The sequence below is a fragment of the Cibotium barometz genome, chromosome 63 (assembly GCF_041138505.1).
Source record: "Cibotium barometz isolate CiBa-2024 chromosome 63, ASM4113850v1, whole genome shotgun sequence".
Taxonomy (NCBI): Eukaryota; Viridiplantae; Streptophyta; class Polypodiopsida; order Cyatheales; family Cibotiaceae; genus Cibotium; species Cibotium barometz.
Window position 1 is genome coordinate 1,649,405 of NC_141108.1, and position 144,179 is coordinate 1,793,583.

Below are 144,179 nucleotides of genomic sequence, written 5' to 3' on the forward strand. Positions count from 1 at the left end.
TTGACCCCATTAGAGTTAAGGCCTTCTTTGGTGACAAGATGCCAAACGTTGGCCATGGCTCATTTCTTGCTATGGAATTTGGTTGAGATGGATGGGCTCTTCTAACCAGATGCTCATTGAGAGAGATCTTGACATCTCTACCTCATTGTTATGGTAGGACTCAATGAAGTACAGGTTGAGAGGGAAATCTAGGCCCCAAGATGGTTGGGTTTAGAAGGCATTTAGGCCAACCTTGTCGAGGTAAGGAGCTACTTTGGGTAGTTAAAAATGGCATGCCGTTCCATCGATGGATAGGTTATCCTATAGTGATTTATGAGGATGTTTAATGTTTGCATGAGTGAGGGTTCCTTAGACTATGTGGAACATGGGGATAAGGTGGAAGTGGCAGCCATGGTTCATACCCTTGTTCCTTGTGCAAAGACTCTCTAGACTCTCTCTCTACGGCTCTGCTGATGTGGCCGGCTCTGCGTGGGCCCCCATGCCCCATGTGGCTACACAGTTTTTCTTAAATTAATTAATTCATTACTTTTAAAAAATGAGGGTCCTTTTTTGGGGGAAAATAAAATTATAGCTAGACTTTCTCGAAAAAGAAAAATTAAAGGGAAAATGGGATTTTGGGGAGGGAAATTTTTAAGAGGGGAGGTTTAGGGGTGGGGAGTCTATTTTTCCTAAAGTTGTGTGCATGCGTGCGTGCGTGCGTGTGTGTGTGTGTGTTGATTTTTATAAGGGAGGGTTATGGGTTGTTTTCAAACGTGAATGTGGTGACTATCCAAGTGTGTGTGTATGGGTGTGTGTGAAAGAGGATGTGCATGTAGGGGAGGGGGCAATGTGGTGGAAAGCATTTAAAAAAAGGGGGGTGGGGTGCTTTAAGGGGGTAGGTTTAATGGGAGTATGGTGTATGTGAAGAATAAAAAAGTGGGGGGTGGGGAATGGGGGTAGGTTTTAAGGAGGGCATGATGTATGTGAAAAGTAAAAAAGTGGGAGGGGGGTGGTGTGTAAAATGAAGAGAGGGAGGAGGGAAATTTTAAAGAGGGGGGGGTGTTTTTCCTAAAGTTGTGTGTGTTGATTTTTCAAATGTGTGGGTGCATGTGTTTGTGCAAGTGTGTGTGGGTGCGCACGGAGAGAGAGAGAGAGAGAGAGAGAGAGAGAGAGAGAGAGAGAGAGAGAGAGAGAGAGAGAGAGAGAGAGAGAGAGAGAGAGGAAAAAGGATGGGCAGGTAAATGTGTGTGTGCTTAGGTAGAGGGGGATGTTTTTTAGTTTAGTTTTATTAAACTCAAGTTATCATTCCCAAGTATATTTGTTGATATAATTGACAGTAGGAGGTGCTATGTTACATATGTACACATGGGTTTAGGGCTTCTTACCTTGTGGGCTCAATGAGAGTGAAGGCAAAAAATTGCTTGCCCATCCATAACAAAAGTTTTGATGCCACTATTGCTAACTTTGCTAGTATGCTTGATTGAACTTTGGCATTCCAATTGGCGAGTTGGTATTGCGGCATAGCGCATGGAGATATGTTGTGGGACCACCATAATGATCCACTTGAGCTTTGAGATCGCTTAGCAATGCCAAGGGAGTGTGTGTGCAAGCCTCTTATGGAGGCTTGACATCATGGACTTAGTGAATCACACATGGACTCAGTGATACCTCTTATTGGTTGGTGTCCACAGACTCTTCTAAATCCTTGGGAGGTGGTGTGTGCACATGAGCCAAGGTGGTAGCCAGTGCTCTCCATTTTTTCTTAAACTTTGGGGGTTGCATCACAGAGGCATGGCTTTAGGTGTCCACTCCATCTTTGGTTTGACATTTGATGGTGTGTTCGTAGAGGTCTGTGGTGCGGGTTTCCTTGACCTCGGAACCCAAATGTATGGGTTCCCTTCATAAAAGCCTTCAGCTTTTAGCAGCTTTGTCAGAATCCAGTGTGTTGTTGATAGTTGGGTTGGCATTGGGGTTGGGGGCCTCGCTTGACTCTTAGGAGGTTGTGGTGTAGACGGCAAGGTTTTTGGAAGGGTTTCCCTAGCTAGTGGGGCTTCGGCTCTCGGTAAAACTCTTTTTCTTAGGCTTCCTCTTGGATTGTTTCTACTCATGGGTTGGATTCGGCTAAATAGTGGGTTGTTGGGTCTTTGCTTGGGCATCATACTTTCCTTGGCTAGCCACCAGGATACTCTTGTATATCCACTCCTTCTCAGTGACCTCCTTGAAGGAGGGTTGTGATTTTGGCATTTGGGGAGTGATCTCCGTCTTTGTCAATGAGGTTTTAGATATCCATAATGGTTTGAGAGAGAGAGAGAGAGAGAGAGAGAGAGAGAGAGAGGGAGAGAGAGAGGGGGGGGGGAGACTGAGAAGAGAGGTAGTTTAAGGGGATTGTGTGTGTGTGTGTGTGTGTGTGTGTGTGTGTGTGAGAGAGAGAGAGAGAGAGAGAGAGAGAGAGAGAGAGAGAGAAATGAAATAAGTTGATACATCTTGAGGATGGTGCAATTGGTTACAATAATCCATGTTTGGCCCAATAGTACCTTGGGCATCACAACACCTTTCTAGTCAAGGGATTATTTTTTACGGATATATTAACTTTTAAAGTTCCTCAACTTGCACCATGCATGAAGTAACACTACTACACACTTTAGCACAAGTGGGCTCAAAATCTACCTTATAAGGCTTTCCATGTTCCATAGGATAACAAGTTGTGACTTGCTCTCATATCAATAAGTGCTATGCTATAGAATTGGCTACCAAAAAATTTAAGATTTGAACTTATCTAGACATTTATATTTACAAAAGGGGGTTGAACCATTGTCCAAAACACTAGAAAAAGTAAAAAATATCGATATTTTAAATACATGCTCGCATGCATGTGCTATACCAGTTTTTATAAAGTGACCTCCCTCCCTCCCTCCCTTTAGTATTGTCGTCCACATAAAGGGCAATATTCGTATGCTTGCTGCCTTGCTTAGAGAAAACATATAAGTTTACATCAAACTAGATGTTTCAAAGACTAATACAAAAGTAGCTATCAATTGATGCAAACCCATGTTACAACTATTGGCCTTCCTCCCGTATGCTCCTCTAAGGGAGATTAAATGGCAATTGGGAGACACTAAGATATGTATTAGAAGGAGGGTGCAAAGAGCCATGAAGGTAAATCTCAAAGCTAATATTATGAATATGATAAAAGCTATTGAGCATGTCTATATATAGTGCATGTTAGGTTGGCATATGTCTACCACCCTATGTTGAGTCCAAGTGGACCCAACCAACCACATTAGCTATTGACTAGGGTAATAATAGACTAAGAAAGTGAACGAAGGTCTTGGTATAGCTTCTATACCCATCCATCATTATTTGGGCACTCGTTTGAACCTCACATACCAAGGATAGTGTGGTTTGATATGGGAGTATCATCTTGCACTACATGTAGCCTACTTGGCATGATGCCAAGCCTACTTAAGCCATCCCATGTAGCCCTAGAGTCCAAATTAGACTCTATGGCTATTAGATATTTGGAAGTATTACTTTACTACGAGGTCATGAACTTATGGACGCTTTCGTCCCACTAGGTTTTTCCCATGGCCATCTAGGTGTGAATAGGCACCTTAGGGTTAGCTAGTACAGTTTAGGGTTGCTTGATCATTTGTGCTTTCTCTTTGTACTTGTAGAGAGCTTTCATCTCTCTCCTTTGAACTGTTGTGATTTTGAAGAGTCGAGTACGGAGAGATCTCGCCTCCTAGCCACCCTTTTGAGCTCCACTCTCTCCCTACTGCCCGGCGCAAAGGGGCGTGAATGGGGATGAGAGGGAGCTTACACCTCTTGTACCTTATATATTTTTCCCTTCACATGACCAACTTCTCATGTGGGATATTATCCACACGTATTGCCACATGTCACACGATTAATCTTTCAACACCCCCCCTTAATCGTGAGGAGGAGGTTAAGCCTTAACCAAGCCACCACCAAGCCATGCTAGCAATCAATGTCACATAAAGAGACCGCCATCAGCACCACCTTAACTGGAAGAGCCCATGCTAGAGCCATCGGAGTGCAGACCACCAGGCCACACGATTAATCTTTCAACACCCCCCCTTAATCGTGAGGAGGAGGTCAAGCCTTAACCAAGCCACACGATTAATCTTTCAACACCCCCCTTAATCGTGAGGAGGAGGTCAAGCCTTAACCAAGCCACACGATTAATCTTTCAACACCCCCCTTAATCGTGAGGAGGAGGTCAAGCCACACGATTAATCTTTCAACACCCCCCTTAATCGTGAGGAGGAGGTCAAGCCTTAACCAACAAGCCATGCTAGCAATCAATGTCATATAAAGAGACCGCCATCAACGCCACCTTAACTGGAAGAGCCATGCTAGAGCCATCGGAGGTGCAGACCACCAGGCCAGACCGGCGCGCATGTGTTGTCAAACACAAAGCCAGTGATAACCACCACGAAGGAGTATCACCACAAAGACACCACATGACAACAAGCAGACGACCACGAAGGAGCCGAGTACGGAGAGATCCCACCTTCCACCTCTTCTTCCACCTCTTAGCCACCCTTTTGAGCTCCACTCTCTCCTTGATGTCCGAGGGGGTAAAGGGGCATGCACGGGGATGAGAGGGAGCATACACCTCTTGTACCTTATATATTTTTCCCTTCACACAGCCAACTTCTCATGTGGGATATTATCCCCACTTATTGCCACATGTCACATGATTAATCATTCAACATGAGCTTGCCATTCTTTCTCACACTCTACACTTGAGGTTGCTTGTCTCATTGGAGCATTGTGTGTGTGTGTGTGTGAGTCTGGCTCTCCATTTTGCGAGATCCAACAATGGCCTCCATGCTACTCTACAACATAGTAGATTCTCCTCATAAAGAGGGGCTTAAAATGTAGACTTAGTGGGGATCCAAACGGTAATCATGACAAGGGTGGAGCATTTTCCAATAGACATATCTACATAACTAGCTAGCTAGTCTTAAATAATAGCAATTCTCAAGTTGTAGCTACCTTTATAATAATATTTATTAGTAATAAGGCAGACCAAAAGTAGGGTATTTGTGCTAAGTGATAACATACCAAAATTTATACCAACTTAACATAACTTAGCACTTCCTAGGCAAAGTGGGTTTCTTTCACAAACTCATTCCTTCATACAATCAACTTGTAGATCCCTTAGTAGAGAGAATTTGTAGAGAACTTAGGTGGATTGAAGAAGTTGTTTGCTTATAGCCAGCTTAGAAAATTTATTATAAAATTAATGAAGTTGAATCATTGTTTAGAAGATCACCAAATCAATCCCATATTTTAAGGTGGCACACACTAACAGAAATGTGCAAATCTTAGTCAAAACAAATCCCTAATACAACCAAGATAGGGATGAGTGAATGTCCCAAAATGAAGATCTAGCCAACTCAAATCACCTTAAAATAATATTACAATAAATGGGAAGGAGTTATGGATGCCAACAAATCCACTTGCGAATGAAAAATAGGGAAGAGGAAGAGTTCAAGGTTGATGCTAAATATGGATGCTAAATATGATTACTAATGAAACATGGGAAGAAGTTACGGATGCCAAATATGCTTGCCATTGACAAATGGGGAGAGTTCACGGTTGATGCCAAATATGCTTGCCATTGACAAATGGGGAGAGTTCACGGTTGATGCCAAATATTCCCCTTCCTAAAATAAACAAAAGTGCTTAATACCAAGTGCATAGTGCCAAGTGCCAAGTGCTTAATACCAAGTGCATAGTGCCAAGTGCTTAATACTGCCAAGTGCATACTGCCAAGTGCTTAATACCAAGTGCATAGTGCCAAGTGCTTAATACCAAGTGCATAGTGCCAAGTGCTTAATACCAAGTGCATAATACCAAGTGCATAGTGCCAAGTGCCAAGTGCATAATACCAAGTGCATAGTGCCAAGTGCATAATACCAAGTGCCAAGTGCCAAGTGCATAATACCAAGTGCATAGTGCCAAGTGCCAAGTGCTTAATACCAAGTGCATAATACCAAGTGTTTAATACCAAGTGCCAAGTGCCAAGTGCCAAGTGCCAAGTGCTTAATACCAAGTGCATAGTGCCAAGTGCTTAATACCAAGTGCAAGTGCCAAGTGCATAGTGCCAAGTGCTTAATACCAAGTGCATAGTGCCAAGTGCTTAATACCAAGTGCATAGTGCCAAGTGCCAAGTGCCAAGTGCTTAATACCAAGTGCATAGTGCCAAGTGCATAGTGCCAAGTGCTTAATACCAAGTGCATAGTGCCAAGTGCTTAATACCAAGTGCATAGTGCCAAGTGCATAGTGCCAAGTGCTTAATACCAAGTGCATAGTGCCAAGTGCCAAGTGCCAAGTGCCAAGTGCCAAGTGCTTAATACCAAGTGCATAGTGCCAAAGTGCATGTGCCAAGTCCAAGTGCTTAATACCAAGTGCCAAGTGCTTAGTACCAAGTGCATAGTGCCAAGTGCATAGTGCTTAATACCAAGTGCATAGTGCTAAGTGCATAGTGCTTAATACCAAGTGCATAGTGCTTAATACCAAGTGCATAGTGCCAAGTGCATAGTGCTTAGTACCAAGTGCATAGTGCTAAGTGCATAGTGCTTAATACCAAGTGCATAGTGCCAAAGGCATAATGCCAAGTGCATTAATAATACCAAGTGCCAAGTGCATGTTTTGAGTGAGCTTTTTTTGGCAACCACTCTCTCTATACCCATACCTCCCTAGTTCTTCTCTCTTCTTTCCTCCTCCTCACTCCTCCCCTCCTCCTCCCAACCCAACCTAGCCCAGTCTAGGCTTCAAATTTCTCCTCCACCCCTCCTCACACCGATTCTACATCTCTCTCTCTCTCTCTCTCTCTCTCTCTCTCTCCTATTTCCCTCCCCCTCTGACTCTCCTCCTCCTATCCCCCCCTGTTTCTCCTATCCCCCCCCTCTCCCCCCCATTCATATCTCTCTCTTTCTCTCTCTCCTCCCTATTCATATCTCTCTCTTTCTCTCTCCCCCTCTTTCATATTCCTCTATGTCTCTCTTTCTCTCTCCCCCCTCTTTCATATTCCTCTATGTCTCTCTCTCTCTCTCTCTTCTCCTATTCTTCTCTCCCTCTCCCTCTCCCTCCCTTCCTATTCCCTTGTCTCCATCTAACTCTCCTCATTGTCCTCTCTTCCTTTCTCACTCTCCCCCTCATATTTTTCTCTTTCGCCCTCTTCGGTCTTGCTATCCATCTCCATCTACCTCTCTCATTATCAACTCTCTCTCTCTCTCTATCTCTATCTCTCTCTCTCTCACCCTCCTCTATCTCCCTTTGTCAACTCTCTCTCTCTCTCTCTCTCTCTCTCTCTCTCTCTCTCTCTCTCTCTATCTCCCTTTGTCACTCTCTCTCTCCCCTATCTCTCCTTCTCTTTTTATGTACATACCCATCACATAGTGCCATAGTGCCAAAGGGATAATGCCAAGTTCATAATACCAAGTGCCAAGTGCCAAGTGCCAAGTGCATAGTGCCAAGTGCTTAATACCAAGTGCATAGTGCCAAGTGCTTAATACCAAGTGCATAGTGCCAAGTGCCAAGTGCTTAATACCAAGTGCCAAGTGCTTAATACCAAATGCCAAGTGCCAAGTGCTTAATACCAAGTGCCAAGTGCTTAATACCAAGTGCCAAGTGCTTAATACCAAGTGCCAAATGCTTAATACCAAGTGCCAAGTGCTTAATACCAAATGCTTAATACCAAGTGCTTAATACCAAGTGCATAGTGCCAAGTGCATGGTGCTTAATACCAAGTGCATAGTGCCAAGTGCTTAATACCAAGTGCATAGTGCCAAGTGCATAGTGCCAAGTGCTTAATACCAAGTGCATAGTGCCAAGTGCATAGTGCTTAATACCAAGTGCATAGTGCCAAGTGCTTAATAATACCAAGTGCATAGTGCCAAGTGCTTAATACCAAGTGCATAGTGCCAAGTGCATAGTGCTTAATACCAAGTGCATAGTGCCAAGTGCATAGTGCCAAAGGCATAATGCCAAGTGCATTAATAATATCAAGTGCCAAGTGCATGTTTTGAGTGAGCTTTTTTTGGCAACCACTCTCTCTATACCCATACCTCCCTAGTTCTTCTCTCTTCTTTCCTCCTCCTCACTCCTCCGCTCCTCCTCCCAACCTATCCCCCTCCTCCTCCCAACCTATCCCCCCTCCTCTCTCCCCCCTATTCATATCTCTCTCTTTCTCTCTCTCCCCCCTCTTTCATATTCTCTCTCTCTCTCTCTCTCTCTCTCTCTCTCTCTCTCTCTCTCTCTCTCTCTTCTCCTATTCTTCTCTCCCTCTCCCTCCCTCTCCCCTTCCTATTCCCTTTGTCTCCATCTAACTGTCTCATTGTCCTCTCTTCCTTTCTCACTCTCCCCCTCATATTTTTCTCTTTCGCCCTCTTCGGTCTTGCTGTCCATCTCCATCTACCTCTCTCATTGTCAACTCTCTCTCTCTCTCTCTCTCTCTCTCTCTCTCTCTCTCTCTCTCTCTCTCTCTCTCTCCTCTCTCTCTCTCTTCTCTCTCTCTCTCTCTCTACAGTTAGCTTGACAGGGAGACACGGCTTGTTGGTATGGACAGATGACATCTTGGTTCCAAGCACATGGTTTTAGCGTGGACAGATTGCCTCCCTTCCAACAGAGATTACCAGACTCATCCGTCCGGATTTAGTTCAGCTGGACATTAGGAGGACATGGATACAGCTGACTGAGGAGCTGGGCACGAAGATGGCTTTCTACAGAGAGCATTTTCTTCAGCTCATCGTAGATGGTTTTGTGATCAGACCCAGTTGCATGGATGTGAACTTGCCTCATGCAGTACGATGTGTTATTGGTCAGATTCGCACATCCTCACACCAGCTTGAGATTGAGATTGGCTGATATAGAGGTATACCTGCTGAGGCCAGGATATGTCGAGGATATGTCGAGTATGCCATGGGGAGCCAGAGACAGAGCTGCATTATATATGCCATTGTACTGCATACTATGAGATACGTGGTCGTTTCCATTATTTATTGAGAGAGGGTTTTGGACCACTTTCCAGAGTCATGGGGTACCAGGACCAGAGGTGTTTGGATTGTTCTTGCTTGAGCTGCGGAGATATAGAGATAGCCTGCTTAGGCGCACAGAGAGCCAGACTCAGAGGCACATTACGAGATGGACCACAGCAGCAGCAGGACATGGATACCGCCCACACTAGCGGTACATTGATTGATCGTGCGATTGGAGCTTGGGTGGTCCAAATGCCCACGACTAAGGAGGGCATCCCAGCATAGACAGAGGTTGCAGCGGCGGATTCGGATTATTCTTGCGAGACATGCGAGACACCCAGTCAGGGTGCTGACCACAGAGGATATTGAGGAGATCCGCCAGCGTCCGATGCGACACATATTATGAGATGGAGGCACCTCCATAGTGTACCCCCCCCCCCCGTCCCACATGATATTGTATCCCCTTACTGTACTCCACTCACCTCCATAGCGTACCCCCCCTCACTATATTCACACCCTATAAGGGTTTCTGTTTACCTTCTAGTTCCAGTTTCATTTTCTAGGTGCCAGTAGTATCATCTTTATTTTTCAATTTCTGGTTTTTTTATCTAGACATTGATTCAGATCCACCATGATGTAACTTTTTGGTCTCATAGGTCATTATGGCCCTTTTGAAGACGTTAATATAACATTTCATTTCATTTCATTTCTCTCTCTCTCTCTCTCTCTCTCTCTCCCCCTATCTCTCCTTCTCTTTTTATGTACGTACCCATCACATAATATCCATCCATGTAAACACAAAAAAGACTTCCATATGTTCATCACAAAGAGGATAATAGTAACTATTGAGAGAGAAAATAATAGTAACCTGATGAGAGAGAAAAGAAGAGAAAAATAGAGTATGCCTATCTTGTTATCATGTTCTCTCTCTCTCTCTCTCTCTCTCTCACACACACACACACACACACACACACACACACACACACACACACACGTAACACTCCTATAGTTTCTTAACTTAACTGACTTAAGGTTTTTTTGAGGAATAAGCGTTATCTATGGATTTAATACTAGCCTATCACTTTTGGATGTACCTTCATGATAGCCTCCGATTTCGTCACCAAAAAGGCTAAAAGATGCGGGGGTTTTATCACATTGTCATTATCTTGTCCATGTTTTTGAGGCATCTATGCCTAGTTGTATCCTTGTTGTTATCATCTATGTAAATGTGCTTGGCTAAATAGCGGGTCCGCATTTGTAAAGCCAAAGCATGAAAACTCTCTCTTAAGTATTTTGTAAAGGTCCAAGCTATGTATACACACAAGTGAAAGCCTAAGCCTAAAGTTTAAACTTTTGTACCTTTTAATTTTTGGAATCAATAAAAGAAAAGGAGAGGAGTGTGTCGTGTGATTTGAAGAGGTGGGGAGTTGGAAAGTTGGTTACAACTTCTCCCTTCCTATATCTTTCTTTGGCACGACTCATTTTTTTTCTCTCTTCCCTTGGCACAACTCTCTCTCTCTTTCTTGTTTCTTGTCTCTCTTGTGCTGCATTGTAAGATCTAATGGAGAGTGAGGATGATGAAGATAGTGAGGATGATATGCATGTGTATTTTTTGCATGCCATAGCATAGGCTAGGCTTTCCACTTGTGTGTGTGTGGCTATGGCCATTTTAGAGAGAGAAGGAGAGAGATGAGGTGTGTGTGAGAGTGTGTATGCTTGAGAGTCTTTCTTGCAGCTTTTATGGCTATGGGCTGAGCCCAATGCATATATTTCGCATGTTTAGAGCCCGGATTTGTTGCAGATTTCGTGTGCTTGGAAGGCAAGTCACTTCATCAATGGGTATAACCACACCCGGAATTCCTGGCAACATACAAAGTGGGTGCTCTACACAAAATCTAATATGGATTCTCCATGAACGCTCATGGCGATGGTAGTTGGCATCCTCTGCTCGATTGCGGGTATAAAAGGCCACCATTCATGTGAGTTATACAAACTCACTTAGCCTATTGTGTATTATAGGTTTTTGGCTATGTCAATTGTGCTTGCTTCGGGTGGGAGTTCATTTTCTCACGTAACTACAACGCCATGGTTTTGGTCATATTCTATATGCTACACCGATGGCAGTCTTTGCATTCATAGGATAATGATTTTCTGAATCGCATATGAAGGGCTTTTGCGTATTATTACTCTGTTATGGCTTTTGCATCTTGCGAGTGCATGACTCATTTAAACTTTGATAATTTCTTGCCGTTCCTATAAATCCAAATTTTAGCCCTAAATAACATGCATGTCATGCAACAGGATTGCATGTCTAATATAAACTCTGTTAATTTCCTAATATTTACGATGATTAGGCTTAAAAATGCACATGCATTTCATTTAACAGATATTTTATTTCCACCATTAAAGGAAATTTGTGTTTGTTTGTTGACATGGTATTTTGAATTTTTCTTGGACTAAAAGTGTTTTTTTTTTCTATTCTCAAAATTGATATGTTGTATCCCTATATCTGTTGCTGCACACGCATCAGAGTATCTGGGTCTTAATATAATGTTTGTTTTACTGAGTGCATATATTATTTAGTTGTGGCATACACATAGAAAGTTTGGGGTTGTCGCTTTTTAATAAATGTGACTGTTAGCCCTTGATAATATGTGTGTCATTCAATGGATCTGGCTATTATTGGTTAAACACTAATGATCTTACTATTACCGTTCAGTTGTATTGGGCTATTCTCAAACCATGCTATTACCATTTAGTCATAATGAATGACTCATATAATGCATGACTTGTATAAACTCTAATGATATGGCTATTATCGTTTAGTGATATATTGCTAATTTCAAACCTTACATTAAGAGGGCTTTTTGATATATATCCTGATTCAGGAATGTGTAGAGTTAACAATCTTTAGCTCATATTGCTTGCTCTAGGGCTGTTAGAATCGACTAGTTTCAGTGGGTTGTAGCTTGGGCATGGACATACAAGGCCCATTATTTTACCCACTATGAGGACTATTTTGCCATTTATTTGTCTTACATTTTTTGAGTATGATTACAAGATGTGTTATCTTTACTGGTTATCCATTTGAAAATTGGGATTTGACTCCTGAAGTTTATCTTGTTAAAAAGGGACTAATTGACCCAACCATTGCTTAAACATCGGGTTCTTTGAGTGACAACATGTGGTGGTAGGTCTTAGGACACCTGCAATACACATACAGGCTAACAATTTGTTTGTCTATTTGGATGGATGCAGGTAACAAGATCTACCCTCTCAAATGTCTCGCAATTTAAGCTTTATGACACATGTTTCACTATTTGAGACACAGTCTCCCTTAATTTATGAAATGATTATTGTATAAAATATTATTGTTATGTAATCATGTTTAACACTTTATTTATCAAGTCTGTTTAGGTTCTTGAATTTATTTTTCGGCTATGGATATGTTATAAATATAGATAAAAAACACACACACTAGCTACAGTGTATAACCTTTTCCACAAAATATATATATAGAACCTCTGGTTTGAGATTTTTTTTTATCTCGGAGTTAGCTTCCCTCACTATTATAATACTCTAGGGCTGATAGTTTTTAAGCAGGTGGCTTAACACCTTGGTTGAGATTATGCCTCACATCATTAATGCTTAGCTTGCTTGGTTGAAGGAAGTCTTAGTCTGATTTCATTTCCACTTCAAACACTGATGGGATTTTTTTGTTATAGATTCTACCACTTCCCAGAGGGGTTGAAATACCCTTGGAACATACTCCCTTCAAAAGCATGCCAACATGTTCTTGCTTGCATAAAGGATGAAGAAGCTCATAACAAAATTCTGTCCTCTATCAATCATGAGGCTTTCCTGTTAGGGTCCATCTTGTAGTTTCTTTCATTTAATGATTAGGTTTGGGTTTTGGCAACCCTAGACAAGAATAAGGAGGAGGGTACCATCTCAAACCTACTTTCACAGATTCCTATGCTTATACAAAGGCCTACCACTCAGATCTCGCATCTTTTTCTGCACAACAGGTGCTGACATTTCCAATTTTCTCAAAAAGCAATGTGGGATGGAGCCTTCCTAGCAACTCCCTCCACACTAAATGTTCCCTTAACTGGCAACATTTTTAGCAGGGATCCTACTACTATGGAGGCTATCAAGTTGTTCCAGATAGACATGTGCACCATGTTTGATTCTCAACTACTAGAACTGGTTCCAAAGGCATCTAAAGTCTACCCATTCCTACCTATTCGTCAGGTAGAAGTAGAAGCAGCTGGGGTTTCACACACATCGTCTTTGGACTTTAGCAAATAAAGGGTTTCTTACACCTATCCAAGCACAAACATGGATTTATCTTGCTAATCTACGGGTGTCCATCCTCAAAGAGTGAAAAAACCATGCTATCAAAGGAGTTCAATATATGGAAAGAGGAGAGTTGCTGAAATCGCCTTTTTCTATGAGCTTTTTGGACCCTTCTAAAGGTTTATCATCACAGTGGGCATTTATGGCAGGATAAAAGGTACTATGACCTTCACCAAGCCAATGTAGAATATTACTCAGAAACTATCTGGAATATTTATAGACCCTATCTAAAGTGTGCATTGCAAATTTCTTGAACCTAATGCTCCTTGTGACTCCAGCATCACATGGTTTGACCATGCCATTTGGTTGTTCTGAATCACTTGGCATATTTATTTCCAGATAAGCCTATAGTCTTCCATCTTTCTCTTCTATGTTCTTGGCTTGGTGGATAAGCTAGGAACCTGGTCTTGGCACAAATTACCTTTTTACAGTTTAGACAGATTATGCTGGGGACGTGCTTATTGAATTAAAAGGTACAGAGCCAGGTACCATACTCACTAGCTATGGACAATTTAAAGGTATTACGTTTATAAATTCTTTGTTGAACCCTGGTATTGATATTGAATCCTCTTCCTCCCCCCCTGAGAAAGAAACCCAACATATCCTTTGGAACTCCTAGTACTTTTACTTCTTTTCTCCGCCCTCCTCTGGATTTAGTTTTACTAGGAGTAAATCTAAATCCTTTACTTCAAGAGGGTGTGGGTGTGGGCATGGTTTCCTCGTCCGTAATTTACATGACTTGTAATTCTTTATTTCATGATTAACAGATTTCAAAAAGTCCCACTAGGAGATGGATTCTTTGTACCGAGGAAGAAGTACAAAAAGATAATTTCTTCCACTGCCTATTTGTTAATAAACTTTCGGAATATGCTTCACCTAAGGAGGTATTTCTAGCAGCCTATTTAGTCTTAGAAAATCATGATGTTTTACAAAATGTCAAAATCGGATGGAAGTACACTGCATGTTTAAAGAAATTATTTTGCAGGCATGATTTTACGAGAAGAAAAGACTCCTTCATGTTTTTGTTCTAAATTTCAAACTTTTGCAAAAGATTTTACTGATTTGGGTTCACACGTATGCACGGTGAATCTTAATATAATTCCAAATCTGACTATTAGAAATTTACTAGCAAAGGGGTTAAATCACATCCCTGTTGAACCTCTAAATCCACATCTGGTAATCAGTGCCTCACTAGATTGTCTAGAAAACATTGCCAACAAACTCCAACTCGAGTCTTCGCAACTTAATATGATTGATGTAGCAGTCTCTCACATTTTTATGGAAAAAATAAAAGGGGTTCCCAAGAAATGGCTATCAACTGTGTCAATGATGTGCTGACCATTAGAGCTTGGGGGAAAAAGTGAGGCAACAATGGTAATATTGTGGTTCCTTACAAGAACGAGTTCAACAATATATTTGTTGATCTACAACGTCTTTAGAAAAGCCGAGGGATATAGTAGGAGAGAGGAGAGGGAGGATATAGTGGAAGGGTATAACTGAGAAAACGAGGGAGGACTAGGTGAGCAAAACAACGTGGAAGGCGAAAGAGAGAGGGAGAGAGGGTGAGTTGAGAGAAACAAAGTGGGGGAGAGGATCAAGCAAAATGGGGAGAGAGAGAGAGAGAGAGAGAGAGAGAGAGAGAGAGAGAGAGAGAGAGAGAGAGAGAGAGAGAGAGAGAGAACCAAGGGGTGGGGGAGGAATATTCTTATTATCTTTTTCCTCTTTCCCTTCCCACTCCCCCCCCCCTTGGTGGCAAGGTCACCACCTGAGAGTGGGGCTGGGGAGGGGCTTTTTTTAACTTCTCTCTCTCTCTGTCTCTGTCTCTCTCTCTTTGTTATATATATATATATATATATATATATATATATATATATATATATATATGTATGTATGTATGTATGTATGTATGTATATGTGTGTGTATATATGTGTGTGTGTGTGTGTGTGTGTGTGTGTGTGTGTGTGTATGTATGTATGTATCTATATATATATATATATATATATATATATATATATATATATATATATGTATATGTATGTATGTATGTATATGTATATACATATACATATACATACATACATACATACATACATATATATCACGCCTTGGTTCACTCTCTCTTTCTCTCTCTCTATGTTATATATATCTATCAAGCCTTGGTTCTCTCTCTCTCTCTCTCTCCCCATAATGCCGGATCCTCTCCTCCACTTTGTTTTTGTCTTGTGGCTCACCCTTTCTCCCTCTCTCTTTTTTCCCTCTTGGTCCTCTCTCTCTCTTATGCCCTTTTGCCTGCCCAGTCCTCCCTCTTTCTTTCTTTCTCCCCCCACACTCCCCCTCTTTCTTTCTCAGTTTCTCCCCCCACCCTCCCCCTCTCTCGTGGCATATCTTCAGTGTCTCTCTCTCCTAGTGTATCCCTTGGCATCTCTATTCACGAGTCATCCATTTACAAGGCATAGGGGCACACAACACCCGACAACTCTATACCTGACGGCTAGAGTGCACCTAGAGCCTAGTTGCTTCTCCTTGATGAGTGTGTGTGTGTGTGAGAGAGAGAGAGAGAGAGAGAGAGAGAGAGAGAGAGAGAGAGCTCCTTTGTTCAAAGTTTTTACATGGGTAGATAGCCAGAACATTATTATTGATTGAAGGACATGCCCAAAATATGAGAGAGAGAGAGAGAGAGAGAGAGAGATGAATGAAGGAGGTGTAGTGAGGTGGGAAGGAAGAGGGGGAAGGGAGGGAGGAGGCTTGGTTGGGCAAGGCTGGGAGAGGAGCAAGGAGGAGGGGAGAAGAGAGAGAAAAGATGGACAATAAAGGATATATGGAGATATTGGTTGTCAAAAAAAGCTCGCTCTGTGCCTATCCCCTTGGTTAGGGTGGCAAGACAAGAGGTGGTAAGGGCACCTCTTCAATGTTAGGTCATTAACATGTGCAAAAGCTTTGCAAAATTAGGTGCCTTGTTATTCTTCTATATGGCCCCAACCATCTATATGGTCCGAACCATCTAAAATTAGGATTTATTATACATGAAGTTCCATATTTTAGATGAAAATCATTCCTTGATCTCCAACTTTACATATTATAAACTTGGTTTTCCTATCATTCTAGATCTTATTTATAGCTTAGCCTTAAGGGTTGGATAATCACGCATCAAATGAAACGTATGCCAAGTAAGATGGCATTTTGATGAACAAAATTGAAGGGAAGGAGATATGAAACCAGGGTTGATGAGCAAATGTGAGGTGAAAACTACATCTTTGATAAACCGCGTGTGAATAAATTATTATTGACGTGGAAGAATCGTTTCAATAGGTTTGGACGAGAGCAGCAGTGTGAAATCACAAGATGCCCTGGCCGAGGGGTGTGGGTGGAGTGCTACGACCATCTCTCACACGTATGGAAGCGATTAATGATGGGTGCATTTTTATCCGGGTGGTCTGCTCAATGCCACGATAGAGGCAGACCACTTGGCATACAGGCAAGGCAACATAACAGGTCAAACAACATAGGACGTCAAGTTTCTCTGATCGGAAGAGAAATGCAAGTTTCCCTCGACAAAGTGTCCAGCCTGCGTGTGGGATTTCTGCACAATTGGGTCGCCGGCTGCAGATTAGGGTTTCAGAAATGCCACCATTGCAGCAAGAGAAGACCACCTCACCCTCCCAAAACCAGAAGACCACTTGCCTTCTCTTCATCAGGCCAAGTGCAACAAAGTTCACAAAGCTCCATGGTATGTGTAAATTTAGTGCTATCATCGTGTCTACCCTCTTACTCATCATCAATTTATTGCATGACACTACATCCCTATGGATGAATGAATGTGGGCTTTCTGATTGACTGCATTTCGGTCCTGCATGGGACAGTGTTCTCTAGGCATGGTGAAATCTGTAGCAGGAACTCCTCACTTGAGCATCCTTATTGGAAGGGTGAAGCATAGTTGTTAAAACTTGGGGTTGGCAGGGTCTCAATCAAGTCTTTGCCCGGCAGGATCCATTGCTAATCCCTTCGAGACATTTGCATCAGGCAATCCTTTCCAACCCCTTGCACAACCAAGGTTGGAAAACATTGGTTGGCAAGTCAAGAAGGCCACATTGCTACATCACGTTAAGCTTGGTCTTACAAAATTAGAGGCCTACCTAAATGTCAGCAGAAAACTCGTAAGTGCCATCATAAGCACAACTGTGTGGTTGCCATTGTATTGGGCCCTCGATCAACTCTCTTCTTTACATTGTAACGTTGCACATTCATCATCTTGATCCTATTCCGGCATGTGAGTGTTTTCTATGGAGAAGACAACTAACCCTATGATGTGGCATGATTACACAGCATTGGAATCCGTTTGTTTTCAAAATGTTTTGGGGGTTTCCAATTTCATTACATTGGGCCGTTGTGACAACTTTGGTTTAGGGTGAGTTTGATAGAGATGACTAAATGGTGGATCTTGGATCTTCTTAATAATATTGGCAGTGAAAGGTGTTTTTGCACCTTCACCACATAATTGTAAAATATGTAGGCACTTCTTGAGGTCCCCAACCAGCCATTATTGTGAAGTTTTCATCCAAGTTGTAGCCAGTTGATATTGTGTTAATTCTTTCTATCTTTAGTTGTGCATATGCCCTATCATCTACCTTTTTGTTGTAATAATTCTTTCTATTTGTTATGATCCTTGGTGCTAGGCTTCATTTATGATGACTGAGTCTGCCTGTATCTTCGGAGCTCTCACAGAAACTCAGTACACAGACCTTTGTATGAATGTATGCTGTGTGTGTGTGTGTGGGATGTGTGTGGGAGCATATATTGATACCAAGTTCTACACCCACTATTGGGCACTGATGACGTTAGTTGGAATGTCATAGTATCTAGTCCATACTATGTATGATGGAGTTGATGGTTTATTGTCTTGTGGATGACTACCATGAGGTTATAAATTGCACTTTCTTATAAGGTGAATTTGGGCATGTTCCTGGATTCATCTAGGTATATATTATTAGATCTCACACATTTTCTTACTTCACCCTTGGTAATTTGAGAGACTCCTTTTGGAAAATACATGAAGGAGCTAGGGATCTCGAGAGAGGCTTCTATAGCATAGTCCTTCAGCATAGTCCTTCGACAATTGTTCCTGCTGTCTTAGCTCATCTTTTTACTCAGGCTGTTTGCTAGGGTTCTTCTTGGACTTGGTCTTTCAACACCATAATTTCTATCCACTCTTGGGTACGGATGGGAAGACGCAATCCTTGGAGCCTTGTCTCCTGAGCTCAGAGAAAACTGCTCATGGCCTCGGCAACAAATAGGAAGAAGAGGTATGGTGCCAGTTGACAGCCCTGCCAGACCGAGCGAGAAAGGAGAAATTTGTCACCTCGGGCTCCCTGAATGAGAACCTGATTGTGAGAGGCTAAGTAGAGGCTTGAAACACCATGGATCCATTGGGAATCCCATCGGGTACATCATGCCCTCCAGAAAGCCCCAGTCAACTCTATCATAGGCTTTCTCAAAATCTAGAAGGAGCACAATGAGGTCCTATTGCCGCATCTTGGCCGAAGCGGTCACCTCCCAGAAAGTGAAGATGTTGTCTAGAATGCTCTGATCCTGAACAAAACCTGTTTGAGTGTCATGGTTCAAGTCAGGGAGGAAAGGCTGAAGTCTCCAGCTGATGGCCTTGGCCAAAATCTTGTACGGCCAAAATCTTGTAGGCGGTCCCAAGGAGGGTGTCTTTACTGTCAGATTTCCAATTTGTCACCACCCTCCTTAGGAATCAAGTGAATGAGATCCTGTGAGAGCCTCTCTGGTATAGCGTCTGTAGTCATAATCTCATTGAAGGAAGAGGCTAGGCTTTCCATGAGATCCCAGTGGTGAAGAAAGAAGGAAATTGGAAGCCCGTCTGCCCTCGGGCATTTGTAGCCATGCCTCCTCCGAGTCTCCTTTGTTGACTCAATCATGCTAAAGTCTCGGAGACCCATGCACCAAAAGTCAGCTTGAGGAAGGCACCGACGGACTATACTCGAGAAGGTGGCTCTACTTGCTGTGACGTTTGGGGCGTAAACATTGAGGAAGCCCACACAGTCCTCTCCAATCCTAATGGTAACCCACTGAGCTCGCCCAATGACTATGACACCTGGACCAACCATTGCCAGCAGGAGCTGCTCAAAATACAAACTCCCCCCTGCGTCTCGGAGGGGCTGAAAGAGGGAGACCAAAAAGTGACTCCTGCCTCGTAAAATCTTCTTGCAGAAAACGGGTACGCCCCTTGGAGAGATGGTGCTCTTGGAGAAAAAGAATGTGGATGGTTCCCCCAACTGTAGCTCTAAGCCTCGCCTCTGAAAACACCGAGGGCCCCCCAAACCCTGAATGTTCCATGAGACTATCCGCATATCAATCTCTGTGGGAGGCGGAACTATCGGAACTGCCCTCCACTAGAAGAGTCTTGGGCATGGGGCGTGGGTTTCAATGGGGAGTAGTCACAGTAGGTGCGCTAGGTGAGTGCGGATCCTGTCCTCCATGTGTTTCCACTCTATCCGAGCGGGAGGGTAAGCATACTCTGAACTCCATCAGTCACAATGAAGGTATTTGTAAGAGGGGGGAAGGGGTACTGCCATTGAGATATGAACACAAAGAGCAGCACCTCCAGGCTGGAGGACACCACCTCCCCATTCTCATTTCTATGGCTTGAGCCTCCTAGCTCCATCCAAGCCAGTGACTAGAGATGGGTGAGCACGTCGGTGATGCATAGATCATGAAGATGGTCCGAAAGCTCTACTGCTGCCCCTCGATGGCTGCAGCCATCGACTCCAAATCCCACGTCGGTGATGCATAGATCATGAAGATGGTCCGAAAGCTCTACTGCTGCCCCTCGATGGCTGCAGCCATCGACTCCAAATCCCACTCCGTCTCTGGGGCTACACTCAAGGGAAAGGAGAAGATCATCACGCCACTCTCTGGGCGTGGATGGCCTGGAATAATGAAACACCACACAAATCCGAATGGGAGCCACTGTCTCCTCAAAAATATCAGTTCCTTCCACAGGAAGACATCGGAAGAAACTATAATCCATTGGTAGCCCCAAGATGCCGGGGGGTGGGGGGGCACCTGGCGACTTTGGTGGGAGAGCCCTCATTGGGGAGGCGGCGATGGTCATCTCTACTGGCTCCGAGAATCAATGAATCAAACGGCAGATGGAACTCGCCGGCTGTCTCCACTCTAGATCGTGCGCTGCCGGAGGGTGGTAGGAATGCTCAGGAGAGGCGGAGGGAGGGGGGAGTGCGAGCTGAGAAGAAGAGGACAGGGCCGGGGGGGAGGGGGGGCTGCTACGGGAATGAGGATGAGGATTTGGGGGGGAGGCGGAGGGGGATGAGGATGGGGAAGCTGGGAAGAGGGAGATGGAAGCAGCTGGGAGTGATCCCTTGGAGAGGGGGGGTGCGGGGAGGGGCTCGCCGGGGGCTCGGTGTGACCAGGTGGCCTCATTGGGATTTGAGAACCTAAGGAGGAATCTCGACGTGGTAACGGGCCTTCAGACTGGAGGGGCCGGAGGTGGGACCCTCGAAGTGACTGGGGGAGCCCATTGGCGATGGGTGGATCCTGCGATAAATGCTCGAAATGTTTGTCTGATAGAACCGAATCCTTCGGTACTCCGCCAGCTTGGCGCGCTTGACGATTCCACTTAGCTCTGGAAGTCGGCTGGCGGCTTGGGCGCGGGCCAACAGTCTGCCACTCTCCGGCAGTAGAGCCATCCGCAGTTGGGTCTTGGTACTCTACTGACTGAGAGCGTGCATCTCTCCCAACCCCATGATGATGATTTGAGCTGGGATTCGGGGGGGCATGGGAGGTGGTCTCCTAGATTGGCGACGAGGACAGGCTCTGGCAAGATGTCCCATCTGCTTGCTTATGAAACATTGGCCTAGGAGGCTTTAGTACTCTACTCTCTAAAGAATGGGGTCTCCCCGGAGGCAAGGAAGGGATATGACGTGAGGCAGTCTCCAGCGAGGCTATACATATGCGAAGGGATAGAATCCGAGCCACCCGTGCGAGGGCCAAAGCGGAAGTAGGGGGGGATTCGATCACTCTCCCAATGGCTCCACCAATCACCGAGAGCAGGGGAAGGTATTCCTTCCTGAGGCCTGGGAAGAAGACAATCATGGGAAAGCTTGAAACGCCAGCTAGTGGGTCAGATGCGGGGTCAAAGCCGTGCTGCCACCTTTTGCAAAGAAGGCCTGTGCTGTAAGCAGTGCGACAAGGCTCAGCTACATGACTCTATTTGATGCCGCTGGCGAGTCAAACTCAACTTGGTAGTAGCCACATCGCAAAGGATGGATATCGGTGATCTTTACAGGCACTCCAACGAGGCTGGCCTGTAGGAGATCTCTGAGTTGTCTGTGTGCTGTTCTCGGCATTTAGTGGTTTAGGGATTATGCACCCATTCTTGATTGGAGGCAAGACACTTTCACTATTGCTGATGGTGTTCCTGAGCTTGTCTTGATTCGCGGTGGGGATAGGAGCATTCCAGGTATCCACTCATCTCACACATCTAGGCCCAACGAGCTATTAGAAAAGGAGGCGAGTGCGCTTTGATTTATGCCCGTGGTGAGCAATTTGTTGTTCAATCCGTAAACCCTTTGAAGCAAAAGCTAGATGGTCTCCTAGCACAGTTCCAAGACATCATGCCAAAGGATGATCTCCTGCCGACAGCTTCCATCCAGTCGTCGTGAGGATCATTGCATTGAGTTGGTCCCCGGGATAGAACCCCCCCAGTAGTAAGTTCCCCTATCGCCTTTCTAAGACATTGGAGGGTGAACTCGAGCATCTGCTTTCCCAGTTACGCTGAGTTGGATTTATCTAGCCCTCATCCTCGGCCTTTGCTGCACCTATCTTATTTCTGTAGAAGCAAGACACTTAAGTCTGCACGATTATGCGTGGACCACATGGAACTTAATAAGCTCATAGTGAAGAACAGGTTCCGCAAAGTTCTTTTCAAAGATAGACCTCAAGAGTGGCTATCATCAAGTTTGGATCTTTACTGACATTCCAAAAACAGCCTTCACGACTGAATGTGGTCACTACGAGTTTGTGGCGATGCCATTCGGCCTCACCAATGTACCGGCGACGTTTAACAAGATGATGTCTTGGGTATTTGTGGAGCTTATAGGAAAGTGTGTTCATCTTTTTAGATGATATACTCATCTTTTCTACTACTGCCGAGTAGAAGCCTCGTGCATTGACTAGCATTTCCTACATATCTGCTAAGAAATCTCTAGCCGCATCAATATGAGTACCCTTAAGTCCAATTGTTACTGGCTGATCTAGGTTGGTATCTGTACATCAACATAAACGGACTGTAACGAGTAGCCGTATGCTTAGCACTATTATAGCCAAAGTCAACCATGAGAATGTACTTCTCCTAATCTGATTATCTCTTGGAGACGTATGCACAAAACATATCCTCCAAAACCTAGTTCACCCTCTCTATTTACCCCATTACACTGAGGATGATGAGAGGAACTTATCCAATCTTTAGAAAACTAGAAGTGTCTGGAAAACTTTGAGTCCTTGTCACTCACTATATCAAAAGGCAGTCCATACTTCGAGTCCTTGTCACACTGACTATATCAAAAGGCAATCCATACAACGTGAAAAGATGCTCAACAGATTGTTGCACCAATTTAGTTGCCTTCACTGCCACTTTTGAAGGTAAAATCATACCATCTTTGTCAGTCTGTCTACCACCACCAAGATAGCATCACACCCTTTGCTGGACCATGGCATAGTTGTCTGTGAAACTCATCCCGCTCATGAGGTATGTAAAATACGGTACGCCACGAAACTATGCCAGTGAAACTACTGCGAAACTATTTTTTTTAATGGCCGTTTTTTCGGTGACTTTTTTAATGCCTGTTTTGTTTTACTATTTTTTATGGCCGTTTGGGAAATGGGGGCTTTCTACCTTGCCACCTTCTCTCAACTTTGCATCTCTAAATGTGTACAAATATCTATTTTTGAAGTGTTTTTAAAAGTGGACCATATCTCTATCGAACTTATTTTTCCGAAATAAGGAGTCTTGTACTGGTACCGTCTTTACGTACCTTCATCTCGTTTCGTACCTTCGTAATACCTGACAACTATGGACCATGGCAAACCTACAATGAACTCCATGGGAATACTCTCTCATTTACCTCTTGGGATCCCTAGAGGATGTAACATACCTCGAGTCCTAAGGTGTTCAGCCTTATTTACTTGACATTGATTAACAGTGCCTTCATCTTAGGCCAATGAAATGTGCGTTTTACCAAATAGTAGGTCCGTTGTACCCCAGAATGACTTGTTGTAGGAGCATCATGAAAGTTATACATGATCCTTTTCCTTCATCTTAGGTAACCAGTAGGCCAATCTTCGTTAAGTAGGCAGCTCCCTGCAACCTATCAATCGAATCATCCATGTTGGGAAAGGGATATCTATACTTGATCATAACTTTATTCAACTTTTTTAGTTGACATATGTTCTCCAACTTCCGTCCTCCTTGTGCTTGCCCCCCCAAGGAGGTTTACTCTTACGAACCTATCCCATCCTAAGATTTTCTAATAGCTGTCGGGCAATCTCATCCTCTTCCATTTGGCTCATCCTGTATGGCGCAATACTCATTGGCTGAGATCGTGGAACTGAATCAATCCTATGATCAACCGACCAACTAGGCGGAAGATCATGTGATGGGAAAACACATGCAAACTTTGCCCTGATGATGTTCTCTAAAGCGTGTGTCTCCCATATATCAAGATTAAGTGAAATAAACTCACAAGTAGCCTTAGATGACCTGGTATCTGAAGCACATTGAAACACTTCATAATTAAAATCCTTTACTATTTTATGAAGTTTAACCGCCTTTACAAGAGTAATGGATGGGACATCAAAATCAGCATGTAGACAAAACCGGATGCACTGTTCATGACGAAAGATAACTTATGACTCTTCCAATTTATCAATACATCTCGGGTATGAAACCAATTGTTATCTATAATAACATATACTATATCTAGATTCATAATCATGAAATCTAATGGCTTTGAGTAGCTCTGTATATTGTAGGCATCTGAGACATCCACCAATCCCAAAACTGTGTGTCCGACCGCATGTCGACATGATACTGGTATCACTTGGCTATGTCTCCACTCCCAACTTCTGCACAAGCTTGGCATTCTCGAAGTTGTGAGTACTCCAGGGGTCAAAAAGAATGTGTACAATTTTTCCTAGGACTGACCCATACATCCATATTAGGTCCGTGGGACTAAAAACTTTCATGCTAAAGCTCAACCCTTGCAAGCACTATGATCTAAAACAATAGTGTGTATGGAAGCAATCTTATTTTTAGCCTCGGTTGCATGGGCTCCCTTCTACTCTGACTTGCTCTTGGTCTGCGAAGAGTTCGTCCTCATGTGCCATTGCTGACCACAAGCGAAGCACCAACCCTCCTTAATGTACTGAAGTGTCTGCTTTGCTTTCTTTACTTTCTTCCAATTGGGGTCTCCCATAGTCAATGTTTGACTTTGGGTCTTTGTTGGAGTTTGTGAAGTCTTCCCATGCTTAAATTTTCATTTATGTTGGGATCCTGCTTGGTCTCATTTTTTTTTTCCGAGAAAAAGATCCTTCTATTAGTTACTGAAAAAACAGCTTCGGAGGGCTTGAAATAGCCACGAAGGGTTAGATACAAAGTTGCCTAAGGGAAAGGGCAGGAGTCAAGTAATCAAGAGAGGGGAAAGAGACACTTCTCCTCCGGCTGGCCGCTCTCTGAGGAGAAGGCTATCTCATACAGGGGGAGGGGGCGGGGAACAACCACACAAGTGGTCTGAAGTGCCAAGTGGGGTTACCACCTCTATTTGTGAGAAAAGCGCTAGGCCGCCAGAGCCTCAAGCAAGCTTACGGCCGCTTTTGCATGCGGTCAAATCCACCCTGCAACTTCCCCCACTGGCCGCGGAGGGTATGTATGATATCAAGGCAAATACTCCTGATAGACTCAGCTGGCGGAGTATGGGTACCCTCAATGGCTTCACTGGTCAAATCCACCCTGCAACTTCCCCCACTGGCCACGGAGGGTATGTATGATATCAAGCCAAATACTCCTGATAGACTCAGCTGGCGGAGTATGGGTACCCTCAATGGCTTTGTTGCATCAGGCTCGCCATATGTGCTAGGCTGCAATGCTACTGCAAATCTCCCATCTCTAGCAAGAGCCTAGTTGCCAGTGATCTGTAGATGGGGCAGTGAGACTGGTACTGCCGAAATGCGGTGGTGAGAGACCTGAAGGGCTAGCCCTCCTCCATCCTCCTCGTAAGCCTTGACCACCTCAACCTTTGTGGCCCAAGCGACTGTGCCCGAGGTAATGATCCGGGTCGAGGCCTTGTCCATAGTGAAGATGCAGAGAATCCGCCGCCAAACCTGCTATGGCCGACCTCCAACTGCCAACCAAGTGCCAACCGCCAAGCTTCTGTGTGCCATCAACCAAAGAAAGAGGGTGATCTTTCTAGGCCAAAAACTGTCCCAGTGCCTCTTCCAATAATCTGAGAGGAAACGTTGTGAGGGCCCTGTGACTGCCAGTGTGTTGCTGCTGCCGGGGTGCCATCAATCTCTACCATTTGGATCCTGCGGCCTAGCCGCGCTATATATGCAAAGAAAGGGGCATCCAGAGCTTCCTTCCGATTAGCGGGGTCATGCCAAGTCCACTCGCCCAGGTCCCACTGTAGGCGCGTGAGAGGTTGGCACTCCCATATCCATAGCCGCCAGAATCTCTCCCTGGCCGCCTTGGCCGGTGATGGGTCTATGTGCCACTCCCGTGCCTAAAATGCAATCACCCTCACCCTTTGCAAGGTGCAGCCGCTGAAATCCTCTAAGGGAAGTTCGGATCTCTCTAATCTGCCATGGGATCCAATAGAAAAGGTGAGCAGACCACTGCCCTCATCCGCTCCATGGACAGAAACAAGAATATCATGCGTGGTAAACACGTCGAGCCATACTGGGGGAGTCGGGTCTAGGATAGGAGTTAGCCACTCCTGGGGAATAGCAGAGTTGATGTCAATGCTGAGCCTGCCTATACCTTGGATCCCTGTCAGGTCTCTCTCCTACATCTCCGAGGGTAACTGTCTGTGTGCAATCCAGTCACCAAGGGACCTGGCAGGTCCTATACTCAATGCTCCTCATGATTCATGAGGTCCGGCCCCCAACATGTGGCCACTGGGTAAACGAATCAGGGGTTCCAGACCTATGGCTACCAAAGCCGCTCCTCTGAGGCTACTGGAGCAATCTATCTAAGGGCCGGCTTGAGGTAATCCCAAGCTTGAAGTAAACTGGTTGCAAATCAATCCTCAAAAGCTGGACTAAAACCGTGGGCCGCATCTTTGTGAAGATCCAACTGGTACTCTGCGGCCAAGGCCCCCCTAGACTCGGGATGCGGGCTGAAATCCGGGCCAAGGGGAAATCCTTCCAAGGCCCACCATCGAGAAGGCTTGCCCAACAGGGCACGACTGTGAATAGCTGGGTCAATGAGGCCTAGCCCCCCTCTACGTTGTGGCTGAATGATCACTCTCCATGCCAGCTTGGCCTTGGTAGGCCTCCCATGACTTCCGGCTCATAAGAAGTTCCGGATCAACCGCTGTACATGGCCAATACAAGCTTGAGAGAAGGCCCAACATGAAGTGATGTACCACATAGTGGCAAGAAGAACCTGGTTCGCCACCACCACTCTACTGGCAAGGGAAAGTCTCAAAAAGCTCCAATATAAAAGCTTCTTCCGAATACTCAGAAGAAGAGGTGCAAGCTGCTGCTTAAGAGAGATATCAATGCCCACCTGGCATCCAAGATAGCGAATTGGAGTGCCCCTTGGGATCCACTGGAAAGCCTCAACTGGGCGCCAAGTCGGGGCAAGTGTAGAGCCTACCCAAAAACCACACGACTTGTGCTCTTGATGCGTGACAAAATATCTCGATCGCCTCCGCAAATCTCTGGTGATTCCCCACATCTCCTGAAAGGTAAGCCACTATGTCATCTGCAAACTCTGAGTCAAGTAGCTCTTCTTGATGGTGGAGGGGGAGACACAATCCCTAAAGCCCAGTCTCGTGGGCTGAGAGAAAACTACTCATGGCCTCGGTGATGAATATGAAGAGGTAAGGTGTTAGGAGGACAGCCCTGTTGTACCGAGCGAGAAAGGGGGAATCTGTATCTGTCGCCATGGGCTCCTTGAATGAGAACCTGGCTGTGCAAGGCTGAGTAGAGTCCTGAACCCCCCCGAATCCACTCCATGGGGAATCCTGAACGACGCAATTGCCTCCCAGAAGGGAAGATATTATCCAAGATGCTCTGATCCTGAACAAAGCCAGTCTGAGTGTCATGAATCAAGTCTGGGAGGAAGGGCTAAAGTCTCCTGCTGATGGTCTTGGCCAAGATCTTATAGGTGGTCCCTAGAAGAGTGATGGGTCTCTGCTAGATCTCCAATCTGTCACCACCCTCCTTAGCAATCAAATGTATCTGACCTTCTGAGAGCCTCTTTGGCATGGCACCTGTGAGCATAATCTCATTGAAGGCAGCTCGAAGGCCGCCTTCCATGAGGTCCCAGTGATGAAGGAAGAAAGAGACAGGAAGCCCGTCCGCCCCTGGGCATTTGCCCTTTGGTAGTGTTGTCAATGCCCCTGGGCATTTGCCCCTTGGTAGTGCTGTCAATGCCTCCGCCAACTCCTCCGTAGTAAATGGAGTCAATAAGGACTGAAGAGAGGGGGGAACCACCTCTCTCGTGTGCCACCAGACCACCTCGCACGCGTCCATCACCTGTGGGGGATGATGGGGCACCAGTGAGAAGAGATTGGAAGAAATCTGTGGCGATGGCTCTCACATGGGGGGGATCATAAACAATAGCTTCATCTTGGCCACGCAACCTGCGGATACCATCTCTCCTCCTGTGGGGGCCGGCTGTCTCAAGGAAATCCCCTGTGACTCTATCGCCAGCCTGGGTCCAGAATGAAGCTCTGGCATGGTACCTATACTCCACCTTCCTCTCCACAATGGATCTAATCTCCGTGTGGGCGGTAGCAAGTTGACTCTCGATCCACAAGCTATGTGGGAACCCTCCTGATGCCGCTGTAAAGAAGCATTGAATCCCCTCCAATCTGCACTGGGTTGCCTCTTGTAAGAAACCGTTGATCTCCCCTAGGCCCTAATCCAATGTGCACATAGTTGAGCCTGAGAAAAAGTCAAGTCTTGCCCATATCTGCTCTATCCTACTGTAGATCTCTGGGTCCTAAATGAGACTGTCTAGAATCCTAGAGCTTGCATGCCTGTCATGCCTCCAAGGGTCCTCTAGGGACAAGATAATTGGGGCATGATTTGAAAAAGTAGTGCCTACCAAGATACTGATCATGCTCCCATGGCCACAAGCCCACTCATCAACATAAAACGTGTCAAGTCTAGAGAGGTTGGGGTTTGTGCTCCTCCTATCTGATTGCAAGAAGCTAAGACTCCCAGGGCTGCGCCCAAACTTTGGAAGATGCCAAGGGTCCTGTCCCCTAAGTACCAGCATCATCTCCTCCTAGGCAGAGTACACTGCTCCTGAAACTGTGGCCGTGCCCCCTCCAAGTCTATCCTCTGCTGCCGCAATCATGTTGAAGTCACCACCCATGCACCAAAAGTCAGCCTGGGGAAGGATCGCCGGACTGTGCTCCAAAAGAGGGCTCTACCTACAGCGGTGTTCAGGGCATAGACATTGAGGAAGCCAACGCTATCCTCTCCAATCAAAATGGTAACCCACTGAGCTCGCCCAGGAACTATGACTCTTGAGCCTGCTTGCAAAAGCTGCTCATTGACAGAAATACAAACTCCTCCCTGCATCCCTGAAGGGCCAAAGGATGCAGACCAGAAAGTGTGACTCCCGCTAGGTAAAATCTTCCCGCATTGGTAGGTGTGCCCCTCAGAAAGGCGATGCTCCTGAAGGAAAAGAATGTTGAAAGGTCCCCCAACTATAGCTCTCTGAAGGTCTCCTCTAAGGATGCCTCGTCTCTGAAAGCACCGAGGTCCCCCTAAACCCTGAATGTTCCATGAGACTATCTGCATATCAATCTCTGTGTGAGGCGGAACTGCCCTCCACTTGAAGAGTATTGGGCGAGGGTTTAGACGGGGAATAGTCACAATCCGTCCTGGGACTAAGGCACGCCAAGTGGGCGTGGATCCTATCCTCCATGAGACGCCACTCTGTTCGAGCGCGAGAGTATGCATACTCCGAACTCCATCGGTCAATATGGAGGTATCGGTAAGAAGGGGGGAGAGGTACTACGACTGAAATATGCATGAACATAAAAAGCAGCACCTCCAGGCTGGAGGTCACCATCTCTCCGTCCTGGTCTCTGTGGGTTGAACCTCCAAGCTCCATCCTAGCCAATGGCCATAGATGGGTGAGAATGTTGGTGATGCGAAGATCGTGAAGATGATGGGAGAGCTCAATTGTCTATCCCTGGATGGTGGCAGCCACCGACTCGGAGTCCCACTCCGTCCTCGGGGCTGCACTCAAAGGGAAAGAGAAGATCATCGCGCCATTATCTGGGGTAGAGGGTCTGGAGTGGTGAAAAACCACACATATCCAAATAGGGGCCACTGTTTCCTCAAACTATCCGTCCCTTCTGTTGGAAGACATCGGAAGAAACTATAATCCATAGGCTGCCCCAAGATCCTGGGGGCTCCACCTAGAAGAGCCCTCACGGGGGAAGCGACAATGGTCATCTCGACCGGCTCAGAGAACTCGCTGGCTACCCCCGCTCTAGGTCGGGGGCCCGCTGGGGGTTGACGGGAATGCTCTGGAGAGGCGGAGGGAGGGGGGAGGGCGGGCTCCGAAGCGGAGGACGGGGCTGAAGGAACTGCTGCGGGTAGAGACGGAGGGGGGTGGGTGGGGGGGCGGAGAGTGGCGCTACTGGGAGAGATCTATCGGAGAGGAAGGCTGCTGGGAGAGTCTCACCGGGGGCTCAGTGGGGTCTCCTGGCCTAACTGGGCAGCACTAAGAGCCAGGGGAAAAATCTCGACGGGGAATCGGCTGCCAAACTGGGGGGAAGGGGGGGGGGTTGGGGGCGGGCTTGCTCCGTGACTGGAGGGGCCAATGGGTGGGTGCTGTGATAAATGCTCAAAACAGTTCTTTGACAAAACCGAGCCCTCCTGTACTCTGCCAGCTTGGCGCGCACGGCGATGGCGCTCAGCCTTGGTGGTCGGTTAATGGCTCGGGTGTGTGGGCCAACCGTCCACCAGCTAGGTCGTCCGTGGATGGGACCCGGTGCTCCGCTGCCTGAGAACCTGCCTCTCTCTCTACCCCCTACTGAGGATCTGAACGGGAACTGGCCGCGGCGGGGTGTGGGGGGGAACACTAGGGGCGATCTCCTGGACTAAAGGCGAGGGCAGCTCTGGCTAGATGTCCCATCTGCCTGCAAAGGAAACATTGGCCTGGAAGGCCTGGATACTCCACTCGCTGAAGGATGGGGCCTCCCTGGAGGCATGGAATAGATATAACATGAGGCACTAAATCCAGCGAGGCAACACAGATACGAAAGGATGGAATCCCAGCTGCCCAGGCGAGGGCTGAGGTAGTAGTGGGGGGGATTCCATCATGCTCCCGATGGCACCACCAATCACTAGGAGAAGAGTAAGGTATTCCTTCAAGACCTGGGAAGCAAACTGTTGCTGGGAAGCCTGACACACCATCTAGAGGGTCGGACGTAGGGTTGAAGCTGTGCTGCCACCTCGCAAAGAAGGCTCGGGCCGTACGCAATGCAAGGGGGCTCAGCTGCATGACTCGGTCTGACGCCGCTGACGAGTCGGAACTCCAGCCATGCCCTAGAGGGTGAATGTCTGTGATCTTTGCAGGCTCACCAATGAGGCTCGCGTGTAAAAGATCTCTGAGTTTTCTGCGCGCAGGGAGGCTATCAACAAAAATTTTGCATACCAGGGTGGAGGCCTTTAATGCTGCAACAGTTGTAGCAAGGATCTGAAGTTCCGCTTCCGAAAAAGATAAGCAAGCAATGGCGGCCTTGGTCGGGGTTGACGGAGCAGCTGCCATGGAGTCCTGAGGGTGAAGACCAGAAAGTGCTGAGACTTCCCGAGAAGGAAACGCCCTGAAGAACCTGCAAAATCTACCTGCGGGAAGAGGGAGAGGAAAACGAAACAAGGAAGAAACAGAGGAGGGAAGGCAGGGAGAAGGGGAAACAGGGGGAAAAAATGGAGAGGGGAGGGGACGGGGCAGGCGCAGAGGAAGGGGGGGGAGGGGGGAAACCGGTTGGGCAGGCGAAGGGGGGGAGAAGAGGCGGGGGGGTGGGTGGGAAGGGGGGGCCAGCCAACAAACAAAGGGGGGATGGGGCAGTCGCAGAGGAAGAGGGAGGCAGGGTGGCTCACACAGGGGAGGCGGGAGGGGGAAACAGGCAGGCGAAGGGGCGGAGAAGTGGTGCAGACAGAAGCGAAGGGGGTGGAAAAGAGAACGGGATATATTTTCCTGCCTGGTCTCTTTGTTGCGGTTTCTTTGGCTGTTTCTTTGCTATGGTTTCATCATAAATCTTAACATATCGTCATCCAATGCCTTTCTTTGATTATTCTTGATCTAGAGATGATATCCATCCACACACAATCCAAGAATGGTGATAGGATCCATATGGGTTGCCCGAGCCTGCAACCCTCTAAACTTCTGCAGATAGGTGTCAAACGGTATATTCTTCATTTGCAAGGTTTGGGCACTATATGGTATCTCATCCTCGGTGTGTATAAACTCTTTTCGGAAGACTCTCTTGAAATCTAACTAGGTCGTGCGCTTCACCCATAACTCTTTCCACCAGTTAAGGGCTTTTCTTGTCAGGAACTCCTGTACCATGTGTATCTTTTGATCCTCAGGGAAAGGATGGGGCTCAAAATGTGTACCCCGCTAGTGGAGCCAGGAGTCAACTGTTAAAATTTTGAGTCCTTTGCTTTTTCTCCCCCATGTAGGGCTGTGGAGTAAAAGAAGGTGCACTAATGCCGTCTCAGTTCCCTTGTAGCTACCTAGCCTGCCAATGTCGCTTGCATAATAAGAGTGGTGTTGCTAAAGTTCAAAATGTGCTGCTTAAAGAAGGCCATCCTTGCGTTGAAGTCCACTTTAGTGACCAAGTCATCGACCGTCACATCGTCATCCTGATGGTCATCACTGAGATGAACATTCTCATCCACATCACACGATCGTTATGTTCTTCATCAGCCTTGAATCTTTTTATCAAATAGGGCTCACCATGGCCTGTATTTCTTCTAGACTACCCTGTAGTAGACATGGGCCATGGCACATGCATGTGAGGGGTGATGCATGTGTCACAGGGTAGAGCATAGTTAACTGTCTCATTGTGTCTTGTGCTTTAGCACAGGTCCATAATTTCTAGGTCCTAATAACCATCCCTGGATGCGATCATTGCTCTCCATAACCAGTCCATGCCATTCCTACTGCGGTGAAACAAGGACGCCAACTCCCCCCTGCACTCTTTGGGCTTTACATAGATAAACTGCCCAAGCCTGGTTGGCAATGTAGTTACAACTCGTTAACATACGCCCAATAAAAAGTGTGCTTGAATGGGTGCACAAAGTGGAGCTGACATATTATGTAGGGCATGCCATGTGTGCTTGTGCTTGCTTTTTCTTTATACATATTTGTATGCTGCGCTTAAAAGTGTGGATGACTAATAATGCTTATGTACATGATGGGTACATGTATAAGACTAAATAAAATGTTGGTTGGTGTGTGTCAAATGTTCATGAATGGTGGGCATATGTGGACGAGCTTGCAGCTGGATTTGGAACTGTTTGAAGATTTTCTGGGCCCTTTCAAAGACTCTTCCAGGTGGGTTCTTATTTCAAATGCACTTGTGCACATGCACAGTAGTGCCATGCATGCATACACATACATGCACCGACTACTATGAGCAACATGCACATGCACAATCAAGCCTCACATACAATGAATATGTGTACATCAACTGACGACTATGAGCAATCGGTGGCGCTGCAGGCAACAACTCACAGTTCAGAAGTCTCACTTGCGATCCTGGTATGGAAAAGATGGAGAATTAGTAAGCAAGTTTCCTTGCCCAGATTGTAGGGGTCGTGGTTACATCGTTTGTCCAAAATGTGATGTCGGAACTCTTGAATCTTCCTGCACAGCGTGTTCTGGAAAGGTACGTTACTTTTTGTGGCCAATGATTGTATGCTAGTTCTGTTCAATAGAGGCATGCAGGCATGCAATGCTAGATTCCATGATAATACAGGATTATAACTTTGATTTTATTTAAGAAAGGAGTTGGGGGGAAAATGAGTTTTTTTTGTTTTCGAATTGTTAACACCATAGGGCTTGAAGACGTGTTCACGCTGTCTAGGAAAGCGTGCCGTTCTTGTGCAGCCTGTGTATGAGATACCATGGGAAGAGACTGCATCACGGTAGTTCCTTATGACCTTTATGTTCTTGCTTTGTGTTCTGTTCTCTTGCTAGACCAGATTCCAAGGGATGGGGTACCTCGAATGGTGTGCTTTGCAACTGTTTTGCTTATTGAATTTCTGTATTTTTTGCAAATAAAGTGGTCCAGTACTTCAAATTGAAGATGATGAGATTATTGACCGCATGGATATCCAACTCGCACCAGATAGAAAATCAAAACGTATTTACAGCTCACCTCCTATGGAAGTCCGTGAAAAGATACGGCATGCCCTGAAGGTCTGATGAGCACAAATATGTGCTGTATCATATTGCTTTCTCCTATATTCCATGTTGGCAAAGGCATGGATTTTTTTCATTTTCATAACATTGAATGGGTCTAGAAAATAAAATGGCTCCGAGGTTTGCTCTTCTGTGAGGTGATACTAATATGTGCTTCACTCTGTGTGCACTGTGCAGTCATTAGATGCTCGTACAGGGTCAGTTACGAGGAGAATGAGGAGAATACACAGTGATCCGATATTGAATGCAAAAAGGATAGCTGCTATCAAGGTCAAGCTAGAGCCCTTGTTTTCTGTGTGGCATTTTTTATGGGTTTTTCTATTGCAGATGTGCACATTGTGGTGGGCTGTCTGAGATGTGCGCATTCTGTGAAAAACTGGCTTTGGTATGATTGTAGATGCAACAAAAGGAAGTTAAGGGAAATTGAGGACCCCAATGTAAAGGTAGTGATAAGGAGTGTCATGAGATGATGGATGGGGCCACCAAGATGATAGATGCTACATGTGAGTGGGAAGTATAATCTTGGCTTTCTACAGCCAAGCAGGTGGTAGATGATGAATTTGATGTGGGTCTTCTCATGCATTAATGAGAAGACCCGCAATTTAGTGTTATGATGGTGATGAGGAGTGTCATGGGATGATGGGGCCACCAAGATGATAGATGCTACATGTGAGTGGTAAGTCTAATATTGGTTTTCTACAGCCAAGGAGGCAGTAGATGATGAATTTGATGTGGGTCTTCTCATGCATTAATGAGTCAATGATTGAGATAGGTGAAGTGGATCCCCTTCAATGAGTGATATGTGGCGAGGGGAGAAAAGCCCATGATTAGCAATTGTATGAGCTGATTATAGTTGCATGCTTTTTTTGGCTTCTGCTGAGTGCTCTTCACATGTGTGAAACGTGGCTGAAGTTGAGTGAACACGAGAAGCTGGAGCTTCCCCCTTGCACATCTGTTGCCATTGCCCTCCCTCCGTCCCTCCTTCGCCTGCGCCAGCCTTTTCCCCTATCCTTCGCTGTTGACCCGCCTTCGCCTCAGTCCCCGCCTCCCCTTCGCCTCAGTCCCGCCATTGTTCCGCCTCCCCCACCTCTGCCCCACCTTTGCTGTCTCCTCTCCCTTCGCCTCCCTCCCTCTGCGCCCCCCCACCCCATCCCTCTAGGCCATCCCTCTTTCCTCCCATTGTACCGCCCCACCCCTCTCTCCCTGCGCCGTCCCACCCCCTTCAGCCTGTGCCTTCCCCTCGGGTCCGTTTACCCTCTCGTCTCCCCTCTCCTGTGCCCCCCTTTCCTCCATTGAGTCCTCCTCCCGTCCTTCTCCATTTGAGCTCTCAAGCTCCCTTTTCCTTCCATCTCTCTCTCTTGGGGGAGGTTCCACTGCCTCTTCCGAGCTGGGTTCGGACTACTTTCCAAGATCATGGACTTCCTGGATCAGAGATGCCTGGGACTTTTTCTTCTAGAGCTCCGTAGACACAGGGATTCCTTAGTGAGTTCGAGATCAGCTGTACTCGCTTGAGGACCAGCACAGAGAGCTCTCACCGACTTCTTCCATACCAGCACTTCGAGGGCCGATCCACCCATCAAACCCGGACCACAGGCTAGTGCGGTGTGACACTCGACAGAGCCACTGAGTTATGCAGAGCTCGACGCCCCAGACCCCATGGCCCTCGCCCTCGCCCACGGCCACGCCACCACAAGAGGATCCGGGCCATCATCTCCCATCATCGCAGGACCTCGCGCACCAGCTCAGTTTTACCACCTTGAGCACCATGTCACAGCAGCCCATGAGGGATGTATTAGGGTGATATGAGAGCTCTTTGCTCATGTACCTGGATCAGATTTTATAGTTCTAGATTTTTGTTATCTTTCTTTATTACTATTTTGTACCCAGGATGATGTACCTCATGGATATGATGTAACCTTTTGGTCTCATAGGTCATTTTGCATTCTTGTATACCCTACGCATTGCATTCTTGTAAACCCTACGCATATAGGTTGCATATTGAGCCTCTAGCAGTAGTGCTCCATCCATCACACCCCCCCACTAGCTCAGCACTTTCATAGTGTATTTCATGTTCATTTTGTCTTTTTTTTTTTCTGGACATCTAGAGGACATTGACAGTTGTACATTGATTTGTCTCATAGGTCGAGTTCGGCCTCTAGTAGACGTTAATACAGCTTTCTTTCTCTCTCTCTCTCTCTCTCTCTCTCTCTCTCTCTCTCTCTCTCTCTCTCCATTGTTTTCCCCCCTTCTCCGCAACATAGGTGCTTCTTAGGGCTGTTTTGTCCATAAGGCAAGATTTGGAAACTTCGGGCTTCGACCTAGCGTCCGATCCTTTACCTAGCGTTCCAGGCTTTCCTGTGATAGTTTGCTTTCCAGATCTTAGGAAGGAATAATTTCCTCTCCTCCCGGTGATAGGTGGTGCTATTGGGAGGGTGATGGAATTCCCCCCATTGCCGCCTCGGTTCTTGTGAGGACGGCCGGGTTTCCATCCCTTCATATCTGCATCGCCTCCCCAGACTCGGTGCCTCACATCATTTCTCTCCCTAGTCCACGGGGGGACGCGATTCTGCAGAGAGTTGAGTACTCAGGCCTCCCAGGCCAATGTTTCATCTGTCGCCAAATGGGACACCTTGCTAAAGCCTGCCCTCGCCATTAGACTAGGAGGCCGCCTCCAGTACCCCCCCCGCCGGCCCAGTTCAGACCCTCCTCAGGGGGTGGGTAGGATACAAGCCGCCATGTACTAGAGCACTAGGCCTCAGCTGAGGCCGGCGTAGGAGAGTGGCAGATTGTTGGCGTGAGGTGGGACCGCCGGCTGACTACGACGAGAGCTGAGCGGCGTCAGCAGGTGCGACAGGGTGGCAGTATCCAAGAGGATATGGTTTTGTCAGAGAACCGTTTTGAGCATTTATCGCAGCAGCCCCTTGATGGTGATAGGCCCACGCCCGTATCCTTGAGGAGCCTGCTCCCTCCCCCCCCCCTTCTAGAGAACATTACCTCGTCACGACCCCTCTCTAGGTTTTCAGCCAGCAGAGATCGCTGACCCCTCAATGCTTTTAGTGGGCCCACCTTCGTAGTCACCCCCCCCCTCTCCCCCCTCTCCGCCGTAGGTGAACCCTCCCCCTCCCCCTCCCCCTCCCCCTCCCGCACCTCCCTCCCTCCCCCGCCGTCTGCTTCGACTCTCCCCCCTCCAGCTCGCTCTTCTCCGGTTATACCAGTTCCCCCCCTCCCCCCCCCGCCCCCCCAAAGCCTCTCTAGAGCACTCCTGCCACCCTCCTGCTGCGCTAGATCCGGAGTGGCATCACCCCAACACCGTCCGCTGGTTGATTCATGACTTCTTGGAGCTGGTAGAGATGACCAGTGTTGCCTCTCCGGTATGGGCCCTCCCCCCCCTAAGTCACCAGGCAGCCCCCCTAGGGTGCTGGGCCAGCCAATTGACTACAGTTTTTTCTGGTGCCTCCCTGTTGATGGAGCTGGCATGTTCGAGGAGACAGTGGCTTCCATCCGCATTTGTGTCATGTTATACCACTCCAGGCTGCCCACCCCAGAGAGTGGTGCGATGATCTTTTCCTTCCTCCTGAGTGTAGCATAGGGAGTGGATTGGAGCACGGAGTCAGTACCCTCCGCTATTCAGGGGTAGGCCATAGAACTTTTGCATCATCTGCACGACTTGCGCATCACGGATGTGCTTACCCACCTTTGGCTTTTGGCTCAGATGGAGTTGGGCGGCTCTGGCCTGATAGATCAGACAATTGAGATGGTGTCATCGAGCTTGGAGGTGCTGCGTTTTGTATTTCTTCATGTTTAAGTGGGGCAGTACCACTTCCCCCCTCCTATAGATACCTGCACAATGACAGTTGGAGTCCAGAATATGCATACTCTAGGGCTTGTACAGAGTGGGTTCACATGGAGGCCTGGGTACGTGCCCATTTGGCGGCGGCTGCGTCCCAAGACTGACAGTTACTACTCTCCATCGAAACCCATGCCCAAGACGCTTCGAGTAGAGGGTAGTTTCGACAGTTTTGCTTTCCACTGCTCTTAAGGTATGCGGATTGTGTCATGGAACATCCAGGGGTTGGGAGGCCCACATTGCTTTCAGAGGCATGGTATCCTTGGAGAGGAGCTTCACAGAGCAGCAGTTGGTGAATCTGTTGACATCCTCTTCTTATAGGAGCACCATCTTTTAGAGGGACGGACCCACCGCTATGGGAAGATATTGCAGGGTAGGAGTCACACCTTCTGGTCCCACTCTTTGTTGCCATCCGGCCAAGTTCTGACACTTTAGTGGTTCCAGACAACCTAGTCGTCTCCTAAAGATCAACGACTAACTCTAATGTGCCCAATGCAATAAGCCAACGCTGAGCGTTGAGCTACCAATCTGCCCATGCGTAGGGGAGTTAACTATGATTATGAACGGGTTAGTTTCCAGTTTGTTCATGCTTCCTGATAGTAGTTAACACAAAGACAAACATGCGAGTAACACAGAGTGGATGATAGAATTATGCAATATAGACTAGAAACAAGAGAGATGACCAACTCAAAAGACATTCTTTCAACATTAGCTCAAACTCTCAAGCATACACTACTCCAACATCCTCCTATGTCCCTGGGGAGTTTCCCCTTTTGCTCCTTACATCCATTCGGGTACTACCTGTTTCCAAGAAACCGTTACAAAGTTGTTACAAAAACAAGAAGAATTGACTTATGATAAGTTTGTTACTAAAGGAACTTTGGCGGCGGCCAGATGGGCTGATCGGCCGCCAACACTTGGCAATCGTGGTGATGCAGCGAAGCCCACCTTTTCCTGCTGGCATTCTGAAAAGTTTCTGAATCCGCACTGTCTCCGTCTCTAGACCATGTTGTCTATATGCTTCATGGCCGGTTTCACCCTGCTTTCTGCGGTTCAGTTGAGCGGTAGTAATTGAATTGTCCTTTGTTGGCTGTACCCGGGCTCGTAGGCTCTTTTTCAACTGCTCGCTGAAGCATGTCCTAGCCCAGTTCTCTCATCGATTCTCCTGAACTGCACTTCAATAGGCCGTGCATTCGGGTACTTGGCCTTTGCTCTTGTCATCGCAGCCACTGCCATGTCAGCTGCAAATGCGTGGGGTTCTGTGTTCCGGACAGATGGCATCATCTTCAAAGATTGTCTGCTCTGGTTCTCTTGTGCCCCTACTCCTGCCCCGGCTCCACTTCCACCCTTAGGGCGGTGTTCCGGACTGATTCAATTTTGACACCCCCTTTGGTGTTTCTGTCAGCTTTCTCCATTGGTGAGGGGCACTAATAGTGTCGCTCTTTGCTTGAGCTGTTACCTCCTCACTCGGATCCTTGCAGTTCTTCAGACCTGCTGCCACCACCTCTGCTGCCTCCTACTTCCTTTTCAGCTCCACTCAAGGCCGGGGCGTCCGAAGCCTTTCCAGATTCCGGTCCCGATGATGTCGCTAGATCTGGATGTCTTGACCCTTTATCCGGACTCCTGTCTCTTGGCCGGATTATATGTCTACAGGGAGGTGTGGGCGCATCCATTATTGATTTCAAGTTCTCTAAGTATGCTCCCCACACCTCCTTGAGGTCCTCCACTGCATGTATTTCCCATTGCCCCATCCTCTCAGCCTCCAACTCGTAGACCTCTGGATATTCTTCAGCATCGAGCACTGCCAATCGTGCCTCCGCCTTTACCAGGTCCACTTTGTCCCTGTCTGTTTCTTTTCAATTCTTCCACCTCTTGTCCTAGCCCTTTGTTGGCCTATTGGAGCTCCATTAGCTGCCTTTGCAGGTCGTCTACTTGACTGGCTTCTGCTCTCGTGCTGCGTAGCTCTTCCTGTAGTGGTTCTTGCTGGCTCCTCAAGTCCTGCAGTGCTTTTGTGCTCTGAGCACATTGTGCATCCTTCTCCCTGATGATCGTTTGCAGTTTGGTCATTTCCTTGAGCCCATTAGTCATGCATCTTTGGAGGTAGTTTAAAGCTCTCTGTACCTAGTCCATTTCTATTGTCTTCGGAAAACTGGACGGGCTTGGTACAACCAGGGCCGATTTGGGCACATCGAGGATTCCGGTTGGGGAGGCTGCATCTCCAGTTGTAACATGGCAGTGGAGGATGCTTCCTGTGTCGTTGCTCCAGCCTCTGGGACAACAACATGGATTGGCCCAGTGCAACCAGATCCTCCTCCATTTTTTGGCTGCTTGGCACCTCCACTCTTCCACTGGATCCTCCCTTGAGGATCTTCCTCTTCTTTGTGCTGATCTTCTCCTCCCCAAACTCAATCTCTTTTTGCCCTGACCTGTGGTTGCTGGTTCTTGGGACTTTTCAGAAGGCTTTGAGATTTCAGGTTTTCCAGGGGCGTTGTCCTTTGTGCGTTTCTCCTTTTCCCTCTCTGCTCCTGGTTGAACTTTACCTTTGACGAGGGCATCGAGGTACGACCCGATTTTGGTTTTTGTGTTTGGCCTGGTGAGCTTTCCGATCTACTCTTTGAGGTTGTGGTAGAGCACCTCTGCCCATGCCACCTGTGTGCATGCTTCTGCAGCTTTCACCATCCCAAATGTTTTCCTAGACATACATTAGGGTTTGTGAGTGAGGTTTGTGAGTGAGGTTTATCATTTCTACCACAAACCCCTGTCCTCGTCAGCGTTTCCGGTTATTTTGTACTCCTTGTAGGAGAAATGGGGTAGAGACAAAGCTGAAACTGAAACTGAAATGAAAGCAAGACTAAAAAGGAAACACAAAGCTTAGACATACCTTGAGATGAGTGTAGACAAGACACAAGATTGATACTTTCATTGATGTGACACCTACAATATATAGGTGAGAAGTACAAGATTGAGTAGACTGACTTATGGGATAAATGTAGAGGTGCCACATGGCACTAGACTCAAGACACAAAGACTCAACTGAAACTAGACTAGAGAAATAGTACGCCTAGTGTGCACTTATTTCCAACACCCTCCTTAAGTGGACACTAGGAGGAAGACAAAAAGACAAGACTATGACATGACAAAAGATAAGACCAAGACAGAGAGACTTAGACAGGAATTGAGAGACAAGCTAGAAGACAAGATGGACAAGACTAGAAGACAGACATAAAGACAGATAGACTGAGAGACAAGACATGAGAGACAAAAGATCCTGAGACACCCCTCCTCAAGTGATATCCTCATATGGGTCCACAAGGGTAGGGACAAGAGTGGATCATAGACAGACAGAGAGAGTGACAATCAGCCAGTAGAGTGGTCCCACAGAGAGAGAGAGAATGTCAGATAGACATGAGAGAGACTGACAAATAGAAGATAAATGGGGACATAGACAGAAAATGCCAAGAGAATGTGGGTAGCTAATCCACAAAAGAGAGGCATATAGACTGATAGATAGAGTGTCAAAGACATGTGACAGGATAGACACACAGAATAGACACATAGACAGAGAGACTGACTGATTGTAGATAGATAGAGAGATGGACCTTGATAGATAATCCCTCCTCAAGGGCAATCCTCCTGCTAGAGTGGGTAATGTAAGGGTGCCTCTTGGATAGGGACAAGATAAGTCCATGTAGACAAATAAACATGACATTACCCCATGATCTACATCATCGGTGATCAATGGTGGTAGATAGCATGAAAAACATAGATAATTATGAGAGAGATGGGAAGGTCTTACCAGATTTGGCAGTGTCTAATCCCGTACAAGATAGAGAATTTAAAAAAAAAAAAAATTTAAGAAATAGAGAGTAGACTGAAAATACTTCTTAGATGGAGAGCGCCTTGAGCTGCTGCTGTAGAGGTTGCTGGAGTAGAAGATGGAGACATGGAAGTTGGAGTGGAGGCCGGAGGAGAAGATGATGAGGCACAAACTGACTGAACAGCAGCACCCGGCCTGGTATAGACAGCAGCACCACGAACACACAGCAACGAGAGAATGACGTGGCAGATAGGAGCGGCCAGAGGCTGAGGAGACAAGCGGGCAATTCCAGCAGATGCAGATGTCGGAGCAGATGCAGCGCAGGCCTTGCTGGAGACGAAGAGGCAGAGGCGTAGAAGGGGGCGCAGTCCAGGGGAAGATGGCGCAGATTTGCAGCAGGCTGAAGCTGAGTCGTGGCGACAGAGATATGGCGGGGAAGCTCAAGTAGAGAGACGGCAGTTGTTGGCGCAGATCTTGAGTTGCAAGCATAATGAAGAGCCTTATGCTGATGGAGTAGATGATGAACATCGTCAGGAAGAAACAGGAACCCTTCAACTGGAGTATGGCGAGGCAGATCTTGATGAAAACAGGGGTGGTCAGAATTCTGTGGCGGGCAGAAAAAACGCAGCTATGGCTGCAGCAGACTGAGGCAAGGATGAGGGGAGCCAGGACCAAGCAAGGCGTGCGTTTGAGTGAGAAACTGCAGTGCCCCTGGTCGTTGTCGTGGCACACGTCTCCCCTTGGTATGGCCATAATTGCCTGATGTTTTCATGATTTTCCAAAATTCCTTTCAGATATTGTTTATCACTGCCTATTGCACAAACCACGAGGTTGTTCATAACCGGGTAGTGGTGGGGAAAAATTGATGTGACACCTTTCCCTTTCACTCTTTTACGGGGTGCCACCATCGTTTTTCCTGCCACCTCCATGCAATTGAGAGCTGGCTCTTCGCTTTCCATACATGCTGAAATTACATTTACATTGACAGTTTCTAATTTTAGATCTTGTGCTTCTCCCTTCTCCATTCTCTTTCCAGAATCCTGTCTCGATCCCAATTCCTGATCTTGCCTGGATTCGGATTCCGCTCCCTGTGTCACCATCCTGGACATTTCCCAGTATGAAAGGGGTTTGGTGGACTCCAAGATGTCTAAATATTTGGAAAGTACAAGCTTTGGGAATGGGGGATTATTCTAGAATACAAAGGACCACACTCCTAAAATTTAGGAGAGGCACGATCATCAACTGCGCACGGCCGGCGAGCTCCTCGAACGTGAATCGCTTCCTTCCTCCTTCGCTGCGCCCCTCATTCCTCCTTCGCTGCGCCCCTCTTCCTCCATCGCTACCTGACTCGTTCCCTTCCTATCGCTCGTTCCCTTCCTCTCTGCCTTCGCTTCCTTCCCTCATTGCTGCCCCCTCCTTCTTCCTCGTTTCCTTCCTATCGCTTCCTTCTTCCATCGCTGCGCCCCTCTTCCTCCATCGCTGCCTGTTGCTTCGCCCCCCTTCCTCCTCCGCCTCCCCTCCTTGCCTTTGCCCACCCATTTCGCCTCTAATCGCCTCCCCTCCTTCCTCCGCCTCTTCCCTTAGCGCAGCGTTGCTGTGCTGCCCCTCCCCCGCCCCTCTTCGCCTTTGTGTCCAGCCTCTCCCCCTTTCTTCCCTTTTTTGCTGTTCATTTTTCCTCCCTCCTTTCCTTTCCTCCGCCTCGTCGCCTTCCTCTTCCCCTTGGTTTGGATTGCTCATCATCCGGGTTCAAGTCGGCCTTTTTCTTCGATTAGCATCATGGCTAATCATTCTCCCTCGGCCAGGCGAACCATTGTTTTCTCCGAAGCCGAGCTCGCGGTCCTCTACGCCGAAATAGAGAAAGACTCCAAAATGACCCGCATTGCCAGAATCTTTGGATCTCACCTGTCCCGTCTCCAGGCTCGGGATTGGGTCCCGGCGGCTCTGCCCTCTGACCTCGCTCTACACTTTCAAGATGTCAGGTTGCTTGGAAGAGGTTTCTTCCAAGTGGATTTTGACTCTGAGGACGCAGCCTCAGAGGTTTTGAAGGGAAGCCCTTTGCCATTGGGCCCGAGGAAGATATTCTTTCTTCCCTACTCTAGCTATTTTGACCCTGTTGAGGAAGACCGGAACCGTTTCCCGATTACTCTCAGATTTCCAGGTCTTCCACGCGCATATTGGCCTATGTTAGAGGCCTTCGGGTCTGCCTTTGGGCTTGTTCTTCAAGTGCCCCCCCGGGTCCTTGTGCTTGTTCCTGATCCATCGATTACTGACGATCATGTTATGCTTTAGAGATCTGACGGATCTCATTTCCGCTAGAGGATGGAGATTGGAGGCAGACCTGACTAGTGTTGGATTTGTCGTCGAGAGGGTCACATTGCTAGAGATTGTCCCATATCGAGAGGCCATGCTAGGAGGCGGCGTGGTACTGCCCATCAGAGGCCTTCTACAGTTGCCGAGACTCCAGTTGCTCCTTTGCCACAACAGACCACACAACATTGGGTTGTGGTTAGGGATGGCAGGCACCCTCGGATCCCCGTACTTGCCCTTTCACCCACACCCCTTGTGGAGCACCCTAACCCTTATGCAGCTCTTGCCTCACAGGATGTTGATCCTTCTTTGGAGGATGAGGCTTTGCAGGGACATGATCTGGATCCTTCACAGGAGGATGCTGCATTACAGTTACAAGATGATTGTACCCTTGAGGATGATGTTGCGCATTCGCATTGTCATGGTACCTCTCCAGTTCTGAGGACTAGCCCTGGCTTTTCCCCGAAGTGGGAGAGAGAGGTAAGGTTGCAGATTCTTTATGTATTGTTAGGGCAGAACTTCATCACTCTCTTGAGCAGCGCGCGGAGTACCGTTTCCATGCCCAGGAATCCTTTTGGACACAGATGGGTGGCAAATGTAACAAACATTTCTTTGCTACTCACAGCCCATCTCATGCCAGAGAGTGTCAGGTAGTTGCAGGATTCACATGGCAGTCTTCACTCAGATCCTCTTATGGTTAGATAGATTGCCACTGATTTCTATCACCAGCTTCTTAGTGCTGAGCCGCACTCTGATTTGAGACACAGGGCACAGAGGAAGGTTTGGAATGCATTGCCACATTTGATCTTTGAGGAGATGTGTGCCGCTCTAGATGCCCCTTTTTCTGTGCAGGAGTTCGGTCATGCTCTTCATGCCTTACCTCATGGTAAGTGTCCTGGGGAGGATGGCCTCTCCCCTGTTTTTTTCATTACTTTTTGGGATGAGATTGGGGCTGAGATCACATCGGCTCTACAGGAGATGTGGGACACAGGTTCTATGCCTTATTCTCTCATTGAGTGGCTTATTTATCTTATTCCTAAGAGTGGGGATAAGACATTGATTGGCCAGTGGAGACCTATCACCTTACTTGGGACTGCATATAAGATTCTTGCTAAGGCAGTGAGTATCAGATTGCAGCCAGTTTTGCAGGATGTCATTCATGATACTCAGAATGGATTCTTACACGGCAAGAGCGTCTTTGATAACATTTTCTCGTTTTGGGAGGCTGTCGAATGGGCTAAAGCGAGCAATCAGCCCTGAGCCATTCTGCTCTTGGATTTTGAGAAGGCCTATGATAGAGTGGATTGGGACTTCCTTGAGGGTACTCTTAGCCATATGAGCTTCTCTCAGAGATGGATCAAGGGAGTTTCATGCATGTATCGTGATGCCCACAATAGAGTGCTCGCTTGCAGTGATAGAGGAGATCAGTTTCAAATTTCTCGCTCAATACGGCAGGGTTGCCCTTTAGCCCCATTATTATATATCATAGTTGCAGAGGCCATGAGCATCTCTCTCCGCTCCACTGCTGGTATTTCTGGATTGAGGTTGCCTCTTCGTAGTCAAGAGGAATTGGTTGACTCTGAGTTAGTTGATGACATAGCCATGTTCTTGGCGGCTTCACATATATGCTTATGTTCCTTTCGGGTAGCACTAGAGGAGTTCTGTTTGGCAGCAGGGCACTCATTAATTGGCACAAATTTGTTGGTTTTTGGGTTAGTGATGCACCGAGAGTTGCTTGGGGTGTAGAGCTTGGTTTTACTTGGATCAGCAGAGGATGCACTGCTAGATATTTGGGATGCCAAGTTGGGATTGATATTTCTCCTGCACAGCAGTTTGCTCCTTTACTTATGAGTATCCGGAAGAAGCTCCTCCATTGGAGCTCCAGGAGATTAGATTTAGCTTCCAGAGCTTTGGTGGCTAATCAGGTATTGCTTGCCTCAGCTTGGTTTATTGCCTTTTGTTGGTGCTTCTCTCGTGCGTGCATTGGCCAATTGCGGAGATTGATTCACAATTTTCTCTGGTTGGGTTTGGATGGCACCTCAGATAGTCGTGCCAAGGTAGCTCGGCTCACAGTTATTCAGCCCAAACGAGAGGGGGGCTTGAATATTATCGATCCGGATGTTCAGTGGAGGGCGTTGCTTTGCAAACTTGTGGTCAGAGGTTTCCTACCAGGCACTGAGCCTTGGAAGGATTTTTTCGTCTCAGATTTCCGGATGTACACCCAGGGTCGAGAGAGTGGATGCCCAACACACGATTTTTGTTCACGGAGGCTGATTCAGGGCACCATCTTCCCCTCTTATTGCAATCATTGTCAGAGCATGGAGAAGAATGAGATCTTTTTTGCGACAAAGGCTTCCTAGGTCTTTGGATGAGGTTGACCGACAACCTATTATGTGGAATGAGCTCATCAGGGATGAGGTTGGTCCGGCACCACATCTTATGCTACACCCCCACATTAAGCATACATATTGCACCTGTAACAAATTTGTCATGCACATTCACCATCGTATTCCAAGCATCTGCACCACATTTGGTGTACATGACTATGAATGCATCCCACAATATGTTGTTGATCAGCAATCCCCTCAGCTTGCATTTCCTTGCCCTACTACTCATCTGCTCCAACGCTCCCACATTTGGATCGGCAAGTGATAAAGAAAGAGACACTTGTAAGTTGTAACTCATCCATTCACGAGACAGCTAGGTTTCCTTGCCATCCACAAAAGTGCATTAGAGTGAGGTGAAATGTGCCAAGCTTTAACAAGTTTTTGACAAGCTTACAACTCAGTTTGTTTTGTCCAACACTAGGGCTCCAAGTGAAGGAGCTCATGTTGGAGTGTCGGTAAAGGCATATTTTTTAAGTTTTTGCACTGCCCTCTCATGGGTGCCCTCCCATGGATCTCAGAAATCTGATTGCGCATAAAATAATCCAAAATTTATAATGTGGAGGCTTTAGTGAGGAAACTCGGGGAAAATTAGTGGGGGATATCTTGAGAGGAGATAAGGAATTGGAAACCGGGATTCAAGAGAAGGGTTATTTCGACATCTCGCTAGGAAATGGCAGTCTCATATTACTGTGATCTGGAATATGTCACTACTTGGAAACATCAAATGGCAGTGTGATTTTCAAATCGAGGTGTTTTTTCTTGCTTACACTTGTTGAGATGAACAATTATATCAAATTGAGAGGTATGATCTTTGTTAATAATGGGATTTTACTTTTTTATTTGGTCCTCAGTGACTTGTTTTTGCCTCTTCAGAAAGCCAAGAGCACAGAAGCCGCAAGAAAACATATTAGTGAGAAATTGCGTTTATATTTTCAAGAACCAGCGAACCGCCATCAGCGCAGCCTGAGTGTAAAAGGTAGCCACTGGCCCATGCCCTTGTAGTTCTCATGTTCTTGAAAAAAGTAGTCACATTTACCATGTCTAGGTGAGTAGGAGATCAGTATAATGGAATTCTTTGAATGCTATCTGGGATCCTTGGTTCTCAAGGTATCTAGAGAGAGTTTCCTTAATCTAAGGAAAATAACAAATTCACATGCTTAGATTACTAATCAACACGGCAACATTTATTTTGCCTCTATCCTTTTATTTTTAAAGAAGTAATTCACTTTTAAACATAAGAGGTTTTTCATCTGACATCTAAAGCTTTGGATAACAGACTGAATTTTTGGTTAACAGGGATATTTATCAAATAAGCGGACATGCTAGAAACTTTGTTGAGTTCATTTCATACTAACGATGTAGCTATATCTCCAGAGTGTCCTTCCCACCCTCCACCCCCCTCTCTTCCTTTCCATCCTCCTCTTTTGGCTAAATTATACTTGCAAAGTTTGAAGCTTCACTGTTGGAGCTTGATGAATCTTTAGACTGTTGCCTATCATTATATAATTTGGTCCCTATTTTCTGATGATCTACCAAGCGTTGCACTTGCCTCCTCCATTACGCTTGCCACCCATTAGGATCATGTGGTATTAAAGGACCACTAGATGGCTCCTCTCTCAGTATAGTCTTGATGCTTCAAATCGCCACATTAGCAGATAGGTGTTTAGCCAAAAGGTTAAAAATATTTAGACGACCTTTCCCAAGTGCATATTCTTCGCAATTTTTTGGTTACATAAATTTACCAAGAAAAATGTGTAGAGAAACGTTTTGGAGCTCACTCATTACAAGGTTTTGCAATCGACCATTTTGAAGTGGTAAACTATACCCAGTAGTACAAGAGCACTCTTACTGAGGTATTTATAAAAAAAGGAAAAATCGTCATTTTCTTCTTACTTAATCATGAAAATAAAAAAAAACATTATTATTTCCTTCCTTAATTATGTACAATCAACATTACACCATTTTCTAAAGAAATAGTGATTTCAAAGATTGATTAAAATATCACCACCATCACCTTCTCACCAAATCATGTTGAATTGAGAATACAACTATCATCATCATTATGCTCATGAACAATGTGAGTTGATTTCCCAGATGATTAGGGCCAAGGCCTCTGTACCACATGATATTATCCGTGCAGAGATGGCTGCCCCCCCATTGGTAGTAGAGGCACTCACTCGATCAGTCTCCTTTATACATAGCACTTGGGCTCTCCCTAGAGACAGATATGCTCGCTTAGCCCTGGAGTCTTCACGACAGTTGGCATCACAGGGAGACGGATCATGTTGGTATGCACAGAGATGACAGCTTGGTTCGAGCTGCATGGCTTTAGTATGGACAGGCTACCTCCATTTCAGTACTCCCTTGATGCACCCTCCCTCTCTCTCACACGGGTAGAGATTACTAGACTTATGAGGCAGAACTTGACTCAGCTGGACACTAGGAGGACATGGATATAGCCGACACACGAGCTTGGTACGAAGATGGCTTTCTATAGAGATCATCTTCTCCAGCTCACGAAGGATGGGTTTGTGATTAGACCCAGCTACATGGATACTCATCTTTCTCATGGGGTACGGTGTGCTATTGGTCAGATGCGTACATCCTCACACCAGCTAGAGATTGAGACTGGCAGATTCAGAGGAGTACCAGGTGAGGCCAGGATTTGTCAGTTGTGCCAGATGGAGCCAGAGACAAAGTTACATTACATATGTCACTGTCCAGTATATTATGAGATACGAGGCCGTTTTCACTGCCTGTTCAGAGAGGGTTTCGGACCACTTTCCAAAGTCATGAGATACCAGGATCAGAGATGCCTCGGATTATACTTGCTGGAGCTGCGTAGACATAGAGAGGGTCTCTTGAGAGGGAGGGGATCAGAGAGGGAGAGACACCTATAGAGGCAGATTATAGACTTCTTTCGACCAGAGATTGAGCAGTCAGGCCAGCAGGCATTGCAGCTAGCCCTAGAGTATAGCCGCACCAGAGGTACACTGATTGATCGGGCTATAGAGCTGGGGCGGTCCAGGCGCCCCAAGATGAAAGGCCCATCTCGACACTGGCAGAGACTACAACAGAGGATTAGGACCATACTAGCACGGCATGGGAGATGTCCAGTCAGAGTACTCACCATGGAGGACATTGAGGATATCCGCCATCGACCGATGAGAGACATCTTTGGATAGTGATGTATATGATGCTTACCTTTGTTGCTGGACTTTTCCTTCCCAGATGTTATCCATTAGGAGCTCCTAGTACCTTACTTTTCCTCATAGTTATTGTTTCAGTTTCAGTTAGTTGTTTAGTTGTTTTAGCTTTTCTTACACAGACATTGTATCAGATCCACCAATTGTTGTAACCTTTTTGGTCTCATAGGTCACTTTGGCCTTTTGAGGACGTTAATATACCCCCAGTATGGTACAGGATGGAGCTAGCTAGGTTGCATATCATGATTGTATACTCCATGCATATAGCTTTGCATTCTCCTAGTAGTAGAGCTCCATCCCCTGCACACCCAGATTCAGCTTTTTTGTTCAGTACTTTTTCATTTTGTTGGGATGACAGAGGATACCCCATACAGGTACTCCGATTTGTCTCATAGGCCGAGTTCGGTCTTTTGGAAGACGTTAATAAAATCTCTCTCTCTCTCTCTCTCTCTCTCTCTCTCTCTCTCTCTCTCTCTCTCTCTCTCTCCCCCCTTCGCTGCTCCCGCTGCGCACTAGTGTCAGCACCCAATCATCCCATGCATGAGAAGAATCCATCCTAGGAATGCGCTCCAGAGACTGCACTTGTTGCTGCAACTGCAACCAAATACACCTATAACCTCGGGGCACATGAAATCTATGATGAGCACAGCGGAATGATAACATTCGCAGCCGCCCGGGCAACAAAGTATCAGACATCCTCACAACAACCAGTCATGCCATACGATTCTCTCTCTCTCTCTCTCTCTCTCTCTCTCTCTCTCTCTCTCTCTCTCTCTCTCTCTCTCTCAGACGACACAGGGATGTAGTGTTGAGGCAGCATGCTGAGAGACAGCCCCGGCTCCGACGACAGGACACCTCACAGAGAGCCATCACAGATTTCTTTGTGGTACATACATCCACATTGGAATCTACTACCCACAACAGTTCCTCTACTATGACATTAGAGCCCACCACCCATACCCACGCTCCAGCTCCACGTCCCAGAGGAGTTCTTAGTGAGAGAGCTCGATCCATTCTGCGAGCCATACGTTCCCGACCCAGAGCATCAGGACCCTCCACCACATAGACACGGATTCGTGAGGTTCTCCGCCGACATGACACGCTCCCATCACAAAGGCCTGACATTCACTCCACCATCAGATCGGTTCTGGCCGAGGCGGGTATCGACATTAGCTGATCACAACATATCTCACTGTACACAGGATCATCTATTGATCACATGTATTGTTTCATTTTACTTTTTCTTTCAGTTTTCCATGGCTAAGTATATCCATGGTACCATTGTATTACTTTTGGTCTCATAGGCCCTTGGGGTCTTCCGTAGACATTAATAACTCTTTCTTTCTTTCTTTCTTTGTTTCTCTCTCTTAGTTCAGCGGTGCCGAGGCCTCTTCCTATTAGAGCTTCATTGCCACAGAGACTCACTGATTAGGGAGTTGAGACCCCATGGGAGACATCCACCCCGGCCCCAGGTGAACATCAGTCGGTTCTTTTAACTACGAGAGGACGCCACACCAGCCATGGATGACATACTCATAGCCTCATCGAGCCACACATTCTCGCGTGCCCGACCCCCTGCCAGACCCCACTCTAGTGTGACTCTAGACCGAGCCATGGCACTACGGTGAGCCGGCCGTCCTAGACTCCTTGGACCCCACTAGCAACACAGACATCAGCCCCAGCTTGAGGGAGAGGCACAGAGCCATCTTCCCACGCCCAGCAGATCTGCAGAGCCTTCTACAGGCTACCCTCCCCCCCCCCTCCTCTCCTACCGGGGGTTAGCTCCATAGTTTATATGATGATGATGGTCCCACTTTGTATCATATGGCTCGGATTTGACATTCCCAGCTCGTAGCTCTAGTCTTTGTTTTCTTTTGTACCGTGATGAGATTACATGGACACTATTGTATCACTTTTGTTCTCATAGACCCACTGGGTCTTTTGAAGACATTCTTTCTTTCTTTTTCTCTCTCTCTCTCCCATAGGCCGTCACCCTCTTCTCCCACCTTTTCTCCTCCTGGTATACTGTGTGTCCCAACCATCAACCAGAAGCCATTCCCATCCTTACTTCATTGCGCATCGGGCTGGCTCCCATCTTTACCCATTTCCTTGAGCCTAACTTGAGGAAGGCAAGAAATAGCCCAACCAAAAATGACCAGATCGAGCAAGTGGGATGGATTGCAAGGGGAATTGAAAAAAGTGCTCAACAAGATGCCCAGGTCAATGCAAGTATAGAACCAACTGGATGCGATGTGCAGAGACTACCTACGGCTGTTGAAAGAAATTGACTATCCAGGAAGTTCACCGTGAACAGGAGATGGCAGAAATACGAGAGGAGATGGGTAAGATGAAAGAACAACATGCTAGACAGGTAGATGGAATGGAGAAAGTGATTGCCAGGCTGAATGGAGAAATACAGGACTACAAGAAGGAAGAAGGAGAAACCAGTCATGGAATGGAGAAAGTGATTGCCAGGCTGAAATACAGGACTGCAAGAAGGAAGAAGGTCGTCTCTGAAGTTGTAGACCTCAAGGTGAAGCTTCAGGAGGACATTGTGGAGACCAAAAGGGAGATTGAACGAGGGTTGGCTGCAGTACTAAAGAAAGAAGTTGAGAGAGGTCAGCCCACTACTCAAATTCAAGGACACCACCAGCCGGCAACAAGCATTCTTGGGTCATAGAGCAGCCCTCAAAGGTGAGGAAATTTATCTTGGTGATGACCTCACTCCCACATAGGTGGAGCATAGGAAAATGAGCATGCCGTAGGTGCTTGAAGCCCCTAAAGCGGGAAAGTGGGCAGTTTATAGAGATGGCAAGGTCATCATCACATACAAATGTCCCAAATAGGGACACGGGGTCTATGGAACCACACATCTGAGGATGCGAGTCTGGAACTACAACGGGACTTTGTGGTCAGACATGGGAGGATTCAGGGAGACTTTCACAGGATGGGAGATCATCTTCCACACAGAGATGCACCAGAGCCAAGAGAGGGCCTACCACATGTATCGGGATACCAGTGGGAGTCAGCTTACCGGGGGGAGACCCAAACAACAGGAGAGGTGGGAGGATCAAGAGGAGTAGTGGTTTTATTTAGAATACACTTACAGCCCATGGTTAGCATATTGAGGGATGAGGAGGCCCGCTACATGTGGGTTCGGTCATAGATTACAGCCTCCAGATGCATCTATGTGGCAATATGCTATTTCGTCCCAGATATGCCCCATGGAGCGAAGGGAGTCTCCATGTACAGCTCTCTCTGAGGATATCATTGGCTTCTTAGGACTAGGTGAGGTCCTCTTACTTGGTAACTGAAAAGATGCAGGGGAGAAGAGAGCTTGAGCTCTTGCAAGCACACACACACTCACAAAACCCTAAAAGAGAACACAAGGTGAGAGACTGAAAATCTTCTTCTTCTTCACACAACACTCAACACACCATATACTAAGATAAGAGTACACACTATATGAAAAGGTACTCAACCAAATACATACTAGGGTTCTCTATAGTGTGAACCCAACTAAATGAGCTGGCGCTTTAACTATGCCAGTCTCTAGAATGGCTGTCACATAGCCTATCATCCCACTGGCCGCATATCACCCATGATCTCACCAACCATGCCAGTGGTGTAAGTGTGGGGCCTATCCCCCAGGCGGGTCATCAGTGTCCACCGCCTCACTAGATGAGCTCGATATCTCAACACTCCCCCTCGAGCTCAACTCCATCTCATGTACACCAAGCGAAGCCCTGAATCTGCGGAGCTTCTCTGTACCCAATGCTTTGGTGAAGATGTCAGCGACCTGATCCTGTGTGCTGACATAAACAAGGTCAACGTCTCCTGCCAAAACCTTCTCTCTGACAAAATGGTAGTGGACCTCTATATGCTTCGTGCGAGCATGAAAAACTGGGTTCCTGGCCAACTGTATACTGCTAATGTTGTCACAAAAAATGACAACTTGTCTATCCACTGATAGACCCAAATCTGCAAGTAGCTTTCTCAACCAAGCTACCTCACATGCTGCCATAGCAGCATCTCTGTACTCGGCCTCTGTACTGGATAGAGCAACCGTAGGCTGCTTCTTGCTGCTCCAAGTCACAGCAGCACTCCCCAAAGAAAACATAAAGCCACTAGTAGATCTTCTATCTGAGATACTACCAGCCCAATCAGCATCTGTGTACCCATGTACACATATCTCTATCTCAGTTTCATAAAATAGTCCACAATGCAAAGTAGACCTCACATACCTTAGTATGCGTCTCAATGCATCCAAATGCGGCTTCCGAGGAACCTGCATAAACTGACTCACCAACCCAACAGCATAGCTCAAATCTGGCCTGGTGATCGTCATGTAGATCAAGCTTCCTACTATGTGCCTATACATAGTAGGATCCTCCAAAATCTCTCTTGAATGTGCACTCAACTTGCCATTGTGATCCAATGGCACTGAGATAGGCTTACAGCCTGTCATACCATACTTGGACAACATGTCCAAGCCATACTGTCTCTGCAGTAATCCAATACCATGTGGTGATCTAATCACCTCAATGCCCAAGAAATATCTGAGCTCCCCCAGATCCTTCATCTCAAGGTGATTCTACATTTTTTTTTTGGCTCGCTGAAGCTCCCGCCCCTCCCTGCTCGCGCTACCTGCACACCTGCGCCCCCCGCCTAACTGCCTGCTCGCCCCCTCGCGCCCCCCCTCAGTCCTCCCGCCCCCCCTTGCCCCCCCGGCCTGCCCTCACTGTTGCACCCCCCTCCCTCGCTGTACTGCTCGCCGCCCCACCTCTCCTTCACGCCCCCCTTTCCTGTTCGCCTCCCCTGTGCAGCGCCCGACCCCCCCCCCCTCCGCCAGCTTTTTCTCCCCCCCACCCCTCTTGCGCGCAGCTCCCGCGCCCCCCCCCCCTAGGGTTACTCCTTCGCCGCCTCGCCCCCCCCTCCCTTTTCTTGCTGATTTCCGCCCCCAGGGGGGTTTTTCCTTTTTCTCCGGCCTTCGTCTTCCGCCTCTTTGTGTGCAGCTCGGTTCTTGCAGGATCTCCGCTTTCGCCTCGCCTTCGCCATAGCTTCAGACTCTCATGGAGGCTCCTCCCGCCCCGCCTCAGAGGGACTCCCCCGCAACCCCCTCGCCCGCCCCTGAGGACACCCCCATCAGGCTTTCTCTTTCGCCAGAAGAGGAAGCGAGCCTCACCGCAGAGGTGGAACGCCTCCAGGCTCATTCCACCATCTGTCGTATAGTCGGCACTCGCCCCAGTAGAGGGGAGATCCGGGATCTTCTCCAGGCCCTCCTTCTTGCAGATGTGGGCAAGATCCTGGACGTACAGCTACTGGGCCGTGGACATTACCAGATCGAGTTCGAGACCGCCCAGAGCGTGGCCAAGGTCCTAGCCATGAGTCCCCTTGACATCAGGGGTGTTCGGGCTTTCTTCAGACCTTGGCAGCATGGCTTTGACCCAGCAGCGGCCGAGCAGGGAGAGTGCCTTTTCCATGTTACAGTTTGCTTCCCTGGACTCCGCCGGGAGTATCTTCCGCTCCTCTCTAGGCTAGGAGCATTGGTGGGCTCGATACTAGAGACTGGCCCCATAGCAGCTTCAGTGGTGGCCAGAGCAGCTGGGCTACCTTCGGTCAGAGTTTTGGTGTCTGACATCTCCTCCCTTCCTAAGGTCATTCAGCTACCTAGGATAGGGGAGGGATGGATTGATCAGAGAGTGGAGTTCTCGGGGCTCCCGAACCAGTGCTTCATTTGCAGGCAGGTCGGTCATCTGGCCAAGGCCTGCCCTCGCAAAAGACCCCGACCCTCACCACAGCAGAGCAGGCCCCTGATGGCCCGCCCACAGATGCGGCTCGGCAAGCAGCCTCCGGGACACCTGCTCAGGGCACAGAGACCTCGGAGTGGCAGCCTGGACAGGGGCGCCGTCGAGGGAGACAGCCACAGCAGCACGCCCAGAGACTGCTGCAGCAGCAGCCACAGTCTCAGCATCACTGGGTTCCCGTGAGGAACAGCTTTGCTCCCCTCCAGGAGGAGACCCCTGCGACGACTGAGGACCAGGAGATGCCAGCACCCCCTCCTTCACCCCCCCCACCCCCGTCCCCCCCCACCGCCTTGCTTCCACCTTCGCCTCCTCCCGTCCCCGCTCGGTTTCGGCAGCGGCTCCCTCTCCACCCCCCTCGCCCCCCGCTCCTCCCCCGCCCGCCTCACCTCCCCGGGAGGCCCTGGCAGTCCCCTGGCGTTCACCTGCAGTCCGGAGGGCGCTGAGCACCGACCTCGCTCGAGCACCACAGAGGAGACTTACCATGCCGATTCGGGCTTCACGGATATCATCTATCCGCAGTCGGCTGAGTCGCCTCGGCACTAGACAGCGCTCGGAGGCTTTTGATTACGCCTTCACACGGCTTTTTGGAGCAGAGGGCCCCCATGAGCCAGCACCCATCAGAGTTCATGTAGTGATTCCTCCGGCCCGCGGGGAGGAGGCACTTGATTCAGCGGTGGCCTTCTCGTTCCCTCTATGTGGCCCATGCGACCGGGAGTGGACTCTAGAGCTCGCTCTTAGCACTTTGAAGACTCAGGCAGTTGAGTTTTCTCATCATGTGAGCGATCTGGATGTGACAGATGTGATAGGCCGACTATGGGAGTTGGCTCATTTTTTCTTGGATCTCGGGAGTGTGGATGCCTCAGGGATTCGTCATTTGGTCGTTCGCATAGTGGCAGACTTAGCACGCGACCCTGGATATGTATGTATACACGAGGTTGCTCTGTCTGAGCGGGAGGCAGTCGCCATGGGACACAGCCACTGGCGCATGATCCGTGATTCTTGCAGTACACCGGGTGGGCAGATTCGCAGCCGCTCGGATGGGGACTATTCTCCATCCAAGCCGCTTGCGAAGGCCCGCCGTACGGCTGAGACATCATCCACCTCAGCAGGTCATCCATGAGGATCATCTCATGGAATGTACAGGGCCTTGGAGGCACATTATATACGCTATCGTGGTTGCTTTAGGCAGGAGCTTCAGAGATGCCTGGTTGGTGGTAGCATTGATATTTTGATGATGCAGGAGCACCACTTGGGTGAGAGCAGGATCCGGAGATATGGTTCGGTGATGCCTGGTAGATGGGACACCTTTTGGTCTGCAGGGCTTGGTCCTTTGGGTGGACAGGGAGGAGTATGTATGCATGGTCATTGCAGATGTATGGCGGCAGGCCATTGTGGATCGAGGGATCATTGTGCCTGGTAGAGCACAGTATGTCATTCTGAGGATGCATGATGAGCTAGTGGGCGTGCTCAACGTCTATGCGCCCAACCATGCTAGTGCCAGAGCAGAGTTTTGGACCCAGGTTACGGATGCATTGCCAGAGGCCGCACATTGGTGTGTCAGGGGTGACTTCAACATGCTTGAGGACCCGACTGATAGGGTGGGAGGCAGTCATGTTACAGTGCACGGCACGGAGCTTGCAGCTTGGGAGCGATTTTGCATGTCACTGAGGATCACTGATGCATGGCAGCATGGGGCCTTCTCCCACTCTCAGGACAGTCTTAGTTTCTCTCGGTCAGATCGCCGGCAGGGAGGGACTAATCTATCACGGATTGATCGCTTTTATGTGGGCGACTGGTTAGGGGAGCTAGGGGGCTCCGTCGGCATTCTCGCTGGCACCTCATTTTTTGACCATGCGCCAGTTATTTTGACGCTTGAGGAGAGGACACGGGAGCCCAGCTTGGAGTTGAGGATCCCAGAGAGGGTACTTACAGATCCTAGTCTCGCAGAGGACATTGAGAGGATCTGGCATGATAGTCAGTGCTATGACCAGGATGCAGCAGGCCAGTGTGCCTAGGGACTCATGGAGCTTAGCTCTTTTCTGCACGCTGCAGCTTTGACACGGCTGGGAGAGATTCGCAAGTGGGAGCAGCGGCTGAGACGCAGCCTTGCTTCGCTTCAGCACCTTCAGGAGCAGCAGCCTGCATGTGAGTGGGTGGCGTCCCAGCTGAGCCAGGCACGCCTGGAGGTTAGAGAGGCAGAGGAGCAGAGACATGAGTTTTACTATCGTCGCCAGGCCTCTCAGTGGACGCAGCTTGGGGATAGAGTGACTGGGGAGTTTTTTGAGATTACTGGACCCCGCCATGCTCGAGCAGGAGTCCGTCAGCTTGGGAGGCCGGACGGGTCTTTAGCTACTGAGCCCGGGGAGATCAAAGCCATTGCCACTGGGTTCTATAGAGACCTGCTTTCAGCGGAGCCAGCCAACTGAGGCTCGGGATGCTTGCAGACAGACGGTGTGGGCCCAGGTGCAGAGGAGGGTCACAGATCATATGCGTACAGTCCTTGGTGCGCCTCTTTCAGAGGTTGAGCTTGCTGAGGCCTTGAGGGTCCTGCCGCGCCATAGTTGCCCTGGGGAGGACGGGTTGACGCCTGCCTTTTTTATGCGCTATTGGGACCTTTTGGGACCAGGCCTCCGCAGGGGCTTTCAGTATGTTTTGGACACTGGGGTGATGCCACAGAGCTTTTCAGAGGGCTTGATCTTTCTCATCCCCAAGGGGGAGGGAGTATCAGATGATATTTGTCACCTGAGCAGCAGATTGCCCCGCTTCTTCAGAGCATTCGGAAGAAGCTTTTGTATTGGAGTACAGCTCGACTATCCTTGGCCGGGAGGGTGGTGGTGGCAAATCAGGTGCTGTTAGCGACCATGTGGTACATTACGTTTTGCTGGATCTTCTCGAGCTCTTGCATCAGCTAGGTACAGAGGCTGATCAGGAACTTTCTTTGGTCTGGGCGGGACGGTCAGCCAGCTCGGGCAAAGGTTGCATGGGCAGTAATTACACTTTCATTGGCTCAGGGAGGCTTGGGCATTATAGATCCAGTCGATCAGAGTAGAGCCTTATTGGGGAAGCTTATTGTTCGGGGGCTGCTTCCAGGCGCTGAGCCTTGGAAAGAGCTTCTCTTGCAGTGGCTGCAGGCTCGGGCTCCCCCAGCAAGGGGCACTTGGGCACCAGAGATATGATGGATCTTCACAGAGATAAGGAGGACAGGCCTTAGTAGAGGATGGGAGGCAGATTTGCCTTGAGCATCCTGAGAGCTTGGGAGTTGCTGAGACCGGGGCTCTCTCAGAGACCTCCTTCTTGTGATGAGGAGCGGGCCAGACAGCCGCTCATCTGGAGCCCAGCGGTTCGCACAGAGCAGGGTCATATGCTGGGTTCTCGGCCTCGTCTAGCCTGGGGACCATTGGCGGCAGGCCCAGCACGCAGTTTTGGAGATTGGCAGGCCTTCTGCAGTCTCCCAGAGGAGATGCAGGTGGAGAGGCTGGGTCACTTCAGAGGGGGGTTGATTATGAGGGATGACATTCAGGAGGCACTCACAGTGGAGTGGTTCACGCCTCTCGAGCCCGTGGCCCCATGGTGGATGGGAGCCTTTACTCAGTTGGAGATCTTGATTGCTGTCAAAGCTTGCACTGAGGATGGCAGATGCCTCTACTATGAGATTCAGGATGAGGGCAGACTTCAGAGAGTGGAGGTGGAGTCGCCTTTGGTTGCAGAGTGCATCTTTCAGAGGATACGGGTAGTGGCCACCGCTTCTCGGAAGTGGCATATTGACCCAGACCCTACAGATGTGCTCTCGGATTGGCGCATATGGGCATATGCAGCGTGCCCCTTGGCCCGGCTACAGTGGGACCCTGGTGAGTACGAGTGGCACGATCCTTATGCATCCCTTGAGGCCACACAGATTACCTTTTTTCAGTATACTGTTCGGTTGGGACGGCATATTTTGACCGCGAGGAGGATGGTCTCTCCAGCTACAGCGGGGCACTGGCGGCTACAGGGACTCTCACAGGAGTTTCTGGAGGATTTTTGGGCCCGGCTCTGGGCTAGTCGACGGCCCGCAGGATCTCGACTTTCCAATGGCTGGTTGCCCACAGGGGCTCAGCAGTTGGCACCTGGCTTGTCTACAGCGGTCTTCCGGCGGCCTGCGTCCGATGCGGCCACCCTATGGAGACATAGAGACATTGCCTTTGGGACTGCCCTCAGGCGCAGCTGATTTGGCTGCGGATGCTGCGTATTCTGGCCCCCGTCTCTCCAGAGGGTACGTATACGTGGGGAGCCGCTGCTTGGTCGACTTCGTCAGGGCCTGCTATGGGCTATGAGACGGAGCAGGACAGCCAGGCCATCAGATTCATTAGGGGCCAGCCTCGCCTTGTTCCTTCATCGGATTTCTCGTCCGCCAGTTGGACACAGGAGAGGGATCTACGATGGGAGCTCCTCAGCAGCATCACCATTTGGTTCACCTGGAAGGCCCGGTGTTTCAGGGCCTTTGAGGGGAGACTGGAGCCACCAGTAGAGACTGTTCGGGGGATCTGGCAGGAGTTGATCCACACCTTGCGGGGACAGTACGACCGCATTCGGGGCGACTCGGATGAGGCGATCTTGCGGCACCAGGCCTTTCACACCACCTGGCGCAGCGGCCCCTTCTATACCCTTCACGCGGGGTCCCCCGCTGGCACTACAGGCCACCTGTTTGGCTTTTCCCCCCTCCTATTGTATGATATAGCCATTCAGTTCTTTGTACTGATACTTGTACTTTTCAGCACCTAGGGAGAGTCTCCGTGGCTGCCCTGCTGTTTTCCCTGCTCTGTTTTTTCTTGTGAGCAGGAGAGGATCTTTTGTAGCCCTACGGGCGTTTTTTATAACTAATGAAAGGATCTTTTCTCGGAAAAAAAAAAAAGATCCTTCATCTCAAACTTCTGTCTAAGAAGATCTTTACATCAAAGATCTTTGCATCATGGTCCCCCGTAATGATCAGGTCATCTACATAGATGACAACAAGCACAACCCCTCTATCACTGTGTCTCACATACAGCGAGAAATCTGCATTGGCTACATGAAAGCCAATAGTGACAAGATATTCAGAAATCTTGTCAGACCATGCTCTTGGTGCTTGTTTTAAGCCATACAAGGCTTTCTTCAAGCTGCAAACATGCTTCGGGTGACTCAAATCCTCATAACTGTCACGTGCATCCCGCACTTGGATGCCACGTAGACATTTCTGTACAGTAGGTGCAGGACCTGGGATGGTGAACTGGTCCCATGTGAGCCCAGTCCGGGACGAGTCAGCCAGGGATCCATCTCAGTTGTCCGAGGTCAGGTGTGCATCGTCCTGCACATGAGTCCAAGGTCAGGTGTGCATTGTCCTGCACATGAAGCAGTGCCAGTCCGCGCTGTGAGTCTCCCTCTGGAATGATGTCAGATGTTCTGTGTATCTGGTTTGCAATTGGATGCCAGGCCTCTGTAGGCATGTAGGTTTGCATGTAGAGATGGGGCCAGCCCATAGGGCTACCCCAGTGCAAGGATTTGCATTTTGCATTCTTAGTCTGGGCATGGGGGAGGTGTAGAACCACCCCCAAGGGGCCAGGAGAGCCCAAGATATGCCCACCAGCCATGGCATGGGCTGGAAGGGGCTGTCGGCCAGCTTTCAAGCTGCTGGACAGGCAGCCTACAGGTCTAGTACCCTACCCACCTAGTCGGCCAGGTGTAGGGAGCTGTCCCACACCTCTGCGCAGCATGCCCAGCAGCCAGGGTGCTGCCCAGAAGCATGCGCAGGCTGGACAGCATAGTATAGAGTGTGAATACACTTTATTGAATATATCTCAGTCGTGGAGATCCCTGAAGCCAGCCGACTGGAGACAAGAGGTGGTATAAATACCCCAGCCCATAATCCATGTTGTCATCTCTCATAATTCACCAAGTGCTCCAAGCAACCAAGGGCCAGGACAGCCAAGAACATTGCTAAAGCAAAGGGGTGAAGGACTGAAGGTCAAGGGCAGGTTTTGCAGCCAAGAAAAGGTCAAGTACTTTGTATTTGTTTTCAGATTTACATCATTCTAATAAAGCAAATACACCATCCGTGGTGGGGGCCCTATAGAGGGTAATTGGGACCCAATACTGTGTCCTCTCCATCTCCCCCTTCTCTCTCTATTTTCTGGCACATCGTCTTTCAGTTTGTGCGTTAATTCCGTCGCGAAAAGAGTGCTGATTTCTGAGTTTTGAAGTACCGATCCTTCTCCGAAGCTTCCGCATATTACAGTGGTATCAGAGCCTACTTCAAGGACGAAGATTCAGCAAAGAAAACCAGAAAATTTTTTCGCTCGTGTGGTTGGTTTTTAGACACCGGTGGACTACCCCTTTCGGAGTGACTCCTGTCCCTCGAAGGACGGTTGCTTTTTAGCCTCCGGAAGCCTCCGGAAGTCTCCCACACAGATAGTGGATGGTCAGATTGCGTTCCGGAAAGGAATTGCATATTCTCGCTATGGCGAGCTTTGGCGACGAGAGAGAACCAGAACCATGGGACCAGAGTGCACCAGGCAGCCCAGCTAGGGCACCCGGCTTGAGTGTACAAGACATGTTCCAGCAGATGATGCGAGCAATCGCAGACCAGACAACCAAGTTGGATGAGCAGAAGGCGCGGATTTTTGCTCTGGAGGAGCGTTCTCGCTCTCCAGCGTCGCGTTATCCATCTCCTCCTCCCTCTCCTTCCGTACCCCAGATACCAGATCCTCGTCACAGGGACCCTCTCGAGGGGTCACAGCCGCAGCCAACAAGCTCCTTGCTTGAGATGCAGATGCGTGCATTGGAGATTCGACAACGAGAAGACGAAGCCATGCGACGAGTGGAACACGAGCGTTACCTCAGAGCTTTGGACGCCAGATTGACAATGGCGGCGCCCTCGAATCATTTTCCCGAGAAAATGAATTTTAGTAAGTATAATGGTAAACTCGATCCCACTACTCTGTATTCATGGTTACATCAATTTGAAGCTTACTTTGCCGCAGTTAGGAAATCAGATATTGACAAAGTGATCTTAGCCAGTTGGTACTTGGAAGGTGAGGCCATTCCTTGGTGGACTCAGTGGGCTCATGCCCACACCAGATCAGGTATGGCAGCTTATGGGTGGGACGAGTTCGTCCGTGACCTTAAGCAGCGGTTTTTACCGCCCCACTACCTTGAGCGACTCGAAGACGAGTTCAGGGGTGCGCGTCAGAATGCGCAACCAGTCCTTCAGTTTGCCAATAGAATTTCGACCTTGTGTCTACAATTAGGCTTATCTGATGCGGACAAGAAAGGGCAGTTTTTGTATGGCCTGGATACGCAAATCCAATGGGAGGTGCGTATGTTTAGGCCAGCCACCTTTGAGGACGCACTCTCGCTTGCGCAGAGTGCAGAAATGAAACACAATGGTGGCAAGCCCAAGACTTCCCAGCCGGCTTCTCCCAAGGCTAAAAAAAAGGGGGGAAAAAGCCAGAACCAGACGGGGTCTTCCTCAGGACAGAGCCCGGGAGCCTCTGGCTCCAAGAACTCGAACAATGCGTCTAAGCTTACTCCAGGCCAGAAAGCGGAGGCAGGCAAGATTGGTGGCAAGTTGAGTGCTGAGGAGCTTTCTCAGTACAGGAAGGAGGGTAGATGTTACTTTTGTCATACAAAAGGACATACTTCTCGGGATTGTCCGAAGAAGCCTCCAAAGGCCGCCGCCCTCCACAGCTTCCGTGGTGAGCACAGCTCCCACACAGACCCCAGCGGCTACCCCTAGTTCTTCAACCCCCGGTGCTTCAGTTGGAGCAATTATTAGCCGGGAACTCGAAGATAAGCAGAAGGGTGCCCATGACCAGGAGTATGAGCGCAACGAATTGCTCAAGTCCTTTGGCTACATAGGTGGCCAGAGAGTCGTTGTCTTGTTTGACAGCGGCAGTACGGAGGATGTGATCACGGAAGAGGCCGCTAGGCGTGCCCGTTTCGAGCTAACTCCAGTGGACAAACAAGTTGAGGGTTTTAGCACAGGTATGACAACGAGCGTCAAGTATGAAGCTCTAGGTGCTAAGTTAGTGATTCAAGGCATAGGAGTTTGTGCGTGACTTTATGGTTGCCCCTCTTGTAGGAGCAGACATAATTTTGAGTATCCAGTGGTTTCACAAGTTTCTTCCTGATGTCAAGTGGGACAAGCACACGTTCCAGATTGATCGGAATGTGTCAAACACCCCGGTGACCATTAAGTGTGAGCTAGGTATTCCAAACTTTCCGCTCATAAGCCACTTGCAGGCTAAGCGAGCAGTTAGGAAAGGCGCACAGTGTGCGATGATTTACATCTAGACAGCCCAAACGGTGGCCAGTGCTTCCGAGAAGTACTCGGTTCTCCATGAAAAGTTCCAGAAGATTTTTCTTCGGGACAGTCTCCCTCCCCAGCTTCCCCCGTCCAGACCGGAGGATCACAAGATTGACCTCCTCCTAGGCTCGGAACCCCCGAGCAAGTTTCCGTATCGCCTTTCTAAGGCAATGGAATCGGAGTTGGACCGCCAACTCCAAGAATTGTTGCAAGCTGGCTTCATCCGCCCCAGCGTGTCGCCATTTGCAGCACCGATCTTATTTGTCAAGAAGAAAGATGGGTCTTCTCGGTTGTGTGTCGATTATCGTGCACTCAACAAGCTGACTATCAAGAGCAGATTCCCGATGCCTCGAATTGATTATATTCTCTAGAGGCTGAATGGAGCTAAGGTGTTCTCTAAATTGGATTTAAAGAGTGGGTACCACCAGGTTCGGATTGTAGAGGGAGACATCCCCAAGACAGCTTTCCGTACAGAACGGGCCCACTATGAATTTGTGGTTATGCCATTTGGATTGACGAACGCCCCAGTTACATTTAACCGCATGATGATGCGTATTTTCCGGGAGTTGATTGGAGTGTGTGTGTTCATATTTCTGGACGACATACTCATATTTTCAGCTACAGTTGAGCAGCATGACATTGATGTGGAGAAAGTCCTTAAGTTGCTGGACAGCAACGAGCTCTATATCAATGAAAAGAAGTTAGAAATTTTATCTGTTCCAGGTACATTACTTGGGATATATAATCAGTGCCGAAGGCATTCGACTTGATCCGGCTAAAGTGGCCGAGATTGTTAACTGGGAAGTACCTCAGACTGCTTATGACATTAGATCATTTGTGGGTATATGCCAGGCATATTCCACCCACATTGACAAGTTTTCTGATCTCTCGGCAGACCTCACCGATTTGCTAAAGGGAGTGAAAACAAGGAGGCAAAAGATTCGAATGACTCCACGAGCGTTGGAGGCATTCCAAAACCTCAAGGTGGCTTTGTCTGAAGCGCCTTGTTTAGCCCTTGCCTCGTGGGACGAACCATTTCAGGTGATCACCGATGCGAGTAACATCGCAATTGGAGGTGTATTGCAACAGAATGGTCATCCAGTAGCTCGACAAAGAATTTTTCGAAGACTATCCGGCATTATTGACGGATTATTTGGAGGCTATACAGCTTCCGTCAAGTTAAGCAGAAGGGGATGTCACGTGCATCCCGCACTTGGATGCCACGTAGACATTTCTGTACAGTAGGTGCAGGACCTGGGATGGTGAATTGGTCCCATGTGAGCCCAATCCGGGACGAGTCAGCCAGGGATCCATCTCAGTCGTCCGAGGTCAGGTGTGCATCGTCCTGCACATGAGTCCAAGGTCAGGTGTGCATTGTCCTGCACATGAAGCAATGCCAGTCCGCGCTGTGAGTCTCCCTCTGGAATGATGTCAGATGTTCTGTGTATCTGGTTTGCAACTGGATGCCAGGCCTCTGTAGGCATGTAGGTTTGCATGTAGAGATGGGGCCAGCCCATAGGGCTACCCCAGTGCAAGGATTTGCATTTTGCATTCTTAGTCTGGGCATGGGGGAGGTGTAGAACCACCCCCAAGGGGCCAGGAGAGCCCAAGATATGCCCACCAGCCATGGCATGGGCTGGAAGGGGCTGTCGGCCAGCTTTCAAGCTGCTGGACAGGCAGCCTACAGGTCTAGTACCCTACCCACCTAGTCGGCCAGGTGTAGGGAGCTGTCCCACACCTCTGCGCAGCATGCCCAGCAGCCAGGGTGCTGCCCAGAAGCATGCGCAGGCTGGACAGCATAGTATAGAGTGTGAATACACTTTATTGAATATATCTCAGTCGTGGAGATCCCTGAAGCCAGCCGACTGGAGACAAGAGGTGGTATAAATACCCCAGCCCATAATCCATGTTGTCATCTCTCATAATTCACCAAGTGCTCCAAGCAACCAAGGGCCAGGACAGCCAAGAACATTGCTAAAGCAAAGGGGTGAAGGACTGAAGGTCAAGGGCAGGTTTTGCAGCCAAGAAAAGGTCAAGTACTTTGTATTTGTTTTCAGATTTACATCATTCTAATAAAGCAAATACACCATCCGTGGTGGGGGCCCTATAGAGGGTAATTGGGACCCAATACTGTGTCCTCTCCATCTCCCCCTTCTCTCTCTATTTTCTGCACATCGTCTTTCAGTTTGTGCGTTAATTCCGTCGCGAAAAGAGTGCTGATTTCTGAGTTTTGAAGTACCGATCCTTCTCCGAAGCTTCCGCATATTACAATAACCAGGTGACTGCAACATATACAGCTCTCCTGCAAATCCCCATGCAAGAATGCATTCTTTACATCCATCTGATGTAAAGACCATTGATTTGACGCAGCCACTGCTATCACAACTCTCACTATTGCCATCTTGGCAACTGGGCTGAAAGTTTCCTCATAATCAATGCCATATGTCTGCGCATATCCTTTGGCTACCAATCTAGCCTTGTACCTGCTTATGCTTCCATCACTGTTATGTTTTACTTTGTACACCCACTTGCATCCAATGGCTTTCTTGGCTTCAGGCAATTGCACTAAATCCCAAGTCTCATTTCCATATAGTGCATCCATCTCCTCATCCATAGCTTTCTCCCAACACACATTTCCAACTGCCTCATCAATGCATGTGGGCTCTACAACCTGCACAACTTTTGCCATGTATGCATAGTGATGTGCCACATAACCATCATAGGTAAACCTCTGCACAGGATTCTTCACTCTCCCAGATCTTCGCAGCTTTGCATTCATGGCTTCCATAGCCTTCTTTACACCAGGTGTTCTCATAGTTGGTATCCCAAGATCCTCATCAAGGCTCATCTCTGAGCCACTAGACTCTCCATCAACATGAGAATACCCTGCAGAAATGTCAGGCATACTAAGGGGCTCAACCACTTTCTCTTTGCCTTTATGTGATGTACTATTCACATTTGCAGGACTGGTATTATGACGCAACCTGTCACTCCATGGTCTATCAACTGAACCACTAGATGAGGACTCTCCTGGTCCACTCAAAGACTGTGATTGCTGACTTGTATTCTGTGCAACCACATTTCCACTCACATCAGCCCCAACAGCTTCTTTTTCAGCAGCATACCAGCTGCTCATCTCATTAAAAACAACATCCCTGCTTACCCTCAACTCACGTGAAGCAGGGTTATAACACCTGTATCCCTTTTGCTCAAGGGAATACCCAATAAACACACATTTTTCAGCTTTTGGATCCAGCTTAGTTCTCAGCTCATCTGGCACATACACATATGCAATGCATCCAAAGACTTTCAGATGAGACAAATCAAGTTTTCTGCCAGTAAACCTCTCCTCTTCTAGAGTTACAATCATGTATGGCTACAGTTGGAGTCCTGTTCATGATGTAAACTACTGTAGAAACAGCCTCAGCCCATTAGCTATGCGGCATATTCTTCTCTCCCATATGCTCGCGCAATCTCAGCAATGTGCCTGTTTTTTCCAGCAACTCCATTTTGCTGCGGAGTGTATCTGCATGTAAACTGTCTCCGAATACCATTCTTCTTCAAAAATTCAGAGAACTCTTTGGAGAAGTACTCTCCTCCTCCATCTGACCTTAGGCACTTTATATATTTCCTTGTTTGCTTTTCAACCATAACCCTGAAATTCTGAAAATGAGTGAATACCTCACCCTTCTCCTTCATGAAGTATACCCACACTTTTCTTGTGTGGCCATCAATAAATGTCACATAATACGTGCAGCCTCCCATAGACATGGTCTTCCTAGGACCCCATACATCTGAATGCACAACATCTAGTGCATTTCTGCTCACATTTCTGTCACGTGGAAATACATTCTTTGTTTGCTTTCCAAATTGGCATGCTTCACATATTTTCTGCAAACCTTCAACTTTAAACTTTGGGAGCCCTGTCACAATTCCTTTAGTTTGCATAGACTTCATTCTCTGCACATTCACATGTCCAATTCTTTTATGCCAAATGTTTGTGTCTGCAACAATTCTTGAACGATTTGCAAACATCACAGCACTCACTTCAGGCATGTTTACATTCAATGTAAACATTCTGCCCACTCTGTTGCCTTTTGCAACCAACCTGCACTTGTCTTTAGAGTCTTCAACATAACAACCATCAGGGTTAAACCGAACCTGCAAACCTTGCTCAATCATCTGGCCAACTGAAACCAGATTCTTTGTTATGTTCGGAACATGAAGTACATCTGCAAGGTACTTCACTTTGCCATCCTGCATAGACAATGGCACCTCCAACATGGGCAATTGGATGAGCAGTGTGATCCCCTGTTTCCACAAAACCTGGTCTTTCAAGGTTTTTCATCTCCTTGAACCACTCCCCATTACTTGTCATGTGGTTGAAAGCATCTGAATCAACGTACCATACATCATCTTTATGTACTGCTTCAACATTTTCAGACATGGCATTAACGACATGCTGCATAACAAACAACCTTTCACTATCCTCATTGTTTTTGCTCAAGGATGCATAGTTGTTTTGCTGCAATTTCACATTTTGCATGTCAGCCTGCTTCTTATAACAATCTGCCTGCACATGTCCAGGCTTACCACAATAAAAGCATCCACGTGTATCATTATACTGCCTTTGCCAATTTCCACGACCTCTTTGACTCCCCCTGCCTCTGAATTGGCCTACGTGTTGTTGTTGTTGTGAATTCTGGGACTGTTGTTGCTGCTGCTGCTGCTGGCCATAATTCTGATTATCTGTTCGGCCACCTCCTTGGCCGCGTCCACGGCCTCCTCTACCTCGTCCTCTTCTTGAACTTGTGTAGAAGGTCTGTTGCTCTGAACTGTTTTTGTTTTGTGAAGACTGTTGGTCTTTACCCAAGCTCTTCTCTTCTATAATCAACATAGACACCAAATCTGTGAAATTGGGAATGTTTTCCCGAGTCTGAATAGACGTCTTGAACGCCTTGTATTGTGGCACGAGACCACGTAGACAGACTTCCACCTTATCATCATCATCTACTAAAACGCCAATAGATGCAAGGGATTCCACAATACCCTTGACCTTCAATGCATAGTCATTCACAGACATACTCTTTTTCTCCACAGTATGAAGTTCATTCTTCAACTGTATCTTTCGTGCCTTGGTATTCGTTTCATAGAGTTTTACCAAGGTGTCCCACGCCTCCTTGGGAGACTTGCCATCCTGTATATGTCCAATCATGGTGTCCTATATACTGATAGAGAGCCAATACATAACTTTTCTGGCTCCTTGGTTCCAATCCTTGAACTCTGTCACATCTGCAGCAGTCGGATTGATCTCTGGTATCTCCGGTGCCTCTTCATGCTCACCTTCTATGTAGTCCCAGTAACCCTTTCCCATCAGGAAATTTGTCAACCTGAACCTCCAAGCATGGAAGTTGTTCTTATCAAGCTTCTCAGCAACAATCTGGTTTATGCCATCATTTGACATCTTGCCAGACACAAATTTACCAGAAACAACACTCTGGTTTGTCCTGCACAAACTACTGTATTTTCTGCAGCGGTACTGTACTACACTCAAATGTCACAACCAGTGACCTCAATGTGCATAACATACACCCAATGGCAACTGTTGACCTCCTTGCAGCACACACAATATCTGCACAACGAATCTGTCTTCCTGCAGTCCTTAAAACAAAGTTCTGTACAGAATCGATGACTTACCCGCAGTGCTCGAAATCGCCTGCTTTCTGAAAAACGGAGGTCCTAACACGTCCGAAACGCGTTTTCGGCCCAAAAAACTTTGTCCGATAGGACTTTATAGTTGCCCTATAGCTTTACTCCCGCGAAGAAAGCTCCTCAATATCAGAGATCGTTTGCCGGTGCCTCCCGTAGAGCTCCCGACAAGGATATAGTCGCCAACACAAATAGGGAAGAGTAGTTGAAGCTCTTACCCTCGTACCGCTTTCTGTGCTTCTCTTGCTTGCAGCTCAGTCCTTAGCATGAACCAGGCTCTGATACCATGAAAAGATGCAAAGGAGAAGAGAGCTTGAGCTCTTGCAAGCACACACACACTCACAAAACCCTAAAAGAGAACACACAAGGTGAGAGGCTGAAAATCTTCTTCTTCTTCACACAACACTCAACACACCATATACAAAGATAAGAGTACACACTATATGAAAAGGTACTCAACCAAATACATACTAGGATTAAAATCTAGAACAGAAGTTTGTCAATCCAGAGATTTCCCCAACACCGTTAAGGAATCCCGCTCGCTGAAGCTCCCGCCTTCACTCCTGCTCGCGCTGCCTGCTCGCCCCTCGCCTTCCCTCCCTCGCGCCCTTTCCCCCCCCGCCTGCCCTCGCTTATGCGCCCCCCCCTTCATCTCGCCATCGCGCCCCCCCCCCCTCTTCATCTCGCCTTCTCGCCCTCTCTCGCGCTGAAGCGCCCGCCCCCCTAAAGCTCGCCATCGCGCCCCCCCCCTCTTCATCTCGCCATCGTGCCCCCCCCCCTCTTCATCTCGCCTTCTCGCCCTCTCTCGCGCTGAAGCGCCCGCCCCCCTAAAGCTCGCCATCGCGCCCCCCTCACCTCTTCAGCGCCCCGTCCCCCCCCCCCTTCGCCAGCCCTCTCTCTCCCCCCGCCTCTCCTTTCGTGCTGCTCCTGCCCCCCCCCCCCCTAGGGGGTTTTTTTTTTCTTCGCCGCCTTAACCCCCCCCCCTCCCCTTCTTGCTGGTTTCTTCGCCGCCTTAACCTCCCCCCCTCCCCTTCTTGCTGGTTTTTCCGCCCCCTAGGGGTTCTTCCTTTTTTTTTTAATCCTTCCGCCTTCCCTCTCCGCCCTTCGTGTGCAGCGCGGTTCTTGCAGGTATCGCATTCGCTCCGCCTTCGCCACAGCTTCAGACTCTGATGGAGGCTCCTCCCGCCCCACCTCAGAGGGACTCTTCTGCAACCCCCTCGACCGCCCCTGAGGATACCCCCATCAGGCTTTCTCTTTCGCCAGAAGAGGAAGCGAGCCTCGCCGCAGAGATGGAACGCCTCCAGGCACATTCCACCATCTGCCGTATAGTCGGCACTCGCCCCAGCAGAGGGGAGATCCGGGATCTTCTTCAGGCCCGCCTTCTTGTAGATGTGGGCAAGATCCTGGACGTTCAGCTTCTGGGCCGTGGACACTACCAGATCGAGTTCGAGACTGCCCAGAGCGTGGCCCAGGTCCTTGCCATGAGTCCCCTTGACATCAGGGGTGCTCGGGCATTCTTTAGACCTTGGCAGCATGGCTTTGACCCCGCAGCGGCCGAGCAGGGAGAGCGCCTTTTCCATGTTACTGTTTGCTTCCCTGGACTCCACCGCGAGTACCTTCCGCTCCTTTCGAGGCTAGGAGCACTAGTGGGCTCGATGCTCGAGACTGGCCCCACTGCAGCCTCAGTGGTGGCTAGAGCAGCTGGGCTACCTTCTGTCAGAGTCTTGGTTGCTGACATCTCCTCCCTTCCGAAGGTCATTCAGCTACCTAGGAAAGGGGGGGGATGGATTGATCAGAAAGTGGAGTTTTCGGGGCTCCGGAACCAGTGCTTTATTTGCAGACAAGTCGGCCACCTGGTCAAGGCCTGCCCTCGCAGGAGACCCCGACCTGCACCGCAGCAGCAGGTCTCTGTGGGCTGAGTAGGTGTCCCGGAGACTGCCTGCCGAGCCGCATCTGTGGGCGCGCCATCCGGGGCCTGCTGCTGCTACCTCGGAGTGGCAGCCTGGACAAGGGCGCCGTCGAGGGAGACAGCCCCAGCAGCACGCCCAGAGACCGACGCCCAGAGACCGATGCAGCAGCAGCCACAGACTCAGCATCACTGGGTTCCCGTGAGGAACAGCTTTGCTCCCCTCCAGGAGGAGACCCCAGCGCCGACTGAGGACCAGGAGATGCTAGCACCCCCTCCTTCGGCCCCACCCCCCCTCCCCCGTCGCCCCCTCCTGCCTCGCTTCCTCCTTCGCCTCCTCCCGTCCCCGTTCCTGTTCCGGTTTCTGCAGCGGCTCCTTCCCCACCCCCTTCTCCCCCCCCTCCTCCCCCCCTGCTCGCCTCAGCTCCTCGAGAGGCCCTGGCAGTCCCCTGGCGTTCACCTGCAGTCCGGAAGGCTCTGAGCACCGACCTTGCTCGAGCACCACAGAGGAGACTTACCATGCCGATTCGGGCTTCACGGATATCCTCTATCCGTAGTCGGCTGAGTCGTCTCGACACTAGACAGCGCTCGGAGGCTTTTGATTACTCCTTCACACGGCTTTTTGGAGTAGAGGGCCCCCATGAGCCAGCACCCATCCGAGTTCATGTAGTGATACGTCCGGCCCGCGGGGAGGAGGCACTTGATTCAGCGGTGGCCTTCTCATTCCCTCTCTCTGGCCCCTTTGACCGGGAGTGGACCCTGGAGCTCGCTCTTAGCACTTTGAAGACTCAGGCAGTTGAGTTTTCTCACCATGTGAGCGATCTGGAGGTGACAGATGTGATAGGCCGACCATGGGAGTTGGCTCATTTTTTCATTGATCCCGGGAGTGTGGATGCCTCAGGGATTCGACATTTGGTCGTTCGCATTGTGGCAGACTTAGCACGCGACCCTGGATATGTATGCATACACGAGGGTGCTCTGTCTGAGCGGGAGGCAGTCACCATGGGACACAGCCACTGGCGCCTGATCCGAGATTCTTGCAGTACACCGGATGGGCAGATTCGTAGCCGCTCGGATGGGGACTATTCTCCATCCAAGCCGCTTGCGAAGGCCCGCCGTACGGCCGAGACAGCATCCACCTCAGCAGGTCATCCATGAGGATCATCTCATAGAATGTACAGGGCCTTGGCGGCGCACATTATATACGTTATCGTGGTTGCTTGAGGCAGGAGCTTCAGAGATGCGTGGTTGGGGGCAGTATTGATATTCTGTTGATGCAGGAGCACCATTTGGGTGAGAGCAGGATCCAGAGATATGGTTCGGTGATGCCTGGTAGATGGGACACCTTTTGGTCTGCAGGATTTGGCCCTTTGGGTGGGCAAGGGGGAGTATGTATGGTCATTGCGGATGTATGGCGACAGGCCATTGTGGATCGCGGGATCATTCCTGGTAGAGCACAGTATGTCATTCTGAGGACGCATGATGAGCTCTTTGGCGTGCTCAATGTCTATGCGCCCAACCATGCTAGTGCCAGAGCAGAGTTCTGGACCCAGGTTACGGATGCATTGCCAGAGACCGCACATTGGTGTGTCGGGGGAGACTTCAACATGCTTGAGGACCTGGCCGATAGGGTGGGAGGCAGTCATGTTACAGTGCACGGTACGGAGCTTGTAGCTTGGGAGCGATTTTGCATGACATTGAGGATCACTGATGCATGGCAGCATGAGGCCTTCTCCCGCTCTCAGGACAGTCTTAGTTTCTCTCGGTCGGATCGCCGGCAGGGAGGGACTAATCTATCACGGATTGATCGCTTTTACGTGGGCGACTGGTTAGGGGAGCGAGGGGGCTCCGTTGGCATTCTCGCTGGCACCTCTTTTTCAGACCATGCGCCAGTTATTTTGACTCTAGAGGTGAGGACACGGAAGACCAGCTTGCAGTTGAGGATCCCAGAGAGGGTACTTACAGATCCTAGTCTCGCTGAGGACATTGAGAGGATATGGCATGATAGTCAGAGCTTTGACCAGGATGCAGCAGGCCAGTGTGCCCTGGGACTCATCGAGCTCGGCTCTTTTTTGCACGCTGCAGCCTTGACACGGCTGGGAGAGGCCGGCGAGAGGGAGCGTCGGCTGAGACGTAACCTTGCTTCGCTTCAACGCCTTCAGGAGCAGCAGCCTACATGTGAGTGGGTGGTGTCCCAGCTGAGCCAGGCACGCCTGGAGGTTAGAGAGGCAGAGGAGCAGAGACATGAGTTTTACTATTGTCGCCAGGCCTCTCAGTGGACGCAGCTTGGTGATAGAGTGACTGGGGAGTTTTTTGAGATTACTGGGCCCCGCCATGCTCGAGCAGGAGTCCGCTAGCTTGGGAGGCCGGACGGATCGGTAGCTACTACTGAGCCCGAGGAGATCAGAGCCATAGCCACTGGGTTCTATAGAGACCTGCTTTCAGCGGACCCAACCACTGAGGCTCGGGATGCTTGCAGTCAGACTGTGTAGGCCCATGTGCAGAGGAGGGTCACAGATCGTATGCATACAGTTCTGGGTGAGCCTCTCTCAGAGGTTGAGCTTGCTGAGGCCTTGAGGGCCCTTCCGCGCCATAGTTGCCCAGAGGAGGACGGATTGACGCCTGCCTTTTTTATGCGCTATTGGGACCTTTTGGGGCCAGGCCTCCGCAGGGGCTTTCAGTATGTTTTGGACACTAGGGTGATGCCACAGAGCTTTACAGAGGGCTTGATCTTTCTTATCCCCAAGGGGGAGGGAGTATCAGATGATATTCGGCATTGGAGACCTATTACGATCCTCAATACTGTCTACAAGGTCTTGGCAAAGGCCTTGAGTTTAAGGATCCAGCCCTTCCTGGGGGAGTTGATTCATGCTACCCAGACAGGATCGTCAAGGAGCGTAGTATCCTTGACAACATTTTCACCTTCTGGGAGGCGACGGCCCGAGCTAGATTTCTTGGTGAGGACTTGGTCGTGATGCTTCTCGATTTTGAGAAGGCATACGATAGAGTCGATTGGGGTTTCTTAGAGGGCACTATGCTTCGCCTGGGCTTTGAGCCAGGTTGGATTCGAGGGGTGGCGGCTCTATATTCCACAGCTCGTAGCCAGGTGCTGATTGCAAGAGGAAGGGGGCCGAGTTTTGAGTTGACCAGATCAGTCCGTTGGGGGTGTCCTCTGGCCCCTTTTCTTTTTCTCTTCTTTGCGGAGGCTATGAGCATGTATCTGACGGCAGAGGAGGTTGGTTTGAGAGGACTCCAGCTCCCAGTCAGGGGGGAGGACCTGCTCGATGCTGAGTTTGCCGATGACACGGGTTTATTTTTGCATGGCCAGGAGGCCAATCTTCAGCGGGCAGAGCAGTCGCTCTAGGTTTTTAGTGCAGCTTCGGGAGCATTGATCAATTGGCGCAAGACAGTGGCCTTTTGGATCAGTAGCGCTCCCACTCCGGCATGGAGCCCAGACCCGGGTTTTAGATGGATTCCTCCTGGCACAGCAGTGCGATATTTGGGATGCCAGATTGGACTAGATTTGTCACCTGAGCAGCAGATTGCCCCGCTTCTTCTGAGCATTCAGTAGAAGCTTTTGTATTGGAGTACAGCCATGGTTAGTTAGTACGAAAGGTACGATACGGTACGGTACGATAAAATACGGTACTAATTGGTACCTTAAAATTTTTTGAGATACGGTACGATATTAGTACGTTTTTTTTTTTAAAATACTTCCTAAACTTAAAAATTGTAGTCAAGAAGTTACAAAATAGTAGAACCATGAACATAATGTCATCATGCCATTAGAGTACAAAATTGCTACAAAAGGATAGGCCAAAAACTCATGGCATGGGCGACCGCCAACATGCGTACATACATGATACTACATACTACAATACATCATCGATGGGCTAGAAGGAGATACATGCCCAATGCCTAGAGAGCTATAACATATCAAAAGTCTACATCATCACCAACATCTGCATGATCATCAACATGATCACTACTAGAGTGTCCATCAAGAGAGTTCTCTGAAGAGGACTCTTCGAAGGTGGACGAGACACTCTGGGGATCATTCTCGCTAAGTAGGTTGCCATCATCATCAAACAAAGGCTCTCTAGGCAGTGGGGTATCATCATGAGGGGGCAATGGAATATCATCATGAAGGCGGGGATTGGAGCTCGAGGATCCCCGCCTCACATATGTGCGAAGGCCACCCTTTGCCGATGCCGAAGGTGAAGGCCTATGAACTCCAACTGCTCGGGCCCCCGTCCATGCTGACTCCTGGTGCTGCGAGTATCTGCTGCCACAAGCTCACTATAGAGCTCCATGAAGATTGCCTCGTCCTCCTCATCAGGCCAATATGATCGCTTGCCTAATATGGCAATGTCAAGTGCACACGCTGACAAACAGCTCCCTATAGGCTGCAAATGGTGATGAATGGCTCTCTAGAAGACTGAAATTGCTCCACACAACAACAACAACAACAACAACAACAACAACGACGACGACGACAAAGGGGGGGGGAAAAAATAAAAAATAAAAAATCGTACGGTATCGTACGAATCCGTACGGTACCGTACCGTACAGCAAGTACGTACGATTTCAGTCGTACGACGTACGGAACTAAGCCTGAGTACAGCTCGGCTATCCTTGGCTGGGAGGGTGGTGGTGGCAAATCAGGTGCTTTTAGCGACCATGTGGTACATTACATCTTGCTGGATCTTCTCGAGATCTTGTATCAGCCAGGTACAGAGGCTGATCAAGAACTTTCTTTGGTCTGGGCGGGATGGTCAGCCAGCCAGGGCAAAGGTTGCTTGGGCAGTTATTACACTTCCGTTGGCCCAGGGAGGCTTGGGCATTATAGATCCAGTTGATCAGAGTAGAGCCTTATTGGGGAAGCTTATTGTTCGGGGGCTACTTCCAGGCGCAGAGCCTTGGAAAGAGCTGCTTTTGGAGCGGCTACAGGCTCGAGCTCCCCCAGCAGGGGGCACTTGGGCACCAGAGATACGATGGATCTTCACAGAGATGAGGAGGACAGGCCTTAGTAGAGGATGGGAGGACAGATTTGCCTTGAGCATCCTGAGAGCTTGGGAGTTGCTGAGACCGGGGCTCTCTCAGAGACCTCCTTCTTGTGATGAGGAGCGGGCCAGACAGCCGCTCATCTGGAGCCCAGCGGTTCGCACAGAGCAGGGTCATATGCTGGGTTCTCGGCCTCGTCTAGCCTGGGGACCATTGGCGGCAGGCCCAGCACGCAGTTTTGGAGACTGGCAGGCCTTCTGCAGTCTCCTAGAGGAGATCCAGGTGGAGAGGCTGGGTCACTTCAGAGGGGGGTTGATTATGAGGGATGACATTCAGGAGGCACTCACAGAGGAGTGGTTCACGCCTCTCGAGCCCGTGGCCCCATGGTGGATGGCAGCCTTTACTCAGTTGGAGATCCTGATTGCTGTCAGAGCTTGCACTGAGGATGGCAAATGCCTCTACTATGAGATCCAGGATGAGGGCAGACTTCAGAGAGTGGAGGTGGAGTCGCCTTTGGTTGCAGAGTGCATCTTTCAGAGGATACGGGTGGTGGTCGCCGCTTCTCGGAAGTGGCATATTGACCCAGACCCTGTAGATGTGGACTGTGATTGGCGTATATGGGCATATGCAGCGCGCCCCTTGGCCCGGCTCCAGTGGGACCCTGGCGAGTACGAGTGGCATGATCCTTATGCATCCCTTGAGGCCACAGAGATCACCGTTTTCCAGTATACTGTTCGGTTGGGGCGAGATATTTTGACGGCGAGGAGGATGGTCTCTCCAGCTGCATCGGGGCACTGGCTGTCAGAGCTTGCACTGAGGATGGCAGATGCCTCTACTATGAGATTCAGGATGAGGGCAGACTCCAGAGAGTGGAGGTGGAGTCGCCTTTGGTTGCAGAGTGCACCTTTCAGAGGATTCGGGTAGTGGCCGCCGCTTCTCGGAAGTGGCATATTGACCCCGACCCTGCTGATGTGCTCCCGGATTGGCGCATATGGGCATATGCAGCGCGCCCCTTGGCCCGGCTACAGTGGGACCCCGGGGAGTACGAGTGGCATGATCCTTATGCATCCCTTGAGGCCACAGAGATCACCTTTTTCCAGTATACTGTTCGGTTGGGGCGGCATATTTTGACGGCGAGGAGGACGGAATCTCCAGCGGCAGCGGGGCATTGGCGACTACAGGGACTCTCACCGGAGTTCCTGGAGGACTTTTGGACCAGGCTCTGGGCTAGTCGACAGGCACGCAGGATCTCGACTTTCCAGTGGCTGGTCGCCCACAGGGGTTCTGCAGTTGGCACCTGGCTTGTCTACAGCGGTCTTCCGGCGGCCTGCGTCCGATGCGGCCACCCTATGGAGACATAGAGACATTGCCTATGGGACTGCCCTCAGGCGCAGCAGATTTGGCTGTGGATGCTGCGCATTTTGGCCCCCCTCTGTCCAGAGGGGATGTATACATGGGGTGCCGCTGCTTGGTCGACTTCGTCAGGGCTTGCTATGGGCTATGAGACGGAGCAGGACAGCCAGGCCATCAGATTCATTAGGGGCCAGCCTCGCCTTGTTCCTTCACCGGACTTCTCGTCCGCCGCCGGCTGGACACAGGAGAGGGATCTACGATGGGAGCTCCTCAGCAGCCTCACTATATGGTTCACCTGGAGGGCCCGGTGTTTCAGGGCCTTTGAGGGGAGACTGGAGCCACTAGCCGAGACTGTTCGGGGGATCCGGCAGGAGCTCATCCACACCCTGTGAGGAGAGTACGACCGCATCTGGGGCGACTCAGATGAGGCAATCTTGCGGCGCCTGGCCTTTCACACCACTTGGCGCAGCAGCCCCTTCTATACCCTACACGTGGGGTCCCCCCGTTGGCACTACAGGCCACCTGTTTGGCTTTTCCCCCCTCCTATTGTATGATATAGCCTCTCAGTTCTTTGTACAGATTCTTGTATTTTTCAGCACCTAGGGAGAGTCTCCCTGGCTGCCTTGCTTTGTTCTCTGCTCTATTTTCTTATGAGCAGAGAGGATCTTTTGTAGCCCTACGGGTGTTTTTAATATAACTAATGAAAGGATCTTTTCTCGGAAAAAAAAATACATACTAGGATTCTCTATAGTGTGAACCCAACTAAATGAGCTGGTGCTATAACTATGCTAGTCTCTAGAATGGCTGTCACATAGCCTGTCATCCCACTGGCCGCATATCACCCATGATCTCACCAACCATGCCAGTGGTGTAAGTGTGGGGCCTATCCCCCAGGCGGGTCATCAGTGTCCACCGCCTCACTAGATGAGCTCGATATCTCAACAGTAACTTCAATGCTAGTACCAAGAGTGAGCAGATACAAATGTATGATTTTGAGCATCCTATCAAGTTGCAGGTAATAGACCTGGATGGCACAGGGCTACAACGGATCTCATAGGGCCATGGAGCCATAACTTTTATGGAAGATGCCTCCTAGATCTTGGCTCACGCCACAGCCTTGCTATCTATAATGGGAAGGCATGGTTGCCTGCATTAGGAGGGCTTACTAGTTTTCTGTACAAGGGGGGCACCAACACAGTCGATTATCTTATGGGATCGCCAGAACTAGCCTCACTGATACCTGACTTTACCATCCCACCATGCCCGCTTGGTGCCGACCACAACTACCTCGCCTTCACCCGCACATGTCACCATTTGCTCCATTTCTGGAGCCACTTCTATGGGACTGTCACTCCATAGAGCAGCCAGATTTGTGCCATGTTCACATGGGGCCAGGCCAGTGTCCCATGTGAAAGGGCTAGTTTTATGGTGTCACATGGACGGGAGCCAGATCAGTGCCACCCGTGTGCGACCAGTGCTGCGTCACATGGACGGGAACGAGTTTCGTGTCACCCGTGTGTGATTTGCTTCGTGCTGTATGGACGGGAGCCTGTTGGTGCCACCCGTGTATGGCCAGGATGGTGTCTTACCTATGGGACTGTCACTCCATAGGAAGACCCGTGTATGGCTAGGATGGTGTCTTACCTATGGGACTGTCACTCCATAGGAAGACCAAGACATATTTATTTATATTTGTCGCGCCAGTTTTGTGGCCGACAGGAACCTCTTGTACAAGTTTCATGAAAGGGAGATTTCGTCCATTATTTGTGCACATGCATTTATGCCTGCATGCATAAATTTATAACAGGCATGACTTGTTTGCGTGTGTCTGCCTGTTATGTCGTGCCAGTACACTGGACGGGGACGCCCCCAGTGTACCGTGGAATGTTGTTTGTTGACTTGGTGGTGTGGCGTGTGAACAGGTGGTAAGTATTTTCATTTTGCCCTTTTTAAAAGGTAAAATTCATAAACGCTTGCAGGGCTGCCCACGCCTGGACTTGCGTGCTGTACCTGCCTGCTGTACCCGCTTGTTGTTGCAGGGCTGCCCACGCCTGTACCTGCCTGCTGAACCTGCCTGCAGGGCTGCCCACGCCTGAACCTGCTGTTGTACCTGCTTGCAGGGCTACCCACGCCTGAACCTGCAGTTGTACTTGCCTGCAGGGTTGCCCACGCCTGCTGTACCACCTACAGTACTCGCCTACCTGCAGCTCACGTGTACCTGCTATACCTGTTGCAAGTACAGAACCTAAATACCACCCGGCTGGCTGTACTTGCACACGTGTGAAGCACCTGATGCACTTGCTGTACCTGGTGTAAGTAGAGTACTTGCATAGTACTTGGTTGGTTGTAACTCCACACGTGTGAAGCACCTGATATCCTGATTGTACCCGCTACAAATTGTACCTGTTGTACCTGGATTGTACTCACCGTACAAGTTGTGTAGTGTAGGAGCAAAGCATGTATATGCTGACCATGCTCAGGAATGTTCTTCCTGGTGTGGTTAGTATATTTCCCTGTGTGGTGTTGTTAACCGCACTCTCAGAGCTTTTGAGAGCCAGTGAAGGTTAGACTCACGAGGGAATTTGGGAGCAAAGCTCATTGGGGAGAACCAGGCCACGTTCCCTCTGCGGTGTTAGTACGGGCGTGCTTGTTGGTGCACGGTCTCGGAAGACCAGTGAAAGGCAGGTGTCCACCCAGTGAAGGTGGGAATGAGCTTGTGATTTGGCGCTACTCCGACCAACACCTCTTCATCGACTTGAACCAGTTTTATTTGGTTGTTTTCACTCCCTTGTGGAGAAATCTGGCCAGTCAGGCCCGTGACACTACGCCAAGAAATACAAAAAGTATTGAGGGGGGGGCCGGCCCCAGTGCTGGTGTCATTTGTATTTTCAGTATTTCCAGTATTTGTGCTGCTGATGTTGTTTCCATTGTTTAATAACAGTTAAATTAAGTGTTTTAAATATGTGTATATTGTCTTCCGATCTTCAGGCCTCCTGTAGGGAGCGGTCACATTGGTATCAGAGCCCGGTCGTCTCTCTTTCTCAAGAGGAGACACGGAGTTTTGAGATCGGAAGCAAGCACGAACACTTAATTCAATGGACAGCCAGGGCAACCCATTGGAAGTGCTGAATTCGAGGGGCCAATCAAGTGCTTCACGGGATTCCGATGCATTGCATGGAAGGCATAAGCCTCTTGAGAGAGTCTATGACAGTGCATACATGGGACAACCATCACGTGGTAAAGAACCCATGCACGAGGAAGAACCAAATGCATTGAGGGTTGAGTTGGAGCACATGAAGAGGCTCTTGCAGGCAAAAGAGCAAGAGCTGAAATTCTTGCATGAAGACCCTCATGTACAAAGTGTCATAGAAGCCAAGAAAGCTGATGCTATGGTGGACATGACTTTTGAGTCTATGGCTCGAGAAGTGGGTAAGAAGCCAAGGGAGTTGGCACTCTCTTATCTTATCCGCAAGGGTGACCTTAAAGAGGGAGAGGATGGACAGCTTATGTTCAAGAATCCACCCCGTTTGCAGCATGGAGATCTAGCCTCTCAAAGGTTGAGATCATACTTGCATAAAGAAGAAGTTTTGGTCACCTCCCGCCATGCATCCACTCCTCAGGGCACAGGAGGAAACAGATTTATGCATGCTCAAGGCCATTTGGATTCAAGAATGTACATCATGGGGACAGTGGTCGGCATGCAAGCCAAAAGACCTTGCCTATTGAGTTGTCTCATGGCGAGACAAGGCATCTTTCAGCGAGGTCACATGCAGTGGGGCCACAAGAATCAAAGACCCATGTCACTTTGGCTAGTGGAACAACCTATCATTGCCCATGAAGCTCATGCAGAGAGAGCTGCCCCGTTGGATAAGGAGAAGAGAAAAAGAGAAGAACATGTACCACATCCCAAGAAGCTCAAGGAGTTCAAGGCAGGGGACAAGTCCGTGAAATTTGATGCCTTTCATGGAGAGTATGATGCCTCTAAGGTGCTAGCTTTTGTGGCCCAGTTTGATATTGCTTTTAGTAACGAGGACTTTACTAAGAAGTCCAAAATTCGTCATGCAAGCATGTTCTTGAAGGGGACAGCTGCCTATTGGTGGATCACCGAAAAGACCGCCAAAGATCCCATTTGCACTTGGAAAGAGTTTAAGGACAGATTTTATGCCCAATTCTTGCCTCCTAATGCGGAGCAAACTCTCACCCAAAAGTGGGATAGACTTGAGCAAAAAGATAATGAAAGTGTGCAGCAGTATGTCAATAAGTTTTGGAAAGTGTTGCTTAAGGTAACTCCCTTTATGCAAATCTCCGAGGATGAAAGAAAGATGAAGTTTCGCTCCGGATTGCAACCAGCTTATCGTTCGGGCATTGAATTGCACCCGAAACACACTCTGCAACAGCTTATAGCCTCTGCTCTTGCTACGGAGCAATTGGTGCTCAAAATTAAGCAAGATCAAGGGGGTTCTAAGGGCAAAGAGAAGGTTGTCCCAAACCTGCAAAAAGGTGGACAGCCACCTAAAAAGAGCTTCCGAGATGTCCAGAAGGAAGGTAAAGCTGAAAATACCTCATCCAAGGATCATGGGCCAAAGAAGAACAAATTTGGCTTGACCCCCGAGCAAAGAGAGCAATATGCAAAGGAGGGAAAATGCTTTTCTTGTGGCAGCAAAGAGCATATGTTTAAACAATGCCCCAACCGCAAACCAAAGCATGAGGACAAGCAACCCAAGGCAAATGTGCATGCAGTTCCCGATGTGCAGGGAAACACAGAGCATGATGGAAAAGAAAGGATGGTATGCAAAGCATGGGGTCAAATCAAGGATCAGCCCGCTCTATTCATGTTTGATGATTGTGCAAGAGATAACTTCATCTCTATTCAGATGGCAGCCGCCTTGGGTATTGAGGTTGAGGACATGGGGCCTCAAATTGAAGCAGAAGCTGCCTTTGTTAGTAAAGAGGTGCAGGTTACCCCACTTATTGGGAAGTTGCGTATACATATCCAGGGTTACCTTGATCATGAACATTTCTTGGTTGCACCACTTAATGGATGCGATGTATTGCTTGGCAAGCCATGGCATCATAGGCTTGAGTCCCGCAAAGAGTACAAGATAAACAGGATTTCCTTTATGCATAGAGGCCGCATGCATGTTATTGATGCTAGCAAGGAAGGGGATTCTATCCCAGTTGTATCTCACATCCAGATTAACAAAGCAATGAAAAAGAGTCTTTGTGTACTTGGTTTTTGTTCGTGATAGCATTGAACCAAGTCATCAAAATGTGGATGTTTTGACTCAGGATAGGCTGAATTTTCTTCATGCATACAAAGATTGTTTTGCTGATGCATTGCCAAGAGCATTACCTCCTCAAAGGCCCGAGGATCATCGCATAGATCTTGTGCCAGGTAGTTCTCCACCTAACAAACCTGCATATCGTGTGAGTGCCGCAAAACAAGAAGAGATCATGAAGTAGGTTAATGAGCTTTTGGAGAAAGGTTTGGTTCAGTCAAGTTCCTCACCTTATTACTCTCCCGTGCTTCTTGTTCAAAAGAAAGATGGATCATTCCGCATGTGTGTGGATTATAGAGCTCTAAATAAGCTCACCATCAAGAATAGATTTCCAATCCCGCGTATTGATGACATTCTGGATAAGCTTGATGGCTCAGCTTGTTTCAGCCGTATTGATTTGAAGATATCACCAGATACGAGTGGTACCACAGGATGTCCACAAAACTGCATTCAGGACAGCTTTTGGATTGTATGAATTTTTGGTGATGCCTTTTGGTCTCACCAATGCCCCAGCCACATTCAATCGTATGATGGATAGGATATTCCGATCCCATCGAAAATTCACAGGTGTATTCTTTGATGACATCTTGGTTTTCTCCAAGAATGAGCAGGAGCATAGGACTCATTTGGCCACAGTGCTTGAAGAGTTGCGGAAGCATAAACTCTTCATTAATGCCAAGAAAAGTGAGTTATTTCTTTCAGAGATACACTATTTGGGTCACATTGTATCCAAGGATGGTGTAAGAATGGATCCTGCCAAGATTGAAACCATTCGGAATTGGCCAGAGTTGCAAAATGTACATCAAGTACGTAGTTTTCTGGGGTTATGTTCATATTGTAGGCGCTTCATAAGGCATTTTGCCATGATTGCCACGCCTCTACATGATCTCACGAAGAAGAAAGCCACTTTTAAATGGACCCCAAACGAGCAGGATGCCTTCTTGCAACTCAAGAATGCTATCATATCTGGACCCGTATTGATTGTTCCCGACTTGCAAAGGTCATTTATAGTGGAATGTGATGCTTGTGGCGATTGTATAGGGCGTGTCCTAAATTAATAAGGTCATGTAGTTGCATATGAGAGCCGTCGATTGCATGATGCCGAGCTTCATATGGATATCTATGAGAAAGAGCTCTTGGTTGTAATTCATGCCTTAAAGATATGGAAACATTATCTTCTTGGGGCTGAATTTGTAGTCAAGACAGATCATCAAAGCTTGAGATACTTTCTATCTCAAACAAAGCTTTCGGAGACGCAGATGAGAATGGCAAACTTTCTTTCCATGTTTCATTTTCAGATTGTACATACTCCAGGAAAGAAAAATGTGGTGGCAGATGCATTATCCAAGAGGCCTTATGTGGCTGCAGTTTCAGTGGCCTCTCATGGGGACTTATCTGCCATGCGAGATTTGTATCATTTGGATGCTGATTTTTGCCATATATGGATTGATTTGACGGCTGGTCACTCACATGCCTCTTATGTGATCAAAGAGGGTTATCTTATGAAGGATAACTGCGTATGTGTGGTGAAGGAAATGCGTCCAAAGGTTATGGAGGAATGTCGCGCTTCACCTTATGCTGGTCATAGAGGTATCATGCCTACTACACGTATGATTGAGAGATATTTCTTTTGGCCAAGCATGCGTAAAGACATTGAGGCATATGTACGTGCATGTCTTACTTGCCAAAAGGTAAAATTTGACAGGCAAAAGCCTCCAGGTTTGCTTCAGCCATTGCCTATTCCCTCGCAGCCATGGGAAAGTATTACAATGGACTTTATTATGGACTTACCTAGATCCCAACATGTGTGGACAGGTTTAGCAAGCAAGCTCACTTCTTGCCCGTCAAGAAAACCATTAAAGTTGATCATATGGTGAAGCTTTTTCTTGCTAACATCTTCAAGCATCATGGTATGCCTAAGTCCATTGTTGGGGATAGAGATCCTAGGACTACGAGCCTCTTTTTTGGAGGGCTTTATTTGATAACATGGGCACTAAACTTGAGTTTTCATCAGCTTATCATCCCCAAACGGATGGCCAAAGTGAAGGTGCAAATTCAGCCGTGTTGGATTTGTTGAAGTGTTATGTGGCAGATTAAAAGACTGCATGGGAGAAGTATCTTCCACTTGTAGAGTTTGCCGACAACAACACAGTTCATGCCTCCACGGGAAAGGCCCCGTTTGAGATTATTTATGGCAAAGTGGTCTTGCCACCCATCCTTCGTACAAAGGATGAGATTTTTGCAGCTGAGTATGTGTGTGACTTAGATGTAGCCTTTGCTCAGGTGCGGACAGCCATTGCAAGGTCACAAGATAAGCATAAAAGGGCTGCTGACAAGCATAGAAGAGGCATGCAAGTCAAGGAAGGTGATTGGGTATTGCTGAAATTTGAGAAAGCTAGGCTTCGGAAGAGGCCAGGACGAGAGGGATCATATCCAAAGCTTTCTACTCGATATTATGGACCCTTCCAAGTGATTGACAAGATCAATGAAGTGTCCTTCAGGCTTGCTTTACCCAGCCATTGGAAGATTCACAATGCTTTTCATGTGAGTCTTTTGCGGAAGTATGTGGGGCCAGATCCAAAGGAGCCTGTCATAGAAGATCCGCTAGAAGTTGATGAGCTTGAGGAGATCCTTCAGCCAGAGCACATTGTATTTCACAAGGAGAGAAAGTTACCACATGGGAAGCTTTCAAGGAGATACCTTGTGAAATCTAAAATTATTTACCAATTGATGCAAAGTGGGTAGATGAGGATTATTTTGCTGCCTACCCTTAGCTTCTACAGGCATATCTTGAGGCTTTTCAGTTGAGGTCAATTGTTTAGAAGCCCGGGGGGATGTCACCATTTGGTCCATCTCCATTTCTGGAGCCACTTCTATGGGACTGTCACTCCATAGAGCGGCCAGATTTGTGCCATGTTCACATGGGGCCAGGCCAGTGTCCCATGTGAAAGGGCCAGTTTTATGGTGTCACATGGACGAGAGCCAGATCAGTGCCACCTGTGTGCGACCACTGCTACGTCACATGGACGGGAACTAGTTTCGTGTCACCCGTGTGTGATTTGCTTCGTGATTTATGGACGGGAGATTGTTGGTGCCACCCGTGTATGGCCAGGATGGTGTCTTACCTATGGGATTGTCACTCCATAGGAAGACCAGGACATATTTATTTATATTTGTCGCGCCAGTTTTGTGCCCGACAGGAACCTCTTGTACAAGTTTCATGAAAGGGAGATTTCGTCCATTATTTGTGCAGATGCATTTATGCCTGCATGCATAAATTTGTTTTTGCATGACTTGTTTGTGTGTGTCTACCTGTTATGTCGTGCCAGTACACTGGACGGGGACGCCCCCAGTGTACCGTGGAATGTTGTTTGCTGACTTGGTGGTGTGGCGTGTGAACAGGTGGTAAGTATTTTCATTTTGCCCTTTTTAAAAGGTAAAATCCATAAACTAGAGTAATAAACCTTAATTTTTATAAGGCAATGTGTTCACACACATTTAAAAGGAGGGTTGGACATTTTTCTAGTGTGGGTGCCCATAAGTGTTAATTATGTATTAAGGTTTTATAACCTTTGATGAAGGCTTTTGCATGGAACATTATTGGAAATTTCCCACGTGTGGTGGGTTGGTGGATTTTCTCTCTCCATCGCCTACTTTGTTCCCTCCATCGCCTGGTACCCGCCTGCTGCCCACGCCTGTACCAGCCTGCTGTACCCGCCTGCAGGGCTGCGCACGCTTGTACCTGCTTGCTATACCCGCCTGCTGCCCACGCTTGTACCAGCCTGCTGTACCCGCCTGCAGGGCTGCGCACGCTTGTACCTGCTTGCTATACCCGCCTGCAGGGCTGCGCACACCTGTACCTACCTGCTGTACCTGCCTGCAGGGCTGCCCACGCCTAAACCTGCTGTGCTGTACTTGCTTGCAAGGCTGCCCACGCTTGAACCTGCAATTGTACTTGCCTGCAGGGCTGCCCATGCCTGCTGTACCACATGCAGTGCCCGCCTACCTGCAGCCCACGTGTACCTGGAACCTGAATACCACCCGGCTGGCTATACCTGCACACGTGTGAAGCACGTGATATACTTGCTGTACTTGCTGTACTTGCTGTAAATACAATACCTGCATAGTACTTGGTTTGGTTGTACCTCCACACGTGTGAAGCACCTGATATCCTGATTGTACCCGCTACAAATTGTACCTGTTGTACCTGGATTGTACTCACCGTACCAGTTGTGTAGTGTAGGAGCAAAGCATGTATATGCTGACCATGCTTAGGAATGTTCTTCCTGGTGTGGTGAGTATATTTCCCTTTGTGGTGTTGTTAACCGCGCTCTCAGAGCTTCTGAGAGCTAGTGAAGGTTAGACTCACCAGGGAATTTGGGAGCAAAGCTCATTGGGGAGAACCAGGCCACCTTCCCTCCGCGGTGTTAGTACGGGCGTGCTTATTGGTGCACGGTCCCGGAAGACCAGTGAAAAGCAGGTGTCCACCCAGTGAAGGTGGAAATGAGCTTGTGATTTGGCGCTACTCTGACCAACACCTCTTCATCGACTTGAACCAGTTTTATTTGGTTGTTTTCACTCCCTTGTGGAGAAATCTGGCCAGTCAGGCCTGTGACACTTGTACAAGTATAAATACTCCAAGAAATACAAAAAGTATTGGTGGGGGAGGGGGGGGGGGGGGGGGGGGCTTTCCGGCCCCAATACTGGTGTCATTTGTATTTTCAGTATTTCCAGTATTTGTGTTGCTGATGTTGTTTCCATTGTTTAATTTATTAAGTGTTCTAAATATGTGTATTGTCTTCCAATCTTCAGGCCTCCTGTAGGGAGCGGTCACAGCACACCACCTATCCCACCAGAGGCAGTGCCCATCTCACACTACACCCAGATCCATTTCACCCATAATTGTGATCTTATCTATGTAGATCAGCTCTACTGTCGTCTCTTGGATGTAGACCCATGTGCACCCCTCACTCACAGCTCACAACAACCATCCACCATTTACAGTTTTCCACACACCCGCACCGGTCCACCGCTAAAGCCCACACAGGTACCATGCCTCAAAATTGTTGGTATGACCCACGAATGCAATATCACAGTTAGCTACTGAATCCAGAAGTGTGAAGCTGAACGGACTAACCGGTACCTTACTCGTCGGCAAGAAACGAGCACATTGTCATAAACAACACGAGGACTTATACCAACTCTTCCTAAGCGAGAATTCTAACAAGGCTTGGTGTAAGACCCGGATACGCCGCTTACCTACCCCCATCACAGACCCACACATATGGTACTCATATGCACATGCATTATACCACATACCCCACCAAGGCACAAGAGGCATATGAGAGATTAGATACATTCGATGTAGTGAAGTAGGGTGTACAGAGAGTGAAAAAGGTCCAAAGAAAGAAAAAGAGGGAGATCCAAGAAAAAAGAAGTCCAAGAGAAGAGAATTTGAGGAGAAACGGGAAAAAAAAAAAAAAGAAAAAGAAGAGCCATGGAGCAAGAAAGTGAGGGAGCAAGTTATGGAACCACTCACCTTCTGAGAGGCGAAAGAGAAAAAATCAGAAATCAGAAGAAAGAGTGATGGAAGGCTCCGACACCAGTAAAGGATTATTAGAAATTCAGGAGTGAGCCAATGAACGGCACTCCAGGGGATCAGTATGGAATCATTGGACAATAACACGGATTACGATTGCGTTGCCTCTGTGCAAAGGCGACAAAAAGAAAGACCTGGGGATTCACATTTAGGCCTTGGAGAGGTGGACCTGATCAAAGGGGATTGAGAGGGAGGATTTTTGCACTCTGTCAGAGAAGGCTAGTACTAGTACCCACATGAGAAGCTCTCGACTCATGAGTTGATGAGATTGGACTTTCTCACAATGTACTCCATGGAGTGACAAGGACCTGCTTTGCCAACTCATAAGGATTCAGCAAGGATCAGTATCCATTTGGGAATTCTTAGAAAATAGTTATTAGTTGTCTAGGAGGCTTAGTAACACACCTACCAGGCAAAACCTGCAGTCTTGTTTCCTGAATGGGCTGAAAAGCAGAAGGATCAAGGAGGCTGAGTGGTACCATCCTACCGAGAGTCTGGGAGGATTGGTGGAGAGAGCTCTGAAAGTAGAGGCGAGTAAGCTAAAGAAAAAGAAGAAAAAGGAGGAAAGTAATGTTTGTGAAGGGTCAAGCTCAGATGAGGATAGGAAACACTGAGAGAAGAAGAAGAGTAAAAAGAAAAACAGGAAGTGTGCAGTCTCTGAAAGTGAAGATTCCAAGGAAGACTTGAAGACTGAAGAAAGCGAAAGAAGAAAAAGAAAGGAAACGACTTCGAGAAGCAGTTAGAGGGCATCACTAAAAGGTGTTCAAAATGTTCGGACGGGGCCAAGGAGGTAATGCGGCCAAGGCCTGAAGTAATCACTCCAAGAATAGAAGATTTCTTGGAGTAAGGAGACAATTGCAGGAGGCAGGAGGCTACCTTCCCCTACTGGCCTTAGGCCCAGGATCCTCCTTTAGTCATCGTTTTTCACCACCCATAGGTGCTTGTGATGGCGCCCATGAAACACCTTGTGGGTTTTGAACCCTGGACCTCTTAGATAAGCACCTTAACGGCAAGAGGCTACCTTGCAAGTGAACAAGCAGAAGCATCTGCGGCCGTGGTGGAAAGAAGACGACAAATCAGACTTAAGGAATCACAGAATAGAGGAGAGCAGCGGAGAGCAATAAATAAGAAATGGAACAAGGAAAACAGAGAGAAGGGTAAGAGGTGCCGAGGAAGATCAATAGCCCTAGGAAGCAGAAGCGAGCAACATAGTGCTTTTGCCATAGTTGTCAAAACTTGGCATCAGCAAGGTCCCAACTCCATTGTCATGTTTTCACCCAAGAGGACCTGGTTGAGATGTTTGCATCCCAACTCCCCCATCAACCTTCTCCACACCAGTTAGATTTGCACATCACATTAATTTTGGCTTTCATAAAACAATGTCCTACCTAGTTATCAATCAAGAGATTGCAAGCCCCCACACATCCCTGTTTGGGAGTGAATATTTCTCCTGGATAATCACTCATCCATCCCTGTAGACAGCCCATTTTCTCTTGATTTCTAGCTTCCTTCACCTTTTTGAGATCCTTTTTAAAACCTTTATTTGTCTTTGTGTCATTTCTTCATACATACCCCTTTTCTTAAGGGCTCCCACATAGAAAAGGGTTTTTCCTTCTTGTTATCTTTTCCAGCTTTCCAAGCTCGGTCAAAGTTGGGCTCTTGCATTCCCATATCACTTCTTCATGAAGAGTATATTATAATGGGGAGAGAGAGAGAGAGATATAGATATATATTAAGCGTCTACTAAAGACCCAATGGGCCTATGAGACCAAAGTGATAAAATAATTGCCATGGCATATCTCATCATGGAATGGAAATAAAACAAAAACAAAACATAAACATAACTATCTCACTGGGGTGATACAAAACTATCCATGGAAACTCATCATGGAATAGTGAGAGAGAGAAATGAAATGATATATTAACATCTCTAAGAGGCCATAGTGGCCTATGAGACCAAAACTGAGAGTACATCTGAAGTTGGTGTCTCATCAAAGAGAACAACTAAATGAGACTAAAAAGTATAATAAACTGATTGTCCTACAGTTATAAGAACAGAAGTGTAAGACTCCAAGATGATACTGAGTAGAAAATATTGAAAAATGTATATCTGGCAGATCCATGTATGCTGATCAGTTGAAGTGTTGCCTTCTCCCAGATCAAGTATCTCCGCCATGGGGCTGTGTAGAATGGAGAGGTCGTAGAAGCGAGGTAGGCCCCTCCGATGCCGAGCAATAATGGCTCTGATCTGGCGATGGTGAGGATGCAGTGGTCAGGATCCTGATGGGCGTGGCCGACGAGCACGACATAAGATAACTGCTCTATCAGTGGTGACTACCTGGGAGTGTGGTCGGTGCCCTGATGGCCCAATGGAGGAGGTATCAGGAGGTGTGTGGGCTGGCTGGTGTTGGTGCCGAAGAAATCTGTCAGGGTCCTCTGTATAGGTACATCATGGCTCGGCCTCCTGTCTGCCAAGAGGGTCTCTCTATGTCTCCTGAGCTCAAGTAGAAACAATCCCAAGCATCTCTGATTCTCAAACTCCATGACCCTGCGAGTGTTCCTCTGTCTCTACCTCCTGGTAGCATAGCTGACAAATGCGGTCATCCAAGATCTGATGCACATATCGCCCTGTCTCAATCCGCAGCTGGTGTGATGAGGTCCGGATCTGTCCAATGGCACAACGTATCCCATGTGATAGTTGTACATCCATGTACACCGGGCGGGTGATAAAATCATCCGGTGAGAGGTGTAGAAGATGGCTCTTGTAATGAGCCATTTTCGTGCCCAAGGGCTCAAGGGGGCTAGTCCATGTCCTCTCTGTGTCCACTCTGATGATATCCATCCTGATCACGCGGTTTTGCTCTGAGTGGGTGAGATCCAAAAATGGACAATCCAGACTGTACTGATGAAAGGGTGGTAGTGCCTCTATCCGCAAACCATGTAGGTCAAACCATGATCTCATCTGAGCGTACCAACAATGAGTATCTCCATCCTCTGCCAACTGTATGGATGAGGTCAATGGCAATCGGGAGTACCTCTGCTCTGAGGGAGCTCCCATAGCCGCTGTCAAAAGGTAACTACCTGGAATAGGGCCTCGGTTACTACTAGTGGGGCGAACAATCTCATGTGGTACTGATGATTTGCTCCGAATCATGCAGGCAATCATCATAATCAGTGGTCTCTCCATTTGCCTCCATCCCTCATCTGTCCCCCTCTGAGATCTGTGATGTATACTGGGCCCCCAAATTGGAGCTCCGTACAAGAGGGTTGGTGTGACAAGCATATCAAATAGCCACAATTTGGTGCGTGGCTCATGAAATTGTATGTGTGCACACTGCCTCTCAAGTGCCCCCAAGGCTGCATGCCCTCGAGCTAATCTAGCTGCTGTCTGCTGCCTCCTTCAGGGAGAAACGCGGTCCTGTGAAAGTAACTCCCAAGTAGACATATGACCTGACGTACTCTACCGGCCCCCCTCGGAAAGTGAACTGAGGCTCTGATCTCGTCACCCATGCCTGTGTGGTGTTAAACACCATAACCTTGGTTTTCCCAAGGTTCACTGTCAGATCTCTATCCGCACAGAAAGCCTATAATGCATCCAGGTGTCTCTGTAATCCCTCCGGAGAGTCTGAGATTAGAACAATATCATCAGCAAATAACAAGATGGGTATCAACACCCCTGCCAGGCATGCCCCTGGGCCTCCCAATCTGTCTACATAATCAGAGACCGCATCAATGTACAGTCCAAAGAGGGTGGGCGATAGCGGGCATCCCTACTTCACCCCTATCGTGCTGGTCACCCTATCAGATAGTCCGCCTGGAGCTCGGACTCTGCCTGTCACACAGACTCATACAAAGCATATATCCCCCACTGCATATCCTCGGGTACCTCAATGTCATGCAATCTGTGCATAAGGCAGGCACGTGGTACGGTATCGAAGGCTTTGCGGAAGTCCACAAAGCAGCAGTATATCCTTCTCTTCTATGCCCTGCCCTCTTCAATAAGTGCCCGAAGTGTCAGTATGTGATCCAAGGTAGTAAATCCTCTCCTGACGCCAGCCTGTCCATGTGCTCGATGACCATGCCTCTCTACCCATCGGCTCAGCTCCGACTCCAATATAGAGCCATATAATTTGGCCAAGTAATGACCAATCATGATCGTCCTGTAGTTGCTTGGTACCATGAGGTCCCCACTCTTAAAGAGTGGTACAATGATATGCTCTGTCCAGCTTGTCAGGAAACCCTCACAAATGGCACGATTAAACACATGTACGATGAGTGGAGCCAAAGTGTCTAGTGCATATGAGAAGTGCTCTCCAACTAGCCCATCATGATCCTATGGCTTTCCATTCTGTAACCTGTCTATCGCATCTAGCACCATCCGCATAGTAAAATAGGTGCTGCTAGCTGGTCTAGTTCCTAGTGGAGGGGGGGTGGGGGGCTGTCCTGGTGCATCATATAGCTCTCTAGCATAAGTATGCCATGCCTCAGGTGCAGTAATCGGAGTACCAGGCTGTCTCTCCTGAAACATCTTCCATGCCCTCTTGCTGTCCTTCCCCAAGAAGAGTTGGTAGATCTCCTCCTCTGGCTTAGCCAAATAGGCTCGTTTCTTCCTCCGCACAAGGCGCCGAAAGATCATCCTGGCCTGTCTATGCGTGTGAGACCCAATGGCAATCTCACGCTGTAGCTGTGCTTGTGTCTCACGACACTCATCATCATACCAACTGTTCTGTGGGGCAGTGCTACGGGGGTGGGTGGAAGGGATCGTAGTGCAGGGAAACACATATGAGGCGGATGCATGTAGTACACCTGCCAATCCTCTCTTGATCTCATCCAGAGGGCTATGCGGGTCCAAAGCGAACAAGCCATCTGATACTGCATCTCGATAAACCCCAACTGTCTCACGTGTAAACTGATATCTCGTGTACCTAGGTCGATGAGTGGCTGGCCCATCTCTCGGGGATCTACCTACTTGTGTGAAACTCAGGTATGCATGATCGGTTGCTATGCCAATGGGCCTACTGGAAATCGTGAAACCCCGCACAGCAGGTATCAATGAAGGAGATCCCATCAAGTAGTCCACTGTGCTCGCTCCCCCTTTAGAGTTCCAGTGTGTGAGAGCATATGATCCTTGCCATCTTGATAAGCCATTGTATATGACCAACCCATGTGCACTCCCTAGTGTGAGAAAATGCGTGCCATAATCTGTAATCTCCCCCTCATCCTGTGCTGATCTCTACAACCCTACATCCTTTGCCGTGATCTCCCGGTACATAGCCGCTTGAGTATCATACAACTCTGTCTGCTCTGTGCTTGTACGTGCATTAAAGTCTCCCAATAGTAATATGTCTCCCATGCTACCTCATGATATCATCATATAGTGGTATATAGGGTGACTCTCCTGATGGTGCAAACCTGGAGTGGGCTGGGGGAAAGTAGCATACCGCCACATATAGCTCGCGGAGCCCCTCTGTATATTCGGACCCACATGTACCTCGCATCTGCATCTCTATGTACCACATGTATTTTGTCACGAAGCTCCTCCCTGTAAAGTATTGCCACTCCTCCAGATCCTCATCAGGTACCTCCCACTGTGTGTGGCTGAGGGCAGAAAACTGATTCCCATCTATAACCCCGGACGTCAGGAAGCCTCTTGTTTGTGCACTGATGGGTCTCCGTATACATAGCAATATCACTATGTCTGAAAGTATCCTGCATCTGTTCTAAGGGCTCCGTTGCAATTCCACACCGTGAATCGCAAGGTCTCATAGGCCGCGCACCGTCAAGCGGGCCTCCTCTCCGATATGATGACTCGGCCATCTCTGTATACCGCCCATTTCCCCTCTTTCCTTGCCTCAAGCACACGCGGCATGTGTTCCTTCCGGTGTGCTATCTGTGCCGGTGTAAGGTCCTCATCCAAATAAATCTTTTCCCCCTTAAGGGCCATCCTTTTGGAGAGGAAGGCCTTCTTCTTCTCCAAGTCACCAAACCTGATGATCAATATCTTTGCCCTGGTTTCATCTCTGCCTACTTGCCATGCTCCGGTAATGGGTACATTAGTGACTCCAATTTTTGTTGCAAGAGCTTTTGCATCCTCTTGGGGATTTCCCTTATCTTCCCACCCAACTACACGTACATGTAAGGCACGTGCCCGTCTCTTGGCTTCCTCTTCCAATGTAGCATTGATCACCTCTACTTTATTGACTAGTGTATCCTTTTGTTTTTTTACTACTTCAATCCATGGGTTGACTTCCTCAATTTGTTTCTTTGTGGCACTGGCAATTTCAGCCCATGAATGCATTTCCTTCTCACCTGCAGCCACTTTTGCCTTACATGATTCCAAAGTGTTTTGCATTTCTGTGATGTCTTTTTCGCGGTCAACCATACATGTCTTCAAAGTGCCTTCGTACGATGCAACTGTTGTGCCAATCTCCCAGAGCATGTCGTCTTTCCATTTCTGCATCTCTTTTTTCATTTCCGTGTGCATCAAGGCTTGGGCTAATTCCATCTCAACCCATACTTGGGCTTGCATTTCTCCCTTCAATTGGACATATATCTTTTCCTTCAGCGTTTTGTATATCACTTTCCTTTGGGCATGCATCTGCTCGGTCCATTCCTTTTCAAGCTCCTGTTGCATGGTGTTCATCTCTGTCCTTATGTGAAGTTGTATCTCCTCATAAAGGGCCTCATCTCATCGGGCCATCTTCGCAAGCCTTCGTGAGCCAAGGGACAGGTGGGAAAAGGGATCAGAACTGAGAACTGCTGGCTGCGCACAGAGTACAGCAGAGAGGCGTGCAGGTGGGTGCGCATAGAGCAGGCGCACAGGTCAAGCCCACCAGCCTTCTCACACCAAAAAGTCTTACCACGTGCAGTCCAGACCTATCACCAAAGAGAGAGAGAAGATCGTTTCTGTCTTGTGTCCTCAGCCGACCAGCTTTTTCAAAGAAAAACCACCCACGTATGCTGCAGCCTGACTGTGTGCCCAAGGAGAGGATCAGCCAGTTGCCTGTGTGCCTTTGTCTCTCCTGCCGCCCCTGATGGAGAGCACTTGCAGATGTTGCTCGCAGCAAAAAGCGTCCGAGCTGCAGTCTGCCCGTCCCCCCCTTCTAAAGGAGAGAGAAAACGCAATTCAGCCCTGCCTCCCTGCTGACCAGCCCGGTGGCCAGTTACACAGAGGGAGAAAGCGTGTGTGCCCTGTTCAGTCCCACCTCCTGCCATACTGCACCTCCTGCAGCCGCTGTCCACGAAAGAGAGGGAGAGCACCGTCCAGCCTTGCGCTTCTTGCCCCTGCAGTCCTGCGTTTTTCTGCAGCCCACACTAGTCTCGCCAGCCTGTTGCAAAGAGGGAGAGAGTGCTGCACAGCCTTGCTTCTCAGCTCAGCCCACGTGCAGTCCAACCCACGATTGCCCTGCAAAGAGGGAGAGAAAGAGAGAGAGAAATGAAATGAAATGAAATGTTATATTAACGTCTTCAAAAGGCCATAATGACCTATGAGACCAAAAAAGTTACATCATGGTGGATCTGATACAATGTCTGGATAAAAAACCAGAAAATGAAAAAAATAAAGTAAAGATGATACTACTGGCACCTAGAAAATGAAACTGGAACTGGAAGGTAAAGAGAGAGAGAGAGAAATGAAATGAAATGATATATTAACATCTCTAAAAGGTGAGGATGCTGGGTCGGAATCCTAGTGGGCGTGGTCTACGAGCACAACATAAAACGATTGCTCTATCAATGGTAACTCCCTGGGAGCGTGGCTGGTGTCCTGATGGCCTGATGGACGAGGTATCGGGAGGCGTGTGGGCTGGGCTGCTGGTGCTAGTGCTGGTGCTGAAGTCTGTCTAGGTACATCATGGCTCGGTCTCCTGTCTGCCAAGAGGGTCTCTCTATGTCTCCTGAGCTCAAGTAGGAACAATCCCAGGCATCTGTGATCCTCAAACTCCAAGACCCTGTGTAACGGCCCGTAACCGCATAACCTTGAGAGAGAGAGAGAGAGAGAGAGAGAGAGAGAGAGAGAGATATTAACGTCTACGAGAGGCCAAAGTCGGCCTATGAGACAAAAAATAATACAACTGTGTTCTTCCAGTCATCGGAAGAAAAGAAACAAAAGAAAAAGTGTGCATGTGTCTGGATACAACCATGAATCATCATGGATCGGTGGAGCCCATATACAAACAATATAAGGGGGGTGGGGATGTGGATGGAGTGCTAAGGCAAGATGCATCTCTATATGCTGAAGGGGTAGTACAAGCACGCTATGCAGATCTATGTCTAACTCCATCCAGTGCCATAAGAGGGATATAAGATATCATACATCGCCGATGCTGAGAGAGAGAGAGAGAGAAAGATATATGAAACGTCTACTAAAGACCCGATGGGCCTATGAGACCAAAGTGATACAGTAATATCCATGGCATATCTCATCATGGAATGGAAAATAAAATAGAAACAGAACGAAACTATCTCGCTGGAGTGATACAAAACTGTCCTTGGAAATCTCATCATGGAATGCCAGGAACATGAAACATGAGAGAGAGAGAGAGAGAGAGAGAGAGAGAGAGAGAGAGAGATCATTTTTATGGTGTGTTGCAGGTGTAGAGTTTTACTGTAGCCACTGTGGGGGAAAGGGCCATCGCAGACATTATTGCCCAGATTTACCAGTATCAGATAAGACTCCAAGGTCCTATCATTGCAGCATCTGCGGCCAGCTTGGACATAAGCGGACAAGCTGTCATGGTGTTTCAAACAGCCTCAAGAAAAGTGCTACGAGTAAGAAGCTTGAATACAAGTGTAGCATATGCAAGGCAGTTGGACACAATGCAAGAAGCTGTCGAAACAAGTCTAAACAGAAAGATAGTACAAATGGAGGTGGGTAAGATTTGGAGTACATCAAAGAGCAGGTTTTATGGATTGAAATTTCTGATTTATTTGTATAAATGAAAATTTTGCAAAGGCCATTGTATTATTATGTTACAGACTCAGCAAAAATCCAACATTTGGGGCCATCATAATTCTTGGTATGACTTCTAAAATATCAGGAAAGTCTCTCAATGCTGCATTGGGTGACTCCATATTTCTAAATCTGTGCATGAGATTGAGTAGGGATTCACTGCATGATTAGAGCAACCACATGCAGAGGGCAGCTTTATTGTGACATGTAGATGAGTTGGTGCCTCTAGGCATTGGCATCAGGTCAGCTGAGACCCGCTGTCCGGGGAAAACTCGAGAACGGAACCCCCCTGTCAGACCATGTGGGTAAACTCTCCTTTGGTACATTTTTGTTATGACAAGGGGTGGAGAATTGTTTACATGTCAGAGCGACAAGATGGATGATAGTGCATGATTTCTCTATAGATGTTTCTGACCATTTCAATGCCTTGGATATCCCCATTCATTATTAAATAAAAAAATTGAATAAAGCCATAAGAGATGAAGTTTAGCTGATATACATCCCTAGGATATGGGTAGATCTAGACACTCCCATCTAAAACGATCATATATAGAGGTCTGTTTCTCACGATGGCAAAGGATGATTTATCCAGATGCTAGGTTACCTAGGGATTCATATCGAATACACTCAGGATCTCCATGGGTCAGCTCATACATGCTTCATATTGAGGCTAGGAGAGAGGTACCATACATGTGCAAAAATCGAGAACTGCAAACATGTGAAGTACGTGACTTGGAGGTTGAGACTAAGGAGAACACTACTTTTCAATGCCCTGTATTCGCTTCCTGAGAGATATTTGGCCCTCTTTATTTAGTGATATATGCGGACAAGTGGGGTGTGCCACTCTTTCGTTTTTGAGAGAATGTATATTTTATCATATTAGAGTAACAGATTATGTAATGTACATAATCTTGCAACTCTCCCAAGAGGTGTGTAGAGAGAGATGAGAGAGCAACTCATGAAGGGGAGTAACAGAATATGTAATGTACATAATCTGGCAACTCTCCCAAGAGGTGTGTAGAGAGTAACAGAATATGTAATGTACCTAATCTGGCAACTCTCCCAAGAGTGTGTAGAGAGACGAGAGCAACTCATGCAGGGGAAGAGGACCAAACCCAAATCTAGACACTCCCCAAACCCGAATCTAGATTTGGGTCCTCTTTATTGAGTGATGTATGAGGACAAGAGGGGTGTGGCACTCATTTGTTTTTGAGAGAGTGTATATTTTACTATATTAAAGTAAGAGTACGTAATCTACATAATCTTGCAACTCTCCCAAGAGGTGCGTAGAGAGAGGAGAGCAACTCATGAAGGGGAAGAGGAGGTGAGAGGACCAAACCCCAATCTAGACACTCCCCATGTCATCTTTTTGGAGCATTGGATAGTGCCCAGCTAGAGTGCAACGTGAAGAGGAGATGCATGGTCACTAGATTAGCGCATGATAGAGACACAAGGAGTTATCTTTTTTGAGCATTGCATAGTGCCCAGTTAGAGATCAAGGTGAAGATGAGATGCATGGTCACTAGATTACCGCACGATAGAGAAGTTCTTCTCAGGAGGAGTTTCCTTTGTGGCCCCTCATGTTAGATATCAATGTGCACCTTATCTGGACGTTGGCTAGCTCTTGCATATAGCCCCCCAGTATGAGTAGCAGCCATGGTTGTTCAATCTGGACGTGTGTGACCATGGCATGCAGGGTGGATGGTGGCCAGTTGAGGCTAGATGGTTTGTCATGGCTTATGAAGGTTTGGCACACTACCATATAGGCCACATTGCTTGTATGAACCAATATCCCGATAGCCACATGCATAGGGTAAGTAGACTTACATCAAAAAGGATCCAAAATCTGCTGAAGTTTGGAAGTTCTATTTGAGTTTCATCATTCATTGGTGAAATTTGAGCCATCACATTGTTACATTCCAGACCTACCACAAGGCGATTGTAGAGGAATTTTACTACTTAATGTAGTCTACAACAGGTGTTTAGGGAGTCGAGCTCTATCCCATCCATGCACAAGTTATATATCTTCACTATATTGCACCCTAAGTTTCCTCTAGCATACAACCTCCATCTCAGCAGTTCTAAATGAGTCATCAGAGTTTTCTTCTTCAAAGCACAGAAGTGTGGAGCTTTCTTATGTAGGCATCTGCTACATAAGAAAACCAAAGAAACTTAGTATTGTTTTCCATTCTATTATTTAGCTATTTGAGTTGAAATGAAAGTTCCTACTTCTTGTAAGTATTATTTTGCATTTGCCAAACATTGTATCCTCTTATACTCTAGACAATTAGCTGCCACTAGATGTTATTGAATGACATGAACAATGTTTCAGAGGCCTATAGCTTAGTAAAGAAGATCACATTCCAGGGGACATGACACTCAGAGGCAATTTTCCTCCAATATAGAAGACCATTTTTAACCTTGTGGAAATTCGTAAGTTTGGATCCCTTGCACATTTATCATTGAATCGGGTCTTGATACGGCTATGCAACCTGGTCAAGAGTTGATGTACACATCTCCATATCTATCAAGAAGATTTGTTAGTTGCCACTTTTCATTTACGTTATCCTTTGTTGATGGTGCAGGGATTGTTTCATGCATCTTTCATCACATTGTTGTTGGAAAGCAATGCTCACCCTCGCCATCTTGACTGGGCGGGTACTGGCTAGCTCCGCGTCCCTTTATGAGGAGAAGTTATTTTATGTATGAGTAGCATGGATGTTCGACAGATTCTGTTTAGAACATCCATGATGGGCGGGCCATATGTAGTCAGATCGTTAAGAGAGGGCTTGGGTTTATCACCATGTCAAATAGTCTACATGCAAGTGCAGGTTGATATACAAGGGTAGACGGAGATCTTCATGGGACACTTGGTCCTCAAGGTACGAAACCCAAATAGGTGCCAAGACAACCTCGAATGGGTTCGAAAGTTGAGCTACGCCATGCTCTTCTTTAGTCTATTATTACCCCAATCGAGTGATATGGCTGGTTAGGCCTAGTTAGACTCAATGCAAGTATCCAACCAAGGTTGACCTATTATATACACAACTGCCCTTGGCTAGTATATATATACGAGTTTGGCAGCTTTCATCTTAGAGCATCGCTTTGAGATTCACCATTACTGCATTGTGCACCCTTCTTCCACATTGCATATAGCCTCGTCTCGAAGCCTTTCCAGATTGCCCATTTAGCTCCTCACAGGATAGGAAGCACGTGCCATCAGCTGTAATTTGGTTTGCAGAAATAATTTTGTTTATTCTCTATCTAACTATCTTGCTGATCGGGAAAGGTTAAGATCAGTGATTTGGAGTTTGGATTCGTAAAAGTCACGATCGACGATCGGAACATGGGTAGGGATCCAATGTTGGGATTGTTGAATGAGTTTGGATTAGCGATCTGAAACTTGGCAGTAGTGTTTTTCCTTTTTTGTTTCCTTGGGGTTTCTTTAGCTTTGGGTTAGGTGTTGCGCAAGGATCACAACATCAAGGTGCCTAATGCATGTGTCTGTGTAATATAGGCACACCTATGGATGCAATTGAATACATAAAGCATGCAGTGCAAGAACATTTAGTGGGGGTCTATGGGCTGTCGATGTGAGGGTTGAAGACTTAAGGGTATTTGGGTATCCATTTTTGCGTTGTCTTGGCTAGCTTGTGTATTATCGTAGAGAATAATGATGATTCTCGTTGTACCTTGGCTCCCGTACTCTATTGTCAATTGCCACCCTATGGCACCTGGATCAAATTTCGTCCTTCATAATATCCTTTCGTCTTGAGGGAGCATTCTGTGATTACGTGTGGTTACCCATTCTTGGTTGGCTAGATCATTTTTTTGTTTAGTGTTTCTCCCTCGCTTTGATCCATATCATCTTATCATATGCGGTGTGTTGCAAATTCGGTATACTGGCTTCTGGGATCCACACCTATTTTGGTTGCTTGATCTTCGATTTTGGAGAGGTATAGAGTACAACTGCTAGCTAGTTGAGACTTTTGGTACCCATACCTATCGAAATTAACCCTTGGGTGTTGTTAATTCTTTAGCTATTTTTCTGTTTCTCTTGTGGTTCCTTCTTGGTTTTGGCTTGAGCTTCTCTGCCTTAGGTCTGTCTTTTGGTTTGTATGCTCTTGTTTGTGATAGAGTTGGAAAGGGTTGTGGTTGTTTCAATGAGGCTTGGAGTTTGCAAATGATCCAACTAACCGGCTCAACCAGACCTGCTTGTAATAGAGTGAGCAATATCCGAGGAGACTAGTCTTAATTCTTCTTCTACAAGGACACTCGTGGTTCTTTGCTCAAATTTAATGGTAGTCCTCTAGCCAATGTTGTAGTCATGTTTGTCAATCCACCCTCTTCCAAGGATAATTTCTTCTACCATAGTTCCTGCAGTCATGACAAAGAAACGACCTTGCATGGAATAAGAGTTTACGTGGAACTTAAGTTTTACAACACCTTCACACTTAGTGTACAGTCCTGAACAATTTGCACTAAGTTATGTGTGGGCTCAAGAACTGGTTTGCCTAACAGATCCATGTCTCATAGGATATTGGGTTTCTTCCTGCTTTAATGTCTAGTAGAGCAAGCTTGGCTATACCTTTTGTAGTGGTGGGGAAGTCCAAGCAAAGTCTTGCGGCCTTCGCCTCTTTTTCTCCGTCATCACAAGTGGAATACCTCTCCCATGTTTAGCTTCCTCTTCACACACCTTGGCTTGTCGTCGAGCTTGTTTTTCCCTTTCTATTTCCTTCTTTTTTGTGTCCTCGGCTTGGTGGATAGCTTTGAGTTGTTCATAGGAGAGAGAGGTCCGTATAATTTTTTAAGTTTACTCCCATTGAGGAATCCTTCCATTTGGACTCTATCTAATGTTTCTAAGTGGACAGCTCCTCTCGAAGTCAGTTAATGGATCCTGGAAGGACCCATCCCTCTAAGCTTGAGTTTCGTTTGTTTTGCTTAAGGTTATATAGTAGGATAGCATGGCCAAATCCCCTACTTTGAGCCTCTTGGTCTTGATGTTCGAATCAAACCATTATTTTTCTCCTTTTCTTTTCAATATACATGCCCACCAATGAGTGTAGCCTGGCCTCATCTAGGTTTTCAAGTTCTATGAGTCGTTCAAACAACTCATGGCCAATCCATTACATTTGTTTGTATGTCCTAAAAGTTGGGATCATAAATTCTACAGGGAGAAATGCAATATAGTCCGAAGACCAAGTGTAAGGAGTAGTCCTTGCCGATGTATTGTAGGCAGTTTGATCTGCCCATAGTGTTAATGGAAGCTTTTGTTCCCAATCTGTCTTGGAAGCTTCAACTGTTTTCGAGAACAGCGGACATAAGACCCTATTTGTGCTCCTAATTTGTCCATTTATCTATGGATAATAAGGGGAAGACTTACGATGGATAACCATAAAATCTTCTAAAAGAAACTCCACCACATCATTTAAGAAATGAGTCCCTCGGTCACTTGTGAGTTCTAGGGAACATCCAAATCTTGTGAGGAACTTGGCAGTCGTATTGGCTTCCTTGATTGTGGCCTTAGCCTTGTCCCATTTGGTTACATAATCTGTAGTATCTACGATAATATATCGCACTTACTGCTTTTTGTTGCAGGACTAAAGGGTCCAACAAAATCCATTTCCCACTTAGTAAATGGTGTAATAGACAAAATTGGTTGTAAGGACATCCTATCTCTTTGTTGTGGTATTGTGAAGAGCTAGAACTCATCACATTTTTTGATATATTCTACAATATCTCCAAAGAATGGCGGCCACCACAATCTGATATAGAGGAATTTACAAGTAATGATTTCATTCCTAAAGCGACTCCTACGTGAGCTTGTTCAAGAATATCAATGTACTCATCCTCACGTACACAGAGTCTTAGGACATCATCCCTTCCTTTTTTATTAAGTTGCTCAGAGATAAGTGTCTAGGGGGCTATGGTTTTGACTAATTGTCTCTTCCTTTTTAAGGACATTGATTCCTGCAAAGCACTCCAAGAAATGAAGAGCCATGGACGCGAGGATTGTATCTTCTCCTGCAAGATCCAATAGTCTTTGGACTATGCCAAAGGGCTATTTGGGTTATAATCAAAGTTGAACAAGAAGCTCAATCATATGGCTATAGTCAAGAAATGAGCCAGAGATTAATGGGGGTTGAGGGAAGAATGGTTATTCAAGCCATTCCTTTCCATTGACGAGTAGTATTGGTGCAAGGATAAACACTTGCCTATACCTCTGAACAAATGCATTTCACTTCTCAGATAAGGAGGGATGACACGAGTGCTCTTAGGACTAGAGAAGCATTATTCCCTATCATGGAGCAAATGGAATTAGAAGATGAAATTAGAGACACACGGTTGTGAATGCAAATGCTTGTTGCTCACAAGAAGCAAGACCTGAATGTATAGTGAGCCAATGTGGAATGGAGAAACAATGATAGATTAGTACCCAAAAAACCTATACCACCACCGGTCTTACCACCGCAACCACCTCCACCTAAGCTTACATTGGTCAATCAGGTTTTTTGACTATTAGAAGAAAGCAAATATCTTCACGAATCTAAATTGAACAATGACTATTATGAGGAGTTGTAGAGGATATAGTGCTAGCAGACTTCTACGTGATGTAAGGAGCTACCATTGTTTAGTGGAAAGGACATGACATTAGCTCAATAGTGAGGAGGGCCCCAATACAATGTTTCCATTATCAATGACCTTGCATAGTGGTAGTGTCCATTTAATGCAAGCATACCAACTCAACCACAAGCTCCTATAATGCCGAGTGTTCTAGCTTGCACATATTCCAAATGTGGAGATAAAGGCCTTGTGAAATGTTTTAACTCATGCAAAAACTTGACAATAGAGCAAAGACGCAAGTTAAGAAAGTAGGCAAGGGTGGTTTGGATAAAGAAACCATAGATTCAAGGTCAACTCAATCAAATGAAGAGCATATGTTATTGTAGGAAATGATGTGACAGATCCTACAAAGAAGGATAAACATGCTAATGACAGTCTTATAACTCATAGAGGAGTCAACTAATATCCAAAAGTCAAAGGTAAGTACAAAAAAATGCACAAGTAGAATCATCAAACTTCCAAAGAATGTACTGCACCAAAAAGATAAAATGCTCCTCACACCAACCATAGTCTCACAACCTTTTAAAAAATGGAGAATTGATTTTATAGGACATATCAACCTTGCCACACGATAAACCTAAGCACATTACATTATTATAGCTATAGACTATTTTTAAGCTAGGGCCTCAAGGAAATCCAGCGCTCGTACCACTACGGAATTCTTATGTAAGCAAGTCATTTCTAGATTGGGTTGCCCATTCGAGTCGGTAAGTGACCAATGATCCTACTTCATTGACGAGGTAATTGAGTGCCTCTTGAAGGACTTTTTGGTGGTTCATCGAGAATATTTGCCCTATTATCCATAAGCCAATGGCTAAGCTCAAAGCGCTGTAAGAGAATACAACGTACGGTGTATACAAGAGAGCACTAACAAGAAGTAGAATCTTTCACATCATAAAACTTCAAAACTCAAATTGCACAACAATAGAGATAGAGAAGAATACTGTATTACAAAAGGGATACAATAGATAGCAAATCTCCACCCCTGTGTGCTCTTGTGAGAGGAGCTTCAATGGCTGATCTAGAATTGCTAAGACGAAGGTTGTATGCTAGTAGAAGCTAGGGAGTAAACTCACACTGGATGACTGATGAACTATGTGGAGAAGAAACTGGTCGTGTATCTATATCGGCATGTATATGTGGAGCGGCCCTGACATGACTGCGTAGGTCCATGGTCATAGTTGATGCCATTATTTGCGGTGTAGACTTGGTCCATAAAGATGTACTAAATATTGTGTTGCAATTTTGCCACCTCCCACGGCCATCCGGGCTCATCTTGGGCCCTGTTTGAGCCCCACCGCAATGTCAGGATAGGGTGTCCAAGAGTAAAGTCTACCTAGTCCATGTGTGGACCGTTATGACATAACGGTCTAGTGTAGCATGTAGCCTATTTGGCAATGTACCAAATCTAATCCAAGTCGTCTTGAAACCATTTGGCCTCATAGGCCACCTTCCCGTCTGAATAGGGGATGTCAAGCTCGCTCGAGCTGCTCAACCTTGGCTGCTACTCATCATAATGGGCTATACAAACATGAGCTAGCTGGTGCCTAGACAATACAATATGAGGGTGGAACATTAATATCCAACAAGCACTAACTAGACATTGTGTGACATTCTTACGAATACTGTTGAAGCCAGTCAAAATGATTCTGAACACAACCTTAAAGCTATGCTTTGGGCCTACCAAAATTCTTACAAAGTTACAATTGGGTACACACCGTTCTAGTTAGCATATAGAGTAGACGTAGTGATGCAAATGGAATACATTATTGTACCAAGCCGTGAAAGCTGACTAAAAACAAAATAGCTAAGAGATTAATTAACCTTGAGAATCTGGATGAAACTAGATTGGTAGCATCACATGGACCGATGGTTAAAAATTTTCGTATGTAAAAATAGTTTGACCAAAATTTCAATTATAAGGAACTTAAGAAAGAACATAGTTCTCATGTTCGAGGTTGGTTCAAACATGAAAAAGAAACTAAAATATCGGGATTTGGGACCATTCAAACATGAAAAAGAAACTAAAATATCGGGATTTGGGACCATTCAAAGTCATGGCGATCACTCTATAGGGCTCGATGAGGACTGAAACCCTTGATGATGTGCTGAAATGAAAGGACACATCAATGGAAGCAAGCTGAAAAAATATAATAGATCCTTGATCCAGGACATGTTAGCCCTAGTACATAAGAAGAGGCTAGAAAAACAAGAAAAAGCAAAAATAAAAAAATAAGCCAAAGATGATGCTAAGGCCCGTTGAGACTACAACCAAACAAAGGTTTCAAAATAAGACTATACATCTCTAGAAAATGAGGACTTGGACATTGACCTTTGTGTAAACTTACATAATTAAACAACTATTTGTTAAATCCCCTCTTGCATGTATATGGTATGTAAGTCCCCTAATTGGAAAACTCTCCATTTGTACACTTAGGTGCTACATTACATATGTATTACTTGTGTATAAAAAGTCGTGCTTTGTGAGCTAAGTTTTTTTATTTGTTTTTCTCACAATTATTGAGTATGTTCAGCATGTGGTGTTTGATGAATTATTTGAATTAAATCAATTCTTGCAATTTCATTAAATTTCATCTCCCTAGAAAATTAGATCGGTGACAATGGTCAGAGCTAGATCTAGGAAGATGGAGACAAGAAATTGAAAGCTAAAAATCTTAATTCAAAGGTTTTTGGAAGGGTTACATCTATTATCCAAGGGGCAGAGACTAAATGATAAAGGGAGCGTGGCAAACCACTCTACAGAAAACCACAAAACCACTTTCACTATGAAAAGCAGTTTTTTCAAATTCTTAGCATCTTCTTGATCCATCCGTATGGATGAAGCCTACAATTGAAGGGGAATTTGGCTTAACTTTTGGATTGCTAAACCACTGCTGGAGAGAGAAACCTATAATGAAGGGTGCTCATGCTTCCATAAATTAATTTATAGAGATGATTAATTAAATCCTTTGTTACAGTTATTTTTTTTTCTCTTTAATTAAAACCTTAAATTTTCTTCTCCCCCTTCTCTTCAATCAGGTGTTGGTAGCAAACTCCTTTTCTTCTTCTTTTTCTCTCGTTCCCCACGGCGGTGGCGCTGTCAATTCCATTGAATTTCTTCTCTCCCCCATAGCCACGCTACGCTGGTTTTAGCTCTCCGTTTTACTTTCACTTCAATCTTTATAAAGCTTGGCTAATAAAGCTTTAACCAAGCTTTTTTTTTAAAGTAAAAGCTACATAAGCTTTGAAAGCTTTATAGTATAGAGCTTTGAATATATATATATATCTTTTGTGGCGCATCCCAGTTGAAGTAAAACCGCCCTTTTAGGACTTTAAAAGCTTTGATAAGAAAGACTTAACCTCATATATTATGAGCTTGAAAAATAAGCTTATTAAAGCTTATATAAGGTTAAGAGCTTACCTTCAATTCAAGCTTATATAAGGTTAAGAGCTTACCTTCAATTCATTCAAGAGAACTCTCTACTCTCCACCAAGGCAACGCTTCAAAAAATTCTAGAAGAAGCCCACTCTTCCTTGGAAAAGCCTCTTGCTCTTAAATTTTTTGGCATCAAGAAAATATTGATTTTTCTCAAAATTCTTGAGGACAGAATCTAGCCAACCATTTCACGACGAATTCAAGTGCTAAATTCTCCGTCCTTATTTATTTGCAATGTCTACCTTACCCATACCACCTACGTTGTAAGAACAAATATCAGCACTTTCAAGAACAAATTGCCAGTAAACTCCGAAGCAAATTAGAGCGTCAATTGAAGCGTTTCAAACGCAAACGTGATTCTTCCAACTCTTCCGACTCAGATGAGGAGGAAAGTGATCATGTTAGATGCACTATTAAAGCCACCTTACATGCTCAAAATTCTCAGAAAGACTCACAAATCAGTCGAAAGGCATTCACTTTCAAAATTATGATGGCAAAAAGGATGCTCGAGTTCTCATTGCATGGATTAGCCAACTAGATGACTATTTCTCTGGCGAAAAGTTCTTAGAAAAGGATAAAATTAAATGTGCTTGTAATCACTTGATCAAAAGTGCTGCCTTATGGTGAAACGTGATCAAACAAGGTAAACATAAACCTTCGACATGGAAAGAGTTCCAAAAACTCTTAAAGAAACATTTTCTATCATCACAGTACAAAGCTAAAGCACGTCAATGATGGAACACTCTACGCCAGACTGAGAAAGAGAATGTCCAAGCTTATATTGACAAATTTTGGGATATTCTTTTACAAGTTCAAGTAATTGAAAAAGTCGAGGAAAAAGAGCAATGTAGAAAATTCATTGCTGGACTTAAGTCTACCATTAAGGCTGACGTTAACATGTTTCATCCACATGACCTTAGCAATGTTATGAACCTTGCCTTAAATTGAGAATGTAAAACATCTATATCTAGAGATTTTAGGATGCAAGAAAAATCTTTTACAAAGTCTACTAAACCTTCTTTCCCTTCTAGTACTTTTGATAAATCTAGGATGTAAAAGGGTAAAGATGTAACTAAAGGAGATGCTCGGAAGGACAACAACAATAAACCTTTGAATGGTCAACCAAAGAATCGAATCTTCAGATGCTACAAATGTCACAAGGAAGGACACCTCGCTCAAGACTGCCCTGATAAAAAAAAGAATTCTGCATCGATGACTTGACTCAACGTTATTGAAGAAGATGACAAAGATTCTTCCAAGCAAGAGGGTAACTTTGATCCCGACTATTTAGATAAAGGTAAGTTTTCAATTCATGATTTATTGAGAATTCAAGGAAAAATAAAAGAAAAATCAATTTCTATATTGCATGATGATGGTAGTTCACATGATTTCATTTCTGAATAAAGCATTGAAAGCACTTAACTTAGATGCATCGTACTCTAGTTATTACAAGGTAAAAGCTACATTTCAAGGTACTAAGTACAATTGCACAAAGGAGATTAAGGATTTAGAATTACAAATGGGTTCACTGAAAGAAAAGAGAACATTCCTAGTGGCACCTCTGCAAGGTGTGGATGTCATCTTAAGTATGCCATGGAGACATGAGCATAATCCCTAGATTGACTATGATACCCATACCATGTGGTTAATAAAAGGTGACCAAAAAATTTATCTTCAATATTAGACCAAAGGTGAATTAGGCCCATTCTTGACTCATACTCAAGCAAAAAGAGCTATACGAAAAAAGAAGACTTTTTTTTATTTTTGTCAACCAACTTACTGCTCAGAATGACTCCAAATCAAATGTGTCTCATGACCCTTTCGTCTCTAAGTTCTCTAGTTGCTTCATAGATGATTTACCACCTAGCTTACCAAGACCTCGTCGAGAAGACCATAGAATTGAGATAATCCCTGGTAGCTCACCGCCATATAAAGCTCCTTATAGAGTCAATATGCTTGAGCAAAAGGAAATCCAAAGGCAAGTCGAAGAACTATTAGATAAAGAATGGATTAGACCCAGGGACGAAAGAGATATCTTCAAGACTGCCTTTAGAACCCAAACTGGTCATTATGAGTTTTTAGTTATGCCATTTGGTTTGACTAATGCTCCGGCTACTTTCAATAGAATGACGAATTGAATATTCTGGAAATATCAAAATTTTGTTGTAGTGTTTTTCAATGATGTCTTAGTTTTCAGTAAGAATCGTTAAGATCACGAACATCATTTAGAAAAAGTGTTCTCACTTCTTCAAGGGAATCAGCTTTATGTCAATCTTGAAAAGAGCAAATTATTTCAAGAAGAAATTGAATATCTAGGACACATAGTTTCTATTGATGGTATTCAAGCAGATCTTAAGAAGATCAAAAGCATTGCTAATTGGCCTAGACCACGTGATATTCACAAACTCGGATCTTTTCTTGGACTAGAGGAAGTTCGTTAGAAATTTTGCATACATTACACATCCTTTGACTGAACTTCTTAAGAAAGCTAGACATTTTGATTGGACTACCAGACAAGATCATTCCTTTACTAAACTTAAGAAAGCATTGACCCATGCACCAGTTCTTACACTACCAGATTTTCAACGACCATTCTTCATTGTAGTTATTGATGTAAGAAGACAAGGCTTTGGCGCTATTCTTATGCAAGATGGACATCCCATTGCTTATGAAAGTCGTAAGCTTAAACCAGCAGAAAGAAATTATAGTACATACGATAAAGAATTAGCTACGGTTGTTCATGCTTTAAGACTTTGGAAACATTATTTAATGGGATATGAATTCTTAAAATCAAGATAGACCAGCAAAGCATTCGTCATTGGTTAACCCAACCATTGATCTCTGATCGACATATCAAATGGGCTTCATTTATCCAAAGTTTTCAACCCATGATTCAATATCAACCAGGCAAAGAAAATGAATGTTATGGCAGATGCTTTAAGTAGACATCCTAATGTTCACAACATTTCTGTTATTCAAAGTCAACCATTGAGTCCTATGAGAGAATCTTATGATACAAACCCAAATTTTAGTGAATTTTGGATTAAACTTAGAGACAGTAATTGGAAGCCTATTGGTGATTATTCATGTCATGATGGTTATCTTTTCTTCCAAAAAAGATTGTGTATTACATAACCTTTCAGACAATTCATACTCGAGGAAATGCATCAACCACCATATATGGGTCATCGAGGTGTTTTAGCTACTCTACAATTCATACTCGAGGAAATGCATCAACCACCATATATGGGTCATCGAGGTGTTTTAGCTACTCTACAATTTGTCTCTAGAGAATTCTTTTGGCCTCATCTTAAACAAGATGTAGCAAAATTTGTGGTTGAATGTTCTGTTTGTCAGAAAATTAAAAGCTACAAAGGTAAAATCCAAGGACTCCTTACTCCTCTTCCAATTCCTAATGATACTTGGGAATAAATATCCATGGACTTCATCATAGGTTTACCTACTACATCGAGTCATAATGAAATAATATGGACTATAGTCGACCATTTAAGCAAGCAAGCATATTTCTTACCTTGTAAGAAAACTTTAACTTCTCAGCAAGCCGCAAATATGTTTATCAAACAAATCTTTGTACATCATCATGAATTGCCAAAAGTCATTATTTCAAACAAAGACTCAAGATTTTGTAGTAACTTTTGGATCACGCTATACTCCAACTTAGGCACTAAAGTAGATTTTTCCACAGCTTTCCATCTGGAAACGAATTGACAAAATGAGGTTACTAATAGTACTATCTTGGATCTGCTCAAAGTCTATAATGCCCAACAACCTAATTCATGGAATAAGTAAATTCATCTTCTCCAGTTTGCTTACAAACCCTCATTTGGCTACTAGTCGAGCACCTTTTGAAAGTGTGTATGGAAAACCTTTGCCTATTTCGGAACTAGACTTTCCCACAAAATTGAAACTGCTGATCAATTCACTATTGATTTTACTAGCATTATGAATGATGTAAAACATTCTATTGCTCATGCTCAAGAAAAATATGTTAAGAAAGCAAACCGTAAACATAAAGCCATATCTTTTGAACTTGGAGATTATATACTTTTGAGAATAAAAAAGCGACGACTAAGGAGTGTTGAAAAATTCCCAGCTGCTTGCCTCAAGATTTTATGGACCTTTTAAGGTGATTCACAAAATTAATAATATTGCATATAAACTTGAATTACCTTCTCATTGGAAGATTCATAATTCATTTCATGTTAGCTTGTTAAAACCTTTCAAAGAACCACATTATGAAACCTTTCCACTCATCTAGTATATGAAGAACCACCTCTTATAGAAGGTGAGGAAGAAGTTTTACACTCATACACTATCATTGATCATTGCAAGATGGGTGCCTGAGAAATATTCTCGTGCTTTTCTTGAGATCCTTTGTTCTTTTCAACAAATTGGCAATTAAGGACAATTGCAAACTTAAGCAAGAGGGAATGTTATGGAAATATATTTTAAGCTCTTTTAAAAATATTATTCTACCCTCTTAGATAATTCGGGGACGCTTGGATTATGTTTGCATCAAGCCAAATTATGTTAATATCATGGGTGATGCCATTATAAATATTAATACGTTTGGTGGATATTGATGTATGTTTGGGGTCTCCAATGTTTGTTTCAATTGGTTCGTAAGAAGGGGTGATTCTCGGGTTACTTACGCCTGGCAAATATGTGTGGCTATGGTTTGTATGCTTATGGAATATTTGTTTCACCAATTTATTGTTGGTTATTTTATAGGGGAAGTGGATTCCAAGGATCGAAGAGAAGTTGCACAAAATTATTACTTGTTGGCGGCACACCATTTTTGTAAACAAGCTTTGTATATATATGTGCTAGCTTATGCACATTTTGATTTATTTGGAAAGCCTTAGTTTATCAAGCATAGACTCGATCTTTAATATTTTTGTAAAGCATGATATCTTTAAACCCAAGCCTCATATTATGGACACTCTATTTTTGAAGATACGAGTGTCGTGCAAGAAAAGCATCTTTTTATATTTTTGGAGGCTATGGCCTAAATTGGAATAAAGTATCTCGTAAATACTCATGTGCGGGGGAAGTAGGCCATCCACACATGAGGGGAGATGATTGCACCCAATCTTGGAGTCGTGCTTTGTGAGCCAAGTATTTTTATTTGTTTTTCTCTTAATTATTGAGTATGTTGAGCATGTGGTGTTTGATGAATTATTTGAATTAAATCAACTCTTGCAATTTCATTAAATTTCATCTCCCTAGAAAATTAGATCCGTGGACAGCGCCCCTTAAGCAGTGAATAAAAAAAGAATGGCCTAACCAATGAGAGAGCAAGGATTTAAGATCCATGTAACATGGACCTTTTGTCATATCTTTGCCCAAATCTCTTAGTACAATAAAAAATTAGAGCCCATAACTTTAAAAAATAGAGAAATGTCAGATGTCCTTGTGGTTTTCACCACCATCAACTATTCTTTCATGGTCAAATGTACATTGTGGTCACAACACATGGAAGTTTGAAAAATGTATTTCATTTTTTATCTTTCTTTATGTTCAACTTTCTACTCTCCCTCCTTTTTCATTTGTCTACCTTTTCATTTTCCCCTCCCTCTTTTTTTGACGACATTCAATTTCGTCATATCCTCTATATCTCTGGTTCTTTCTTCACAAAATTTTACAGGTAGCTTCCTCTCCGCCACCCATAGCTACCTTCTCCCAAAATTTCATTTCATTTGGAAAAAACCTCATTGAGTTGTGTCTATTTTCTCACGTGAGCTTTCTCTTTTGTGCACCATAGCTCCTTTGTAGTGTTTTTTTCTCTTCAAGTTGTGCTCTAATGTAATAGTGTTGTTCATTTTTACAGGAGCAAGGTTGGAGCCACAAGGTTGTGTTAACATCAAAGCAGTGGGTTGTAGAAGGTAATATTTCTTGTTGTTTAAATTCTTATTTGTTGTTTACAATCTTTATTTAGTACTATTCTACCTCAGGAGTCCAAGTTTAGTGTTTTGTTACAATGTTTTTTGTTTTTTTTGCACCATAGCTAACTTGTTATTTTCTTTTATTTATAGATAGATTCATGTACATGATATCTATCTTGGTCCCAAGCTACATCTGGTTTTGAAAATTTCTCTCTTAGTAATGATCATTTCTATCACATTTCATTTGTTTTAGGCTCTCTTTATACTTCATTAGTTTAGGGTTTTCTTAGGTTGTTTGGTGATGCTTATTATAAGCTCTAATACATTGTTGTTGCTTATGTTCATAGGAGTCAGGTTGTGAACCACAGGGTTGTCTTACTATCCAAGGAGCAAGTTTTGGAAGGTAATATCTCTCTATTATTTTAGTCATTATTTATTGTTATAAAAAAGATATTTCTTAATCATGGAGTGTAAGTTGTTATTTTATGTGATGTGTTCTTTGTTGTGGTTGTTTTAAGGAGGAATATTTCTAAATAGGATAGATGATGATGATACCTTATTCTGTAATTATTATAGGAAGTGTTCTATGTATTTAGGGTTTCATAGGAGATAAGATGTGTTTAGGATTAATAATAATATTGATGGACATTTTCAATAGGAGAGATAATGAGGGTAACCGAATCTGCAATCACTAGATCAAGTTTTTTCATGTATTTAGGGTTAGCACTAATGTTCATGTTAATGTGTTTAGGGTTAGTACTAATGTTTATTATTAATGTATTTAGGGGTAGTGCTAATGTTCATTGTTAATGTGTTTAGGGTTAGTACTAATGTTTATTATTAATATACAGGGATTTTATTACAACAGAAGAGACAACCTACGATGAGAGGAGTGGCTCAGCTTATGCTTTATGAGATATTGATGTAGAGTTTGTTTATGTTTTATCTTGATGTGTTGATGTTTATTTTCATAGGAGCAAGGTTGTGAGAAATAAGGTTATGTAAATTAAAGCAGTAGGTTACTATTTATTTCTTCTTGTTTTAATCTTTATTTGTTGCTTACAATCTTAACATAGATATTTATTAATCATGCAGTCTAACTTTATTAATTTGGTGCTTTGTTTTTTTATTGTAGATGTCTTAAAGAAGGAGGAATATTAGTAATATTCACACAGTGGAGGTGTTTAATAGGAGAGATGATGAAGGTATCTTGATCCCTGACTAGTATAGTAAGGTAAATTGGATTTTAATGCGACCAAGTACTCGTGGAATTTTCAGGTCAAGCTCAAAGATGTAACATACTCCAAAAAAACAATGGAAAGATAGAATCATAGAGTTTAGGAGACACACCAATGGTATGAGTACAATAATAGAGGCTTTCATTCAACATGTCTATATGCACAAAGAGATTCGAGTGCATCATGAGTGACAACTTCAGTGCAAGACATAAGCCTAACAGTAAGTTTATATCTCTGTGCTTTGTATTCTTTTGCTTTGAGTCCATGGTTATTAGATAGAGTTTTAATACAAGCATGTTTGTTACTTATAGCTTTATATCCATCTACTTTGTATGAATGAAAAAATGTAGAGTATTTAAGCGAAAAGCTAAATCTTTTACATGCGGAGATAGGTGCCTTGATTTATGACAACAAGAGTGCAAGTGAATTGGTATCTCAGAATGTTTACTTTTATGATTCATTTTATGTTGTGGAGAGACATAGTTCGGAGTACATTGTATGTTGTGAGTGAAGAGACATAGTTTGGAGTACATTGTATGTTGTGAGTGAAGAGACATAGTTTGGAGTACATTCCACTACCACCGTTGTCTAGCCAAGAATGGTATAATCCTAGCTTAGACATGTCCGAAGTATGTAGGTTAAAGATAAAAATTGATGTTCATGGTGCCATGAAACCCTCCACAAGCTCTAGAGATATGCATCTAAGTTGGTTTGTTCTATTTGGTTTATTTGCACATTTGTTTGGATCTTGTGAAGTAGTGAAAAAAACAGTTTACTTATCATGCAAGTTTCCATCTAAGGATTGGATGACTCAGTTACTAGGTGAGTCATGACATCTCAAGAAAACTCACCATGATGATATCATTGAGTGTAAAATCACTGTGTCAGATGTTACCTTTAGGTAAGATTGCACTTAAGTTGATTTTTGATAGTTTTTATTCACAAGTACTTGTGTTGATTGTTGATTGTTGATTGTTGTTGTTGTTTTTATGTTGCTTGTTGCTTGTTTTTTATAACATGTACTTCATTGCAAGACAAACTTTGTGCATTCGCTTCAAGTATAGGAGGTGGCGACTTCAACAAGAGGAGTGGCTCTCAGCTTGGACCAAGACATGTGAGATGGCACACATTCAGCACACTCAGTAATGTGGTTATTCTTTTCCAAGGGTCATGACCCTTTTAGCGTTAATGTAGAGTGTCATTATCGTCAGGTGGAGGCCGCAGTCACGACCCACCACTAACTTCATTGAGTGCCATCACCATCAAAGGGGTGAAATACCTCCTCATGTAGGTGTGCTAGGGCTCTTGGATTGAGGGAGGAGAAACTCTACAGTATAGTTGTGCAAGATGCCATTGATGAGTTCTTGGACTTTGATTTCCAAGAAGCCCTACCATATGTTGATGAGGTAAGGAGATATGATAAAAGTAGTGTAGATGACATCTCTGCTATCATCACCGTCCAGACGTAGATTGAGGATATAGCTCCTCAATATGAAATTTCAGGAGGAACTTTTCCAACCTCGACCACAACATGTGACACCTATCGTTGAGTTAGACGATGGTGGCAGACCCATTCCAAGGGCACCCTTGCAGAAGGATCTCTACAACACAGAGACGTGAGCCTTCAAATAATGCCCTTACAAGCCTCTGATGAGAATGAGATCACATGTGTGGGGTCTATATGCCATAGAGGCTATATATATCAAATTTGGGACCATTCTATAAAACAAATCTTCCACTCCCATGCATTGCAAGATTGATGCTGACATTAATTTTTATTGGTGAGCAGGAAATTGTATATCTTGATGAATTTGCATTGGGGCGGCATAGTGGAAGGTCTAGGGGCCAAGGAAGGGTTCAGGACTCTGCGCTAAAGGAGTACGTTGGCAAACTTGCCAATGATGTGATATCTTCCATAAGAGTTTCTCTCCGAGGTATGCAGAGAACTTTCTGAAGCGTAAAGCACTTACAAAGGGTGCTTCATTCAAAATTATTCGGCCTAATTCAAGTTTGGAAAAAGTTGTTCTACTTCGACGCTCAAAGTTGCTTTATTTGTTCTGGACTCAAAGGTGGGGTCCCTTACATTCTATGGTATTTCGTGGCATTGTTTGCGTGGGGATACAGGATCCCACCATCATCAAGGCAGAGCTTGAAGGGTTCCATGTTTTAATTCCAGCCATCAAGGTGGCTTTAGAGTCTGGAGAGCCTAGTAGTAAGAAGCCTGGGATATAGCCATGATGACTATAACTTTGATGACTATGTAATTTTTTATGCTATGAATGGAAATTTGAATTGTGAAGTTTTTGTTTAATGCATGTCTTGTAATGTATTTTATTAGTCGACTCAAGAAAATAAATTCAAATTACACACATAACTTAAATGAAAATTGTAGCCATTTGAAGACACAAATAAATCAACAAATTATATAAAGTCAAATTAAAAGAGACTTATTTGCAATACAAGATAAGAGCAATAATTTTGTATATTTCTTAAGATATACATTGAGCTTTACATAGCTTTTGAGAATTACATTCATGCAAGATATATAAAAATATAACTAAAGATCCTGGCTCCTCGGAGGATCTCGCATGCGTTGCACCAAATGCATGTCCTTTTCAGTGATGGTGACCCTCTTCACATGGACAGCTGCAAACATCGTGTCACCAAAAATATTCACTAGGTATGCCTCCGCAGCCTCCTGGAGTGCCTCCAAGGTCTTACATGTCCACCGCGTAGGTAGTGGGCTTGATATTGCATGAACCCAGACCCTCATGTCATGACGGAGTTGCAAATCTTGCATGATCTCTCTCACCACACGTTGGAAGGACAACTTCGGCATAAGCAGTTAGACCATCTTTTGGTATTTCCTAATCACACGGAGAGCCATAATCCCAAGCCTCCACCTACACTTGCGATGTTGCTTCTACGGTGGTGGTTGGACGGGGGGTGCTCTATGTCGCCCCTTGGGGGACCAGACTCTCTTTGCAGTTTGCTTGGTTGCAAGCCATGCTCTTGGAGGTGTAAGAGAGAGAAAGGAAAGATGAGAAATGAGGTTAAACGAGTGCTACTTCCATACTTATAGATGGAATTTTATTTATTTATTAATTAGCCTAATACATAAATTTGATAATTTTTAATTTTTAAAAATGCTTTTCCTTATCAGAATGAGCTCAAATTTTATGTGCATATAGAAGTATCATAGACCACTTCCTAGATAAAATATCAGTCTCATTAGAGGCCTTTAGGGGCCTTGTTCGAAGGCTCACGTGTAAGACTTACTTTTATTTAAAAAAAGGTCTCAACATGCGAGCCTTCATACAGGGGCCCTACAGGCCTCTGATGGGTCTGATATTTTATCTAGGCTATGTAAACCATATGATCTATGCACAGAAAAAATTTCAGCCCATTTTGATCATTACACACCATGCATCAATTTTTTCTTGGAAAAATAATATTATCGTATAAAATAGCACTTGCACATACACATGGACTTGCTTGCACATGCACATGCATGATCATGATGTAAGTCACATGATCTATGCATAGAACAAATTTCAGCCCATTATGATCATTGCACACTATGCATCGATTTTTTCTCGATCCAAATCCAGTACATCGCATCAAGTGTACAACTAGTTGAGTAGAATTGAACGAAAACATGAAAACACAAAATGATATATAAGTATTTACACAGCTCTTCAAATCATGTCATGGTTAAGGTTGAATGCATCACTATTGTTACGAGTCCTACACGAACAAGATAGAGATCCAAAGGCTTGAGTGTGATGCATCGGGCATGGATGGCTAATAGCTAACCATCATGCATGAGGTCCACCAAGTAACTTTCAACCGCCTCTTGAAGAGCAAGCAACGCTTAGGCTAACCATCACTCCACATTACATACTTGATCTCTTGAAAAGTACATGTACTGATTTTCCCTTTGTATTTCTCACACCAATCTCGAGAAAGACACCTTGGGTATAATCAACTCAGGAATCTTCTAGAATCTCCTAATTTCACGAAGAGCAGTGGTGCCTTGTCTCCATCTTCTTTTCTTATACGTAGGTGGATAAACATTACTAGCTCGAGCAACGAGAGCAGCTTTTCTATTTGGATGAGCTTGACCTTCATCATTGTCGGTGTTATTATGTTCACTAGATCCGGATTAATGAACCAATGTCTTGGTAGGCATCATGTTTTCTCTTTGCTTAGTACACGCCATACTCTCACAAGCTATAAGGAATGGAGAGAAATGGAGGAATGAAGAGAATGAAAGAAGTGCCTTCATTTATAAATGGAACTTACTATAAGTTATTGATACTTCCTTTTAAAAAATATCAACACTTTGAAAAGTTATCCATGTTGACTTTAGTAAACACTTATTTTAAAAAAGTTATCTATGTTAAATTTAGCAAACACCTATTTCTTTAAAACATTGGATTTCTCTAGTACTCTCATAAATATAAAACACCTATTTCTTTAAAACATTGGGTTGCTCGAATACTCTCATAAACATAAAATTTTATTTCTTAATTACAATTCTAAATCACTTCCATCATCACTTTGTGTTCGATGTTTCCATTTGCTAACTCTCTCTTGGGTTGTCAACCATTCTTTATGATGTTCTCTAGTCATCCTATTTTCATATCTTGCTTTCCTCACTTCATATATTGCCTTGCGAACAGCTTCTGTATCATTGGATTTGGACTTTAATAATTTGTCCTCTTATCTCTATTCTCTTATACCACCATTGGAGTAACTCCCTCATAGGATTGGAATCATTGATTCCACCTCCATGCGCCGTTGCTATTTGGAATCTACATCGAGCTTGCCAATGAGATCGTTCTATGCCTTGTGTGGACCATATCGCTACTAAACTTCCTTGTTCAGCAAAGTATGAACCATGAGCCTCAAGTATATGCTACATTCAAAAACACAATATCCACAGTTGAACTCAAAATATTACATTCACAAAATGGAGACCACTTTGATCGTATAGTATGTAATGCAATTTGAAGTCCATGCCTCTGTCCATTGATTTATGAAAGTTAACAATCGCCTCTTTAAATGCATTGGCATCATCGAAATTGAATGTCATCTTTTGTAAAAGTGGTGCTAATTTATCGAGTGCAATCCACACATTTGCCTTTGCTATCTGTGTCTGTCCCCCATTGCTCCGATAAGGGACAACCATGTGTAGTTTTTTCCATGCTTCATTCTTCTTTGGTTGTTTTACAAGCAACCGAAGAAGTATGAAGATAAGAATTTCCTGGCCTTCGCTCCCCAAAAACACGGTTTGGATGGTAAATTTTTGCTCTTTCTTTACTGTTTCTCGTCCTTTTTTCTTTCTGCTTGATCCAACATCAGATAAGACTTGTTCTACTTTCTTGCATGTTGCATCAACATCTGAAGCAGGTTGCATCTTATAGGCAAAACACATGTACTCAAACACCAACTTCTCTATTATCCTTACTATATAATACAAGGTACAAAAGTAGACCCCTGTTAAGGGTATTTCTAAAATAAGATCCCACTTAGGATCTAATGACACCAACATTCCATTCCTTTGAGCACATTGGTCACGTGTTGGAGCACCACATTGTCCTGTCCTTATAATCCATTGTTTCTTTCCATCCTTGCCTTTTTTTTGGATTGCATGCAATATACGCAAGAGGGAACTCAGGTGATACTGAATTTGAAAAACCAAACATCCATTTTAATGTTTTCAAATTGCCAACAAGATGCCATTCTACCTCATATTCACCAAATCCATCGATATGCAAAAGTTCACCATTGTTTTGCTGTCATACAATATCTGGTATCTCTGTTAAGTTAAAAAAAATCTTAAGTACTTCATGGTCCTCCTTTGGTACCTCAAATGCAGCAAGCCACCATACTTCATTCTCCAATTGCAAACTGAAATATTTTGGATGTTTGAATTGATGTTGGGATCCAATGCCCTATTCATTAGTGTCAAGCTAACATGTACAAGCTTTTAGCCCTTAACGACTTCACTCTCATCAAGCTTCAAAATAAATTGAACCTTACCTCTGCACTCTTCGACATGTTGTAGAACTTTACCATTGCTTCTTGTAGCTTACATACATCCAATATAAAGTTATTGTCTACATGCAATTTGAAGGGCACTTCTTTTGATCCAGACTTAAGCATATGTGTCTGTTCCAAATGTATTGGCTCACCAATTGTGTCTAAGACTTTTGCATTAAGATCTTTTCGTACCTGCTTCACATGGAATGGTTTAGGGATGGGCACCACCCATTTCTTGTTAAGAACAGCCTTAGACTCTACATCCAATTGCTTACAAATCATAGCATAGGATTCAGAGCTAATCCCTTCCTTGTCACATATGCCTTGAGCATCTGTATGTAGCTGTGAAGGTATTTCTTACTTCCTTCAAGCATACTCTTGCAGCATCATTACACATGGTTTTGAATTTGGGGTTTTCCAATGCAAACTTCATCATACCTTTGCTTATTAGGACCTTTGCAATTGCATCATCAACCTCTTCACTTGGGTTGGAAAACATATTCTTCATGTTTGCACATTGTGCATAGACCCGCCGATTATATTGCCCACTCCCTTTGGTCAACTCATGAAGTGGTTTGAGAAACCTCACATGCTCACATGCTTCTTTGGTTTTCATTGAGGGTCCAGCAACAATAGTCTTTGCAAGCATTGCTACCATCTTTTTGTTCTCCTTCTCCAAACCCTGCATTTTGTAATGTAGTTTTTCATTGTCTACCTCGATAACATGCACCACATTTTCCATAACATACATAGCATCGTGTAGACTCTGATACTCTCTCTCCTTTTCACTTAGTGATTTTGTGAGCTCCTTGATCCTTGCATCCATGCCCATCATGGTTCGCTGAACAGATGTGTAGACACTATGAGCTTGCATTGATAGCCTCCTAGTGTATCCCAATAACCCTACATTGCCTTCACACACATACTTAATGAAAGACGTAAGCTCACTAAATTGTGGAGGTCTTTGGGTAATTGGATTGGGTGGATAAATACACCCTCAATCCAAAGATCAACATGTTTTTTCCCCTGCATTTCTCTCTTGCTGCATTATCTTTGGTTGCTTTTCACTTGTTGTCGTTCTCTTGTATACCAGTGCACACTCGGCCTCCAATTAAAAGTGAATGTCTCTCATCCTGTTCCGGCCTACATCCTAAAATTAGCATTTGGACAAAACACAATTATTAACCAAAAATTAGCTTTAGACAAAACACAACTATTAACAAAAAATTAGTTTTTATACATTTGTACAACTAGAAAATTTAACAAATAACACAACTTTAACTAGAAATAACATTATTGAACACAACGTTAACCAGATATAACTTCAATATAACTTAGAACTAAATCATAACTTTTAATCAAAATAACACACTTTTTTCAACCAAATAACATAGAAATAATATCATAAAACTCAACTATTGACTTCAATTTCACACATGACTAAATGACATTTAGAATAATAAGATGGTCATAATAGGAAAGTAAACATCATTAAACACAACTATTAACCTCAAATTAGATTTTATACATTTATATAACTCAAAAGATCAACAAATAACACAGCTTAAATGAGAAATAACATTATTGAACATAACATATAGATTTCAATATATCCTAGAACTAAATCATAACTATTAATCAACAATTGAACAATCCAAATAATACATAAATAACATCATTAAACTCAATTATTATCTTCAATTTCACACATGACTACATCACATTCAGAACAATAAGATGGTCAAAATAGAAAAGAAAATATAATAACTCAGACAAAATTAAACCATAATAAAACAACATAATAGATAACAAGATAGATATACCTCTATTTGCTCTCTTGTTCTTTGATTCTTTTGTAGAGATTAATGAACATAAAGATGATTGAAGGGGAAGATGAATATGTGGTTCTAACTAAATGGCACCAAATAATCAACATACCCTTCAATTTCACTATTTACAGAAGAGAAGAAACCCCATGATTGAGAAGATCTAAAGTCATTAATGTGGTTTAGGAGGGAAAGAAAGCTTTTGAGCATAGCTACTAAAGAAAACAAACACAGATTTGAATTTTCTATGTACAAAGGAGGGAAAGTGAAAAACCTAAAGTAATATCTCATCAAAGCATACTAGAATCGCCCTACACTGTAAACTCTATTTTTCTTATTCTAAAAATCTAGAGAAGTCTCTAAATGAACCCCTATATACTTAATGAAAAATAACGAAAATTAACAGCCACACTCTTAGAGCATAGAGGTAGGCGTGGGTAAAAAGAAATTCAAAAATGTGATGTCTACATCAAGTGATTTCAATTTTTAACTTCTCCCATTTTGAAATATGTAAATGCATTCTATTTTGAAGGATTTAGAAGTTGAAAAGTCATGTGGGTATTTAAGAGTGTCACATTTTAGATGCTTCACGTTTTTAGATCAAATAGAATATTATTATTTTAGATTTAAGAATTTTGAGGAGGACAGGTGGTCCTAACTTTGGACATGGGACATTAATACAATAAAATAATAGGTGAATCTCTTATAAAAACAATATAAAGAGATCTCCTTGATTCTAAAAGAGGAGAGAGAATGGCAATATTATAACATTTTTTCACCACTTTTCCTTGATTCATGGAAGAGAGAGAAAGGGGCAAAATGGAGAGCCCATATTTCTCATAATCAGTGGGTAAGCGCTTATTATTTGCAAGTGGAAAGAGGTTCAAAGTGGCACCAAATCTAGGCAATTTGGAGATCTTGGAGGTACTCACTTCAAGGGTAGTTTAGGGTTTAAGGATTAACCACACTCTTAATCCATTATACTCTAGCCTATTTAAAGACAATGATCTGATGCAAGAGTACAACATCCTTCTCCATCTCATTGTTATCAATATGGTGTCTTTTTTACTAAGCCATGTGATTAGTATTAATCTTTTTAATCATCTATCTTAACTCCCCATAGAACCATTATGGTATCAAAGCCATGATTCTCAATCTTTATGCTCTCATCTCTTCAATTACTAATCTTGATTAGTGAGATGATCAAGAATAGTGATAATCTCTAAAACCCTAGCTTGCAAGGTGCTATGGATTAGGAAAATGGTTATTTTTATATCAGCATTGTCGGTAACTCTAGTTCATAATGACATGCTTGTTGAGGGGGATATTAAGAATGGTTAGGAAGATGGTTCAAGTGTGGATTTTTAGCATCATGATTGAACGAGGAGGATTAGCGTGCATATCATCCACAGTATGGGTTAAATCGTGGCTGAGTTATTATCCATAGTTTGATCAAGGCAAGCATCAAGTGTAGACGATGGTCTCATGAGATTGGCAAGTGCTCTATACTAGATGATGATTGATGAATAAAATACATTTTTAACTTGGTTTTTTCAAAGACTTGTGATGAGAAGACACACTACCAGCAAATTTGGTCAAAATTAATCAATGCATTTTTTATTTGTATTTCTACACATTGCAAAATTGATATCATATATGAATGTCAAAAATTAAAGTAAGTAAATTTAACCCTACTCCATTCAGCCTAGTGATGGATAAAAATGAGAATGCAACATCAATGTAACTATATTGTGAGTGGCTAATTTGATTCAATAATGGTGTGCTTAAATCTTACTAAACTTACCTCAAACTTACCTCAAACTTCAAGAAAGAAGTATAGTCATGACACAATAGTCATGACACAATAGAGACAAATCATTCTATAACATAGAGATGGTTGGCATAATTGATAACTAGCTATGTTAGTATTTTTTTTAAAATTAGCCTCACTGTTCAAGATGCGAGAAATTATGATGCTTAATTCTAATCTACATATGGTGGAGGAATAAGTCTCATTTACTCTCAACATTTTTTTGCCACTTAGCTATTAAATCATTTAAAGCAAACTTTGGCTTTAAAAAATGTTCAAAATGAGGAAAACAAAAAGGGTGTCATAGTGCCAACAATCAAACTGTGCTTGTACATATTAGTATGGTCATGTGTATTTAAATGTGGAATCTTCTAAGTAGTAAATGAATTTGCTTTATGGAATATGAAGGTAGATAAGGTTAGCAATTTGGAATTTCTTATAACTTTATAAGGGTAATGAGAAACAACTCATTATGTATACCTTGCTTAAGGGGAGAAAAGTCATCACCCAATGCACCTCTTTGCTAACCATTAAGTTGGTTCAAACATCAAAGTGTTTTTGTGTGGTGTGTACATCATTGTAAAGGAATTTTCTACTTTAAAAAGTCAATTTAGTTCCATATTTTTAGCACTAAATAAACATTAAAGGGAGATTTGGAAGATTGAAGGTGTAAAAGTATGAAGAAAACTAACATGAAAGGTACCAATGCATCGTGCGAGGATGAAAAAAGTGGTTTCCTAGTTGCAAGACTAAAAAGCATGCATGATGATTTCAAAAAAGAATCCTCTTGGACAAAAGAAAAGATTTGTGATATCTTGCCATGATTTAAACAAAGACATATATGACAAGTGAGATGTTTGGATAACTTTATTAGTTCACTAGGAAAATCATGGTAATCAGTTTTTTAAAGCTAAAAGGTTATGCTCTTGGATGACAAAAGTCATATAGGGATCTATGCTCGATAGGTGGGACGAATGTGAAGACATAAAGCCTCGAGAGATCCATGCCCTTGAGATGAGCTATATAGAGAAGCTCATGACACATTGATTTAGAGTCCAATGACAGCTTTATTACAACTCGAGGAGTGGGTTGTATGGATGGGGGCTCTATGATATCTAATGGTAACTAAGTGATAGTTGGAGATGCTTTTTAAAAGTTGCATTCATGATTTTTAGAGGTGGTAGGAGCACTCTTCCAAGCAAAGGCAAAAGTAAATTTAACTAGATAAAGATTGTGTATGTAATGATGCAAAAAATGTGCGTGCAAAGTAATATATTATTTGAATATTAACTTGATTCAAGGTGAATTATAACGCCTAAGTGTTTGACTAACGTATCTCTCCTTTTTCTAGAGCTTTGGTTGTTGCTTCCAAGCCACTTTCATATGGCTCTTTCCACCCACGAGTAGAGCACTACTCTCCATATTTGCTTAAGCAAGCATTTTTTTGACAAATAAATGAATACCATCGGAGGTTCTCAATATTTTTCGTGAAGTCTAAAACTTGCGTAATATACTAGAATCAAAGGGCACCTAAAGAGTAGGCACTAGCTTCCAAAGATTGCATGACTGGTTGAACCTACTAGAATCAAAGTTAACTCTAACAAGGGCTTCATGTCATGCACATGGATGAAGACATGTGATACAATTCCACTTCATGTACCAATCTCTCTCAATTCTCATGTACATACAGATGATCTATTTTATTGCAATATGGATTTAAGCCAATCTAAGGTACATATTTCCACTACATATACGTCATTGCAGGCCAATGACATGTACCTAGGCTCTAGTTTGTTGGCTGGTATTATGGACCATATGACACACTCCAATTAGTGATTTTACAATGTATTCATGTACCAATCTCCATCCAAGGTTTATATGTTTGTTTCGTGTGTGTGTGTGTGTGTGTGTGTACACCAAGGTTATATGTTTGTTTCATATGTGGGTGTGTGTGTATTCATATACCACTATACAATGTTATATGTTTGTTTCATGTGTCTTTTGTGTGTGTGTGTGAGTCAATGTTCATGAAAAACCAAGGTTTAGTGTCTGGTGAATGGCAAATTTTGAAAAATAACCTTCAAATTTCAAAATAACAATTCACAAAAACCTACAAAATTTAAGAGATTTTAGTTATAATTTTGCTAAAAACCTTTAAAATTTAAGAAAAGACCTAGAGAAATTTGAGGTTGAAGGTTTTGTGAATTGTTAGGAAAAATGTTTTGTGCAAACACTGGTGCAGTGTTCACAGAAAACCGGCAAACCCTTACAACGCACTCAAAATTCATGATCTCACATGTAAATTATATTTTTGCAATTTTAAAGATCGATAAAATTATAAGCATTTTAGTGGAAAAACTCATAAATATTGAAGAAAAACTCGTAAATTTTAAAATTGCAAGTTTTTAGATTTGAGAAGAAAAATATTCTCAGTGAACACTGCACTGGTGCGAGTGTGTGTTTTTTTTCCATGCACACAGTGTATACATATCATGCCAGTTGATTAAGGGCTTATCATGTACATAGGCCAAGTTCAGTGGATTAGGTCAAGTTCAGTGGATTAGGGCTTTAAACATTCCTTTAATTTTGATTTGCCAGGATACGGGCGGCAAAAAACATATTTAATATAGGAGATGACGTCACCAAATCTTCTTGGCGATCGCGCTGCTAATTTCCCAAGTTGCGTCCCCAAAAATTAACCACGCTGAGCGAGCGGCTGAGCGCTGCGGGATGACGCCGTAAAATCGTCCTTCGCCGCTGAAGTTAACCACCACACTGCCAGTTTTGGCCGCCAACTAGCGGCGGGTGCGAGCCAAAATTCAGCCAACCAGGATCCGCGGGGCCCAGACGAGATCTCCTGCCACCGGCTGCGCCGGTCGTGGTCGGCCAGCACGCTGCATGCCGCACGCGCCGACCTGCTGGTCCGGTATCCGTGTACCGTATCCGCGGCACGCGTGACCGGCTGGACCAGTTTGACGGTCAAACCGAAGGCCCTCTTCTCCGTGATTTCATCTTCACAAGAAGTTCGCCATAGCCAAAGACCTTCAAAGTTATGTACCCACTTTTCCACATTCCCACCTCCCCCCACCTGTCCCCTTCTACCGTGTTGGTGCGCCCCCCCTCCCATTATCATCTCCTCCTGAACTGCATATAACATAGTTCTCTGCCTTCCTCTCTGTTGTGAGCATAGCTTCGATTTTGCTTTTGGGCAAGTTTTATTGGCGAATTCCTCTTTCGCCCAAGCTTGTTTGCTGTAGGGCACCATTAAACCTGCAGATAAAGGGCAATACAGGATCTGGGTTCGTGAGAGGACACCCCTTTGCCTTGGAGCACATTTCCTCGTCCTGTTGCAGCTTGGAAGGGGAACTTTACGAATTCGGGAAGGGGTTACTTCTTCAAGTTTTGTGGTATAAGCACAATCCTATCACCGGAGATGGTGAGCAATGAAGTGTTGATGCCTGAGGTGCCGAAAAGCTTGTTCGGAGCTCCGGAAACAGAGGCTGCAGAGGTGCACGTCCTTGCTGTTGATGACAGTGTGATAGACAGGAGGGTCATTGAAAAGCTGCTAAAGACTTCAGCCTACAAAGGTATGCTCAAAACCATAGTATATGCTCATCATAACTAGGCTATATGCTATATATATATAGTATATGCTTTTCGTTCGTCTATGCCAAGCGTTTGCCCACGAAAGTGTGCTCAAAGGCATGGTGTATGCTGATGTTTTGTCTTCAATCTCTGTGCATTGTTTGTAGTAAGGTTTTTTACAGCCTTTGCTTGATGGTGCAGTGACTGTTGTTGATAGTGGTAGAAGGGCCTTGGAGATTCTGGGTGTTGCTGAGACCCTTGCACCTGTGAGCTTGAATGTAAGCCCTGATTCTTGCTCACTCTCAGCTGACATCAACGCCCAAAAACAAGTACTTTTCTTTGCTTTCAATCAAGTTTTACTGGTCTCTTTGTCCCAAGTGACATGGTTGGAGATGCCGAGTTTGCCGTCCTGATAAAACCTTCTTCTATTTCTCCTTAGCAGGCCTATGAGGTTAACCTTATCATAACAGACTACTGCATGCCTGGCATGACCGGCTATGATCTCCTGAAGAAAATCAAGGTGAGTTCAAATACTTGCATCATGCAGGTTTTATGGAGAGCGCCTTCACTGTCTTGCATCTGAATGGCTTTCTTTGGATTGACAGGGAACGTCTGCATTGAAGGAGATACCAGTTGTAATCATGTCCTCGGAAAATGTGCCCAATCGCATCAGTAGGTGAGGGAACACACTGGTTTCACATGGTACCTCACTTTAGCCATGGGCCATTGAGTTTTGTTTCGTACTCACTATTGATCACTTCACTCCCGGTTTGTAAAGGGTGTGTTTTTATGGTAATATGACTCATGAGCTTACCGCCATGTCTTTGTAGTGCATGACCTTACCTACCTCTGGCTGATGGTGCTTTCCTATGTGCTTCGCAGCTGTCTAGCAGAGGGAGCAGAGGAGTTCCTTCTGAAGCCTGTGCAGCTTGCAGATGTGAAACGGCTCAGAGGTCATGTACGCCACTCTGGGATTATCCCTTCAGGTCAGCCGGATACCAGCTGTTCCAAAAGAAAGGTTCCAGAGGGGCTGCCATTGCAGAGCCCGGGAAGAAGGGTCCGCCTGAACAGTGTCACCGTGACTTGAGTTTGAGAACATTTTTGTGAACTATCGTGCTGCTGCAAACAATGGCCAACTTCACCAGGGCAACCCAAATACAGATGTGGTCTTTAGTGTGGCATTGTTGGGAAGGGTTTGACCTTTCGGTTAGAATGACCCAAGCTCTTTTGTTTGCATGTAAAGAAGCAGAATACTGAGAGAGGCTATTGTGCAGGATGATGATGATGATGTACAGTCAGGTTTTGAGGCTTGATGGTATATGAAGTTTAGGTTGTCCTTGTGAGAAGTATTTCTTGGAATATCCTTGCTACCACGGCACCATCACAGCAACAAAGTTGTAGATGACTTGTTAAAAGCTACTGATAAGCGTCTCGGGGTGGTTGAGAGTTGGCTGCGCTACAGTGTTATGGTTTAAACTCAACAAATTCTTTATTCAATATTGCAGATCTTGCTGAATGATAAGGGTGTGGCATGTTGTCTATCTTCTGTGTTATTATCATGCTTGACAATGAATCTCAATCTCCATTGGGTGCTGGCCCCTCCTGCTTGGTGTGCACAGTACGGCGGCCCAATCTGGTGTCCATGCTGCTCACCAATAGAGTTGCCATCCATCTACCATGCAGTGCTGCCCGAATGCTTCCATTCTGAAGCATTGTAATGTTGCTCGTCGCCATTGCTTGGGCTACAAGGCATGATGCCATAGGCATACTCTCCCATTTGGATGATGGCTGGAAGCTCTCCAAGGTGACGTGCAAAATGTTTACTTGGAATTACTATGGAGTGAGATGTTAAACCAACTTGGGCTCATCAAGTGGAGTTTTCAGCTTTACAGAGTACTTTTTCTTGCCCAAGGACAATTTTAACTAAGTGCCATGGCGTCTTAAAGACCCGTGTCAAGTGACATCAATAGATGACATTGATTAGAAATCGCGACGCCTTTTTTGGCCACCGGATAAAGTAAACTAGGCTGAGTAAACTAGGCCAAGTAAACTTTGGTGCGAAGTTGCAACAAAACATGTAAGAACTACTTAGGGGTTTGGCTTTGAACCTTCACTTGCCAACTGCTTGCAGGAACCCTTAAATGTGACTTGCATGTAAAGGGTTATCTAACGAACATGTTTTGGGAAAGTATATTTCATCTTTGTAAGTACACATACTTCTGGGATGGATTATAAGCACTACAGTAGGTTAAATCTCAAGTCTTGAGCATGGTTGCTCTTGTGGGGATTTTTTTTGCACTGGGTTGAGCCAGCCATGCTTCTTTTCTCTTGAATTAAAACAACCTACGGGAGGAGGAGGTTTGCTTGTTTTGATTCTGGAGGTAGTCCTAAGACGGCACTTAAAACGTTAAGACAAAAGCCTAATATTTTCTCTCCTCAAATGCATATTGTTATTATGAAGGTTATCAAATCTTTTGAAGGGAATCCTGCATGCAGACGCTTGTCATGGTGCCCATCTCATGAGATCGGATCTGTCTCTTTCTTAGGCCTTTATTGATTTAGCCCTCTGTGCTGCCATTAAAATCAGTAAAAGTTTGAACCTTTGATTTGAATAATACCCACAAGCTACACCATATACTTGTATGTGTAGAAATTATACACACCATAAAACACACAATGAATACAGCCTCAAAAAAATATTGCAACTTTTATAGCGTAAATTAACAGAAATTAGCATTCTGCGAGAAAAATGTGATAACAATCTGTTGATTTGCATTGGGAATAATGTGATTTTGTTGCTGTAGTTTTAACCTTGATCTTGTTAGATCAAAATATACAGTTTCCATGTCCCACCCTTAATCCAGATCAACAAACTTTACAGTGTTTAAGAGGAAGTTCAACATAGGATTAAGTGGGACTAAACTACTCAGATATGTTGGGCCTAAGGATTGGTCCTGACCAAGATTTCTTTGAGCATTTCAGCAGCAATCCTTGGCTCCCTTTCTAGCAAGTTCTTCAAATCAGGGCATGACATGAGGTCCTTGTAGATGGTGGCAGCCACATGGAAGGCAGCCTCTTTCAAGTTGTCAGCATCACTTTTGAATGCCAATTCAATCATGGACACCACATTGTCGGTGTGGACGTGGTCCGTGAGGTACCGCTCACACACGGCCTTGAGGGGGGATATCTGGTACCTGTGGGCAGCTGCGAGGAGGCCCGGTGCGTACCTTTCAAGTGTCTGATGGTCCACTTGGGCCCTGTATAAGTAGTCTACCAGGAAGCCCAGCTCATGGGCTGACATATCCTCCACTTCTAGCTCACTTAATGGTCTCTTCTCAAGTATCCTCTTGAACACTGGTGACCTGCTTGCCTGCAAAACAGTTCAAAAACTTTTATGTATCATAGCTTGTGCTGTAAAAGCTTATGATAGTGAAAAAGCATTCATCAGATCCTAAGTCCCTTATTTATGTAGCAGCTTTTGATAATGAAACATTAATCCTCCTACTAACAGGGCTCAAAGTCCATCACAAACGAAGTCCAACATTTGTACATTAAGTAGCTTAGCCCTACCGCTAGCTGTCAAAGTAGGTCAAAACCCCTTAACAGTAGCTGAAAATGATATTGCATATCCAAGTCCCACATCCCTACATTCCTAGAACAGCTTATGGCAGAGAAACAACAAGCTCATGTCTATGAGAAAATAACTCTCGAGCTACTACTAGCAACATCCCACCACATTTCCCAAGCCTCTGATTTTTGTGTTTTTTTGTGTGTGTGTGTGTGAGAGAGAGAGATATATGATTTTATGTAGTAATAGGCACATCACAGTCCATGGCGACAGCTAGGAGGGTTTAGCAACATAGCTTAAAGCCCATTACATGTCCCAAATCCCACGATAGTTTGTAAAATCAGGTTTTAGGTCTCCTGAAGTCCCACATTTTGTCCCAGTAGCTTATGATAATAAAAGAAAATTGACCCACTCGTTTGCAAAAATCTTGTGAGGAAAATAGTTCCCTGGTTTTTTGAACAGTAGATTATGGACATATCTTAAGTACATCATTTCTATTGTTATCTTATTATCTCTACATTATATAAAGGAAGAGTATCATTCCTCTTGTTATCTTATTATCTCTATATTATATAAAGGAAAAGTTTCATGCAGCTGCTAAGTAACATGAATTGGGAAGGTGATAAAAATTGGATCAGAAAATAGGTGATTAACAATCACTTGACAATAATTAGGGGAAAAAAGGGGATGATTTGAGCGTTGGATTAAAATTTATGAAGCTGATTATATTACCAGAAGAAAGCGATAAGTGGTGAAGCAGTAGCCATCTCTGGTTTTGAGGGTGATGTCGCCTGTGCCGGCAGTGCCATTAACAAAGCGTTCATCCCAGGTGCGAAGAAACTCCATCTCCTTCTGCAAGTGGAAGATCTCCGCCTTCATCTCGTTGAGGGAGCTTCTCAATTTCTTGTTTTTGGTGTTGAGATCTCCCAAGCAGTACCTGCAGGCGGCCACATGCTCGCTGCTGAGGATGTAGTTGCAGCCCTTGCAGCGGATTATCCCATCGCTGAACTCGCACGTCCTCAGCGTCGACGTGTCGTTGTCAAAATACACATACTGCTGAGTATATCTCTGCGCCGCTGGATCCTCTGTCATCATGGACCCCCAAAATCTGCTAATTAGGCTTGATTAGCCTCCTTTGATGTGGCTTTTGCTCAATTGAATAGATTTTCGATGCGGGTTTCGCTTAAATGGGCGAAATTAGGGATAATCTGGCTCGTCTGATTACATTATCGGCTCATTCTTTTATGTGGGTTGTGGGTAATGGGGACGGGATTTAGAGGCTCATTGGTTCATTGTGTGGGTAAGATTTGATTAATGGGCGAGATTAAGAGGCTGATTGCCATGAATCGTGTAGGCCGAGATGTGGGTTTCCAACAGGTTCAATTTTGATGTGGGTTTTGCTCATGATCGTTGGAGATTGAGTGGCGGGGGTGCTGGTAAGCAAGGAAACCTTCATTCTTGTGAAGAAGCCCAGTGAAATGGAAGAAGGTACAGCACTGCGTCTAGGATGGATTTGAGAGCAGGAAGGTGGCTAATAATACAAATTTGGAATCTCCTTTCCTTTTCAAATGGGGAGAAGAGCGTGACAACGGTTGCCGCCCTCACACACATTCCCCTGGCGGGCAGTTACACTCTTCTCACGTACCCATGGGAATATTAGGGCACAATTCTTACCTATGCCACTTTCAACATAGTTAGAAAGCTCATGTTTTTCAGACTCATCAAGTCTCCGAAAGAAAAATCGACCGTTGAAGAGAGGATGCTGCTGGTGATGGAGTGCTGCGCCTGAGTGCTCCTCTCTCTCTCCTTTGCGAGACTGCTGCCTTGCCCAGAGGCTTGAAGCCCTCTGTGTACTTTACTTTCCACAGCACCCCCCCCTTAAGTGCATGGGCACCGAGTGGAGGGGAACCCCTACTCTACTCAGAGAACAAGGAACCTGCTCTGGGAATAAGTCATCTCAGCCTGCTAAGAATACACAGGTTGCCTTTTAGCAGTTCCTACAATGGCCCCCGGCCATGGATGGCAACAGAGAAACCATGCTGAAGTATGAGCAGGTGTTAGAAGATTTCATGGACACCAAAAAACAGCTGGAAGAGTCCAGAGCCCGAGTGGAAGAGCTAAATCTAATGTTGCTGCAGAAACAAGTCGAAGAAGAGAGTCAAATCAACGAGGAAGCTCCAGCTATGGTAATGGACACATCAGGTAAACCTCTTCCATTAATCCTGTGGTTTGTCTTCCACCTGAGCTGGTTCATTTGTTGGAAACTGATTACACAGCCCGTTGTTTAGTTTGTTTAATGTTTGGGCCAAGACCACCAGTAGATTTCCTTTTTAGGGGGTGGGTCAAAGACAACTGGATTTCCATAGGTATCGAGGTAGAGATCATCCAAGCCCTCCCAAATGGGTACTACCTCTTTCTATTCAAGGACCCAAATATGGCCCTTAAGGTCCTAGGTTCAGGGCAATGGATGTACAAGAACATCCCATTCTGTTTCTTCAGTTGGTCCAAGAACTTTAACCCTCAAGGTCCAAAACCCTCAGCTTGCCCGAGCTTCCTAACCTGCCCTTTTACTTGTACCCTTGGCTTAAAAAAATTATCTCCCCTATAGGGAAAGTGCTACGCATGGAGACCCAAGAATGACTACAACTCGGCTTGGCATCCTTAGGTCCTTGTGTGGAAGTGGATCTAGATAATAGGCCCCTTATTGATGAGATTGAAATCAATTGCGGTGAGTATAACATCCAGCAAAGCATTCTATACAAACACCTACCCAACGCATGCTTCCATTGTGGAAAGCAAGGGCATGTTATCAGAGAGTGTCCTTCAAAATACCCCAATTTGAGTGCCACTAGTGCCCCTAATCTTCCCCTAGCCATCAACCAAGCTCAGCCTACTGGAGTGAATAAGAATATGACTGTGCCTTCTCCCCTTGTTCCCTCTACCTCAAAAGAAAAAGGAGAAAAGTTTACAGTACCCAATAGGAAGAAGATAGAATAGGGTGGGAAACCAGAGGGCATTTGCCAACTCCTTCGCCTTATTAGATAGCATCTCTGACCCTGATGATTCGGTTGACTCCCAAGAGATCAGTCAATCCACGCCGTTGGATAGATATAGAATTCTGGCCGAAACTAATCAAATTGACCATGACCAAGTGCTCCTGCCCCTCGCAATGACGGCTGGCCCGTTAGGAGATGAGCAAGACAGGGTTGAGCAGTCTCTGTCTGATATAGAAAATGGCTTGCCCAAAGAAATGGAGATAGTCAAGGATTTGAAAAGAACGCATGCTCAGGTTGGATCCACCACACCTCAAGCTGCATCCAAAGTGGGACCTAAAAAGGTCAACTCCCAGAAAAAGGGCAAATGAGATGCACCACTTTGAATGTCAACTGACCTTTCAAAGGTCCAACTAGTGAAACAATGGCCAAGGAAACAAGGAAGATTTGACTTTATAGCTCTAATTGAAGTCAAAGTTAGCGGGGATGAGCTTGAAAAAAGGTTGCTCAACAGCACATCTGGATCTACACAGCCCACTGTCAGGGGTCTGGAGGAGTGGCTGTGGGTATGCATGTGGACCATCAAAATGAACTGAAAGACTTGAGGATTGATACGTTTGATCAATGGGCTACATTTGAAATGACAACTTTCTCCTTCATTGGGATTTATGCTGGAGGTCCTCAAGCGGTCAGAAAGAATCAGAACCTGGGGTACCCTGAGAAGCGCCCCTGATCCTATCATTCTAATGGGAGACTTCAATATGGTGGAATCCAAAAATGACAGATTAAGAGGGCTGGGACAAGTCATTAAAGGGGCAGAGCTCCTAGCCTGGCAGCGCACTGCTGATCACTTTGAGCTATGTGACGTAGGGAATATGGGAGACTTCATGTGTGGCAGAACTATGCCCATGGGGAATTGACCAGGAAAGCAAGATTGGACAGAGGATACATTAGCAAAACCCTCGGTAACTCCTACATCAGATGTGAATGTAGAACTGACATCTCTACTTGCCTCTCAGATCATTACCGCGTGATATTAGTGTTGGTGGACAACCATGACAAAAAGGTCTCTAATCAATGGTTCCACACACGGATCCTGCCCTGTTCAAAATGCCTATTATTTAGGAGGAAGTCAAAGGACTGAATTCTTCTCAGTTGTGGCATTACCCCAGCGAGGGCTTGGAGTCTGGCCATCAAATCTACCCAAACTCTTTTGATTTGCATTAGGAAAGAGGTAACCAGAATCAGGAAAAACATAAGAGATCTGCTATATCTGAAACTAAAAGAACTGTAAAGGGCAGCCAATAAGGAAGATGCGGCTATTCAAGAAGATGTTCTTGGTACTAGGGCTGAAATTAGGAGAGAAGAGGAGGTAACCTAGAAGCAGGCCCTTCTTTTCTTTAGAGATTGGTGGGTTGGGAAAGCTGACCTTCCCACTCCTGAGATGTTCAAAATGCTAAAAGTCAAACAATGTAAGGATGCAATCCCTACATTGCATGATCCTAACTATCTGGATATCCCCTCTGAGGAAGGGAATAGATCAAGAGTCTTCCAGTACTTTAACAACATATTTAGTAAAGGGGGAGGGGTGACCAATGACCAACTCAATTGCATTGCTCTCATTGAGCAGGCCAGGAAGCCAACCATACATGACACACTTGCTGAAGAGCTAGAAAACAATATCTCCAAAGAAGAGATTGGCAAGGCCATTGACTGCCTAAAGGTGAGGAAAAGCCCAGGGATAGATGGCATACCCGCTGAATTCTACAAGACGTTCAAGGATCTCTTGCTATCTCCCTTACTGGCAGTGTGGCAGGAGGCTGTCTCTTTTGGGGCGTTGCCTCGCCCGATCAATGCAGGGTGGATAAAACTTATCCATAAGAAAGGGGAGAAGAATGACACAATTGGAGACCGATTACCATGTTAAACTGTGCCTACAAAATATTTGCCAAGGCCCTAGCGCTGAGACTGTCCAGTCATCTAAAGAATTGGATCAGACAGGAGCAGAAGGGCTTCATCAAAGGACATTCTGGATGCTATTATCACATTGTGGGAGGGTATGGAATATGCAGAAGAATCGGAACAGGACTACATCTTCTTCAAAATTGACTTTGATAAAGCCTATGATAGGCTCAGCATTATGCAGGTCAGCACTTCATCCAGATGGTGAGTACTCTTTTTGGGAATGCCACGGCTAGGGTGAACGTCAATGGTGTGCTCTCTGATGCTTTCTCCCTAACCAAATCTATCAGACAAGGCTGCCCTCTAGCACCCCTCCTCTACGCTATTGCTACAGATGGGCTAAACTGGCTGATTAAAGATCGGATGGACAAAGGGGAAATGAATGGTATCTCTCTTCCCAACAATAAACAGCTATGCACCCAAATGATGATACTAATGGCATGGTTGCCAATACTGAGCTAAGCATTAAGTGCTTTTGGGAGTGCTTGGACATTTACTGCAGGGCTTCTGGCTCAGTCATTAACCATAAAAATACAGGTATCAGGAACCTTATTGACAAGCCTCTTGACTGGCTGATTCAAGGGGAGTAATTTTCAAATTATTGGGCATTCCCATGGGATTCAAGGTCACCCTTCAGCAAAGATGGATGTGGGTGCTAAACAAGGTGGAAGAGAAACTTACCAGATGGCAGAAAAGGCATCTAAACCTGGGGGGTAGAAAGATGGTAATCAACCACTTCATTATCCCTTCTATCATCTACTTTCTTAGCTATGCTGGAGACCGCCAGACTCTGATCTATTACAGTTCATAAGGTTATGCAGGAACTATCTATGGGGAGGGGACCCTTGGATTAGGAAAATCCCTAAAGTTAGGTGGGAATGGTGCTGCTTGGAAACAGGTAAAGGGGGCCTTGGAATCAAAGACGTGTCCAATCTGGCTAATAGAATGACTGCCAAGTGGGTGTTGAGAAGCTTTCTCTACCCCTCTGAAGACTGGGCCTAGTTGATCACTAGGAATTTGGAACAATTCCAGCTCAAACAATTCCCCAAGTGGAAGAGGCTCCTCCCACTCACAATTATGGCTAGCAAATACTTGGTGAAACCGGTTGGCAGCCAATTGGTCCATTCGCTTTGGTCCGCTTGGAATGGTATCAAGACTGACCTTATCCTGTCTAAGAAGCCTAGCTACACATGGGGTGTACATGGGAGAGCTCCCCCCAATTGATAATGCCCAAGCGGAAGCGGCTTTGAGAATGCACAGGAAAGGAATCTGCTGTTGGTGGGATATTTGGGACAGAGACATCAATTCTTGGATGTCCAGAGCTGATCTGATCAGAGATTATAATGTCTCATATGCAGAATTAGACCTTATTGGGGTAAGAATCAGATTATGGCACCAATCGGATACCTGGCTGTTTTCGATTAAAGATATGCCAACACACAAAGCTTTCCAATGGAAGAATAAAAAAGGACTTCTCCCTATTCCCCCCAAACAGAGGACTGATTCTATCCATTGCACACTAAACAAGAGATGGGGAATCCTTCTGGACATATCGCAATGGTATTTTCTGTTTGATAAGCTATGGAATAAGTATGTGGAACCAAAAAAAACGTGCCTAGTGTGGTTGGTCATGTTCAAAGCTATTTGGCCCAGCTTAAAGTCTTCAGAGTTAACATAGGGGATGGGAAGTGCCACAGATGCAAGGAAGTGGAGGATGACCTGCACATTTTCATGCACTGCCCTATTGCAAAGAAATGTTTCGAGTCATTGGCCAAGTGCATTCAGCTATGGAATGGTTACACCCTTGGCTGGAAAAACTTGTTACTTGGAGAAGGCATCGGGTGCACCTTGGAACTATGGGGGGGGCTGTCCTGATGAGAACCGAAATGTTATGGGGCTTGTGGTTAAATAGACTTGATTCCACTTTTAATAGTATGCATACTAACAGTTTCAGGCCGAAAGAGAACTTGATTCATGTAGGTGAAAGATGCATACAAAGACGGTTGAAAGACCTGGACACACCAAGCTTCATCAGCTTCTTAGATTAGACTGTTTACAATGTAATCAAGTGGACTAATACTAATCTTAAAGATTAGTATTAATCTTGTGAAAGTTTAAGCAAACAAGTTCATAAAAGTGTTGTCTTGATAAAGCAAGTGCAATTTTGAAAAAGATTGAGTGTAAATTATAACTCAATGTAGAAATAGTGTAAATTTCTGTGTAATTGATATAAATACAAAGTATAGAGAGTATGGCCCTAATGGGAATTGAAACCAATCCACAGGCATCATAGAGATGTAGTCGGTGCCATTTGCCATTCAAAATGACAAATTAGTGCAAAGTTATGCACAAGGCTTCTTGAGTGGAAATGTGAGACCCCTGCCCCATCCACCACAGGGCCCCCTTTGAGGACGTTGGCAGTGGTGGAAACAGCGTCAGCCTCTCGCGCGGGCCAGGGATCCACACCCAGGGCCTCGCCCACGGATGTCTGGACAAGAGACTAGCCTAGTGGTTTCTCCAAAATTAAGAAATGGTTTTATATGAGAATATCAGCTTTTTATGAAAATACTCTTCTTCCATTTAATCTAATTTTGGGTAGATATCACTTTGGTGATTTATCCACATAAAATATCTAAGGATAATCTTTCTACCAATGTAATTTATCATTCCTATTTCTCTAGGTGGGATTATGGTGAAAATTCCTCTTTCGTCTCACCAAAATTTAATTAAAATCTTTCTCTACTTAAATACAATAAAAATTCTTCTTTTAACTTAATACAAATATCTATTTTTTTAATAAGCTTAAAATTCCTCTTCTTCACATGTAATGATTGAATTCCAAATGTCATGGGAATTCCTCTTTTATTATTTAAAAATTTCTCACGCATAAAATAAATTTATCTAAAATTCTTCTTTAAATTAAATAAAAATATTTATTATTTCAAATATGCCAAGAATTCCACTTTTACCATTTAAATGATTGAATTCCAAATGTCATGGAAATTTCTCTTTTATCATTTAAAATTTTCTCATGCATAAAATAAATTTATCTAACATTTCTCTTAAACTTAAATAAAAATATCCATTATTTTAATATACCAAAATTTTACTTTTTCCATTTAATTACATGGATCTCATCATGGGAATTTCTCTTTTTGCATAAAATTACCAAAAATTTATCTTTTCTTTAATTAATTATTTATGCATAAATACTAAAATTTAGTTTCTCATGAATATGATGAAAATCATTCTTTTAGCATAGGATGTCCCATCCTAAAATATGGTAGGAAGTCCTCTTTTAGCATTATGCATAAAAATAAGATATGTATTATTTTCTAAAAATTTTACCATAGCTTCGCTGCTCTTACAAATAATTTTTAATTTTTCTAGAAAAGAATAAGACATTGCAATACAATTATGATAGAAGATCTATTCTATCATAATTAAATCATAAATTTAGCCATAATCATAATTTTAATTATGATTAATCTACTAGATTAGGCTATTTCTACTATTCTTCTTTTCCCAAAATGATAGGAATATCTCTTTTACATTTAGAATCACTTAAAGTAGTTTTTTAACTACTTATAAATAATTTAAAAGAATTTATTGTTACTTTGTTATCAGGAAAGCATAAAAATGCCATTTTCTTAACCTCTAGCTTAACAAACTAAGAGTTTGATTTTTGAATTAAGAATTTATCAATGAGAAGCATTCATTTTCTAAAGAATTAGCCATAGGAATGACTATTCGTTTGGGAGAGAGAGATATACATAAAAAGTATTCTAAATAAGCATAAAGATTAACTTTTTTGTGATTAATCATTAAAGTTCTTAGAGAAAGCTTGATTTGCATTAAAAACAACTAATTAGAAACTTCTCAAGCTTGAGAGGGGTTGAGAAGTGAAATCATTTGAGAATATTAACAAAAACCATGAAATTCCTTCTTACCTCTAGGTTTGGCTTGCTTCTTTATCTATAAGTGAAGCTCCCAACCAATCAATTGGTTTAGTGAGTTGAGAAGAAAGCTCCAAGAGTTGTTGAAGAGAGAGAGAAGCTCCAATCTCTCCAAAAGTAGAGAATTTTTAAGGGATAATAGAAAATATGATTATTTTAATGTAATACTGACATGGTATAGCTCACAGATGAGAATACAAAAGAATGAGGGTCTATTTATAGGTGAGGGAGGCCACTAACTGACTCCAACTAAGTTCTAGAATTTTCCAGCTTCAGTTTGGCTGAATTTGGACAAGATTTGGACCAGTTTAGCTCCCATTTTGATCCAGGAGAGGGGAGAGATTTGGACCAGTTTAGCTCCCATTTTGATCCAGTTTGATCCAGGAGAGAGGAGAGATTTGGACTAGCTTAGCTTCCATTTTGATCCAGGAGAGAGGAGAGATAAAAATATCTCAATATTTTTGAATAAAAAAACCTTCCCACACGTGAAGGAGGCGCCTACCTCAAAGGTCTCCCCCTCCCCAAGGTATCAAAAATTGATCATTCCTTCAAAATATCTCATTTTTTAAGTAATATCTCTTAATTTTTAACTCATAAACCTTGTGTTCAGTCAACTCTTCATCTTATGTGAGCATTTACTCATTTTTGGGTATTTTCTTTTATTCTTTGAGTTTATCTCATCCCAACACTTGGATTAATCCTATTGGCCCATAGGAACCTTAATTGGACCATAATCCATTTTTTTTGAAAATCTGGACCCTTAGGCTAAGGTCCCTTATATCATTTTTAATTGATTCCTAATGCACCTTAGATAATATATCACAGCCTTCATGCCAAGCCCTCATTAACCTATTTCGTGTGTCTCCTTTATAATTTTTTTGCAGTGCGGCGCAACTTCACTAGTTGTTCATTGCCTCTGGGGGGAGGCTCACGTTGTGTAGCAACTGGAAAACAGAGGGAAAAAAAAGAGAGGGAAGGATCCGCTAGCGCAGAGAGGAGAAATGAAATGATATATTAATGTCTCTAAGAGGCCATAATGGCCTATGAGACCAAAACTGTAAGATCCCGTCCCCACCGCGCAACGGATTCTAGGTGCAAGCGGAAGTAGCACATCTTGCGCGGGGCAGGGTCCTACACTCGGGGCCTCGCCCACACGGATATCCGGACAGGTGACTAATTCCTCGGTTCTTCCAAAACCAAACTTAGAAAAACGTCCCTTGCCCGGAAAGCATAGGCGATTCCTCCAGGATAAAATTTTACTCTAACGTAGTCAGGGTCATCACTGACCAGACTGATCCAACCAACCGAACCTAAAGTCACTTGATTAGATCAAGGAAGAAACTTGCACTTGGATCACAGAGATCAACGTTTTTTTTCCCATCGAGAGGCACATCCATTGATTCCTTTTTCCATAGAACAATTACTATCCGGGATTTACTTCATCTAGCGTACTACAATAGAAATTGAGTCTTATTTTACGGATCCATTAGTCCAGCCTAACCCCATCCAGTCCCATGGGTTAGCCAACTGCCCAACTCTTTTATGCATCTAATTTATGCATAAAATCATTTATGATAAAAATCACACTTTTAACATAAAAAAATATCTTTTATGCATATGTTTATGCATACAAATCATTTATGATGAAAATCACTCTTTTAATATAAAAGAATTTCTTTTATGCATCTAATTTATGCATAAAATCATTTATGATGAAAATCACACTTTTAATATAAAAAATATCTTTTATGCATATGTTTATGCATACAAATCATTTATGATAAAAATCACTCTTTTAATATAGAAGAATTTCTTTTATGCATCTAATTTATGCATAAAATCATTTATGATAAAAATCATACTTTTGAATTAAAAATAAAATTCTTTATGCATCTTTCTATGCATAAAATAAAAATTGATGAAAATAACACTTTTTAGATTAATTTAAATTCTTTATGCATCTATCCATGCATAAATCTAATTTAGTAGGAATTACACTTTTAGAATAAAAAAGTAAAACTTATTTTTACACAATTTTAGAAAATTTTGCCATAATCTCCTTTGTATGGCTGACCATTTTTCAATTTTTTACTTTCTAAAATCACTAGAATTTCACCAAGAGTATTTAATTCATTCTAATGTAAACAATTTCTACTAATTTAAGAGAAACATTATGAAAAACTTGATTTTATCCATTAATCATTCATCTAGGATAAAGAATGGTTGGATTTACTAAAGAAGAGAGGGGAATGCATTTTTCAATGAGGCATAACATCATTTTCATTTTAGAGAAGACAAAAATCATTAAAAAAATTAAAATTAAGCATAAATAGAAATTTATGTATTTTCTTACTACTATTCATCATTAAAAAGTCATTCCAATTAAGCTTCTCAAGCTTGAGAGGGGTTGAGAAGAGAGAAACATTGAGAAATTATGGAAAAAGATCAAAATTCACACTTTACCTTACAAATTGCTTGATTCTTTGATCACGGTAGAGGCCCCCAACCAATCAATTGGTTTGGTATGCTGATGGAGCCACCAATGGAGATTGAAGAAGGAGGGAAGCTCCAATTTCTTCAATTTGGAGAGAATTTTAGAGAATAGTAAAAATTATCATTATTTCAGCATAATTCTGGCATAATATAATTCTCTTATTTTTTTACAAAGGACTCAGGTTATTTATAGAAGAGGGAGGCTCTAACCAAGACCAACTGATTCATAGAATTTTCTAGATTCAGTTTGGTTGAATTTGGACCAGATTTGGACCTAGTTTGGTTCCTTTTTGATTCAGTTTGATCCAAGAGAGAGGAGAGATAAAAATATCACATTATTTTTTAGTTTAAAACTCATTCAAGCATGTGAAGTAGGCACCTCCTTGAAGGGATCCCCTTTCCTTACACATGTGTCAAAATGGAATCATTATACCCAAAATATCTCAATTTTTTAGTAATACTCATAGTTTTTTACTAATAAACCTTGTACACAGTCAACTCTTTATCTTATGTGGGCATTTACTCATTTTTGGTTATTTTCTTTTACAAATTGGATTTATCTCCTCCCCACACATGGATTGATTCTATTGGCCCATAGGAACCTTAATTTAAAATTTTTCAAAAATCTAGACCCCTAAGATAAGGCTTCTTTATAGCAGATTATACTTGATTTCTAATGCACCTTGAAAATCTTTTTGAACTTCTGTTTTGGGGGAACTTATTTTAATAAGAAGAGATATTTTTTCATCCAAAAATATTTAAAAATTGAATTACCACTCTCTAGAAGATTTTCTCTCTCTAGGTCGCCAAAACTGGTAAAAACAAGATCTTTTATATTTCTGAAGAGGGATTTGACTACAAGGGAAGATACTGGACATCCTGAGAGGCTAGGGAGGAATCTTACATTCTACCCCACTTGAAAAATGCGAGATGTCCTCATCTCGCAAAATCAGAGGAGAATTCTTTTTTTAAGATCCAACTAATTATTGGTTCCTTGTATTTTGGTGAACCCAAACAGAATCCTGGGATAAAGATCCCTTATATAAAACTCATTATTAAACAACAATCCACTCAGATCATAACATTCAATTCCTTATCACAATAATGGTCCATTAGATCGAATTTTCTATCTGAACAGTCCTTCATGGAAATTTTTCATTTATGTAGATTTTTAATT

The 144,179-nt window shown here is 45.1% G+C and overlaps 3 protein-coding genes across 5 annotated transcripts; 2 read left to right on the forward strand and 1 right to left on the reverse strand.

The window, feature by feature from the left end:
* Nucleotides 1-16,683: 16,683 nt before the first annotated feature.
* Nucleotides 16,684-97,607, forward strand: LOC147603558 (zinc knuckle (CCHC-type) family protein). Its single transcript, XM_086795918.1, has 8 exons — nucleotides 16,684-17,077; nucleotides 33,144-33,196; nucleotides 33,365-33,530; nucleotides 33,701-33,789; nucleotides 33,928-34,063; nucleotides 34,244-34,336; nucleotides 47,298-47,400; nucleotides 97,200-97,607. The coding sequence occupies exons 1-8, from the start codon at nucleotides 16,757-16,759 to the stop codon at nucleotides 97,481-97,483; spliced, it is 1,245 nt and encodes a 414-aa protein (XP_086652044.1). The 5' UTR covers nucleotides 16,684-16,756; the 3' UTR covers nucleotides 97,484-97,607.
* Nucleotides 97,608-127,472: 29,865 nt separating this feature from the next.
* LOC147603559 (two-component response regulator ORR3-like) lies at nucleotides 127,473-129,887 on the forward strand. 3 transcript variants are annotated; one of them, XM_086796046.1, is made up of 5 exons: nucleotides 127,473-128,032; nucleotides 128,232-128,308; nucleotides 128,473-128,550; nucleotides 128,636-128,706; nucleotides 128,913-129,887. In XM_086796046.1, exons 1-5 carry the CDS (start codon nucleotides 127,879-127,881, stop codon nucleotides 129,115-129,117), a joined length of 585 nt encoding a protein of 194 aa, XP_086652172.1. In that variant the 5' UTR covers nucleotides 127,473-127,878; the 3' UTR covers nucleotides 129,118-129,887. The 3 variants fall into 3 exon arrangements, with proteins under 3 accessions (XP_086652172.1, XP_086652169.1, XP_086652171.1); XM_086796043.1 differs by having other exon boundaries at nucleotides 127,594-128,032; nucleotides 128,232-128,359; nucleotides 128,470-128,550; XM_086796045.1 differs by having other exon boundaries at nucleotides 127,594-128,032; nucleotides 128,232-128,359.
* Nucleotides 129,888-130,834: 947 nt separating this feature from the next.
* LOC147603560 (putative BTB/POZ domain-containing protein At2g40450) lies at nucleotides 130,835-132,836 on the reverse strand. Its single transcript, XM_086796042.1, has 2 exons — nucleotides 132,331-132,836; nucleotides 130,835-131,400 (listed from the first exon to the last, which is right to left on the reverse strand). The coding sequence occupies exons 1-2, from the start codon at nucleotides 132,691-132,693 to the stop codon at nucleotides 130,972-130,974; spliced, it is 792 nt and encodes a 263-aa protein (XP_086652168.1). The 5' UTR covers nucleotides 132,694-132,836; the 3' UTR covers nucleotides 130,835-130,971.
* Between the last annotated feature and the right edge of the window lie 11,343 nt (nucleotides 132,837-144,179).

Excerpts from the sequence above, each read along its gene's own strand:
- LOC147603558 (XM_086795918.1), top strand. The coding sequence starts at position 16,757 with ATGATGGGTGCATTTTTATCCGGGTGGTCTGCTCAATGCCACGATAGA. Across the intron at positions 33,197-33,364 it reads CCTTTCAAAGACTCTTCCAG|GCAACAACTCACAGTTCAGA; the intron begins GTGGGTTCTTAT and ends GTGGCGCTGCAG. Across the intron at positions 33,531-33,700 it reads GCACAGCGTGTTCTGGAAAG|GGCTTGAAGACGTGTTCACG; the intron begins GTACGTTACTTT and ends TTAACACCATAG.
- LOC147603560 (XM_086796042.1), bottom strand. The coding sequence starts at position 132,693 with ATGATGACAGAGGATCCAGCGGCGCAGAGATATACTCAGCAGTATGTG. Across the intron at positions 131,401-132,330 it reads CCACTTATCGCTTTCTTCTG|GCAAGCAGGTCACCAGTGTT; the intron begins GTAATATAATCA and ends ACTGTTTTGCAG.
- LOC147603559 (XM_086796043.1), top strand. The coding sequence starts at position 127,879 with ATGGTGAGCAATGAAGTGTTGATGCCTGAGGTGCCGAAAAGCTTGTTC. Across the intron at positions 128,033-128,231 it reads AAAGACTTCAGCCTACAAAG|TGACTGTTGTTGATAGTGGT; the intron begins GTATGCTCAAAA and ends TTGATGGTGCAG. Across the intron at positions 128,707-128,912 it reads GTGCCCAATCGCATCAGTAG|CTGTCTAGCAGAGGGAGCAG; the intron begins GTGAGGGAACAC and ends TGTGCTTCGCAG.